General features: G+C 42.1%; 3 protein-coding genes across 5 annotated transcripts; 2 read left to right on the top strand and 1 right to left on the bottom strand.

The window, feature by feature from the left end:
* The first annotated feature begins 47,153 nt into the window (after positions 1–47,153).
* FERMT1 (fermitin family member 1) lies at positions 47,154–83,227 on the top strand. Of its 2 annotated transcripts, none has more exons than XM_030310069.1 (15): positions 47,154–47,209; positions 51,733–51,901; positions 52,541–52,774; positions 56,292–56,438; positions 58,112–58,325; positions 60,039–60,141; positions 65,066–65,173; positions 65,596–65,727; positions 67,214–67,263; positions 75,072–75,196; positions 76,148–76,254; positions 77,444–77,665; positions 78,290–78,414; positions 79,538–79,679; positions 81,351–83,227. In XM_030310069.1, exons 2-15 carry the CDS (start codon positions 51,751–51,753, stop codon positions 81,522–81,524), a joined length of 2,034 nt encoding a protein of 677 aa, XP_030165929.1. In that variant the 5' UTR covers positions 47,154–47,209; positions 51,733–51,750; the 3' UTR covers positions 81,525–83,227. The 2 variants fall into 2 exon arrangements, with proteins under 2 accessions (XP_030165929.1, XP_030165931.1); XM_030310071.1 differs by lacking the exon at positions 47,154–47,209 and adding an exon at positions 47,943–47,993.
* A 16,095-nt stretch (positions 83,228–99,322) lies between these two features.
* Positions 99,323–110,247, top strand: LRRN4 (leucine rich repeat neuronal 4). The gene is made up of 5 exons (XM_030310068.1): positions 99,323–99,550; positions 100,790–101,432; positions 102,513–102,717; positions 106,476–106,613; positions 108,170–110,247. The coding sequence occupies exons 2-5, from the start codon at positions 100,799–100,801 to the stop codon at positions 109,416–109,418; spliced, it is 2,226 nt and encodes a 741-aa protein (XP_030165928.1). The 5' UTR covers positions 99,323–99,550; positions 100,790–100,798; the 3' UTR covers positions 109,419–110,247.
* Positions 110,248–113,504: 3,257 nt separating this feature from the next.
* CRLS1 (cardiolipin synthase 1) lies at positions 113,505–139,938 on the bottom strand. Of its 2 annotated transcripts, XM_030310073.1 has the most exons (7): positions 139,434–139,923; positions 136,090–136,227; positions 130,682–130,811; positions 119,853–119,938; positions 118,420–118,488; positions 116,570–116,661; positions 113,505–114,490 (listed from the first exon to the last, which is right to left on the bottom strand). In XM_030310073.1, exons 1-7 carry the CDS (start codon positions 139,737–139,739, stop codon positions 114,403–114,405), a joined length of 909 nt encoding a protein of 302 aa, XP_030165933.1. In that variant the 5' UTR covers positions 139,740–139,923; the 3' UTR covers positions 113,505–114,402. The 2 variants fall into 2 exon arrangements, with proteins under 2 accessions (XP_030165933.1, XP_030165934.1); XM_030310074.1 differs by lacking the exons at positions 113,505–114,490; positions 116,570–116,661; positions 118,420–118,488; positions 119,853–119,938 and adding an exon at positions 121,702–122,126 and having other exon boundaries at positions 139,434–139,938.
* Positions 139,939–144,179: the final 4,241 nt, after the last annotated feature.

The raw sequence follows: 144,179 nt of genomic DNA, 5'->3' as shown, positions 1-144,179 counted from the left end.
ATGAGTAAATAAAGTCAGCAGAAATTTAAACCATTTTATGATCTGTTACCACCATCATTAATAGTACAACTTATCACTTACCCAACTAAGAAAAATATTGGAACAAATCTTCTTAACACTTTAACACCTTATGTATAAATGACTTGCCAAAAACAAGCTAAACTGTAAAGGCATTGGAAGAAAACTCTGTTCCCTAACGCACATCAATATCTGCAAATAATTTTGAGGGTAAAGAGAAATTCATTACGTAAGGATGCCCTCTACTGGGAAACACTCTTTTCCACTGAGCCCGAAGGATAAACTTTCTTCATTGACTTGCCTACCATTCACATTTCTCATCAAAGGAGAAAAAGGCCACAGGGTATAAGCCTGAAACCCCAAAGTGTCAAGAGACTTCAAACACTAGAAAGCAATTTTAAAATGCCATCATTCTCACTTGAGATTGAATCATCTCAAACTATAGCTGACCCTTGAACACCTACACCTCCCCCCCAACCCCAGGGTGTGGGAACCCTGCAGAGTTGAAAATCTGCATATAATTTTCAACCACCCAAAAACTGAACTACTAAGAGCCTAATGTTGACCAGAAGCCTTGCCAATAACATAAAGAGTCAATTAACACATATTTTGTGTGTGTGTTATATAATTTATTCTTACAGTAATATCTGAATTTTCTCAAAATTTTCAGTATTTCTAGGCTATTGGGTTCCTCTGTAAGTTTTCCCAAATTGTCACAAATCTTCAAAAAGTGTTTTCCAATATGTTTATTGAAAAAAAAATCCACATATAAGCGACCCATGCAGTTCATGGTTTAGAGGTCACCTGTAAAGCAGAGGGTAAAGAAATCTTAGAAGATAAACTTTGGAGAGAAAAGGGTGTTCAGGTTCCAGAACTCAGTGAACATTTTGTATGTGCCCAATTTTATCCCCTCAATGCAGTCTTCTTAGACTGCCTGATCTTGGCAGATTTGTTTAGTATTAGAAGCAGTAAGTCCAGCCTCTGGTAGAATCCCATATTATAAAAATTGTATTCTGACATTTTTTTTTTCATTGCATTTCAACTGCAAGAAGGATTGCTCACTTCCTGGCCTAATTTGATCTTAGTGCTGTTAGAAACTGACTAGTCATTGGGTTTTAAAGCCTTGATGGCCTTTTATTTGATGCTCCCCCTCTCCACCCACCCTCCTTCTATATCTCCTTACTCTATTTGAATATTTTAGTGTCACATAAAAGAATGTTCCTAGGAGGCCTCCTTTGGTGAAGATTTTCACATTTCCCTCTACTCCACAAGGCTGCCTAGAAACTCTCTCCTCCTATTGAAACTTGAGCCCAGCAGCATATGAAAGGTTAAAACCAGCAGCCCAGTTGCCCTAGCACCAACCAACCAGCAGAGTTCATGCTGAGGGGCTGGGACCACAGCAAGTGCCGAGTGGGATGCAAGTTGGTTGTCAGAGGCAGCTCAAATGGATAATTTCTGACTCAGAAACAGGTTCTGAAGTTCAACAAAACACTCAAATCCACCTTTGCCATTTGGATTGGAGAAAATAACTGAAGAACAGTCAGCCAGTCCTCAGGATGGGAACCTTCCAGTCCTCAGGTGCACCCTTCTTCTAGGGAAAAAAGAGGGTCTATGTGCAAATACTAGAGTATGCACCAGTTCTCCCATCTCCTGTCCCTCTCCCATGCTCTAAATCTAGCTTACCACCTCCCACCCCTTTAGTTCAGTTATTTGGGAATGTGGAGCCAAGAGTTGCTTGCAAATCTCACAGAGGATGTGTTGTGGTTTAGCTAAGGTAGTTTGGGTTAATGTCAATGATATTGTGCAAAGCCTTTCTGGAGACTGGTCAGTAGGATTGTCTGGGTAGTGTATTGTCCATCTTCAGAAAAGGTTGCCTGGATATCCACCCAAAGTTCTCACGGGGACACATTCACTGTTTTTGTGAATCTCCAAGCCTGGCCCTGAGCCTCTTTAGGCTCAATACTGGATTTCATCAGCACATTGAGAGTAAATCCAACTGGGAATCACTTGGGAAGCTTATAAAATTATGACATCTGAGTCATACCATCAGAGATTCTATTTTAATTGGTCTGGCTTGTGGCCTGCCATTAGGACTTCTAGAAGCTTCCCAGGTGATTCTAAACAGTAACTAAAATTGAGGACCACTGTCCCAGAGATAGACTCACTAACATCATAACTGTAAGCTCAATTCATTTCACTCCAGTCACCTCCTTCATTATTATCAATGACACATGTTTTGGTGCCTTAAAAGTAGTACTGAAATATAGGGGCGCCTGGGTGGCTCAGTAGGTTGGGTGTGTGACTTCGGCTCAGGTCATGATGTCATAGTTGATGAGTTCGAGCCCCGCATGGAGCTCTGTGCTGACAGCTCAGAGCCTGAAGCCTGCTACAGATTCTGTGTCTTGCTGTCTCTCTGCCCCTCCCCCACTCATCTCTCTCTCTCTTTCTCTCTCTCTCTCTCTCTCTCTCTCAAAAGTAAATAAACATAAAAAAAATTTTTTTAAAAGAAATATAAATGAGCAAGCACTAAAAAAAAAAAAAAAAAAAAAGAAAGCTCCTAAGTTTATGATGTTAGCTCACTGAGTAAAATAACCTGAAGTACAAATCACCATGGCACTGGGCCAGCTGAGAACCGGATATCCCTACTTAGAGGTCACAAGGGATGGCTATCTCCAGATGTATGGGTAAGCAGCTTGGATTTTGGTTTCTAATTCTCAGAGAGAGATTTAGCAAAGATTCCTTTTATCTTTAGCTCACAACACAAAAAGAAGGGGGACAAGAATTGGCTTCCCTGGAAGAAAGAAACTATAGTGGTAGGGCTAACCATGCAAGTGAGGGATTTCCTTTAAAACTTACATTAATTTAATGTAACTTGGTCCATGGCCTTCCTCCAGTACAATGAAAAGTGCCTCTCTTGCCATTTAAATGTTTTCAATCATGCTGAAATGTACTTTAGTCACATTAAAATTAAAATACACCTACATGCCTTTGTTTCTAGAAAATGTAAAGAACTCCTAGAAATGAATACAAAAAAAAGGCAGGCACTCCAATAAAAAAAAAAAAAAATAGGGTGCCTGGGTGGCTCAGTCAATTAAGTGTCCGACTTTGGCTCAGGTCATGATCTCATGGTTTGTGGGTTCGAGCCCTGCATCGGGCTCTGTCCTGACAGCTCAGAGCCTGGAGCCTGCTTCACATTCTGTGTGTCCCTCTCTCTCTGCCCCTGCCCCACTCACACTCCACCTCTCTCTCTCTCTCTCTCAAAAGTAAATAAACATTAAAAAAAAAAAGAAAATTGGCAAAAGACTTGAATAAGCACTTTAAAGAAAGGGTATTCAAATGGCCAATAAAAATATTAAAAGGTGCTCAGCTTTATTAGTCATCAGATCAAAGCATTCTGAAACCATAATGCAATACCAAAACATACCCACTAGAATGGCTAAAACAAAAAAGCCCCAGAACACGAAGTGTTAAAGAGTAAGAGGAGAAACGTACTGACCACAGACATTGCTGGAAGAAGGATGAATTGGCACAACCACTTTGGAAAACTGCTTGGTAGTACCTGTGCCCACCCTGTGCTCCAGAAATCCCAGTTGTGGATTTTACTCAACAGAAATGACTGCATATATTCACCAGGAGACTTGTACAAGATTGCTCATTTCAGTGCTGATTTTAGTAGCCAAAAATTAAAAATTATGGTAATAATGAAACGGATGAATAAATTGTGGTTTAGTCATAAAATGGAATAGTATGCAGCAGTGATAATAAATGAACATGGATTAATCTCACAAACAGAATGGGAAGAGAAAGAAGCCAGCCACTAAAGAACATATTGTACCATTCCATTTACAAAAAACTCAACAAGTTGAAACAAATCTATGGTGTCAGAAGTCAGATAGTAGTTAGCCTTGAGGAGGTAGGAAATGACTGGAAGGGGTGTGAGGAGATTTCTGAGGGGCTAATGATATTCTATTTTTAACATGGGTGCTGGCTTCATAAGTGTGCTCACTATGTGAAATTTCTTGAGCTACGTAGTTATATTATAACAATAAAAAGTAAATACATAGATAGATATACCAAAATTTTATTTCTCTGAGGTTTTCCTAGAGAAATGCTTACCAATGTGTTCAAGGAGTAGTGAGTTTGGGTCCCCCGAGAAGCAGGTGCCAAGACAAGCTTGGACATATAAGAGATCTGCTGGGGGAAATTACCTGTAAAGAATAAAGAGGAAGGGGACAGAAGGCAGGGAGACACTTCAGACTATGACGAAGTTCTAACATGTATAAAAAGAGAAACAGAAGGGAGGATTGGGTAGGATGATGCTTAGAGCATAATGAAATTCTGAGAAAACGTTAAGCCAAAGCTGCCCTGGAATCATACATCATGCAGGTACAGTGCCCCTGCCATACTCAGTCACCGGCTGGAAGCAGCCTGGTGGCAGTGCGGTCTGGCTGTGATGGAAGCAGAGGTGTGGAAGCTGGAAGTGATAACCAGCAACGCCCTCAGAAGCAGGCTCTCTTGAGGAGTGATAGCCACCACAGTAGGCATGCACAAAGAAGGCTCTGTGAGACACTGTTTGTACCAGTAAACAACGTAAACAACCTCAATGGTCTGTTGCTAAGGAGGGAACAAGATAACTAAATATCCACACTGTAGATCATACACACAGCAGGTAAAAGGAACCAGATAATTTTCTTTTTTTGCACTAACATGAATAGATGTTCAGGACACATCACAGAGTGAAAAAATAATAATTTCTTTCCTTCAGTGACCACAAGAGACCCTGCTTTTAATTATGAAAAGGGTTGCTCTTTGGGACTACATGTCTAAGAACACTGATAAACTTTTTGTCATTAACTTCCTTTTTAAATAGTACACATTTTAGGGGCACCTGGGTGGCTCAGTCAGTTAAGCATCTGACTTCAACTCAGGTCATGATTTCGTGGTCCGTGAATTTGAGCCCTGCATCAGGTTCTGTGCTAACAACTCAGAGCCTAGAGCCTGGAGCCTGCCTCAGGTTCTGTGTCTCCCTCTCTCACCCCTCTCCGACTTGCACTCTGTCTCTCTCTCTCTCTCAAAAATAAAATAGAAACATTAAAAAAAATTTTTTTAAATAGTGCACATTTTAAGCAAATTACACACAAGACACTACTCCTTTGGCTGCCCTCGGTAAACTCATGAATTGATACGCTATTTTTCATCGTTACCTTTCCACTGTTCCTTTCTCAGACATTATTTGCCTTAGGCCTTTGAAAATATACTTCAATAGAAGTTTATCTTTCAAGAAGAGAATTGGCCACAGAGTGGTCTCTCAAAGTTTTGCTCTTGTCCATGCCCTGCTTTTCACCTTTTCCTTTGTCCATTTGTTCCCAAGAACAAAATGTTCATATTATTTGGGGGTCTTTGAACCCCATACAAAAGTATTGTGTTTTGTTTGCAAAAATTATGCTATGTACTAGTGAGGTTCCTCCCTGATTTTTTTGTTTGTTTGTTTGTTTGTTTGTTTTTTGTTTGTTTGTTTGTTTTTTAGGTCACTTGGTTTCTTTTTCTATAACTTGAAAGAATTTGCTCTGGGAAACTCCTTCTTCCATCTCATTGGTCCCTGCCACACCTTCCCCCTCCTCTTACCAAGACCAGTTTTACACATCCCCCAGGTGGCTTGCTGATACAAGCGGCCAAGGACTAGAGTCATTTACTTATAATGAATCATGGATAATAACAGCATAGACCCTGGCGTCAGACCTCCCTGGGTTCACATCTTGGCTCTGCCACTTACCAGCCGAATGACTACAGCCAAGTTAGCTAACCTCACCTGAAAATAGGAACAGTCATAGCAATTACCTCTAAGAGGTATTGTGAGGATCAAATGAGAAAAATTCACACAAAGTTCTGAGAGCTTGACTGATCACCCAACTGATCAACTAGCCACAGAACACTAAACAACCACATTATCAGAGGTGTGGCCCTGGTGGGAAAGAAGAAAGTGCTTTGCATTTCTTTAAAACATAAAGTTTATAGTCGTTCTCTTTATTTGGCAATAGGCACTGGGAACAGTTCCATACACCTGCAAAGTGACCACATTCTAGTTCTTAGGTTCCTGGAGACCTGGACGGAGTTAAGAGAACCGTGACTCAGCAGAGCGACGCTCACTCTGCCAAGTCAGAATGTCACCATTACCAAATCTCAGCAGGAAACCGAATCCAGGGTGCCTCGAGTTCAATGAATTCCAAGCAATTAAAATAAAGAGCAAAGGACTGGGATTTTAACACAACATGTTTACAACGTTTGTCACTGAAATGGGCCGGCTGCTCACGGGGACCATAAATAGTTCTGTCATTTCCCAATTTCCAGCTCTCACATTTAAAACAGATTTTTTTTTTAGATCAAAACAATAAAAACAGAAAGATCAGAAGATGATATATGACAGGATGTTAAGCAACGATGAATGACCTTTTAATACGCACACTCACTTAGTCATTGCTCTGATGATCAGCCTTTCAAGTCAAAATTACAATAATTCCTTCCGTCAGTGAATCGCAAACAACCCACTTATCAAAAATTGTCAAATAAATCTGTCACTCATTAGGGGTTACAAGGCATTCGTAAATGTGGCAGACTTCCCAAAGTAACAAGCCCCCTAACGCCCTTGACTGTCTCTTAGGAGGAGAAAAAGCAAACTATTGAACAGTTGCTGGAGACTCGGAGATTCCAAAGACTGACGCAGCAGCCAAGGGGTCGACAGAAGCCAAGAAGGCCAGCTGCAGGCTGCAGCTCAGCACTTGGCCACCACACAGAGACTGCTTATTCTCAGGACCCACCTGCAGACAGGCTGTGCAGGTGTTGACTGAACAGTGGCTTCGCCTCTCTGGCCCTTCCATTATTCCTAAAGAGAGAGGGCTATAAAGAGGGACCAGAACACCCATCTGGAGTCATGGACTCATTGAACTTTTAACCAGAAAAATCCTTAATGACCCATCTAACTCATCCCCCTTCATTTAAGTCAGGACAAAATGGCATCCTAGGAAGATCATAAGATTTGCCAGATTCATAAATGCAGAACCCAGAACAGACCCTAGACCTCCCAACCCCAACCATTTATTGGCCACGATAGGAGACAGTAAAGCAAGGAAGAGATACAATCTGCCTTCAAAGATGCTATCATATGACTCAATGTGAAGAACCTACCATAAAATGCATGCTCAAAAAAATGATCATGTCCACCCTTCTTCCAGGTAAAATATTAAATTCTAGCTGGTGAATTATCATTTTAACAATTGCAATGCCAAATAAATTTGAAATCGGTTGTTCACTCACATTTTCAACCAAAAAAGTCATTTAATTGAAATAAATTGTCAAAACTTTAGATCCATTTATAGAAATTTTTTTTCAAATTCCAATGCCTGGCAAAAGAGAAGGTTTTGACTCTGATTCACCAAACAAACATTAATGTGACAGTCCAACCAACCATGTCCCAGAGCCAGTGCCTGGCATTCAAAATTGCCTTCCAGAGAGTTCTTGCCTGAAACAGTTTTTAAACCTTCCTTTTTTTTTTTAAATTTTTTTTTTTCAACGTTTATTTATTTTTGGGACAGAGAGAGACAGAGCATGAACGGGGAGGGGCAGAGAGAGAGGGAGACACAGAATCGGAAAACAGGCTCCAGGCTCTGAGCCATCAGCCCAGAGCCCGACGCGGGGGCTCGAACTCACGGAGCGCGAGATCGTGACCTGGCTGAAGTCGGACGCTTAACCGACTGCGCCACCCAGGCGCCCCAGACCTTCCTTTTCACAGGCCCCTCAAGCATGTTTCCTCTTTTTCTTCTTGTTAATTTCTCATAAGATTGAATGGTGTGTTCATTTTCCTTCTCCACTCCCTCATCTAGCAGGAGGATTTCTAGTATGTCATTTGAAAGCATAGGCTTAAGAATCAATCTTTCTGATCTGGATTTCCAGTTAGGGGACTTGAGGGAATTGTGTAAAGTCTTAGTTCCTTCCTCTGTCAAATGGGTATAAAAATAAGCTTATCCATAGGGCAGTGGTGATACTTAAGTTAAAGTAATGTCACCAAACAAGTGCTGGTGAGGATGTGGAGAAAAAGGAACTCTCGTGCACTGTTGGTGGGAATGCAACTTGGTGCAGCCACTCTGGAAAACAGTATGGAGGTTCCTCAAGAAAATAAAAATAGAATTGCCATACAACCCAGCAATTCTACTACTGGGTATTTACCCAAAGAATATGAAAACACAAATTCGAAAAGATATATGCACCCCTATGTTGACTTCAGCATTATTTACAATACCTAAATTATGGAAGCAGCCCAAGTCCCCATTGGTAGATGAATAAAGAATATATATATATATGTATATATATATATATGGTGTATATATATCTATATATACACATATATATATACATATATATATATGATGGAATATTACTCTTCTATAAAAAGGATGATATCATGCCATTTACAGCAACATGGATGGACCTACAGGGTATAATGCTAAGTGAAATCAAAGAAAGACAAATACCATACCATATCACTCATGTGTGGAATTTAAGAAACAAAACAAATGAACAAAGGAAAAAAAGACAGAAAAAAAAAAAAAAAAACCTCTTAACTATAGAGAACAAATGGTTACCAGAGAGGAGGTGGGCAGAGGGATGGGTGAAATAAGGGAAGGAGATTAAGAATACAATTATTGTTATGAGCACTAAGGTACAGAATTGTTCAATCATTATATTGTATACTTGAAAACTAATTTAACATTGTGTGTTAATTATACTTGAATTTAAAAATAGATTTAGGGCTGTCTGGATGGCTCAGTCGTTTAAACATTCGAATTGGTTTCGGCTCAGGTCACAATCTCATGGTTCATGAGTTCAAGCCCTGCTTGGGGCTCTATGCTGACAGTGCAGATCCTGCTTAGGATTCTCTGTCTCTCCCTCTCTTTCAAAATAAATAAATAAACTTTAAAAAATAAAAATAATTTAAAAATTAAAAAAAAAATGCCACCAAGTATTTGAAAGTTTACTCTGTGGTAGGCCCTAAGACTTCGTACTGGCGAGTGACCTCATTGGAGCCCAGAACAAGAGAGATGAGCCCTAAACCAATAATCACATAAAGAAATGTATAAAGACAACTCATCTCCATGAAAGGCAATGTGAGTAAAAAGGACAAAGATGCTAGTATGAATTGTCAGAACATGTATGCACAGCAGAGGCAACAAGAAAGCCATTATTTCCTTCCACACGATGCTTTCTCTGGCAGAAGCAGTCAGCTGGTGAGGCCTATCATTGTGGATGGATCATATCAGCATTCACAGGTCCTGTTCTTATCCCAGCTCTTCCCAGGAAGTTGGTCAAGAGCCTCCCCCCAAAAGTAGAACATCTTGAAGAGGCCATACCTATTCCCAAAGTACACGAAAAGGCCATCTCATGTTCTCACCTGGACCCTGAGGGAGTCTGCTGTTCACCTATATGGCATCAGTCAGGGTATCCCCTTGCCCTTATTCTGCCCTGAGGGTGGCTTACATGGGAAAATGACACAATCCAGAAAAAAAAAGGAGATGGGAGTGATTGGGTCATCTGGGGGCTATTGCTTTTGGAAAGATGGTCCAAGCAGATTTGTAAGAAACTTTGTAAGTTCTTCAAAGAGCAGCCTCACCAGGAGGGACTTACAGAAAAAGAAAAAATTCCAGTGGTTTTTTTCCTCCAAATTTCTGACCTATTCCACTTTGTTTTTAAAAACTGTTAAATTTAACTTTTAAAAATAAAATACACCCAAATGAAAGAACTTTTATTCAACTGCCGGGGGAGACAGGGGGCTTATTTTGAACAGAATATCTTTCAATGTCTCTTTCTGTTTCTAATTTCTCTGCTTTAGGACCAAGAAACATGTCCATCCCTTGGAAGGCCCCATTTGAGAGAATTCCCTGGCAGCTGGCTCACAGGAGCTGCTTCTGGAGGTCAACCAGTCTTCTGCAGCTGCTCTCCAAGGCCCATAGGCATGGAGCAAGGAAAGGTCAGGCAAGGAGGGGAGGCTTGTGGCATTGCCTTATGTTGGCATTGCTCTGGGGCCAGGGAATGTCCAGCAGGAGCAAATTCCAATGAGCCCAGATCCCAGAACAAGTGTGTTTTCCCAATGATTCCTGCCAACTCCCCTTTAAACTGACAGGATGCATGTTTCTGATGGCTGGAGGCCTGCCAGTGCTGGAGCAGGGGTGTGTGTGTGTGTGTGTGTGTGTGTGTGTGTGTGTGTATGAGAGAGAGAGAGAAACATTCTCAGAGAAACCAAATCCCAGACTGATGTTTTATAAATGTGGGCTGATTACATGACAAGGGGGACAAGTCAGGAGAGACGTCAGAGAAAACAAACACCCCAGAAAGTTGAGTCTCCTTTCTGCCATGGTAAAGCCACAGGTTCCAGGAAAGTGGAGTGTGACTGTCTTAACACTGACGGAAAGACCTTGTAACACTTTTCAGCTGTCACATTTGTCCTCTCGCAGCACTCTGGGGCAGGTGAAATTGCTCCCATTTAACAAATAAGGAAATTGTGTCCCCTGAAGCAGCAAGAGCTCCCTCAAGCCATACCCCAGTCTTTGGACACGGTGCCAGCGTATGCATTAGACCACCCTCTTCCTTGGACCTAAACATCTAACCTGTTGCGCCGCTCAAACCTTAATGTAGCTCTGATTTCAGACCTGACATGTAAAGAGCTTGGAAGACATCACTCCTATTCTTACAAGAGGAAGCTGGACAAACAGAAAATCAACCCATTTCTTGCACTCATCAGGAAACTGAAGTCACGGGAAAACCACCACCTCAAAATATGAAGAGATGGGGCGCCTGGCTGGCTCAGTTAGTAGAGCATGCAACTCTTGATCTTGGGATTGTAGTTCGAGACCCATGCTGGGTGTAGAGATTACTTAAAAACTAAAATCTAAAAAAAAAAAAAATGAAGAGACTGACACACCCAGAGAAATACAGCAACTGAGAGATGCTTAACTGAAACAGAAGCCACTGGAGGCAGAAACCAGTAGGTATATTTAAATGACAGTTTTAATGAATTCCTGGAGACTGAGTGTGGACCAGCATGAGAGTAAGAAACGACCGAGGGTGCAGTTGTGGGGGACCCCCACACTGCCATGAGGTTTCCCTCCAGGAACCCCACCAGGTTCTCAGACTGAGGATCTGGGCAGGACCTCCTGGTGGCTACTGCAGGGGGAGTAATGACAGGTAAGTGTACTCAGAGATTTCTCCATCCTATTCCAGACCCTCCTGCTCCTATATCATCTAAAGGGAGAAAACACATAGTTAACAGGGGATAGGGTTTTAAGGAAATAGATCGGGAGTGCTGCAGCCCTGGAAGGGTGTAGGAGATGTTGTAGGTGCAGGAGGTATGCCACTGGAGGAGGAAATAGAACACTTCTGGAGGTCACAACCACAAGCCACAAGCCCACTAAAGATGAGAGACTTCACACCAGATTATAGAAAAGTCCCTTCACTACAACCTGTTACCAAAAGGCTCTGATAAAAACAGTGGGTTAAGGCTGAAAGAATCATAAGGCATAGACTCCTTCTGAACGAACACAGAGATGCTCCAAAGCCAAGAAAAAAGACAAAACAAAGACACTAGAAGAATGAGAAGCCTCTACTACAACAAATATTAAACACAGTCCAAATCCTAGCCCAATTAACATGAAACCTCATGCTAAAGGCCTATTTATTTCAGTTCCTGTTCCCTAACACAACATGTCCAGCTTTCAATAGAAATTACAGTGCATAATTTGGATCCTGAGAAACTTAACAGGAACCCATGGGGGAAGGGAAGAAAAAAAAAAAAAGGTTAGAGTGGGAGAGAGCCAAAGCATAAGAGACTCTTAAAAACTGAGAACAAACTGAGGGTTGATGGGGGGTGGGAGGGAGGAGAGGGTGGGTGATGGGTATTGAGGAGGGCACCTTTTGGGATGAGCACTGGGTGTTGTATGGAAACCAATTTGACAATAAATTTCATATATTAAAAAAAAAAAATTACAGTGCATTCAAAAGACAAGAAAAAACACAGTCCAAAGAGATAAAGTAATCATGAGAACCAGACTAGATAAAACACAAATGTTGGAATTATCAGACAGGGAATTTTAAATAACTATGATTAATACATTAAGAGCTTTAATTTTAAAAAGGAATAGGGGCGCCTAGGTGGCTCAGTCAGTTAAGTGTCTGACTTTGGCTCAGGTCGTGATCTGGTAGTTCGTGAGTTCAAGCCCCACATTGGGCTCTATTCTAACAGCTCAGAGACTGGAGCCTGATTCAGATTCTGTGTCTCCCTCTCTGCCCCTCCTCTGCCCACACTCTGTGTGTGTGTGTCTCTCTCTCAAAAATAAATATTTTTAAGAAACTTTTAATAAAAAAGGAGGACAACATGCAAGATGGATCATGTAAGCAGAGAAAGGAAAACTCTTAAGATAGAGTCAACAGAAAATGCTAAAAATCAAAAACACAATTACAGAAATGAAGAATGTCTCTAACAGTATAATATCATCAACCAGGACAAGAAGCAGTGAACTTGAACATAGGTGAATAGAAATTTCTCAAACTGAAATACAAAGAGAAAAAATTTGGGAAAAAAGGGACAAAACATCCAAGAACTATGGGACAATTTCAACAGGTATAACATGCACTTAATTGAAAAACCAGAAGGAGAAGAAAGAGAATGGAGTAGAAGACATGTTTGAAGTTCTAATGGCCAAGAACTATCCAAATCAATGATAGACACCAAACCACAGCTCGAAGGAAGCTCAGAGACTACCACATAAGACAAATATAAAATAAAAATTATATATTATACTATATTCTTCAAACTACAGAAATATACAAAAAGAAAAATCTTGAAGGAAGATAGAAGAGGAAAAAGACCCCACAAAACCTAACCTGTAAAGGAATACAGATAAGAATTACTATGGACTTCTAATCAGAAATCATACAATCAAGAAAAGAGTGAAATCTTTAAATCTGGGGAAAAGAATTACCAATCTAAAATTCTATATCCAGTAAAATTATCCTTCCAAAGCAAGGAGAAATGGAGACTTTTGCAGACAAAAAGAGAACAGAAAACTGAGAAAATTTATATTGTCAACAGACCTTCCTTGCAAGAAAGGTTAACAAAAGAATTCTTCAGGCAAAGGAAAAATTATGTCAGTCAGAACCTGCAAAAATAAGAGTATTAGAAAAGGAATAAATAAAGTAAAATATTATTTTTCATTCTCATCTAAAATGTAGCTGTTTGTTTAAAGCAATAACAATAACATATTTGATAATTATAGCATTTTAGAAGAAATGAATGACAGCAATGTCACAATGGATAGAAAATGGAATTGGGATACTCTGTTATAAAGCACCTGCAACACATATGAAGCAATATAGTGTTATTTGAAAATGTACTTAAATTATTTAAAACTGTATATTGGAAATTCTAGGACAACTACTAAAAATGTTTTTAAAGAAGTATAAAGAAAAATGGAATTGTACAAAATACCCGGCTAAAACCAGAGAAGGCAGAAAAAGAGGGGGGGAAAGAAATAAAAAACAGTTGTCATTAATAGAAAACATTACAAAGATTGCAGATATTAATCATACTATATAAATAATTACTTTATTGTGAATGGTTTAAACACATCTATTAAAAGACAGATTGCCACAACAGATACAAAAACACAACCCAATTGTATGTTTTTACAAGAAACCCACTTTAAACACAAAGTTAGACCAAAAGCCATAAAATAACTAGGAATAAATCTAACCAAAGACGTGAAAAATCTATACACTGAAAACTATAGAAAGCTTATGAAAGAAATTGAAGGAGACACAAAAAAAATGGAAAAATATTCCATACTCTTGGACAGGAATAACAAATATTGTTAAAATGTCAATACTACCCAAAGCATTCTACATATTCAATGCAATACCTATCAAAATAACACCAGCATTCTTCACAGAGCTAGAACAAACAATCCTAAAATTTGTATGGAACCAGAAAAGACCCTGAAGAGCCAAAGAAATCTTGAAAAAGAAAACCAAAGCTGAAGGCATCACAATCCCGGACTTCAAGATGTACTACAAAGCTGTAATCATCAAGACAATATGGTACTGGCACAAAACAGACACTCAGATCAATGGAACAAAATAGAGAACCCAGAAATGGACCCGCAAACGTATGGCCAACTAATCTTTGACAAAGTAGGAAAGAATATCCAATGGAATAAAGACAGTCTCTTCAGCAAGTGGTGCTGGCAAAACTGGACAGCGACATGCAGAAAAAGAACCAGGACCACCTTCTTACACCATACATGAAAATAAAGTCAAAATGCATGAAAGACCTAAATGTAAGACAGGAAGCCATCAAAATCCTCAAGGACAAAGCAGGCAAAAACCTCTTTTATATTGGCCACAAGCAACCTCTTACTCAACACGTCTCCAGAGGCAAGGGAAACAAAAGCAAAAATGAACTTTTGGGATCTCATCAAAACAAAAAGCTTCTGCACAGCAAAGGAAACAATCAGCAAAACTAAAAGGCAACCGACAGAATGGGAGAAGATATTTCCAAATGACATATCAGATAAAGGGTTAGTATCCAAAATCTATAAAGAACTTATCAAACTCAACACCCAAAAACCAAATAATCAATCCAGTGAAGAAGTGGGCAAAAGACATGAATACACACTTCTCCAAAGAAGACATCCAGATGACCAACCGACACATGAAAAAATGCTCAACATCACCCATCATCAGGGAAATATAAATCAAAACCACACTGTGATACCACCTCACACCTGTCAGAATGGCTAACATTAACAACACAGGGCTCAGCACAAAACAGACATTGGTGAGGATGCGGAGAAAGAGGATCTCTTTTGCACTGTTGGTGGGAATGCAAACTGGTGCAGCCATTCTGGAAAACATTATAGATGTTCTTCAAAAAACTAAAATGAACTATCCTATGACCCAGCAATTGCACTACTAGGTATTTATCCAAGGGATACAGGTATGCTGTTTCAAAGGGGCACATGCACCCCCATGTTTATGGCAGCACTATCAACAATAGCCAAAGTATCAAAAGAGCCCAAATGTCCATTGATGGATGAATAAAGAAGATGTGGTATTATACACACACACACACACACACCCACACACACACACACACAATGGAGTATTACTCGTCATCAAAAGAATGAAATCTTGCCATTTGCAACTACGTGGATGGAACTAGAGGGTATTATGCTAAGCGAAATTAGTCAGAGACAGACAAATATCATATGACTTCAATCATATGAGGACTTTAAGATACAAAACAGATGAACATAAGGAAGGGAAGCAAAAATTATATAAAAACAGGGAGACAGACAAAACATAAGATACTCTTAAACATGGAGACAGAGGGAGGGTTGCTGGAGTGGTTGTGGGAGGGGGGATGGGCTAAATGGGTAAGGGAGTATTAAGGAATCTACTCCTGAAATCACTGTTTCATTATATGCTAGCTAACTTGGATGTAAATTAAAAAATAATTTAAAAAAAACATACAAAGTTAGTATATAAATAGTAAAGATTTAAGTTCTTAGATTAAGAATTACCATACTACCACTAACAAAGAAAAGCTGGAGTCACTTTATTAATTTCAAACAATGCAGGATTTGAAACAAGGAAGATCATCAAAGATGAAGGGTATAACACAATGATAAAGGAATCAATTCTCCAAGAAGACATAACAATTCTGAATGTGTATGCACCTACCAATAGAGCATTAAATACACAGGCAAAAACTGATAGAACTGAAAGAGAAAGAGGTAAATCCAAAGTTATAATCAGAGACTTTAACACATCTCTGTTAACAATTGATTTATCAAACATGTGGAAAATCAGTGAGACTATAGATGACGTAAATAGCACTATCAAACAACTTGGACTAATTGACATCTATAGAATATTCTATCCAACAACAGCAAAATACGCATTTTTGTCAAGCTCACATGGAACATTCTGGGTCATAAAATATACCTTAACAAATTCAAAAAAACAAAAGTCATACAAAATGTTAGAAATTAATTACAGAAAGATAGCCAGAAAATCCCTACGTATTTGAACATTAACATACTTCCAAATAACTCATGAATCAAAACAGTCATCTCAAAAGAAATTTTCAAATCTTATTAACTAAACTAAAATTAAACTGCAATTTATCAATGTGTCAGATGCAGCTAAAGTAGGGCCTAGAAGGAACTTTAAAGCATTAAATGTACATAGTAGAAAAGCCAAACATTCTAATATGAATAACTTAGCTTCTACCTTAGGAAACTAGAAAAGAAGAGCAAATTAAAACTAAGGCAAATAAAATAAGGAAATAATTGTAAAATTGAAGTAAAAATTAACAAATTGAAACAAGAAAACAAAAAAGAAAATCAACAAAACCAAATGCTGATTACCAATATCAGATATTAAATTTATAGATCTCATGGACCTTGAAAGGATAATAAGGAATACTGCAAACAATTCCATGCTCACAAATTTGATAACTTAGATTAATTAAAATGAATTGATTCCTTGAAAACTTAATGAGCCCACAAGACCTCTATGGATCTTGTTTAAATAAAATTGGGATTCAGGGGCACCTGAGTGGCTCAGTCCATTGAGCGTCCTACTCTTGACTTTGGCTCAAGTCATGATCTCACAGTCTGGGATCCAGCCCCTAGTCAGGCTTTATACTGAACGTGGAGCTTGCTTAAGATTCTCTCTCTCCAACTCCCTCTCCCTCGGCCCCTTCCCCTCCCCTGCTTGCTCATGCATGCACACGTGCTCTCTCTTTCTCTCTCTCTCTCTCTCAAAAAAAAAAAACATTAGGATCTAGGAATTCTAGGATGATGTCTTAAATTCTGCATTTCTAATGCATTCTCAGGTGACGCTGATAATACGAATCCTGGAATCGCCCTTTGAACAGCGGGGATTTAGAAGACAAAAGAGAATGTATTGCTTCATTTCACAGTGCAAAAGTGAATACTGTGAACTGCCAGGTGTTAAGGAGATTTTTTAATTTATTGCATATTCAGGGTCATGTCTTTCAGGGTTTTTTCTTTTGCTTTTCTTGGCCATCTTTTTGGCTTTTTAGAATCTCACCAACAATGCCTGACAGAAACCAAAGCTGGAAGGCAGCCCTTACCTTTCATTAAAGTCATATAACCCCTACAGACTGGGAAAGAGAGAGAGGTTAAAATACTTTGAAGCCATCAGTGACTACTTTAATCTTTGGATTACTTTTTCCCCCAAACTCAGTGACCAAAATAAAATTATAATGTCATAACTGTGTCTAATTATCTGGGTTAAGCTAAGTGCTACTATATGATAAACAAGCTATTGCCTTCTAAGATAAAGAAATGAGATGTTGGGAAACATAAACACAACATACTTACAAGTTTTCAGAGAACAAATTAGATGTCTCTAGCATTATAGTCTTAGCCATACTATTTAAATGTGTCATAATCTGCCTTTAATGATTGTGAATATAATCTTAAGACTACCGCAGACAAGATCTGGTGTCCCAGATACGGTATCCCAAGTATTAGTTCCCAGTATTAGTTCACTACCTTACTGACTTATTAGTTGCTGACTACCAACACATTGCTCTCTCAAGACTGTGTCCTTGAAAACAGCTCCCACTGTGGGCACAGTGGGCAGAACATACAATTTACAATTTTAGCTGTTATGGTGTTCACCCCTGAATACCCTTAGAACTCCATTAGGGTCTAAGTTAAAAAAGAAAAGCTCCAAATAACCCTTTCATTGTTCAGAAGAGAAGTTAGATAGATTTTTCCAAGGCCACACAGTATATAATTGGCAGAACTGAGAAGAGCACGTTCAATAGCGTTCCAAGGATTAAACCACACCAGCATTCCCCAACAAAATGGTAAAGGAAACCATTTAACCAAACAACACTTGACTATAATACTCAAGAGCTGAAAAAGTACATAAAAGGTACTTGCCAATGAATTCTTAGTAATGAAATTTGTGAAATACAATCACAAGACCCCATCTTATCACTTATGCCCTAGAAGTTACATGGCCAGCTAGAGAAGTCACAAAATCCTAGGACTTTGGAATTGGACAAGCCTTTAGAGATCTGGCAGGTCTTTTACAGACGAAGACAAAAAAGCTCATAGAAGCAGTCAAATGGAGACTAGGGGAAGAGATTCCAGGCAGAGGCAAGGCCCAGAGTCGAGCATGGGCTGGTATAGTTAGAGAAAAACAAGGAAGCCAGGATGGCTAGATTGGAGAGAACTCAAGGGAGGGTGGTGGGAGAGTTCAGAAAGGTGACGGGGGTGTATGCAGCCAATAAAGGCTGGAAGGACCCTTTTTATTAGTTTTCCAGGTTTTTCCTACACCATATTATTTTGTTATTACAAGTTATTTTATTTATTGTTATTACAATTTAGAATACTCAAAAGGAAATTTTGCTCAAGTATTTTTCAAGGGAAGGTTTAGTTAAGACCTTCTCAGCAAGATCAGTTTCCAATAAGGAAATAAAAATATACAATAAGGTCAGAAATTAAAACTTTCCTGAATTGCACAGGAAAAATTGTGAGCTTCATAACTCTTAAACAGCTTTAAATGGCTACCTTAATTTTTTTTTCAAACTTCACACAGTTCGTTCATTTTTATGGATGTTATCTCAAAAAGGATCCGTTATATTCAAAAGTTAATACATATTATTTGTAGGTTTAATGGATGTGTTTTTGTCAGGAGGTTTGTTTCCTGGTTTGAAAGGTCAGTATACGGGAAGTAATAGATTTCAGTGAACTTTCCATCAGAAAGGACATAGGATTAGGAAAACATAATGGTAAAAAGCATTTTTCCCCCTCAGTTCACCTAGAAAGAATTTATTAAATTATTACTTCAGCGGATGATGGAATAACTTCATGACCCGAAAAAAACTATATTATATTATTATATCTCAATTTAAAAGGTATTTTGATGTTTATATATTGATGTTATTTATATTTTATTTTTATATTTTATACTTAAATTTAACTAATGTTATAGTTCACTATTTATACACGGTTACTATACTTTGTCCTGGCCAAAAAGCATTTCTTTATGAAAAGAAGGGGAGATTAAAATTAGGACATCAAATATTAAGTTAATCTAATACATTTCTAAACAAACAAAATGTCTCTTTACTCTTAAAAACTTTAGATTTGAAAATAAGTAATCAAGTAAGCTTTCTTGAAAGCTTTTCTCAGGGAAAGCTTGATAAAACAATATATACTCATCCACTTGTAAAGCAAAATTGAGCATTAGGGTGTGACTTTTGGTCTGATAAAAAATATTTTGTCTGTCTCCAAATGTGGTCTTTAAGTTCATTACGCTGTTGTGAGAAAGTAGGTTCTTTTTATATTTAATTTATTTTCAAGGAAGATTTAATGTAATTAAAGACTCGTCCTTTTTTTTTTTTTTTTTGATGAAGTACATTAGGCTTGATCATAAAGCCTCTGCATTTCATTTTTCCTCTACCTCTAAACCATTGAAAATGCTATAGAATACTCAGCTGTAAATTGGTGCAGCCGCTCTGGAAAGCAGTGTGGAGGTTCCTCAGAAAATTAAAAATAGACCTACCCTATGACCCAGCAATAGCACTGCTAGGAATTTATCCAAGGGATACAGGAGTACTGATGCATAGGGGCACTTGTACCCCAATGTTCATAGCAGCACTCTCAACAATAGCCAAATTATGGAAAGAGCCCTAAACGTCCATCAACTGATGAATGGATAAAGAAATTGTGGTTTATATACACAAAGGAATACATGTGGCAATGAGAAAAAATGAAATATGGCCTTTTGTAGCAACGTGGATGGAACTGGAGAGTGTGATGCTAAGTGAAATAAGCCATACAGAGAAAGACAGATACCATATGGTTCACTCTTATGTGGATCCTGAGAAACTTAACAGGAACCCATGGGGGAGGGGAAGGAACAAAAAAAAAAAAAAAGAGGTTAGAGTGGGAGAGAGCCAAAGCATAAGAGACTGTTAAAAACTGAGAACAAACTGAGGGTTGATGGGGGGTGGGAGGGAGGGGAGGGTGGGTGATGGCTATTGAGGAGGGCACCTTTTGGGATGAGCACTGGGTGCTGTATGGAAACCAATTTGACAATAAATTTCATATATAAAATAAAAAAAAAGTATCAAAAAAAAAAAAAAGAATTACTCAGCTGTGATCACTGCAGCCACTGGAGCTTACAGACCTTCATAATAGGCCATGCAAAGCTATCTCCCAGGGTTTTACACATTTATGTCAGAAGTTTAAAACCCCAACAACCATTGGTGTTTGAAACTCTTCCCTGCCATATGATCAATGCAGAGTGTCTGTATTTGTAAGGGTAGGCTAATGGCTATTACAAATGACCCTAAATATCAGTGCCTGAACATAATAAAACTATCTCCCATTCAGGTAAACTCCAAAATAAGTGTTTCCTATCATCAAGCATCTCTACTCCAAGCAATGATTCACCTGCAGGGGAGACATGAGGGTCAGGCACTTTCATCTCTGCCATCTTTAGCCTCTAGTCTTTAAAAGTTATTTAGGGGTGGTTGCCACTCCAGCCAACCTTCTAGAAGGGAAAAACATGGTGATTCATGAAAGGTGATACATGCCTGGGGTAGCACACATCACTTCTATCTGTCTATCATTTGGCCAAAAATCAGTCACATGGCCACACCCAACTGCAAGGGAGGATGGGAAATGTAGGGGAGCCATGTGCCTGGAGAGGAGAGGTTCAGAAACCGCTTTGCTCTTACCGCCACACTAGCCTCTGTCTCCACTTCATTCACTCTTCACTTGGATTTTGTAAATGATTCTGTTATAAGCTTCGCTTTTAGCTTCTTGTAAATCATCCTCCTAAATGCTTCTGAACAATTATAGAATTTGTGTTCACCTGGAACCACAACTAAATAGGACTTTATTTGGAAATAGGGTCTCTGCAAATATAATTAGTAAGAATCTCAGATGAAATCATCCTGGATTTGGGTGGGCCCTAAATCTAATGACTGGTATCTTTATAAGAAGAGGAAAGGACCGAGAGATACAGAGAAAAAGGCCATGTGAAAATGAGGCAGAGACTGGGGTTATGCTGCCACTAGCTAAGGAGCACCAGAAGTACCTGAAGCTGGAAAAGCCAAGAAAGAATTCTTCCCTAGAGCCTTTTAGAGGAAACGTGGTCCTGCTAACACCTTGATCTCAATCCTCTAGTCTCCAGAACACAGAATAAATTTTCTGCCTTAAACCACCAAGTTTAAGGTCATTTGTCATGGCAGCCTTAAGAAAGTAACACAGCCTTCTCCTTCACCTTCTGCATTCATCAGATCTGGTTAATTTTACCCACTAAATGTCTTTAACGTGTCTCCTCTCACTACCAATGACCAGTCCCTTACCATCTTTCACCTGCAAGATTCCAAAAGCCTCCAAACTAGACGTCCTGATGTGCTTCCCCATCAAATCCATTTCTCTAAGACCCTAATCTGACTGAGTGACTCCCCTGTTGAAAACCCTCCAGTTGTTCCTTATTGCCCACAGGAAAAGAAAGTCCACATTCCTCGTGAGCCTCCCTGACCCAGCTCCTGGCCATTCACGCCTTACACACACAGAGCTGCTTGCCTTCTCTAAAGCTCCCCAGATGATCACACCACCTCACTGAGGATCTTCCTCAAAATCCTTCTTCCTATATCATGGGCCCTTCCTCCACAACACCCTTCCATTCTTCAAGACTCACTTCATGTCACTTCTGCAGGAGGCCTTATAATCATCCCCAAACACTAACAGGGACACTGCACTTTTCATGTTGCATAGAAAATGTCCTTTTCTTTGTCAGATTCCATCACAAAATGCTGAGTTAACAGTAATAATAGTAACAATAGTAAATAGCTACCCCCAAGTGGCTAATATGTCAAATTAGCCAAAAGTGCTTTACACAAATGGATTTGTTTAATCTCCTCAACATTCCTATGATGGACCATCATTCCCATTTTACAGATGAGGAAACTGAGGTGATCAAGGAAAATTTGATGAGAACCTCAGCTAGTAAGTAATACAGGTAAGATTCAAATCCAAATCCATCTCCAGAGTTTTTGTCCTCTCCACCATACCTACTTGTTTTTGTTACTATTTCCAAAAGGGCTGGTACCAGTAAGACACCAGAGACACATGGAAGAAAACCTACTCAACAATGTACTGCACAGAGAAAAAGGCATTAAGTAAAAATTAAGGAAGTCAAAAACAAAAACTATAGGCTTTAGCTAATAATAGTACATCAATATTTGTGCATTAGTGGTGACAAATGCACTTCAATAATGTAAGATAGTAACAATAAAGGAAACCAAGTACAGGGTATACAAGATCTCTCTGTGCTAGGTTGGCAACTTTTCTGTAATCATAGAACTATTCTAAAATTGGAAGTTTAAGGGCACCTAAACTCAGTTTAGGTCTCAGTTAAGCATGATAGCACGGAGCCTGCTTGAGATTCTCTCTTTCTCTTTTGCACCCCACACCCCCTGCGCCTGCTAACAGGTGAGTGCACTCTCTCCCTCTCTCAAAATAAGTAAACTTAAAACAATAAAATAGTTTATTTTTTTTTAATTTTTTTAACGTTTATTTATTATTATTGAGAGACAGAGAGACACAGAGCATGAGCAGGGGAGGGGTGGAGAGAGGGGGAGAACAGAATCTGAAGTAGGCTCCAGGCTCTGAGCTGTCAGCACAGAGCCTGACGCGGGGCTCGAACTCACAAACTGTGAGATCATGACCTGAATCGAAGGTGGACACCTTAACTGACTGAGCCACCCAGGCGCCTTCCTTGCTTCCCTTCTAAGGAATGTATGTGACAGATGTGATGATGTGACCTCAGAGATCAGATTGTAAAATGCATGTGGCTTCTGCCTCTCTCTCCCTCTCTCTCTTAAATCACCCACACTCAAGAAAGCCAGCCACCATGTTATGAGGACACTCAAGAGGCCCCATGAACAAATCCATGCAGCATGTGAGTATACCATCTTAGATTTCTCAGTTTAGCCTTCAGCTGACTGCAGCCCCCATCAACATCATACCACAGATTCATAAATGGCTCAGAGCCAGAACCACTAAGTAAGTCACCCCCAAATTCCTGACCCCCAGAAACTGTTAGATAATAAATGCCTATTGTTTAAGTTGCTGTGGTTTGGGTAATTTCTCATGCCGCAATAGACAATCCTTAGCTTACCTCCACCTCAGACAGAACTATGCTTAACTGATCCTTAGTCTAAACACAGGGTCTCCTAGAATTTTTTGTGCTATAAATCTCTTTGTCAGTGTATTAGCTTCCTATTGCTGCTGTAACAAATTACCACAAACCTAATCCTTAAAACAACACAATTTATTGTCTTACAGCTCTGGAAATCAGAAGTTCATAATGAACTCACAAGGCTAAAACCAAGGTGTTGGCGGGCTGTTTCCTTCTAGAGGCTCCAGGGGAGAATCTGTTTCATTGGCTTTTCCGGTTTCTAGAGACTGGGAATATTCCTCAGTTTGGGGGCCCTTCCATCTTCAAAGGAGCAATCACTTTACTCTGTCTCAATCATCATAAAATCATTCCCCCTCTGACTCTGATTCCAGCTCTCTGCCCCCCTCTTTCACTTTTAAAGACCTTTGTGATTACATTGGGTCCACCTGGACTCTAGGATAATCTCCCAATTTTAAGGCCAGCTGATTAGCATTAATTCTATCTGCTACCTTAATTCCCTCTTTGCCATGTATCATGACATTTCACAGGTTCTAGAGATTCGGTTGTGGACATCTTGGGAGTCATTATTCTGTGTACCATTAGCCAGTCTGCTGAAACCTATGGTGCCCCTCTCAGGATGATGCTTTTAGAGGCATTCAATAACATGCATATGACTACAAAAGAAATGAACCGTACTAAATATGATTATCAAAATACTTTAACACACATTTGTGATATAGTAATATACGTGCTTCTCTTCTGACACATAAGATTATCAAAATACTTTTAACACACATTTGTGATATAGTAATATACGTGCTTCTCTTCTGACACATAAGATCTAACAGTGAATCCAGTAACTATCTTTATTTCAGAGTGGAGGTGAGAGTATATGCTATTTTATTTTATTTATTTTTTTACATTTATTTATTTTTGAGACAGAGAGAGACAGAGCATAAATGGGAGGGTCAGAGAGAGAGGAAGACACAGAATCCGAAGCAGGCTCCAGGCTCTGAGCTGTCAGCACAGAGCCGACGCGGGGCTTGAACCCACGAACCGTGAGATCATGACCCGAGCTGAAGTCGTACGCTTAATCGACTGAGCCACCCAGGCGCCCCTATGCTATTTTAAAATCATCTGTAATCATATGTTATTTAAAAAAATTGTGATTTCCATTGGTGGCAGAGTCCCAAGTAGTACAACTACTGTGGTTTGTTACCTACATTTATAATCAAAGGAAAAACTGCTTTTATGTTAGAGTTCATGAATTTTTTTCCCCTACTCAAATTCACACCAAATTTGCCTAAAGATCTGATCAAGAACCCTGCTAGGATCAAGGAATTTATTTAATTAAGAAAAAACAGCCCTTCAGTAAGTTAAAGCAAAAGGACATATCTCCTCAAATTTCTAAAAACTCTCCCTTTCAACTCAATTCGAATTTTTTTTAATTTTTTTTTTAACATTTATTTATTTTTGACAGAAAAGAGTTTCAGACAATGAGTGGGGGAGGGACAGAGAGAGAGACGGAGACACAGAATCCGAAGGAGGCTCCAGGCTCTGAGCTGTCAGCACAGAGCCTGACGCAGGGCACGAACCCACAGACTGTGAGATCATGACCTGAGCTGAAGTCAGACACTCAACCGACTGAACCACCCAGGCACCCCAAGTTCAATTTGAATTTTATTAAAATGTGTACAAAGACCTTCATATACCCAATATAAGCAAGGAAACCAACAAACGTAATGAAAAGTGACAAGATGCAGGTAAAGCAAGGATTCCAATATTTATAGAGGAAAATGTGCCTTCTAACTTAAAATGGGCATACTTGTGTTCTCAATCTAATGAAATCAAACGGGGGGGTGGGGGAGGAAACGAGGAATATCGGATTTGCAAACATGACAACAGTGACATCTAGTGGGCACTGTGTACTAAAGCACCTCAAGTACCTTCCAAGAAATGCTGCCGCTAGAAATGCAAACAAGAGCCACACTCATTAAACATTTATTGAGCACCTATTATAGATTAATATCTCATTATGCCCAGGCCAGCAGCCCACTCATGTTCTTTTCTCACCCCTGGCTATATTCTCACGATAATGGCCTCATGTGTACACACCTCTCAGCCAAGTTCCAGATACAGGGTAGGTAAAGAAATGATTCTGGCTATCTTAACCTTCTAAAACAAACTGACTGGAGATTCAAGGATGAAGTAAAAACTCACGCAGGTATGGGATTACCAAATCTAGGCAAGGGATATTTGTCCTTGGGGACAAAGAAAAATATGTGCACTGAGGTAGGTTATGATACTGACCCTAGGCGTGGGGTCATTCAATACTCCACAAACTATTTCCATGTTCTGTCCTCTATTATCATTACTTTTCTTTCTTTCAACAAACCCAAGGTGCCTTAGAAATAATGCAAGGGCTAAGAAGAAAGAAAGGGGAAGAAGTATAGGGGGGACAGTGTTTGGAGGAAAGTGAGGTCCTTTGGCCCTGGGACCTAAAGGTGCACACACTTGTGGTAGATCCATTCTGCAGAGGAAGAGCAGACCAAAGCAGACCATTCTTCTCTGTGCTGCGGACCTACCCCTCAGGGCAAGCTGGAGATCTACTGGAACTTGGGTGTTCAGAGTCCAATGGGTGGAGGAGAGGCCCATGCAGAAACATGCTTGGGGCTATTTGTGCAAGGAATTCCTGAGTCTCAGGTACCCCAAATAAAGTCTACAAGGGCAAAGGTGGACCCCTAAGTGAAACACTCCTCTTTTTTTTTTAGTAGGCCCCACCCCTAGCATGGAGCCCAACGTGGGCTTGAATTCATAACCTTGAAATCAAGACTTGACCTGAGATCAAGAGTCGGGGCGCTTAACCAACTGAGCTACCCAGGTATCCCAGAGTGGACACTCCTCTTAGCCCCCATGGACTCCTTAGCCAGTGAGAGGCCAAAGGAGAGCCATGGGGGGGGGGGGAAGGAGCTCTTGCCAAGAGTTAAGGATACTACTGCTCTTACCTATCCTTCCTTCCCCCACATTTCCCAACTGGGACCATTATCATGACTGCAGCGACTATTTAAGTATTCATACAGTCAATGTGGAAGAGAAGTGGGAGTGATCAATCCACCTCTCTGGCCAAAAGCCCTCTGGAGTGCAGCACTTCCCATACTTCACCGTGCACAGGAATCACCTAGTATCTTGCAGAAGGCAGATTCTGATTCCGTGCTCTGGAGGAGGAGCAAGAACCTGCATTTCTCACAACTTCCAGGTGCTGCTGCTGATGATCTGTGGGCCACACTTTGAGTAGCAAGGCTGTAGCAGACATAATTTTTGCCTGCCTAGCACTCCATTTTCTCAGAGAGCCCATCCCACCCTCATTCCATAGGAATCTTCTCATTCCAGGTGACTCACCTGAGGCTAGGTCTACCTTCCCAAAGCAGGGACATGCCCCAAACCAGGCTAGCGGGCAGCCTTCCCAGGACACTGTCAGAATTATTCAGCATTGCCAACTGTGTGTTCATAATGAACATGTTGAAGGTCATTCTTTTACCAATGTTGAGTCAGCTTGAAAATGACACCATCACAGAAGACATAGCCAAGACATGATGAGAAAGAGGCAGGGCTCTAGTGAAATCCTGCATCTATCCCCACCTCTAGATTTCTCAGTTTCAAAGCCTCCTTCAGATATGTAGTCAAGACAAGAGCTATATTGCCTAGGTGCAAATCCCACCTTTGCCACTTCCTAGCTGTATGATGTTTGGCCAGTTTACTTAGCTTCCCTGTGCTTCCATTTCCTTAACTGTAAAATGAGGGTAATTACAGTTCCTACTTACAGGGCTGCCCTGACGTTTAGTTGCTTAATATATGTTAAATTCTTACAACAGTGCCCAGCACATGGTAGGATATAAATGCCTACTATTATCATTACTATTATTATTATTTTTATTATTATTTTATCCCCAAAACAACCTCTCAGGAGACATATTATTATTTTTACCTTCATTGCCATTTTGTAGATGGAGGAGACAGAAAATTATTGTGAGACAAAATCATTTAACGAACATCACTACTGAGATAATGCCAAATCTGCTGCTTCTATATCCCCATCCACACCCTTCCTCAAACTGCAATGTGGACTCTCCTAATGCTACCTTCTGTTATTTAGCTATTTTCTTGCTATACTGATGCAAAACAATATATACATGAAATCCTATTATTATCAAAAATACTTTTCTGACACATACCACAGAGGAGGGTCCAAGATGGTGGAAGAGCATGGAAGTTTTTTTTGCATCTTCCGTCCCTAAAATGCAGCCAGATCAACACTAAACCATCCTGCACACCTAGAAAACTGATTTGAGGATTAACACAACAATCTGCACAACCTAACTAGAGAACTCAGCAGGTATGCAGTACGGAGAGGTGAACTGGGGGAGAGAGAAGGGGCGGGGGGCAGGGAGCTGCTTTTGCTTGTGGAGAGAGGACAGAGACAGGGGCGGGGGGGGGGGAGTATGGAAAGCATCCTCCCTGCCCGAAAGCAGCTGGAGAGAAAAGAAAGAGTATGGAAGGGACTGAACAAAAAAGGGAGAAAGGAGAGGGTTTGGATTCCATCACGACTCTATAAACAGGGGGAGTGCAGAGTCTGAAACTCCACAGCTCAATACCTGGCAGTGCTCTTGTGGGAAGGGCGAATCCTCAGGAGCAGACAGCGAGCTCCCAGGGGTCCTCAGGCCACATGGGGAGAGGCAAGTTCCCCTGTTGGGAGGACATTGGTAGAGGCTGTGCGGCAAAGGTCCCCACGGCAAAGGTCCCAGAAGACCGGGAAGAACAACCACATTTGCTGGTGCTGGAACAAAGACATTAAGGGGGAAGCCTGGTGCCTGGTGTGTGCTGTGATTTTCCATAAACCCTGAAACGCTGCTGCTATACTATTGTGTGAACTTTTTTCTGGGGTCAGCTGGATACCCAACCTTAGTCTCTGGGCATTGGCAGCACCAGTCTCCCAAATGTTCCTGGGGGTGGGTCAGCACTCAGCCATTACTCAGTGAGACCCACCCCGTGAAGGTCTGAGCGGGTCAAAGCCTCAGTCCCTCAGAAGTGAGGGGTTGGGAAACATAGCCATATCTGAGATAAAACTCAGGAGGGAGGTGCTGCCTGGCAACCTGACAGCTTAGTCACAGACAGTGTAAAGCGGGGAGTGGATGGAAGCCAGAGACAAAGGAGGGGTGTGTGATTCCCAGTTGGGGAAGAGCACAGAGTTCTGATACTAGAGACTGGATAGCTGGGTGATGCCATTTTACTCCTCCCACACATGGCATACCAACTACAGGTGCACAACAATCCACCCCAATAAGCTAAGCAGTGCATCTAGTGGATAATGGAGCCGTTACACTAAGCCCCACCAACTGGGCAACATCGCTCTTCAGGAACACCACAAGTCTCTCCACTTGCTAGTTTACAGACTATAACATGCTTCATAGTTTGACTTCTAGGGGACAACAATGTAATTTCAATCATGGTTCAGTCTGTTCACTGGTCCATCTATTCCATTTTTTTTTCTTTTTCTTTTCTTTTTCTATTCTTGAATACAGAAGAGAAAAAATTATTTTTATTTTCAATTTATTAAAATATTTTTTCTTAATTTTTTTTCTAATATATTTTTACTTTTTTGTAATTTTTCAAGTGCTATTTTACCCCTATCATTCATTTTATTCTATTTCATTGTATTCATTTTTTCAAATTTTCAAACGTTTTCCTTTCTTTTTTTTTCTTTTCTTATCTTTCCCTTTTTTCTCTATCTATCAAGCTCACCTTGACCAATACACACCTAGGATCTAACAACCAGACCAATACACACAACCAGACAACCAGACCAATACACACCTAGGATCTAACATCATTTATTTGATTTTTTTTGTGTGTGTTATTTTTAGTTTTTTAATTTAATTTTTTTACCTTATTAATTCCTTTTATTCCTTCAAATGATGAATGAAGGAATTCACCCCCAAAAGAAAGACAGAAGAAATCTCAGCCAGGGATTAATCACAGAGATACAAGCAAGATGTCTGAACCAGAATTTAGAATCACAATAATAAGAATACTAGCTGGGGTTGAAAATAGATTAGAATCCCTTTCTGTGGAGATAAAGGAAGTAAAAGCTAGTCAGGAGACATTTAAAAATGCTATAACTGAGCTGCAATCTCAAATGGATGCCATGGCAGCAAGGATGGATACGGCAGAGCAACAAATCAATGATATAGAGGACAACTTACGGAGAATAATGAAGCAGAAAAAAAGAGGGAGACTAAGGCAAAAGAGCACAATTTATGAATTAGAGATGGGGCACCTGGGTGGTTCAGTTGGTTGAGCGTCCTACTTCAGCTTGGGTCATGATCTCGCAATTTGTGGGTTTGAGCCCCACATCGGGCTCTGTGCTGACAGCTCAAAGCCTAGAGCCTGTTTCAGATTCTGTCTCTCTCTTTCTCTCTCTCTCTCTCTCTCTCTGTGCCCCTCCCCCACTCACACTCTGTCTCTCTCTCTCTCTCTCTGTCTCTCTCTCTGTCTCTCTCTGTCTCTCTCTCTCAAAAGCCAGTAGAAGGGTTACATGAGCAAATCATAGCAGAAAACTTTCTTAACCTGGGGAAAGGCACAGACGTCAAAATCCAGGAAGCACAGAGGATTCCCATTAGATTCAACAAAAACCAACTGTCAAGAAGGAATATCGTAGTCAAATTCACAAAATGCTCAGGCAAGGAAAGAATCAGGAAAGCACGCAAGGGAAAAAAAGTCCCTAACCTACAAGGGAAGACAGATCAGGTTTGCAGCAGACCTATCCACAGAAACTTGGCAGGCCACTTGGCAGGCCAGAAAGGAGTAGTAGGATATATTCAATGTGCCAAATCAGAAAAATAAGTAGCCAAGAATTCTTTACCCAGCAAGGCTGTCATTCAAAATAGAAGGAGATAGGGGTGCCTGGGTGGCTCAGTCGGTTAAGCATCTGACTAGCTCAGGTCATGATTTTCGCAGTCCGTAAGTTTGAGCCCCATGTCAGGCTCTGTGCTGTCAGCTCAGAGCCTGGAGCCTGCTTCAGATTCTGCATTTCCCTCTCTCTCTGTCCCTCCCCCACTCATGCTCTGTCTGTGACTGTCTCTCAAAAATGCATAAATGTTAAAAAATTTCAAAATAGAAAAAGAGATAAAAAGTTTCCCAAACAAAAATTAAAGAATTTCGTGACCACCTAAACCAGTCCTGCAACAAATTTTAAGGGGGTCTCTCGAGAGGAGTAAAAATGGGAGAAAAAAAAAAAGATCAAAAGCAACAAAGACTAGAAAGGACCAGAGAACACCACCAGAATCTCCAACTCCACAGGTAACATAATGGCAATAAATTCATATCTTTCAGTACTCACTCTAAATGTCAATGGATTAAATGCTCCAATCAAAAGACAGAGGGTAACAGAATGGATAAGAAAACAAGATCCATTGGGGCACCTGTCCAACTTCAGCTCAGGTCATGATCTCACAGCTCATGAGTTCAAGCCCCGCTTCGGGCTCTGTGCTGACAGTTCAGAGCCTGGAGCCTGCTTCGGATTCTGTGTCTCCTTCTCTCTCTGTCCCTCCCCCCACTCGCACTCTGTCTCTCTCTGTCTCTCAAAAATAAATTTAAAAATGTAAAAAAAAATTTTTTTTTAACAGAAAACAAGATCCATCTATATGCTGTTTACAAGAGACCCACTTTAGACCTAAAGACAGCTTCAGATGAAAGTAAGGGGATGGAGAACCATCTTTCAAGCTAATGGTCACCAAAAGAAAGGTGCAGTAGCCATACTTATATTAGACAATCTGGACTCTAAATAAAGACTGTAACAAGAGATGGAAAAGGGAATTATATCATAATTAAGGGGTCTATCCAACAAGATCTAACAATTGTAAACATTTATGCTTCAAATGTAGAAGAACCCAAGTATATAAATAAATTAATCACAAATATAAAGAACTCATTGTTAATAATACCATAATAGTAGGGGACTTCAACACCCCACTTACAACAATGGACAGATCATCTAAACAGAAATCAACAAGGAAACAATGGTTTTGAATGACACACTGGACCAGATGGACTTAACAGATTTATTCAGAACATTTCATCCTAAAGCAGCGGAATACACATTCTTCTCCAGTGCACATGGACGTCTCCAGAATGGATACATACTGGGACACGAATCAGCCCTCAACAAATACAAAAAGATAGAGATCATACTGTGCATATTTTCAGACCACAACATTATGAAACTCAAATCAACCACAAGAAAAATGTGGAAAGATAACAAATACTTGGAGACTAAAGACCATCCTACTAAAGAATGAGTGGGCTAAGCAAGATGTTAAAGAAGAAATTAAAAAGTACATGAAATCCAATGAAAATGATAACACCACAGCCCAAAACCTCTGGGATGAAGCAAAGGCGGTCATAAGAGAGAAGTATATAGCAATCCAGGCCTTCCTAAAGAAGGGAGAAAGATCACAGATACACAACCTAACAGAACACCTTAAAGAGTGGGAAAAAAGAACAGCAAGTAAAGCCCAAAACCAGGAGAAGAAAGGAAATAATAAAGATTAGAACAGAAATCAAGCTATCGAAACCCAAAACACAGAACAGATCAATGAAACCAGAGGCCGGTTCTTTGAAAGAATTAACAAAATTGATAAACCCCTAGCCAGTTTGATCAAAAAGAAAAGGAAAGTACCCAGTAAATAAAATCAAGAATGAAAGAGGAGAGATCACAACCAACACAGCAGAAATACAAACAATAATAAGAGACTATTATGAGCAATTATATACGCCAATAAAATGGGCAATCTGGAAGAAATGGACAAATTCCTAGGAAACATATAAACTACCAAAACTGAAAGAGGAAGGAATAGAAAATTTTAACGGACCCATAACCAGTAAAGAAATCGAATTAGTAATCAAAAATTTCCCAAAAAACAAGAGTCCAGGGCCAGATGGCTTTCCAGGGAATTCTACTAGACATTTGAATACATAAAGAAGAGTTAACACTTATTCTCTTTAAGCTGTTCCAAAAAATAGAAATGGAAGGAAAATTTCCGAACTCTTTCTATGAAGCCAGTACTGCCTTGATTCCAAAACCAGACAAAGACCCCATTAAAAAGGAGAACTACAAACCAATTTCCCTGATGAACATGGATGCAAAAATCCTCAACAAGATACTAGCCAACCAGATCCAACAATACATTAAAAATTATCATCACAACCAAGTGGATTTGTATCTGGGACACAGGGCTGGTTCAAATCTGCAAAACAATCAATGTGATACATCACATCAATAAAGAAAGTACAAGAACCACATGATCCTCTCAATAGATGCAGAGAAAGCATTGGCAAAATACAGAGTCCTTTCTGATAAAAAAAAAAAAACCCTCAAGAAAGTAGGGATAGAAGGAGCATACCTCAAGATCATAAAAAGCATATATGAATGACCCAACGCTAATATCATCCTCAATGGGGAAAAACTGAGAGCTTTCCCCCTAAGGTCAGGAACACGACAGGGATCCCCACTCTCGCCAGTTACTCAACACAGTATAGGAAGTCTTAGCCTCAGCAATCAGACAACACAATGACATAAAAGGCATCCAAATCAGCCAGAGAAGGTCAAGCTTTCACTCTTCCGGATGACAAAATACTCTATATAGAAAACCCAAAAGATTCCACCAAAAATTTCTAGAACTGATCTATGAATTCAGCAAAGTTGCAGAATATAAATCAATGCACAGAAATCAGTTGCATTCCTATACACCAATAATGAAGCAACAGAAAGGAAATCAAGTAATTGATCCATTTACAATTGCACCAAAACCATAAAATATCTAGGAATAAATCTAACCAAAGAGGTGAATAATCTATACACTGAAAACTATAGAAAGCTTATGAAAGAAATTGAAAAAGACACAAAAACGGAAAAATATCCCATACTCCTGGACAGGAAGAACAAATATTGTTAAAATTGAATTTCAATGCAATACCTATCAAAATAACATTCTTTTGTTATTCGTCACAGCATTCTTCACAGAGCTAGAACAAACAATCCTAAAATTTGTATAGAACCAGAAAACCCTGAAGAGCCACAGAAATCTGAAAAAGAAAACCAAAGCAGGAGGCATCACAATCCCAGACTTCAAGATGTACTAAAAAGCTGTAATCATCAAGACAATATGGTACTGGCACAAAAACAGGACACTCAGATCAATGGAACAAAATAGAGAACCCAGCAATAGGACCCACAAACATATGGCCACTAATCTTTGACAAAGTAGGAAAGAATATCCAATGGATAAAGACAGTCTCTTCAGCAAGTGGTGCTGGGAAAACTGGACAGCGACATGCAGAAAAATGAACCTGGACCACCTTTCTTTACACCATACACAAAAACTCAAAATGGATGAAAGACCCTAAACATAAGACAAGAAGCCATCAAAATCCTAGAGGAGGAAAGCAGGCAAAAACCTCTTTGACCTCGACCACAGCAACTTCTTACTCAAACACATCTCCAGAGGCAAGGGAAACAAAGCAAAATGAACTATTGGGATCTCATCAAATAAAAAGCTCCTGCACGGTGAAGGAAACAATCAGCAAAACTAAAAAGCAACCGACAGAATGGGAGAAGATATTTCCAAATGACATATCAGATAAAGGGTTAGTATCCAAAATCTATAAAGAACTTATCAAACTCAACACCCAAAAACAAATAATCAATCCAGTGAAGAAGTGGGCAAAAGACATGAATACACACTTCTCCAAAGAAGACTCCAGATGGCCAACCGACACATGAGAAAATGCTCAACATCACTCATCATCAGGGAAATACAAATCAAAACCACACCGAGATACCACCTCACACCTGTCAGAATGGCTAACATTGACAACTCAGGCAAACAACAGATGTTGGCGAGGATGCGGAGAAAGAGGATCTCTTTTGCACTGTTGGTGGAAATGCAAACTGGTGCAGCCACTCTGGAAAACAGTATAAAAGTTCCTCAAAAAATTAAAAATAGAACTACCCTATGACCCAGCAATTGCACTACTAGGTATTTATCTAAGTGATACATGTATGCTGTTTCGAAGGGGTACATGCACCCCAATATTTACAGCAGCACTATCAACAATAGCCAAAGTATGGAAAGACCCCATATGTCCAGTGATGGATGAATGGATAAAGAAGATGTGGTACACACACCCACACACACACACCACACACACTGGGATATTACTTGGCAATGAAAAAGAATGAAATCTTGCCATTTGCAACTATGTGGATGGAACTAGAGGGTATTATGCTAAGCGAAATTAGTCATGGAAAGACAATATCATATGACTTCACTCATATGAGGACTTTAAGATACAAAACAGATGAACATAAGGGAAGGGAAGCAAAAATAATATAAAAACAGACAGGCGGACCAAACATAAGAGACTCTTAAATATAGAGAACAACAGAGGGTTGCTGGAGGGGTTGTGGGAGGGGAGATGGGCTAAATGGGTAAGGGACTTAAGGAATCTACTCTTGAAATCATTGTTGTATCATGTGCCAGCTTAGATGTAAATTATAAAATATAAATTATAGAAAAAATACTTTTCTGTATACAATTTTCTACATGTAGACAGAAAACAAAAGACTGAAGGAATTTATATATAAATATTAACAAGGCTATCATTTCTGAATAGAGGCAATGGATAACCTGTGTGTGTGGTGTGTGTGTGTGTGTGTGTGTGTGTGCGCGCGCATGTGCACATGCCTAGGATTTTAATTAAGAGACTTTCAAAGACTCAGTTGTTAGCAGATGTGGGGTGCTGGGGTTCTCTCACTGCCACCCTCCCACTGCTACCTGAGAGCTGTCAGGGTCCCATCAATCACCTCAACTGGAAATGGACTGAGGAAATTTTCTTGAATCTAGAATCTACATTTGCTAATACCCCTTGGTATGGCCACCCATCCCAGTGTCTCCCAGTGTTGGACTGAAGGTACCATCTTCCAGGGCTGCCATAAAATTCCCTCTTATTTCTGTTTGGTGTCTTCTCAGTAAAGGATATCCAAGGGGCATAGAAACAGATGGCACTCACTTGGGAGCTCTCCCATGTGGAAGAACTCATGTGGTCCTTTGAAGAGAAGAGTGTGAGGTTCCATGCAGGGGGGTCTCTTTTTTACATCTTCTACAACCAATGTGCATCTTTTAATAGAGAAAAATGCATTTTTAAAAGAAATATTTGTTCCATAAAGCATTAAAATATATGTTGAAGATATACTGGAAGCAGTTGCTAACTAGCATCCTGCCAAGCATCACAGTGCTGAGAATATTTTTTCCCTAGCCTTTTTTTTTTTTTTTTTTTTTTTTTTGCTCTTTGGGGGCCCTTAAAATTCAACCAACTTTGAATCATCTAGTCTGGATTCTTTAGTCTACACACCCTCTCAGTTGCCTGGCTGATATCCTACTTTCACAGAACAGTTGTGAAATCTATAAAAATAATACTTAAGGTAGGTTTTCCCTAATTTCTAAAAAAAAATTGTCTTTATTTCAATACGCAAAAACTCAAGAAACTACAGAGTAAGTCTGACCCCTCTTTATCATTTAGCAAATATTTGTTTTAGTGCCTTCTATGTGACAGGCCCTGGGGGGTAAAGTGATGAATTAAAACATACACTCTTCCTGCCCTACAGGAGCTTAGAATCTAGTGGACTTAAACCCCACTCATCTCTAGAAGTGATTGCTTTGTCATCTTTCTATGTTAATACTCTGCAAATTTTCGACAAAGATTCCCATGTACCCTGAAGAAAGAGGTATCAGGGGTAAAGCCATTAAGAGAAAAGAAGTTGCTTCATATTTTAACTTCCTAACTATTGAACTAAACTCTGCCTTTGCAACTGTATTTCAAACTCCATGAGAACAGAAACCCTATCTTTTTATTCACTGCTTTATCTCCAGCACCTAGAACAGTGTCTGTCACTTAGGAGGCACTCAACAAATATTAATTTATTGAATGAACCTAGAAATACTGCGTAGCAGATGGTAGGTGCTCATTGTGAATTGTTCGGTGGATGAACAGGTGGTGGAGTAGATGAATGGATAAGTGTATCGACGAGTTAATGGTGGATGGGCAGATAGAAGGTTGGGTAGGTTAATGGGAAATGAATGAGTGAGTGAATAGATGGATGGTTTGGGTTAGTGCTTAGTGGGTGAGTGACTTTTAAAATGGCAAGTTTCAGTACAGTGACCAGGATACTTATGACAATGTTCAGTTTGTAGAGGCTTGAATTTTTTCTAGTCAGGAAGATCTCACAGAACACCACCAGGATTTGGAGCAGCGCATGGCCAGGAAGTGGCCTGTACATTGCTGAATTGTCATGCCAGGTCATGAGGCTCCAGCAGCATATGTGGTTGGTGCTGGGAGCATCTCCTGTTTTTGCTATTCTCATCATTTTTCCTGCTCCTAACAACAGCATCTCCTCTTCCCTTTGAAGAACTACTTACTCCTCCAAATATGATCTCATGGGTGGGCATGTGACATAAGCTGGGCTACTCAAGATGCTTGCCCCTTGGAATTTGAACCTGGAGCAGAAGAACACTAATCATGTCCTAGAGCTGCCATAACAAAGTACTACAAACAGGGTGGCTTAAAACAACAGAACTTTCTGTCTTACAATTCTGAAGGCTACAATTCCAAAATCAAGTAGTTGGCAGGGCCAACATGTTCCCTCTGAAATCTATTGGGGAGAATCCTTCCTTGCCTCTTCTAGCTTCTGGTGTTTACTGGTAATCCTCGGCATTCCTTGGATGCATCAACCCAGTCTCCTGCTCCCACCATCACATCGTCTTCCCCCTACATGTCTCTGTCTCTCCTCCTATATGGACACCAGTCTGGACAGCCACCCTACTCTGGCAGGACTTCATCTTAACTTGAGTACATCTACCAAAACCCTACCTCCCAATAAAGATCCCATTCATAGGCATGGAGAGCTAAAACTTCAACATATATTTTGGAGGGACACAATCTAACTCATAGTGACACGAAGCCTGAGAGCATATGGAACTTATTCATCTGAAGAGAGGAGCCTGAAGAGACTCCTTGGATCCTTAATGTGCCTTGGACCCTGGTTTTCCAAAGTCTAATGGGGAGATTTTCCTTGATCCCATGAACTATACCTTCATATCCTTACCATAAACTCCTTTTAATTTTGTCTTTTTACCCTTTGAGACAGAATTGGTTCATGCTGCCTGCTACTGAAATATCCTAACAACTAAACCCAGTCCTCCAAGACAAAGGGGCTGAGTGTAGAATACACACACACACACACACACACACACACACACACACACAGAGTCATCTCTCCCATCTCCCCCTTAGACCTTGAAAAATGAGTTTGGCAAGAAGAGGCCAAGGGGGTCCCTTTATTAACTTCAATGAAAACAAAAGGACTTTCCCAGTCCCCTTTATTCAACAAGGGTACCTCTTTGCCTCTGTATTTTAGTTCAGGAAGCTCAGATGGTTCACCAGCTGGATTGTGTTGAATTCTTGCCTAAACTTGTCACAGGGCTATCATGACAATTAAATAGGGGAAAACAATTTGAAAGAAAAACATGAGCTACAAAGTACCACACAATAATGAAGGCTCATATCTTCAAATGAGGAGGATTAAGCAGTAACTTTAGATTCAAAGACCCCTTCAGTTAAAAAACAATGCCTTATCCTACTTTATTTCCCTCTATAAACACTTTTATGATCTGAAATTATGTTTATTTGTATTTATTTACTTATCCACTATTGTTCTTTCTCCACTAGAATACAGCTCCACAAAGGTAGGGGCTTGGTTTCACTCACTGCTGAACTCACAGTGCCGGAAGGAATAAATGAGGGAATGAAAGCAACAAGCTCCAAACCAGCTTGAATGTTAGCACTGTAGACAAATTACTTAACCTGAGTTTGAATTTCCCCATCACTAAAATGGGGATGGTAAAACCTACTTTGCTAGGTAATTTCAGGAATTCAGAGGAAGTAGTAAGGCTGCCTATTCATTGTGTCATCTAGACACAACAGCATCAGCACCACCTGGAGCTTGCTTAGAATGCAGATTCTCAGGCTCTAACCCAGGCCCACTGAACCGGAATCTGCCTTTTAACAAGAAACACAAATGACACATATGCACATTATAGTCTGAGAAGCTTTGAACAGAGGTATATGAAAATGTTTTATAAACAATAAAGCAATAAACACATACATAATCACTACCGTATTTCAGTTGTTTGCCATTAAGTACCCTATTTCACTTATGTGTCACAGGCACATATCCCAAGAGCCTGGTAGAGCACTTAACACAGTTTAAATACTTAATGCAAGGGGCACCTGCGTGGCCTCAGTCAGCTAAGTGTCTGACTTTGGCTCAGGACATGATCTCACAGCTCATGAGGTCAAGTCCCACCTTGGCTCTGTGCTGACAGCTCAGAGCCTGGAGCCTGCTTTGGATTATGTATCTCCCTCTCTCTCTGCTGCCCCTCCCCTGCTTTCTCTCCTCCCCCCTCAAAAATAAACATTAAAAATTGTTTTTAGGGGCGCCTGGGTGGCGCAGTCAGTTAAGCGTCCGACTTCAGCCAGGGTCACGATCTTGCGGTCCGTGAGTTTGAGCCCCGCGTCGGGCTCTGGGCTGATGATGGCTCAGAGCCTGGAGCCTGCTTCCGATTCTGTGTCTCCCTCTCTCTTTGCCCCTCCCCCATTCATGCTCTGTCTCTCTCTGTCCCAAAAATAAATAAAACGTTGAAAAATTGTTTTTAATTTAAATAAATAAATACTTAACATAAGACAGTGCCTGATAACAATAAATAATAATCTTAGAGATCTGATATACTGCTGGAGAGTATATTAACATGTAAAATCTTTCTGGGAAAATACTCTTTAAACATTGTGCACATGCACACAATTTACCAAGATGTCTAGGACAACCTTCAGTTAGGGAAAAAGAGAGACAACTCAAGACAATATATTTGATGGGTTAAAATAAATTCTGTATACACAAACAACAGAAAGCTTGCAATCACATGATTATGGAAATACTGTATCCCCACTACATTGACTAAGCAAGATTTATGCAGTCTAATTTTTAAAATCATTCTATTGGGGTGCTTGGGTGGTTTACTCGGTTAGGCATCCAACTTCGGCCTAGGTCATGATCTCACCAGTCCCAAGTTCAAGCCCCACATATGGCTCTGTGCTGACAGCTTAGAGCCTGGAGCTTGTTTCAGATTCTGTGTCTACCTCTCTCTCTCTCTCTCTCTCTGCTCCTCCCCCACTCACGCTCTGTCTCTCTCAAAAATAAATACACATTAAAAAATTTTTTAATTACTCTATTTGTTTCCCAGTCTGCCTATTGACACAGGAGGAGGGGTATTATTCAGATGCCATATGCAAGAATTGTGTCCCCATGTTACCTACACTCTGTCTGACTTGGATACAAAATCAGGGGTTCCCACAACGTCCTTCCCTCAAGGCTTGATAATTTGCTGGAACTCACAGAACTCAGAAAAATGCTGCATTACTCTATCAGTTAATTATAAAGAATACAAATGGACAAATGAAGGAGGCAGTTAGAGTGAGGTCCAGAAGGGTCCCAAAGGCAGTGGTCTTTGTCCCCTTGGGTTTGGGGTGCAACCCCTTCTGGCATGTAGATGTGTTCACCAATTCAGAAGCTCTCCAAAACCCAGAGTTTAAGGGTTTTTATGGAGGTTTCTAAACGTAGGCATGATTGTAGCAGTTAGTGATTAACCCAATGTCCAGCCCACCTCCCTGATGATCAGAGGGTGTTGCTAAAAGTTCCATGATTTTAATCAAGGTCTGATCTTTCCAGGCACCAGCCCCCATCCTGAAGCTATCTAGAGTCTCACCAAGAGTCACCACCTTAGACCAAGAGAACATTCCTGTCATTTTTATCATATGGGAAATTTGAGGGTTTTAGGAGCTCTGTGTCAGGAACCAACCAAAGACCAAATATCTTCCTTATTGTACCACAATAACAATGTTTACATTATTTCATAACTATAATTCATAGTTGCTTTGTTTGTAGATGAATTTTTAAAATTGAAAGAGTTATAATTTTATTTTATTTTCTACAGCCACTTGCTTTCCTGAATTTTCTGACTTTATTTTTACTTTTTGTACTATTTTGTTTTACCATACCCCAGGCTTTTTTTTCCCAAACTTCTTATAATACCAGATATTCTATGAGGTCTTCATTTGCCTCAGAGACCTCTTCCCAGGAACCTCAATTCTCCGTCTTACTCTTTTTGGATTGGATTTACTGTTTTCTGCATCCTGGGTCTTCCCCTTTCTGGATTCATTTGATCGTTTTCTAGAGCTCATCTTCGAGAACATTTCTAAGGCAGGTTATGTGAGAATTAAAGTTTGAGTCCTTCCAAATACCTTGACTGATAATCTGTCTGGGTATAGGATGTTGATTTGGGTCCCTTTGTAGGTAACCTGGTTTTTCTTACTAAAAGCTTTTGGGGTTTTTTGGGTTTTTTTCTTCCATAGTGATCTTACATTTCACAATGCTGTTCTTTGGTTTAGCTACTTCTTTGTCATTTGTTGGGTATCCAGTAGACTCTTTAAACTGGAGGCTCAGGTTCCTTATTTCTGGACAGTTTCTCATATTATTTCTGTGACAATTTGTTCCACTCCACTTTTGGTCTTCTCTTGTATTAATCTTCCAGGTTTCTTATCTTTGTACTCATTCATTTCTGTTAAATATTGTCATGTCAATTATACATCAATAAAACCAGAAAAAGTAAAATAAAGATTCAAAAAAACATTTTTTATCTGCCTTGCATATTGGAGGATTTTCCTGGAAAAAAAAATATTTGAGAATAGGGAGTTTTGTTTTTTTTTTTAATCTGGGAGCTCAGTGTCCAAGGTTCAACTGATAAGGTTTGCTAAGGGTGAGTGGAGAGTTGGCCTTTAAGCCAAGTAAACTTTCAAAGGAGATGTTTAACTTCTACAGAGTGAGCGCTCTAGATTTGGGCTAGCAGGGTGGAGATCTGGCATTCACAACTTAGCCTACAGGTGGTAGTGGGGGACTGACTGTTCTGTATGGAGACGTTCTATTCATTCCCTTATTTTTGGTAACAATCTCACTACCACTGTCATACCTGGCATTTCCGAGTCCTGAGTTTCTCTGAAAACATTCTGGAAAGCCTCAGTTATACCTCCTTTTCACATACTCCTAGAGTATGGATTTCACTGCCCTTCATCATTACCAACCACTCTTCTTCAATGTTCCATCCTATAGAAAATCCTTGAAATTTCTCATTGCCTGATGACCTTTCTCCTGTTAACCTTTGTCATTGTAGGCTTATAGCTTTTTATTCCTATACTATTATTTTAGCAGGGAATTCCATAGGGAGAAATGATAAACAGGAGTAGCCAAGTTAAGTTAGATTTCGAAAAATAAAGAAACATGACTGTTCTCACACTCAGCATTCTAGATTTTTCAAAATCATAGCTAAGAAGTCATTCCTGTATTTCCAGAGTACCCTACAACCACACTGGGATTTGGAAAGAGTTCACCGTGGTGCTTTTCCTACTAACCTAGGAGGAAACAATCACATTTTTCCTGTGGTGCCATCTAAGAAAGTTAATAAAGTCACACAGGTTCACCTACATGACTGTTTCTCCCCTTGTTTGATCCCCTACCTAAGAGCAAGAAAAGAGGAGAGGGAATACAGTCCTACCTCCCTGAGATGAGATGCAACATTCAAGGAGTCTCCAGTTCCTCCTTTCTCCCCAAGACAACCTGCACTCTTTTTCTTTTTTTTTTTAATGCTTATTTATTTTTGAGAGAGAAAGCATGAGTGGGAGAGAGGCAGAGAGAGAGGGGGACAGAGGATCTGAAGCGGGCTCTGTGCTGATAGCAGAGAGCCTGATATGGGGCTCGAATTCACGAACCATGAGATCATGACCTGAGCCAAAATCAGATGCAACTGACCAAGCCACCGAGGTGTCCCCAACCCTCTTTTCTTATTACTACTCTAAATAAACTTACTGAACATTTACCATCTTTCAGGCTCTGTGCTCAAGGTGCTTTACAAACATTCTCTCATTTCATAGTACCTTATGAAGTGGGTACTACTGCTCCCATTTTACAGAAGCAGAAACTAAGGCTCAGAGACCAAACTAAAACATGCCCAAGCCCTCTGATCTATTAGCATCAGCAATGCAAGCAGATAAACCCAGATTGTCATTTTCCAAAACCTTTAAACCACCATGTTGTAAAGTCACTGCCCGAGGTGAGAATACCAAACATGGTCCCCAAACCACTATTAAGTTTGAAAACTCTGGGTTACAAGAGTCATCATCTGTAATAGTCTTCCCTCCCCCTGCTCACCAGAAGGTCATGGCTGGCTCCAGTACCCCAAGCCTCCTTACCCTCTTAGCAAGTTGCTTCAGGGTCAGGGCATGCTCCTATCCTCCCCCTCCTCCCTTTTCTCCTCTTCCTCCTCCTGGTTTAAATAATTTTAGACTTACATAAAATGTCACAAAAATAGTACACAGAGAACCTTATACCTTTCACCCAGCTTCCTCTTGTTAACATCATACAAAACCACAGTACAATTACAGAAACCAAGAAATTAGTATTGAAATAATGCTATTAACTAATCTACTGCCCTATTCAAACTTCAAAAGCTTTCCTTCTGATGTCCTCTCACTGCTCCAGGATTCAGTACAGGATCTCAGATGGCATTTAGTTGCCATGTCTCCTCAGTTTCCTCTTATCTGAGACAGTTCCTCAGTTTTTCTGCCTCCTATGACCGTGGTGTTTTCTTGTGATTAAATTGAAGTTACACATTTGGGCAAGAATCCCACAGAAGGGATGCTCTGCCCTTCTCAGGAGGTGTGTGAGGTCAATGTGCATTACTACCAATGATGTTCATCTTGATCACCACTTTTTTCCACTGTTACTATCTTTCTCTAGGTAACTGACAAATACTTTGCAAGAAGATACCTTGAAACTGCAAATATCCTGTTTCTCGTCATATTTTCACTCACTAATTTTTAAATCTATCAATGATTCTTGGCTATGATGATTCCCCCAAGCACGTCTCCAGATCCCATTCACTTCCAAATTAAAGTCACATCTGAGTATACCTGAGGGACAGAGTCCACTTTGTAGGCCTGTGCCCCAGCTGCAGGGGAGGTCAGGAATTTGAGTCCTGATTTCTAGACTGGGATACTAACATAAGGATTTCTACAAACATAAAGAGGGCTTTCCAAGGATGATAGGCAGTCATGAATATGACTGATATCCACTGTAATCACCAAGTTATTTTAAAATGAAAAAAGCAAAAACACAGAACACTACTTATACAATACTATCACTTGTACAAAGAGCAAAAATAGTCTACATGCATAGACTATCTCTAGAAGGTTCTAAAAGAAATAGGTAACTTTTTTCTGAGGAAGGGAAGTTTATTATCAAAGAGGGGGAAGACTTGATTACCACTGTATACTCTTTTGTACCCTTTGATTGAGATGGATGTAAAGGAGGTAAGGAGAAAGAAAGAAGGGAGGGAGGAAGGGAAAGAAGGAGGGAGGGAATGACCATCTTTCTTGCTCCTGTCATCCTCAATGGTGGGCTCTAGTGTGGCCTCCAGCAAGGCCTTCTTAACTTTTCTTTCTCCATCTAGTGCCTGTAGGTACACCAGGACACACCCTTTCCACCCTCACAAGGAGAAAATTATAGAACTTGCCTGGGCGTAGAAAGTGCTCGTTACCCATCCAGCTGGAAAGGAGGGTGTAGCTTTAATAGGCACATTCGGCTTCTTCGCACCGAACACAACATGTTCTCCACAAACACGAACACAGCTCCTGAGTCCTGAGGACTGAGTGAAAATAAAAATACATTTCAGGAATCAGTTGCCATTTCTTAGTTGCGAGACATTTAGCATGTTCCTAATACTTAACAAAGAAGTTTACATTGGATAACACCCTGTCTGGTCAAATAAAACCATAGATAAAGGAAAAAAAACAACAACAACAAACTCCACCCCTTTCTCCTCCCAGCAGCTTTTTCTCATTCTCTCTCAGTTAATTTATATGGAGGACTGAGGGCTCCTACAGTGGGAGTGCAAAGATGCTGGAGGAAGAAAGTTGTTTGTGTCTACAAGACAAGCAGGACCTTCAAAGGTCCTCTGAGCACTTATTTCCTTTTCCTGTTCAGTGAATAAGAATGTAGTCACATTTCTTATCCAGTCCAATCCACTCATATCCTATATGATAATGCAGACATGACTAACATACCTTTGGAGAACACTAATTGTCACATCAGTTTTTCAGTATTCGGTGTCTGATAACAGTTATTGTTTTAATATTTGTTTGCACAGTGGACACAAAGTTTTGAGATCAGGAGATAGAACTCCTCTTTATCCTCCACCTTCTGCCAACAGAAGCCAACCACAACTATCTGCTAACTTAAAAACATCTGAAAACCGGTTTCTAGACACTACAGGTTATTATAGGCAACTATCAAGCGCTTATCCAGTGCTTCAAAGTGCATCTCAAAGGGGTGCCTGGGTGGCTCAGTTGGTTAAGCGTCCGACTTCGGCTCAGGTCATGATCTCACGGTTCGTGAGTTCAAGCCACACGTTGGACTCTGTGCTGACAGCTCAGAACCTGGAGCCTGTTTCAGATTCTGTCTCCCTCTCTCTCTCTGACCCTCCCCCGTTCATGCACTCTCTCTGTCTCAAAATAAACGTTAAAAAAAATTTTTTTTAATAAAAAAAATAAAGTGCATCTCAAAAATCATCTCCTTTCCAAAATCTTTTCTCATACTCCCCCCAACTCTGCAAATTTGAAGTAGATACCCCACTTCTGTATTCTCCAGCATCATAATAGATCTGAAGATAAGTCTGTGCCTAGATAATCTGAGTACTTTCAGCACATATCACAGTGTCTGGCCCATGGTAATACAATGGCTGAATGAATTAAATAAACTAATTCATTGCTTGATTAGTATCTGTAGATTAAATAACTGATTCTGTGTGTTTTTTAAGAAAGGGTGATTGTTGTATATATATATATATATATATATATATATACACACATGTATACATATATACATATGTATATATGTATATAGGTATATATATATGTATGTATACATACATATATATGTGTATATATGTATGTATACATACATATATATGTGTATATATGTATGTATACATACATATATATGTGTATATATGTATGTATACATACATATATATGTGTATATATGTATGTATACATACATATATATGTGTATATATGTATGTATACATACATATATATATGAAATTTTAAAGCCAGAATACACCTTTTAATTCATTTCTAACCCAGGACCTTAAGGGATGTGTCAGACCTGTGTCATAAGAATGATAATAACCAGGTAGTAAGTAAAAAAAAAAAAAAGTCAAGGACACAAAATATGGATGAAACTCAAACTCAAAAACATAATGTTAAACAAAGGAAACCAGACATTAAATAGCACATACATCCTGTATCATTTATGTACAATACAAAGATCAGCAAAACCCATGTAAGTAGTTTCAAGTCAGGATAGGGGTTCCTGCTGGGGGGACCGGGGCAGGGGGGAGTTGGGGTGGGTAGCTGCAACTAAAAGGGGGGACTAAGGAACTTTGGGGGACTGGTAATGTTCTATTTCTTAATCTTGATGCTCATTATACAGGTGTCTTCCATATGTGAAAATTCATCAGCTATATATTCATGATTTGTGTTCTTGTATAGAAATATAAAATATATTTCAATTAAAAGCTTAAAAGACAGAGGTGCCAGCGTGGCTCATTCGGCTAAACATCTGACTCTTGATTTCAGCTCAGGTCATGATCTCATGGTTCCTGAGACTGAGCCGCGCTTGGGATTCTCTCTCCCTCTCTCTCTGCCCACCCCCCCCCACTCTCATGTGCTCGCTCTCAAAACAAATAAGTAAACATTTTTTTTAAAAAAAGCTTAAAGAATAACAAACCAAACAGAAAGCTTAAAGCCAACTAAATTCTTCAGCAAAACCCAGATATTTTCAACTAAAATGAGACCCCAATTTGGTATAAATGAAACCATTACTACTTCAAGGTCACACAGGAAATCGTAAAGAATGTCTATGTCCTAAGCAGCCATGCGCAGTCTCCACAAAGCAAACCTTTAAACATTTGCTGCCCCAGACAACATATCTGTTCAGTTGGTGTTGGGCACACAGGGAAGTGGGACCAGATGACAGCTGACATCATTCCCATAGTTGACAAACTTTACCAAATTAGGAAATTCGGTTTCAAGTTTTAATTACTTTGTTTTAATTATAAAAACCCACATTTGCTAACAATTATTCAACTGACCTTTTAAAATTAAATGTAAAATACTTTCAAAACCTATTACAACGGCTGAATATGGTAATGTTCAAGCAAAAACAAAGATTCCACTTCTAAATTTTATAGCATTTTAAATGAAGTTCTTACAAGCGTTATGTACTTGGTGTAAATCGCTTAAAGCCTATATTATACTGCATAAAATTCTGCCATGAACTGAATGAAATCCCACCCTGCAGTGGCTGTGGACTTTCCATCTCTCTACCCATTTCACAGATGAGGAAACTATCATTGCCTTGACTTTTTATAAAACCACTGCATCCTTAGAGCTCAGCCCCAGGCCTAGCACGTAGTAAACACTCAACGGATGTGCGTAATATGAACCAAGGAGGCTTGGACAGGTTGTGTAAACTGCCCAGTCACCCACCCTTCAGGGTGGCCCAGCCTTCTTCGGGAGTAAATCCGACCGGAGGCGACGGGCTGCACCAGGTGGTGAATCTGAGGTGAGCCACCGGATTCCGGCCTGGGGCATGGCCTTGGGTTGCCCCTGGGTCTCCCATTGTGCGTATTTGCGGCGCCTCGCCCTTCTCCGGGGTCTACATCATCCTCTTACTCAGAGATGAGCCGCTCTTGTTGTGATCGCAGGTCCCCAGGCTCTTTAAAGGAGACATGGGACTCTCCAGGCCTGGACGTACCCCCGGGGTGTGAGTGACAGGTATACCTGGAGGGCAGGGGACGTAGCCAGTCTAACCACCCGGGCTGCTAGCCCCAGCGGGGCCTCGGGGAACCGGGAAAACTGGAGGCGGCCTGCGAGGGTCGGCTGAAAGGTCGCTAGAGGGGCGCAGAGGGTGAGCGTCCGCCCCGGTTCTCCCCGCCATCCCGCCGCAGCCCTTCGGCTACCCTCGGCCCTCACAACTCTGCGGAGCGCTTCTCCGCTCCGGGAGCGAGACCCAGCAGGCCCGGGGCTGGGCGTGCCCTCACCTGCCTCGGCCCGGCCTCCGGGGGCCGCGCAGGGCGGAGACCGCGCACCCGGCGCCCCGCTGGAGGCGGGCGCCGAGCTTCGGCAGGAGGTCACGGGCGGCTTCACCGCAGCGGCCGCGCGCAGCACGGCCGGCCCAGACCAGCGGAGCCGCCACCTCCGCGAGCGCGGGCCCCGGCGCCCCGCTTCGCCAGTTTGGCCACCTTCGCGCGCCGGCCGGGCAGGGGGCGCCTCCGCTCCGGCTCTGGGGGCGCAGGCGTCCACGTGCGCGTCCGCGAGGCTGCACGCCACCCTCGGCCGGAAAGCAGGTGGGTGCCGAGGGCTGGCGGGGGGGGAGAGGGGGACTGAAACGGGCACCACCGATGCCCGAAACCCCTACCTCTTCTTTTCAGCAGCCCCTTGCACGTAAATAGGTGCTGAATTAAAAGTAATGTCCCTGCTTGGGACCACTTTCCTCAGCCTTGCGTATCTGGTCTCGCAAAATAAACTCTCCGTCTAGCCGCAGGGGCTGCGCTCAGGGGTCGCGGAGCAGGTTTCTATCCACACACCACACACCTCCTGGCCCCAGGACCCTGCAGGGCTGCAAACCGACAGGCCCAGGGGCCTTTGGACAGGCACTCTGATCTTCTAGGGGAAGCATCAGGGGCTATTTCCCTCGTTTTTCTGTCTGGCCGCCTGTCTGCCTCTATGTCTGTCCTTCTTTCTTGCATTTTCTGTTTGCAAGGTGGACAGCTGGGCTTCACCCAGGGAAGGCAGGTCTGCTGGTGCACTTTGCTTCCCGTTCTGGTCTCCTTGGATGTACTTTCCCCGTTGGAGTTTGCTGCTCTCCTCAACAAGTAACAGCTTGCTGCAGATGAGAAGTTCTCTCAAAAATGAAGGTGCAGAAAGATAGGAGAGGAATGTGGGGAAACCAGATTGTCTAATTTTAGCCTGAATTTCGCTGTAAGGGAATCACCATGTATTGCCTAGGTGAGAAGTGTTTTGACTGCCCAGGTTAGGAAAAGACCTATGACTGATACTCATGAAACAAGCAGTAAGGAGTCGCTTGAAAGTACAAATTTTTTTAAAATACCTAAACCTCAAACCATAGCGTTTTAGAAATTGTGAGGGTCTTGAAGTCAAATAGTTCAATGCCAAGTTATGGAGTTATCTTTATTGCCTCCTCACTGGGAAAGATGTTAGTAGAAACACTTAGTGAAGGCTCCTGAGAGTTTAGCTCATGTGGTTGTAAGAGTTTTATTTCATATTGGTGTTGCAACTTTGTCAAGGACGTGTTCCAGTGTAGTGGTTGAAAGTTTGGAGCTAGAAACACCTGGATTTCTGTCTGGGCTCCACCATCTAACTTGCTGTGTGACTTCCAACAAGTTGCCTTACCTCTCAGAGTCCGAGTTTCCTCATTTCTAAATGGGATTGCTGAGCAGGTAAAGAAGATAACACGTACTCCGTGGTTCACACAGAATACTTAGCGGGTAAGTACAGAATAAATGATACTTGAGCCTGATGATGACAGTGAAGTGAGAGTTTAGGCCCAATTGCATAGCATTCACTGCCCATGCAAGAGGTGTCCGCAGGTGCCTCTGTGCATGCAGAGGTACAAGCGTTACATCGCCGGGCTCCTTCTGGTCATAAAAACACAAGGCGCTGCTTCTGAACTCTTGAACTTGATTTGAACAAATGAAATCTGTCCTAAGCCTGTTCAGATTTGCAGTGTATCATTTTTGTGTATTTTGAGATTCTCTGATGCTTTCAAATGCTTTCAAATGCACACAAAACTGGTATAACACTGGTGGTATCATTATTACTTATTATTAAAAGTAATGTTCCTCAGGTATCACCATGGTCCCTGGCTTAATATCGATTTGTGGTAGATTGAAGGGGGGGACTGAGTCCTGGAGCTGATTGTTCACGTGGCTGTCTGAACTCAAAAGTGTGAGCCACAGACCAGTGTCACCAGGAGCTTGTTATAAATGCAGGGTCTCCACCTCTACCCCAGACCTGCTGAACAGAATCTGCAGGTTAATAGATGCCCAGCGGACTTGTGCACTTTCCATCGGAGAAGCTCCTTCTTAGGAGTTCGAGTGCACTGATGTTTCTCAAAAATAGGCCTTAAGTTAAAAACTGAGAATAAACCGAGGGTTGATGGGGGGCGGGAGGGAGGGGAAAGTGGGTGATGGGCATTGAGGAGGGCACCTGTTGGGATGAGCACTGGGTGTTGTATGGAAACCAATTTGACAATAAATTTCATGTTAAAAAAAAAAATAGGCCTTAAAGAAAACATGCATCTCTTATAAGCCGTCTCTATGTAGTAAAATGAAAAAGATGTGTTATCATTTAAATGCCTGATAATTTTATTTTAAATCTTTAAAAAAATTTTTTTTAATGTTTATTTATTTTTGAGAGAGAGACAGAGTGTGAGTGGGGGAGGAGCAGAGAGAGAGGGAGACACAAAATCTGAAGCAGGCTCCAGGCTCTGAACTGACAGCACAAAGCCCGATGCAAGGCTCAAACTCACGATCCATGAGATCATGACCTGAGCTGAAGTCGGACACTTGCCAACTGACCCACCCAGGCGCCCTATTTTAAATCTTTAAATAGCCAGGAGAGGTAGTATCATGAGCTTTCTGTTATAAAAAAAAATTTTTTAATGTTTATTCATTCTTGAGAAACAGAAAGAGACAGGGCATGAGCGGGGAAGGGGCAGAATGTACTTTCTGTTTTAAAAGTAAGACAGAGCTGGGCTGCCTGGGGGGTTCAGTGGGTTGAGAAACCGACTTCCGCTCGGGTCATGATCTCACGGCTCGTGGGTTCGAGCCCCGTGTCGGGCTGTGTGCTGACAGCTCAGAGCCTGGAGCCTGCTTCAGATTCTGTGTCTCCCTCTCTCTCTGCCCCTCCCCCACTCATGCTCTGTCTCCCTGTCTCAGAAATAAACATTAAAATAAAAAAAAAACCAACAAGGCAGAGTCCCCTGTTTAAAAAAAAAAAAAAAGTAAAGTAAAACAGAGCTGTCATTTTAAGTTCAGCCAGTTTTGGATTCCAGTGTTCCAATTTCCCCCTGAAACATGTCAGTTGTGATATTGCTTAGCTCATTTTTATTCTTGTTCCTCGAAAGAGAGGAAAACTCTGAGTCTGAAGTTCTCACCCCATCTGTGTTTTGAAGAGTGGGCTTTGTGTGTCTGTCATTCCTGTTTTCAATCTTTTACCAGAGTTTTGTCCAAAAACTTAATTGATGCACTGAATTTACCAACTCTTATATAATATAAAATGGTAACTCAAGTAAATCAAATACCTGGCAATAATTGTTAATGACCTATATCTTTATATGCATTTAAGGTAAAACTACATATTATATGACTGAAATAGAAACTATTTTGCTATACTTCTGTTTTTTTAATTTTCATACCAGAAGATGTCATCAATATTTGTAGGAGGAATGTAATAATATGCATAGATAGATAAAGATTTTCATGGCATCCTTTTCTAAAATAAACTTTATTGAGGCATCATTTGTATATAACAAAGGCATCAAACTGTATGTTTAAAATCTGCATTTCTGTGGTGAGCACAACATAACATAGAGTTGTTGAATCTTTATATTGTATACCTGAAACTAATGTAACATTGTCAACTATACTCAAAAAAGAATCCGTGCATTTTTATTGCATGCAAATTATACTTCCATGAAAGTGATTGTTTAAAAAGATATCAAGGATTGCCATGATTTGTTGCCTATTGCCACAGTAGTTCAGAGAAAGTCAAGAAAAGTCCATAGACACAGAAAATGAAGATTGATGCATTGGGCAGGCACAGAAAAAAAATAGGTCCTGGGGGAATAGAAAGATAAAGTTACACAAATCTGGAAAGCTTGAGACCTTATAAGACTTTTTGTCTTCAAGGTTCAGATGTTAAATTTAATATTGAGTACTGGGAACCCTGCAGAGTTCCTGAAGAAGAGGCTAAAATGGAAGAAAGTTTTGCCCTGTAGGATGTACTGGCAAGCTCCTGTTTCCTTCTCACTTTCTGATCCATGTCTCACTTTTTTGTCGGCAGACACCTGCTTTTGCCACGATGCTCTCATCCACGGACTTTGCATCTGCTTCTTGGGAGCTCGTCGTCAGAGTTGACCATCCAAATGAGGAGGAGCAGAAAGATGTCACATTGAGAGTGGCCGGAGACCTGCATGTTGGGGGGCTGATGCTCAAGTTAGTAGAACAGATCAGTAAGTTCCCGTTTCTTGATGGTTTCCCTACCTTTGAAACCCTCTCTGTTGTACTAACAGTAAATGGCTAATCTAGGCTGTCTGATCATCTAAGTTTTTCTGTTTATTTTTCTTACTATGGCTCAGAGAGCAAGCCCCCTCCCCACAGGAGGAAGAGAAATAGAGGATCCTGCAAAAGGATGTGTCTGTTTCTTTCACTGTATCTAAATATCACTGTGGGGGCGCCTGGGTGGCTCAGTCAGTTAAGCTTCCGACTTCAGCTCAGGTCACGATCTCGCGGTCCGTGAGTTCGAGCCCCACGTCGGCCTCTGGGCTGATGGCTCAGAGTCTGGAGCCTGCTTCCGATTCTGTGTCTCCCTCTCTCTCTGCCCCTCCCCCGTTCATGCTCTGTCTCTCTCTGTCTCAAAAATAAATTAAAAATGTTAAAAAAAATTTTTAAATATCACTGTGATGAGGTTCAGGCTCTGTTTTCTACCCACCCCACTTTAGAGACTTGGAAGAGGTGCTGAGGCTTGTTAAGCCTTAGGTTGTAAAAAGGAATGGGGAGCTGAAGACCCATTTGTTGAAGTTCTTGCACACAATGGATGGACTCTTAAAGTTCGTTCTTATTCTACTTCATCGTATTTTTCATGTTTGCAGACATATCCCAAGACTGGTCAGACTTTGCCCTTTGGTGGGAACAAAAGCATTGCTGGCTTCTGAAAACGCACTGGACCCTGGATAAATATGGAGTCCAGGCAGATGCAAAGCTTCTCTTCACCCCTCAGCATAAAATGCTCCGCCTCCGCCTGCCAAATGTGAAGACAGTGAGATTGCGTGTCAGCTTCTCGGCTGTGGTTTTTAAAGCTGTCAGTGATATCTGCAAAATCCTGAGTGAGTACCCCAGAGGGGCCCTGTGCCCTTTGGACTGTTAGCAAAGGAGGGCAGGAAAATTATGTGTACTTTCTGCCTGCAAGCATTTGGCTTTACAGAACATTTCCCTTACTAGGAAGCATACTTTTCAAGCCTAGTTCTGGGGACTTTAGCCATGTAAGTAGAGTTAAACCAAATGGAACATTATTGGAGGAAATCAGATTCACTTCCACAAAGCTTAAAGCTATTTCAAAAGAAGTCTTTAAACAGAAGAAACAGACCCATTAAGATCCCCACCCCCCAAAACAAATTCATTCCTCTAAGCCATAGTAATATCATTATATTTAAGACAAACAAGCAAGAGTTCCATTAAATCATTACCACCATAGAGTTGATCTATGTTTACTGATTTTGAGATCATAGTGTTGCAATGTCTTAACTGCTTTCCTAATGCTTGGCTCTAGTAAATACTCTATCCACAAAAATTATTTGTGGAGTTTAAGGAGAAAAGTTCACTTAATTATGGATTGAAAACTAATTCTTATGGCTTTAACAGTCATTAGGGACAACACTACCCAAACCATTTATTTGTGGCACTTCTATAATGGAAGTAAACCCTGCATCATGGTTCTTATTTCATATTTTTTGAAAGTGTGTAGGTACATTCTATGGTTCCAAGGCTGAGATTCAGCATTTGAATACAGTACATACAATATATGAGTGAGTGACCTATCTTTCCCATTAAACTATTCATTCATTCCTTCAACAAATATATATTGATTAGGCAGGCATTGTGTTGAGTGCTAGAGATTGCTTAACAATAAAAATAGGCCTAAATCCCTTCCCTGCTTGAGCTTACATTCTAGGATACAGAGGCAGAAAATAAATAATAAATGTAAACATTAATTTAAAAATAAGATGTTTGGGGCGCCTGGGTGGCTCAGTTGGTTGGGCATCTAACTTAGGCCCAGGTCATGATCCCGCGCTCCGTGGGTTCTTGCCCCGTGTGCTGACAGCTCGGAGCATGGAGCCTGCTTCAGATTCTGTGTCTCCCTCTCTCTCTCTGCCCCTCCCCTGCTTGTATTCTGTATCCCAAAAATAAATAAATATTAAAAAAATTTTGGGGTGAGGGGGGCGCCTGGGTGGCTCAGTCGGTTGAGCATCCAACTTCATTCGGCTCAGGTCATGATCTCACTGTTCGTGAGTTCGAGCCCTGCGTCCCACTCTGTGCTGACAGCTCAGAGCCTGGAACCTGCTTCGGATTCTGTGTCTCCCTTTCTCTCTGCTCCTCCCCTGTTTGTGCTCCCTCTCTCTCAAAACTAAATAAACATTAAAAATTTTTTTTTTATTTTTAATAAAAAATTTTTAAAAATAAGATGTTAAAAGGAGATATTTGGTAGAGAAAAAAAGAAAAGCTGTGACAGTATGTGCAGGACTAGGAGTTCCAGTGGGCAGTAGGGGCTGGTGTGGTATTAAATAGGGTGAAGACAGAAGCCATTACTTGAGCACACCTGTGTTCTAACACCTAGCACAATGCCTGGCACACATTAGCTACTCATTAACCGTTAAGTGAAAAAATGAATGGAACCTTCTAGTACAGAACTCCTCAGCAGTGCCCTGGTACGTGGTGGGCAAATGGCAAGCACCAGGGCACCTTGTTTTCAGTAATATTCCAATGAGGATTGGAAAACAAAGTAAATGATCAAATAAAACCCAGTCCATAGTAGACTGGAAACACACATCATGGCTGGGACTGAAAATTTGAGGTTCCAAAATATACAGAAGCAGTCAGATATTCTTCTCTTTTCCAGATTACGTCTTCATAGTAGTCATAAAGGGCTCAATGTGCCATTTTTAGTCACCTTTTTTATATCTGTTCAATTGAAGCTAAATCAAATTTAGTAATATGATGAGTTTTCCCACAAAGATAGGACAAGACACAAATCTTGGGCTTGGAGATGTAGGTTTTGTTTTGTTTTGTTTCTAATGCTTCCTGGAAATTCTGATTCATCTCCAGGTCTCATATATAAATTATGCATTTGGAATGGGCACAGGTGTGTGTTGCAACCTGACAATCAAGCATCATTAGTTATAGAGGAAAAGGATGGAGCTGAACTGCTAGCCTCAGCACTAAGCAATGTTTGAAAACTGGCAGGACCTATGGAATCAGTGCATTTGCCTCCCAGAAAGCTGCTCACAGACTCTAACGTCCATATTCCTCGGCTTTCACTTGGAATCATATAGAAGCTCATGGTGGTTCATGGTTATCAGGAGCTCTGATTGGCAATGGCAGTTATAAATATATTGGACTAATGGAAAAAAAATGGGAATCATCTTGGTTTGAGTTCTCCAGAAGCAGACCCTGAGATAAGAATTCAAGTACAAACATTTATTTTGGGGGGAGGAGATTCCAGAAAACACTGGTTGGGGGTGAGGAAGTAAGACTGGAAAGAGAAGCTCTTCAGTAAGAGAGCGTCACCAATCAAATCACACTCAGGGGCAATTGGGGGGCTTCTGGGAGACAGTGTAAACATGCCTCAGAGCTATCCCACCCAATGGGTCAGGGACTGGGGGTATTAATATACCGCTCATGTCAGTCACTGAGGGCTGTTTTTGGAAGTGTTAATTCTCTGAACTTGTGTGGCCTGTTGCATCAGTATTTGGGCAGTACACACTCTGGCATCCAGAGCAAGCCCTGAGGCAGAAAGACTCTTGTCCTTGCTGCCACTGGAAGTCGGGTCAGAGTGCACTGACATGGTGAGGGCCCAGAAGAGATGGGCAGGACACCAATACTGTCTGCCGCAGGGATGAAATTAGCGATTGTGCACAGTGAAAGGGAAAGGTTCTCGGGATCTATGTTCAAGAAAGAAAATGGTGGGGTTCTTGGTTGTTATTTTAAAAAAAACTGAAGAGGGCGCCTGGGTGGCGCAGTCGGTTAAGCGTCCGACTTCAGCCAGGTCACGATCTCGCGGTCCGTGCGTTCACGATCTCGCGGTCCGTGCGTTCGAGCCCCGCGTCAGGCTCTGGGCTGATGGCTCGGAGCCTGGAGCCTGTTTCCGATTCTGTGTCTCCCTCTCTCTCTGCCCCTCCCCCGTTCATGCTCTGTCTCTCTCTGTCCCAAAAATAAATAAACGTTGAAAAAAAAATTAAAAAAAACTGAAGAAAGAAAAAAGAGAGGGAGGGGAAATTATAGCCAAATGCTTATAGTGGTTGAACCTGGGTGATGAAAGCATGAGGAGGCCATTATACTATTCCTTTTGCTTTGTGTATGTCTGAAATATTTTCATAATAAGTTAAAAAACAACTAGAAATTTTATTAGATTAAATCTTCTGATCTTTGACCCCCACCCCCAACCCCCCACACACACACACCCATCTATTTCTTCCAAAGGGATGCAATTTAGTTCCATTTACTTCTCAGGAATTTCCTGAGAAATTATTTCAGATGCCTAGCATGACTCTGAGTCTTAGAAGGTATTTTCTTTTTACTCTTTGATAGTTTTTCTTCCTTCTTTATATTTATTCATTTGTCTGTTAGACATTAGAAGATCAGAAGAACTCTCCTTGTTAAAGCCTTCTGGTGACTATTTTAAAAAGAAGAAAAAGAAAGACAAAACTAACAAGGAGCCTATAATTGAAGATATTTTAAATCTGGAGGGGTCTCCAACGACTTCAGGTCCACCAGGTATGATTCATGACAGGTGTTTTGTTTTATTCCATGCTTGAATCCAAGGATTTCTTAAATCCTAAGAAGTCTCACTCCTTGGCTCCTCCCTCCTCCCCTCCCCTCCCTTCTCCTCCCCTCCCCTCCCCTCCTCTCCCCTCTCCTCCCCTCCCCTCCCCTCCCTTCTCCTCCCCTCCCCTCCCCTCCCTTCTCCTCCCCTCCCCTCCCCTCCCTTCTCCTCCCCTCCCCTCCCCTCCCCTCCCTTCTCCTCCCCTCCCCTCCCCTCCCCTCCCCTCCCCAAAGAAGGACTAAAATTGCAGGATTCCTGTGATGAGGAAAGGATATGCAATTAATTTTAGAACTCACAGAATTTTTTTAACAAGGTTTTTTTTATATTTCATTATTTTTTTAAGTAGGCTCCACGCTCGACGTGGGGCTTGAACTCATGACCCTGAGATCAAGAGTCGTGTGCTCTACCTGCTGTAGAGCTCATTATTTTAACTGTGTTAAATAATGTTACTGATGAAAGCAAAACTTTAGGAGAATTGGCTGTGAATTTGGGGAGAAAAGAGATTAGTTGGATCACTCAAATATGCTTTTCCTGATCCTATCTTCATGTGATTCTTTTCTGAATGCAGTTTAAATTTTGCATTGGGCATATGGATGGGATACCTGAGTGGCTCAGTTGGATAAGCGTCCGACTTCGGCCCAGGTCATGATCTCGCGGTGTGTGAGCTTGAGCCCCGCATCAGGCTCTCTGCTGACAGCTCAGAGCCTGTAGCCTGCTTCAGATTCTGTGTCTTCCTCTCTCTCTGTCCCTCCCCTGCTCACGTTGTCTGTCTGTCTCTCTCTCTCTCTCAAAAATAAATAAAACATAAAAATTTTTTTAAAATAAATTTTGCATTGGGCATGTAACAGGAGGGCAGGTAAAAATTCTGGAAAGACAATATCCTTGTCTTTTTATATAAAAACAAACTGCTTACAATATCAAAGGTTTTCATGCAGAGTATATCCCAATGCAAAGAGTAAAAGGGATTATTTGCATTTTCCTTACACAAACCATGTGATTTATAAGCCATCAACTAGCTAGGTTCTTAAAACTGGCAAGTACTATTATTTGTTTAAAGGATTTGCCCAAAACTATAGTCAGTACATGCATTCTGTGAGATCTTCTGTTCTCTAATGGTGCCAAAACTTACTGCTGAAATAGAATTTTGGGTTTTTTTTTTTAAGTTTATTTATTTATTTTGAAAGAGAGCGCACACAAATGGGAGGAGCAGAGAGACAGGGAGAGAGAGAGAGAATCCCAAGCAGGCTCTGCACTGCCAGCAGAGAGCCCGATGTGGGACTTGAACTCACAAACCATGAGATTCTGACTTGAGCCAAAACCAAGAGTCAGACACTTAACCGACTGAGCCACTCAGGTGCCCCAAATAGAATTTTGAATTATTGAGAAGGAGAGAGTCCCCAGCATTTGTCTGGGTTGGTTTTGGAAGCTTTTGTGGCCTGTGAGTTCTCAGCCTTCCCAGGAGCTAAAAAACGCCTCCCCCGTCATGACTCATCTCCTTACTTTAAATAGTGCAAACAATTAAATTCAAAATCCATTTTAGCATAAGCAGTGTTAGTATTTATTTTCCCAAAGATTCCTCCCTCTGAATCTCATGTCATAGTACAAGCTTGCCTCTGCCTTGCAGTAAGTCCTGGATTATATAGTAGAACCATGACTCCCACATATGATCCCATCAATGGAACGCCGGCGTCATCCACCATGACATGGTTCAGTGACAGCCCTTTGACCGAACAAAACTGCAGCATCCTCGCATTCAGCCAGCCCCCCCAATCACCAGAAGCATTGGCTGATATGTACCAGCCTCGGTCTCTGGTTGACAAAACGAAGCTTAACGCAGGGTAAGGACATGGCTCCGTTTTCCTTCTCTGTTAACTGGTGTTGTTGATACAGTAAGAGAGATGTCACAGAGGTGGGGGAGAGGGGATTGTTTAATTTTTAAGTTAGCATGCCTGGGGATTGTACACTATTAGCAAAAATCAGTGCTGATTTTGGCTACAGAAGGGAGAAATGCCACCTTTGGTCATTGCAAGAACATTTGAAGTATGGCAACATTTATGTGTTCTGGTAACTCAATTGATTGCCCTATGTGAATACTACTTCTCCATCCCTGTGGATGTGCAAAGTGTTTTTGAAGGGATGTAGAGCAGTGTATAAGTGGGTTGGTCCCATGGGGCAGTGGGGAGATCCAAGGTGGCCCACCTGGCCCTCATCGCCTTTTGTGGAACACCACATCTTCCGTTAGGTGTTTGAATGAGTGAGTCCTTCAGCTTTGAAGTCATCTCAGAACATACACTCAGACTACTTCTCAAACCACCATTTCTTTCACTCCCCACTGTTCACCACATAAAGTCAAGTTTGTTCACAGCCTTCTACTCCCAATGAGAGCTGGCCCAGCAGATGTCTCTACCCCGCGCACTCACATACCCCATTCCCCCTACGGTGCACACACACACTTTCTATCACTACCTTTGCTCTGCTGCGAGATTCTTTTCCTTCTTTCTGCTCGACCCAGCCACATACTGTCTCCTACTCAGAAACACCATTCTGGATGGGTTCACCTCCTTGCACTCCTGTTCTGACACTTACTCGCTCCCGTGCCACCATTTCCTACCTTATGATGCTCACTCCCCCACTGGACTGTCACTTCCTTTAGGACAGAGGTTGCATCTCAGTCATCCTTATGTTCCCCACCCCCCCCCCGAAAGCCTGTTATAATAGACTTTCAAACCATCTTCATTCTGTGGTACTGGATGCCACTCATCCCTGCCTCGTTCTGCTGTTAACTTTTCATCTCCACCTCTCCACCCCTCACCATTGCCCAGTACTTATTTTTCAACTCTAGAACTGTACCACCCAGTATAGGAGTCTCTAGCCACATGTGGATATTTACATTTAAATTTGAATTTAATTAAAATTAAAGCGTGGCACGAGCCACATTTAAATCTTCAGTAGCCACATGTGACTAGTGGATACTCTATTGGACAGGGCAATATAGAATAGTTCCATTGTTACAGAAAGTTCTGGACAATAAGATAGACCCAGCGTTGAGTCGGACCAGCTGGTGTAGAGGAGAGGCTGTGTGGGAAGTCAGCAGGTACAGATTTTCATTCTGGCTCCATGACAAGGCACATGACCTTGAACATATCACTTAATGTCACTAAGAGTCCATTTTCTCATGTATAAAACTGAGAAAATAAGAACTGCCTTGGCTCCTTCACTGGGTTACTTTAAAGTATCTGTGTAAACAAAATATATATACAGAAAGCACTTAGAAAGTTGTAAAAGCTATAAAATGAAATGCAGATACAAGTTATTATCCAGTCCTCTCCCTTACAGGTTTTTGGTTATATTACTCGGACTTTGTTCAAGGAAATACACACACACACACGCACACACACACACACACACACGTGTACATTTATATATACGTGTATATGTAAATGTAAATGCATGTATATAAATTTAAGTATGTATACAAACATGTTATGTAATATTGTAATATATGTGTGTAAAATGGATTGACTTTTAAAACTCATCCTATTGTTTTCTAGTTGGCTGGACTCCTCCCGTTCCCTTATGGAACAAGGCATCCAGGAGGATGAACAGCTGCTGTTACGATTTAAATACTACACTTTTTTTGACTTGAATCCCAAAGTAAGATACTTTTTCTCTTCTGTCTCTCCTTTTGCTTTAATGTGAATGCATGGAAGTGTAAAATTGAGTCATTGAGTTATCAGAAGTAGGGTTCATGTGTATAATCTTCTGTTTCGCTATGTAGGGTTAGAACGATCAATGTATATATACTGTCTTTGGATTTTCGTCTTTTACTTTCTGGCAGGTATGGTCAGCTGCCCCTGAGTTGGCAGGAGTTTGTGGGGGTCTTCCCGCCCAGCACAGTGTGCTCTGCCCCTTTCCATCTACATAAACAAAGGAACAAGAGGAGAGTGGCTCACAGAGCCGGAATCCTTAATGCTTAGGGAGGAAGCCAAGGTTAAGAGCAGGTTATCATGAACAAGCCCCATGATGGTGCACACTACACTCCCCACTGCAGGGAAGAGGGACTGTCTGTATCCCAGCTGGCTACCAACTCCCATTACGTGCACACCTGCCGCCTGAAGTTTACTAGGACAACTGAGCGGTGAAATAAATCCTCTGAATTTCTGCCCCTTCCTCACCCCTGCGTGGCCCTTTTGTGGAGCTGTAAGTCAGCACTTAACTGGCCAAATGTAGAAAATGTAAACTGAGTCACCAGCCCCCATGCGCACAGGGTGGTTTTATCCTAGTTTCATGCTTATTGCTCTTTCCCGTTCATTGCCAGGCACCTGTTTGAGGAGGATGGCTCAGGCCACCTCTTCTGTGTAGACCCTTTTCTCATGCACGGTGGTGATTCTGCCTCTCGTGGCACTGTCTTCTCCTTCATCCTGATTTGAAGTCTGGTCTTCAAAGGCACATCTCCGCTCCCACTTCTTCCTTAACTGGCATCGTCTTCAAAATAAGCCCTATTCCTTTTCATTTCTGTGGAGCTCCTGCTCAGTCTTTGGTTTAGATCCAACTTAATGCCCATGGCCCTAGCTTGTGTCTAGAGTGCATAACTTCCACTGAGTCATGGCAAAAGAGCGAATTCTGGCTCTTTGAAAAAACCAAACCTTCAGGAGAAACTACCCTACGGCTTCTCCTAAAAGGGAAGGGATTTTTTTGTTTTGATTTTTTTTCAAGGGCACTGTGAATGTCATGTTTGCTTAAGGTAAGCAGTTCTGTCTGTATGGCTCATGAACAAAACTGATTTGAATCAAACAGCCAAATAGAAGCTGTCCACCCAAAGGTGACAGGAAGACTCAGACTTTGGGGATACAGCTTTGGGGCATAAGAACAGTGATCCCCAACCACTTTAGCGTTCCCTTCTCCCCCCTTCTAAAGTAGGGAATGCTATAAATATAACCTAATTGAAGGTTCTTACTATGTGCTGAGTAGATAGAGGGGTACAGAAATTTAAGATGTGGTTCATGTTTTCATAAAACCTACAATCAACTCTAGAAGAACAAAGACATCACCCAGAAAACCATTGTAAAGCTGACAAGGCACCCTACACATGGGAACCAAACTGTGCAGTAGGGTCAGGGAGCTTCTCTTCTCCAGCTTTCAGAAGAGAGATGCAGGCAGGCTGTAGCACTGGGGTAGCAGGTACTGATTGAAATCTCAGATATACAAAAATACTGGAATATACAAAATTTCAAAAGTAATGTACTTTAAAAATACAAAACCCAGCATCCATAAAAGAAAACATTGGTACATTCATAAAAAATGAAAGTTTTATGCGTGCCAAGAAACTATATACAAAGTTTAAAAGTCTTGGCAACACATACAGATAAAAGGTTAATTCCCCTAATAGAGAGCCCCCAGAAATCAATAATAAAAAGACCAACAACCCAGTAGACTAATGATCAAAGGATGGGAACACACAGTTCATAGAAAAGGAACTACAATGGCTTTTAGCCTTGTACTGACAAAGATCAAAAAGTTTCATGCACTATCTTTGCAAGAGTGTTGGGAAAACGGCTCTCTCGTACACTGCTTGTAGGTCAAAGTACAAATTAATCTGATCCCTATGGAGGGCAGTTTGACAATATGTATCAGAATTACAATTCTACATAGCTCTGACCAGGCAAATCCACTCCTTGGTATTTATACACAGTTATACTCAAATATGTGAATTAACATGTCTGCACAAGAACAGCCTTTGCTACATAATTTGAGGAAGAAAATGGGAAACTACCTAAACATCCGTCAGCAGGGAAGTGATTAAGGACCTTATGATACATCCATACAGTGTTGTAGCTAAGAAGAATGAATCAGGTTTCTTTTGATGTAGAACATATTCAAGGTATATTATCGAGTGAAAAAAAAAAAAAAACAAGGAACAAAACAGTCTATAGAGAAACTACCATTTGTGGGGGGAAAGGAAGGGAAGGAGACTTAACTTTTTAGTGTACATTATTTTGTCCCTTTAGGATTCATTCAAAATGAATTTCTTCATTGTGTATTATTTTTCCCCCATTTAAATGTGTGGATTAAAAAAACTTTTATAATTCCAATAATTCACAGTATTTTTTTTAAAGGTTCAGTAGAGAAAAGGCATGTCAGTTTCAATGAGAATCCTAGAGGACACTGAAAGTCGCCTCACAGCTAATAGGGAATCCTGAGTGATTAGATCTAAATAGTAACCCTTTCCTGAGAGAGTGAAACTGTGGGAAGCAGGTTTTATTATTTGTTTGTATTGGTTTTGGGTGGAAAGAGAGAGGGGTTCACTGAATTGACTGGAGGGGGAGAAACGGATTCAGGCAATGGAGGTGGTAGAAACCACAGCTTCCAGTCTGGGGTTTCTATTCTCAGTAAACCAGAAGACAAAGGAAATCTAGGGCCAAGGAGAAGGCAAGAGTAGCCAATCCCCACCAAGGGAAACATTTGTTTCTAAGTTGGGAAAACCACTGACTGAGTTCTCAAAGAGAAAAAGACCTGTCAGGGTGCCTGTTAATAAGTGACCTGCAGGGGCGCCTGGGTGGCTCAGTTGGTTAAGTGTCCGACTTTGGCTCAAGTCATGATCTCACAACTCGTGGGTTTGTGCCCCTAATCGGGCTCTGTGCTCACAGCTTAGAGCCTGGAGCCTGCTTCAGATTCTGTGTCCCTCTCTTGGTCTGCCCCTCCCTCCCTCATTCATTCTCTCTCTCTCTCTCTGTCTCTGTCTCTCTCTCTCTCAAGAGTAAACATTAAAAATAAATAAGTGACCCATAAAACCTGGGACCTTGTGATGTTCCAGAGCCTCAGGGGGGAACGTGAACAAGCCTCCAAAGAAGAAAATCCAGAGCTCTGCTGGCTCCACAGAGAAATCCAGTATTCCTCAGTGGGAGCCAGGCTTATCCTGTCCCTTCTAACATCTTCTACTAGATCCTGTTCTCCTGATGTCAGTTTGTAAATGTAGGTAACTTTTTCTTTCAAGGACTTGTTTTACTTGGCTTCAAGGGAGTGGTGGGGAAATTAGGTTTGTTCAAGTGTGGAAGCTTTGATTTTTTTAAATCTTTACTGACTGCATTGGAGAGAAAAGCCTTATCAGGTGATTTGACTTACTCTCACTAAAAGTCCTACAGCATTAGGATTGTAGACACTGACTGAGTGGCAGACAGACAGATATGATATGACAATCCAATTCAAATTTTAGTAGCTGCACATACTCTTTAGATTTTTGTCTTTAGACTGTTAATTAAGCAGGGGTCTTTGGGGGGGAGGGGCAGAGATTGTTTAGTTTCTGGTGTGCGTTGTGTGTGTGTGTTTTTTAGTTGTCGTGTCTTGATTGCAGTATAGTGCCATAAAATTCTAATATAATGATTGTTAGTACATTCACGTGGTTGTGCAACCATCACCACAATCCAAAAAAGTTTTGCATCACCCAAAAAAGTTTCCTTATACCCCATTTGTGGTCATTCCCTGCTCCCAGCCCACCACTGGTCTGCTTTCCCTCTCAAGGTTTGCCTTTTCTGGAAGCTTCACATAGATGGAAGCCTCCAGAATATAATCTTGTGCATCTGAACTCTTTGACTCTCCATGTTTCTGAGGTCCCCACTACATATCAGTAGTGTGCTCCCTCTTACTGCTCAGTGGCCTCCCGTCATGCATGTGACCCACATTTTGTTGAGGGACATTCACCAGTTCACCAGCTGAGGGACACTGGAGCGTTCCCAGCTCAGGGTTGCCATGAATAACACTGTTGTGAACATTCTCACATGTGTTCTGTTTGGGCTCGTTGGGGGAGGAGACTGGGGCTAGCTCCTGAGGTGTACCATGACACCTGGCAAAGTTCAGGAAGCAAAGACAGACTTTCTTAAGGTTCTTAGTGTTCCAGCTTCCGGAATACCACACTTTTGGGTTTTCACTTGTCTTGCCTGGCCAGCAGCGTTAGCACTGTTGAGGAGAAGCGTGCCTGTGGACAGGTCCCGTTTCCTGCTGGACCGACACCAATGCTGTTGCTGGTTTGGGCTTGCTATGGGTTTTTACCTCCCCTGTCACCTTTCTTCTAGTGTGTATAAGGGTAATGCAAAAGGAAAAATAAACTAATGATAATCAACCTTTGATAAATCTGTTTAGGTGCTCTATCTTTCTGTTCCTCCTCCATACTTTCTTCAACTTTTGTTTAGAGGATATAGTAAATTGTATACTCCCTGTGGGGAGTACAATGGATACAGAGCTGCAGTTTTGCAAGATGAAGAGAGTCCTGTAGATGGATGGTGGTGATGGGTTTTCCCTCCAGTGGAAGTGGTGATGAAAGAGGGGGAAATAACGGAATCGAGATGGGTCTATTTGGCCCCTTGAAGATGCTCTGGAAAATATTTTGAGAAAGTGCTAAGTTCGGAAGTAAAATGAACTGGGGTGGTGGAAAGAGAGAGAGAGGTATTTCCTTCACTTATCTGAATGCAAGTTTATTGTTTCTGATTAACAAGGAATGGCCTCCGTTATTCCAGAATTTTTGTACTGAGGAATATAAATACGTGCCCTCCACCAACACACACCTACCTGTTTCTTTCTTTAGTATGATGCTGTCCGAATAAACCAACTCTATGAACAAGCCAGGTGGGCCATTCTCTTAGAAGAAATTGACTGCACGGAAGAAGAAATGATGATCTTTGCAGCGTTACAGGTATGAGAACTTCAATACGTTTTTTCTGGAAGAAAATGAACTTGTTTTCTTAAAGTTTCATTTTCTTCATACTGTTTTTCTTCTTTGAAGAAAGAATTGAAAATGAGGGGAGTCTATTTAAATTTAAAATACGCCTCATAACCCACACACATGCCCATCTTATATAAGGTGTTAGTCTTGCGATTCTTATCCTCACTACAAGTTCAACCAGTGGTGGGGAAGAATCGAGTTTGAACACAACTAAATATAAATCTCAAAATAATTCAGATTAAAACGTCATCTTCCCTTCATAGGAGAGAGATCTCGTTCCAGGAGATGTTTGTTACTATGAGGGAGTGGGGGGGATTGCCTTCAAAAAGAAGAAGTGGCTAATGGATTTATTTGAGTTTATAACATTTCTAAAACCTCTGTTTGCATTGTAGTATCACATTAGCAAACTGTCATTGTCAGCTGAAACACAGGACTTTACACATGAGTCCGAGGTCGACGAAGTAGAAGCAGCACTTTCTAATTTGGAAGTGACCCTAGAAGGTGGAAAAATGGACAATACCTTGGTATGAACTTTTCTGGTAACTCAGAACTGTGGCTGTGTTCTCATGGATTGACAAACGTTAAATGAGTTGTTTTTTTGTTTTTTTGTTTTTAATTTGAACTAAGAGAAAAATGGCGAGCAAGGGAGAAGGCCAGAGGGAGAGAGAGAAAGAGAATCTTAAGCAGGCTCCATGCCGAGAATATGAAAGCGGTCCCTTCACTCAGGTCTAGAGAGAACCGCCCAGTCCATGGCATGGCTAGCTGTGAGAATGAAGAAGATGCTTTACAGATACAAAGCCTATGATCTACCTAGTCATCATGCGTTGCACCTGGGCAAGGTGGACACAGTGAGGGCCTTTATTCTGGGACACTGTAAAAAGTTTGTGACACCTACTGACTTCAGGAAATAAACAAAACCTTCCGGTGAAACATAGTAGTACAACTATTTTATCGTATCCTTATCCATGAAATGTGGCCAAACAGCAGCTTTATAATCAGAATGCCTCTCCTATCTGATTCATTCGTTGAATGCCGCCCTTCCTTTAACTTCTTCAAACGGTAGGAGTAAATATTAGTTTAATTCACATTGAATTAGACAGTGGATCCATTGTAACTGAATATAAATAGTAACATAAAAATGAGTCATATGTTCTTAGCTATTTGGTTCATGTTTCCTTATGATTAATTTCCTTCAAATGGGAAATTGGTATCACGCAAACGCAAATATTCTGTACAAACTAAATGCCAAGATTCTGTAGAGATTCAGAGCCCTGTCTCACATTCATGGGAAACACAGGCCCATGAAATTGGAGCTCTCTTTTGTCTACTTCCTCCACTAACTTAGATACACGATGACCATTCTCAGAATAAATGAAAAATTCCCTCCTCCTTCCCTCGATATTTTCATGCGATGCTAAACAGTAGGCTTTTCACTTAGGAGGCAGGCACCAACAGACACTGCAGAATGAACTTTGAACCAGGTTCCTTTTGAGAAGTTAATCAGTGAACTAAACGTAAGGAAAGCTACTCGCTCTGAGGTAGAATTTGTACAATATTTTGTTTGTACATAAAAGTAGCAGTTTCTAACTCAGATTTTTAACTTGAAAGGTAGTGTTTGGTCAGTTTTTTTAACCCCTTTTTTCATTTGCATGACACGTGACATAAACAGAAAAGTGAAAAAACAAAAAGCAACCTGTAGCTTAACAAATTTGTATTAAATTATCACCCACATCACAACCCAAATCAAGAACTAGAACTTTGCCAGCCACCCAGAAGCCCCTGCACATGCCCCCATCCTACTGTCTGCCCTCCTCCACTCCCCAGCCGCTGAGGTAACTGCTAGAAATGTGGCTAGTGTGATTGAGGAACTGAGTTTCTCATTTTATTTAATTTTAATTAATTCAGATTTTAATAACTCCATGTGATGAGTGGCTATAGTACTCGACAGTGCAGGTATAGAGTATCAACACCACCTAATTACTGCTTATGAAATATTATCTTTTTCCTTAGGAGGACATTACTGATATCCCTCAACTTGCAGATAACCTCAAATTATTTAGGTAAGTCACCTTGAAGGAGAAAGAGATTGCTCATAACAAAGCCTTGCAGGTAAAGAGTCCAGGAATTTACATTTTTTTTAATGTTTATTTATTTTTTGAGAGACAGAGACAGAGTATGAGAGAGGGGGAGTCACAGATTCCGAAGCAGGCTCCAGGCTCTGAGCTGTCAGCACAGAGCCCGACGCGGGGCTCGAACCCATGAACCATGAGATCATGACCTGAGCTGACGTCGGCTGCCTAACCGACTGAGCCACCCAGGTGCCCCTTTATTTATTTATTATTTTTTTTTTTTAATGTTAAATTGAACCTCATTAGTCAGGTTCATGGTTCAAAGGTAAGAGCATGGGCTGTGGTATCAGATAGACAATGGCCTGAATCCTAGCTCAACAACACACACTAGCTGAGTTACCTAGGGCATTGTCATGTATTGGAGCCTCGGTTTCCTAATCTATAAAATACGGATATACCTCCTCTTGGATTTATTGGGGGGAATTAAATGAAATAATATATATGAAGCATTGAGCATGGTGCCTGGATCACATTAAATGTTCAGTAAATGAGGGCGCCTGGGTGGCTCAGTCGGTTAAGTGTCCCAACTTTGGCTCAGGTCATGATCCCATGGTTTATGAGTTTCAGCCCATCAGGCTCTGTGCTGACAGCTCAGAGCCTGGAGCCTGCTTCAGATTCTGTCTCTGCCTCTCTCTCTGCTCACCCCACCCCACACCTGCAGTCTTCCTCTCTCTCTCTCTCAAAAATAAACATTAAAAAAAATTTTAAATGTTCAATAAATGGTGGTGTAAACATGGCCAGTGTTGGCAATTAGTGAACATATATACTAGACTGGAGTTTCTGTCATGGTCATCTGTGAGGCTCAGGACTTGACATCATTTGAAGGTTCTTTCGTGGTTTAAAAATCAATTGTCTCTAGAATGTTGGTGCTGGACTTGCACACAGTGATCTCCCAGGTTTATCTACCTCTGCCTGTTAAGGTGTTTCTGAAAAACTCCCCAGTGACCTCAGATCAATCTGAAACTGTTAAAAAGGCAGAGAATTTTTTTTATTTTGTGGAAAGAAAGGACTGCTACATTTGTGACGGTGCCAGAGTGTGTTAAGATGAAAAGAATAAGACCCCTTTGAAGTTCTATCAGTTATTCATGTCACTTTATGGTTTGTTGACTTTTCTTAACAAGCCGGCACCTCACTGGGTCAGTTGGCCCGAAAAGAAACACAAGTTGCTTTTGGTAATACATGATGCACAAAAAGACTTGGAAAAGTCAACAGTGAATCAGGTATAAATGAGAAACAAGCATCCAAAGGTACCCATATTTGTCACTGGGTTTCTACAGGTTGCTTTTTTTTTTTTAATGTGTTCATGGGATGTGGTCTCAAACAGTAGGATCATTAATTTAACTTTTGTGGCATAAATGGTTGCAACCACACATATTGTTATAGCCAGAGCTACAGAAAAAAAAGTAATCATTTGAATCCACAAATACATCTTTATAATTTTTAAACAATCATTCTATGGAGACAGTAGGTTGCCATGTTCTCTGTATAGAGCAAATCCGGCTCTTGACAAACCAAATAACCACAGTTCCCTTCCTATAGATGTTTTCAGTGAAGGAGACGATATCCCAGAGTTAAGCCCTATATCCACTTCACTTTAATGTGATTGCTTTGCTCAGGCTCACAAAACTGTCTTCATGTTTCATGGTGGTCACTATATCTACCAAAGGTCTAAAGGTGTTGAATTTAATAGACAATATAGTTCATGGAAGAAAGAAAGAAAAAGAAAGAAAGAAAGAAAGAAAGAAAGAAAGAAAGAAAGAAAGAAAGAAAGAAAGAAAGAAAGAAAGAAAAAGAGAGAGAGAGAGAGAGAGAGAAAGAAAGGAGGAATATAAGGAAGAAGGAAGCAAAGAAAAAAAGAGACAGGAAGAGGGGAATGGAGCTCTATTCCTGGTGGGTGTGTGACCCATAAAGGCCCTTCGTTTCCTTTGTTTATCAGTAGAAAAGCATGGAGCTAGTCCTTTGATTTTTAATGTTTCTTTTTCTTTAACAGTGAAGCTCTTTTTTTTTTTCCCTAAACAAAATCAGTTGAACCCACTATATAAACACTGGATTTCAGTTTCCAGCAACTGATTTAAATGCACCCAATCTAATGCAAACCTCGGTCTTGCCATAAATACCTAAGAGTGCTAGATAAAAGAAAAATAAAAGAATTGTAAATACAGCGTTGAGGTGAGACTGGGAAAGTCCGGTTTGCAGGAAATACAGAGGAAACCTAATTCTACAAATGAAGCCTCAGATGCACAGATTATCATGGCCTAGGGCTGGGATTTTAGTCCCTGGGCACAGATAGGAGATGAAGTTTTAGGCCTATTGTAAGGCCTAAAGCACAGGACTAAAGCCCGTGCCTAAAAACAAAAACTCACAAGGGCTGCCTTCTGTGTTTAACAGGGAGAGACTGTCCACCAGCCAGGAAGCAGTAAGTTCATCCTTGCATGCGGTTCCATGTGGGGAAATGAAAAGTCTCTCCGGAGAAAATGGAGCCAAATCCTGTGTCACCCCAGGATGTAGATCTAAATTTAAGTGTCTTACATGATAGGAGAATTCTGGAAAAAAAAAAAACAAAACAAAAAACAGAAACTGGCCCATGACACAAAACCTGTGAAGCCCTAGCAAATGTAATTGCTACCTGGAGGGAAATATCCACAATCTAGCATGCATGGGCCTTATAGAGAAAATAATAACCCTCTAAAAAATGAGCCCCCAATAAAAACTAACCATGTAAGTTCATGAACTACCATAAAGGAAAGACAGCAGACCCAACAAGCAAGAAGATTAGCAGTTTCAATAATTTTAGGTAAGAGAACAATCTGAAAAAAACATAAAATGAGTATGTTTAGAATCCTTAAGGAAATTAAAAGGTAACAATCACCATGAAAGAGAAGAGGCGATATTGAAAAGGAACCAAATAGAAAATCTGGAAACAAAAAATTTAGTCATCGAAATTTAAAACAGAATAGGTGCATTGAATGTCAAGTTTAAAAACACAGTTGAAGAGAGAAAACAGAAAGGTAGAAATGGGAAATATGTTATCAGTAGAATGAGAAGTTTCATTATATATCTACTAGGAGTTCTATAAGAAAATATGGGAGAGAAGCAAGTATTCAAAAAAGAATGCTTGAGAATTTTCCAGAATTGTTAAAGACAAAAATACCTAAATTCAGGAATGGTAAATCCCAAGCAAAATAAATCACTATAGATGCGCATCTTAATAAGGCCAGCCATTGATAAGGGAAAGTCTTTAAATCAGAGAGAAAAAAATGGATTTCCTAGCAAGAAAAACAGCGGAGTGTGTAACAGACTTTTCATTGGCTGGGAAATATCTTGAAAGTGCTAAGAGAAAGTAGCAATCAGTCTAGAACTTTATGCCCAACCAGCCTTTCAAGATTCTACCTTATGCAAACCCCTAAATATAAACCAGACAAGATACAATTCTATTAGTAAGTTACATATTTAATAAAAAACAATGATTCATGTCCAGACTGTAAGGTATGACCAGTGTTGGAGAGACTACTTGGAAACAATTAAATGGCTCCACTAGAGGATACAGAGACAGAAGCCACACATAAAATCCATTCATTACATCATTCACAGACAAGTTACTGTAGGGAAATAGGCAAGTTACTATAGCAAAGAACATCCCAGGCAGATTTACACAATGTGCTATAGGAGATTATCAGTGAGAGGAATACAAGACCCCAAAAACACAGAGGAATCTTTATAATACTTCATAAAGAGAGAGTGACTATGAAAACTTTTGGTCCCACGAAGAAACACTGGTTATCACATAGAAAAATATCTCTAAGTGGAGTTATGCACTCTTTTTTTTTTTTTAATTTATTTTTTTGAGAGAGAGAAAGAGAGTGCTAGCAGGGGAGGGGCAGAGAGAGAGGGAGACACAGAATCCAAAGCAGGCTCCAGGCTCCAAGCTATTAGCACAGAGCCATACACGGGGCTCAAACTCATGAACCGCGAGATCATGACCTGAGCTGAAGTTGGATACTTAAGCAACTTAGCCACCCAGGTGCCCCGATACACTCTTGTTTTTTTAAAAGCTAGTGTTCCAAATTTATGACCTCTCTGTGATGACAACTGGCCATCATTAATAAGCCTCCAGATGCTTTCAAAATAAGAAACCTCTCCTTTAAGGAAAAGGTGATTGTGAAATGAGTAAGAACGTAATCAGTATTTGAAAGAGATTAGTGCTATAAAGAGAGCATTATTTGCAAATATTTCCATGGTCATAGTGTTGCCAGTAATGATACTGCCTATTAAAACACTATTATCTTGCCTTAAATTTTGATCACATCTCTCAGTTAAGCTGACAGTCTGATCAAAAGGGGGGAATTGTTAAAAAGAAAACCACAGGCCCAAAATGGCATCGCTTAGACCAAGTCACCAAACTGGGGCTTTATACCTAATTGCAGTTTCAACCTTCCCCAGAAATTAGTCTTAACTGGTCAGGAGAAAATATTCCAATCAGCACCGCTGAAGTCATCTGTCACATGGGCCTTCCATCTCCCAAAAGATGAGGTTAATTCACCTAACAAGACCTCCTGCCCTTCCGCACCAGGAAGGTGACCTTGCCTAGAACAGTCCTTTCTTTTGCTAATAACTTTCTTACCCCAACTTCCTTCCTATAACAATCCTCCATTTTGTACCTTAGAGCTCTCCTCTACTTGCTAGATCGGATGATGCCCAATTTATGAATCACTTAATAAAGCCAATTAGACTTTCAAAGTTTAAAAAATAATATTATCTGCACACCTTTAAAACTTGGAAACAGAATTTGTCTGCATTAAACACCATCCAAATGAAGTTACAGTATTTTTTTTTAAGTTTAAGAGAGCACACACAAGCAGGGTAGGGACAGAGATTGAGAGAGAGAGAGAGAGAGAGAGAGAGTCCCAAGCTGGCTCCACACTGTCAGTACAGAGCCCAACGCAGGGCTCCATCCCACAAACTGTGAGACCATGACCTGAGCCGAAATCAAGAGTCGGATGCTCAACCAACTGAGCCACCGAGGTGGACCGAAGTTATAGTGTGTTTTAAACCCACTTATTAAAAATATAAAAATGCAACATATTCTGATTAATCTGCATAAGTGAGTGATTGACATGAGGGAAGATGGAACTCCGTAGCTTTGTTTCAACAAAAACCTTCAAAACTAGGTAGATGGCACTATACAATGAACATTGTGATTTAGAGTAAGCATGGCCAATAATGTACTTCCTCAACTGGGATTTATGTAACTGAGTAACAACCTCCCTTTTTAAAACAAACTGAGTTCTTCATATTCATTTTTAATTAATATATTTGTAAAGGTTTTATAATGTATGTTACAAATACTACAAATTAACAATTGTAAATATGTTAAGCGAAGGGTATTATATTTACATAATATATATGGGTAATATTGACCCAGCTCTTGCTTACAAGGTGCCCAGCTCTGACTCACCTCTACACTTTGCATGTGCTGTTGCTACCTTCTGAAATTTCTCTTCCCTTTTCTCCAATCAAATTCTTACCCATCCTTTATTCTATATTTAAACGCTGTGTCCTCTGTAACTCACCACGCTGCACAACCTTGTTCCATGACGTAGCATATTTTATTCATTGATATGTGCATTTCCCTCTTGACCCTATGGGCTCCATGAAGATTCAGAAGACTGCCTCAATGCTTGTGTTTATCATGCCCCATGCAGCCACCTTCTCCACTTCTTCCCCTACACTGTCCTGCTCCAGCCTCTGGAACATGGAACAGGAGCAATAATCATTAGCTTTGGGAATTAATGGAAGTGCCCTGGAAGATGAACCAAACTGGAAGACGATAGCAGTGGGAATCTTTTGATATTCTTAAAGTCCAGTTAAAATGGAGCAGCAGAGTTTCATTCTTAATTATGAATAGAAATATTTATTAAATGCCTAGGACGTAACTGAGACCTTACTATCTTTTGTGTAAAGGCTTGTCTTCTGATTCTATTTTGAAAATACTATTAATTTTGGAGATTCTGATTCTTAGACAAATAACCTTCAAATGTGTTCCTTAGAATTATCGTAACTACAGCTTTCAACATAACAAATATTATTTTGATGCAATGGCTTTCTAAATCTTGGAAATGTTACCTGCATATAATGTTTTTCCATTTTATTTTATACTTTCTGTGTTATACACTGGCTTTTTAATGAACATTTTCTCTCTTATCTTTGTGTGAAGTGGAACACATTTTTAGCTAAGGAAAGACGATGGTTGACATGTTAAAAGTCTTGCCCCAAATGATGTATGAGTGGGGTTAACACAAGGCTTCCTCTCCTCCTCTCATTCTTTTTTTTTTTTTTTAATTTTTTTTTTTCGACGTTTATTTATTTTTGGGACAGAGAGAGACAGAGCATGAACGGGGGAGGGGCAGAGAGAGAGGGAGACACAGAATCGGAAACAGGCTCCAGGCTCCGAGCCATCAGCCCAGAGCCCGACGCGGGGCTCGAACTCACGGACCGCGAGATCGTGACCTGGCTGAAGTCGGACGCTTAACCGACTGCGCCACCCAGGCGCCCCTCCTCCTCTCATTCTTGAATGCAGAAATCCACTGCTCTAGCATGAGATTCACCCCCACAGCCGGGACTGCTCCACAGAACCATGGACAGCCCATGTTATCTTTTCTCTGACTAGCTGTACCCCCTTTCCCACTTCCCAGCTCTCTCTCATGTTTTCTATTTTCAGTGACCCAATTGAGACCTGCTATTGGCACCACCAACCTTGTCCAGCCCAGAGTACAAAATGTTCCGGCCCCCACAAATATCACTTTTGGAGATCTTCCCCCAAAACATTTTTTAATAACAGCAGAATCTATACAGATTAGCTGTAGGGTTTTTGTGATTTCCATGACTCGGTGGGAATTCTCTGGGGGGTTTCTCTTAAGGCTCAAGAGGAAACCACGGAAAACGTTGCTTACTTCTAGTTCTAATTTTTAGTCCTGTAACTTGAAAACTGTGTTGTCCATATGGACAGCTTTTTCAGATACAAGAAGTATACTGAAATTACAGGTGTCCCCCAGATTCATGGATGTTTCTCAAATAACAGTAATAGTTTATTGAGCACTTCAGTCATGCCAGGTCCTGTGATAAGCACTTTCAGAGATTACCTCTTTCTATCCTCACAGAAGCCCTGTGAGTTGGAGGCTCACAGGGCAGTCACACAGAGGCAGTGCACGTGGCCCAGGCAGATGAAGTGTCTTTCCCAGGGTCACACATTAGGCATCAGCAGAGCCAGAATGGTCTAACTCCTGAGATTCTGCATTTTCTACATATCATGTTAAAAACCCCATTTTTACTTTTTGGAAATGAGTTAGCAATTAGAAAAGTACTTTCAGAAATAAAGAGTATGTCATATGAACGGGTTTCGAGAACATCTTGATCCACTTAAAATTTGCAACGTGTCCCTGTGTTTCTAGGTGGTTGTTAAAAGGCTAATTGTTGGGGCGCCTGGGTGGTGCAGTTGGTTAAGCGTCCGACTTCAGCCAGGTCACGATCTCGCGGTCCGTGAGTTCGAGCCCCGCGTCGGGCTCTGGGCTGATGGCTTGGAGCCTGGAGCCTGTTTCCGATTCTGTGTCTCCCTCTCTCTCTGCCCCTCCCCCGTTCATGCTCTGTCTCTCTCTGTCCCAAAAATAAATAAACGTTGGAAAAAAAAAAATTTTTTTTAAATTAAAAAAAAAAAAAAAGGCTAATTGTACTTTAATTTGCAGGCCCAAGAAGCTAATACTGAAAGCTTTCAAACAATATTGGTTCATCTTTAAAGACACATCTATAGCCTACTTTAAAAATAAGGAGCTTGAACAAGGAGAACCAGTAGAAAAACTAAATCTGAGAGGTAAGAGAGTCCTACATGAGGGTATGGGCTTGTCATGACCCAGCTAGCATGCATATGAAAGCCAAGGTTCCTACCCAGTGAAGCAGGGTTGACTTCCAGAGGAACCGCTCTATCTCACTGGTTTCCACACAGCAGCCTGTCTGCAGCTTTCTGCTGTCCTTTCTTCCCCAGTGTGGCCAAGCCTATGAAGTGGTGGTAATTGCTGTCATCAGGGTAGTACATGAGGCCTTGTAGGATCCCGAAAACTTTCTAAATTCCAGGATGGTTCTGTTTAATTCAGTGTCGCTTCAGTTTCTGTACCAATTTCTGAAAGTGGCTGTGAGTGTACTGGTAACTCCATTAACTGAAAATACTTAACCAGTGCACTCAATTTCCTTATCATATGGTGACAGTGAGAAAACTCCCTCTGCCTTGATTTATTTTAAAAGTTTATATTCATAATTCAGTGCTACTATGAGGCAGAATAGCCAAATCAACCTGGAAAATGAATTCAGTTGATGACATGTTTAAAATGATAAGAGGGGCACCTGGGTGGCTCAGTCGGTTAAGCGGCCGACTTCGGCCCAGGTCATGATCTCGCAGTCCGTGAGTTCGAGCCCCGCATCGGGCTCTGTGCTGACAGCTCAGAGCCTGGAGCCTGTTTCAGATTCTGTGTCTCCCTCTCTCTGACCCTCCCCCGTTCATGCTTTGTCTCTCTCTGTCTCAAAAATAAATAAACGTTAAAAAAAAATTTTAAATGATAAGAGAAAATAGTTTTTGTTATCCATGTTAGTTATTCATGAGTCTTATTTAGTTATCCTTTAATTAATGTTGTCTGCTTGCTCCTCAGTTTTTCAAAAGAGAACCAAATCTGAAGGGCTTACGTTCAAAGTGTTTCTTTTAGATGCACATCTGATATTGATATAACAGATTTCTCAGAACTCAGTTTTGTCCCTTCCTTTTATCATTCAGGCTGTGAAGTTGTGCCAGATGTAAATGTAGCAGAGAGAAAATTTGGAATCAAGTTACTAATCCCTGTTGCTGATGGTATGAATGAAGTGTATCTCAGATGTGATCATGTGAGTAAAACCACAAAAATGCTAACTCCCTTCACCTTTATTAAACCTAAGGACAAACCAGCTGAGATGCTTTCTCAAATCAGAACACTCATCAGTCAGCTATTACTTTGTAACAAACAACCACAAAATCAAATGACACATACCAGTAAACCTTGGTCTCTGAAACATCTATGGGCTTGGATGATCCAGCCTTGTGTCAGCTGAACAGATCTGCTTCCAGCCACAGGTCTGGCTAGGCTTGGCTCCTTACTGGAGGTAAGCGCACTGTATTCTGGGTACCCAGCTGCCTGGGGAGGCTCTGCTCACAGTGATGGCGGAAGTGCAAGAGAGGAACTACAAACGTGGCAGGCCTCCTAAAACTTGAGCTTTGAGTGAGTACACTGTTATTTCCACCTACGTTCCATCAGCTAAAGTAAGTCCATGGTGAGGCTCAAAGTCAAGAGGTGGGAAATTACACCCTGGCTCCAATGAGACAGATCGTAAAATTACATGGCAAAAGGTGTGGATACCAGGAGGATGAAGATTGAGGTCAGTAATTCAGCATACCATACTTACTGTTGCTCCGAAGAATTCGACCGTTCATCTGCATCCCCTCAGCTTCTGAGACCACTCCACTTGGTTCCCTGAGGTGAAAAATGAGCACACACATTAAAGAACAATAGAGGCCGCCACTGACTGGTTCAGAGCCCGTCAGTGGACCTGATTCCTACTATGGGATTCAAATCTTTAGTAAGAATAGGCCAGGGTAGACATTATATGGGAAATCAGTTAATGATTTTTTTCCTCATGTCCTTCTGTAATAGAGATCAGACATGATATGAAAATGGAAATATACATCAAGCAAGTCTGTCGGGTAGCTTGGGTTTTCATCTGTCTGTGCTCCATGGAGCTCCTGTGTCCTTGGTTTATCTTTAAATGCAAAGTTCTCTGCATGGAATTTATCACAGCTGACATTCCTGTTCTCTAGCCCTTTAGCATAGAGAAACTCAACATGGGACTCAAAAGCCTTTGTTGGGTGTTAAATTAGGTGATTGACAGCCACTCAGAACATGTGCCACTTCACATCTTTCCTTGCTTGGTAGGTGACAGTTTTGTATATTGTCGAGATAAGAGCCCACCTCCTGCTCTGTTCCCAGCAGGGTGGCTCTGTACCTGAATTTGTGTCTCAGCCCTCTGATGTTTGCTGCAGGAGAATCAGTATGCCCAATGGATGGCTGCCTGCATCTTGGCATCAAAGGGCAAAACCATGGCAGACAGTTCCTACCAGCCAGAGGTTCTCAACATCCTTTCATTTTTGAGGATGAAAAATCGGAACTCAGCATCTCAGGTGGCTTCCAATGTCGAAACCATGGACATAAACCCGGAATGTTTTGTGTCGCATCGGTGTGCAAAAAAACACAAGTCTAAGCAGGTACTGCTAATCTTGTTTGAGTGATTGTTTGCAGTAAATTCTGTATTTTCTGAAGTTAAATGAGGAATTAAAATGATTGAGGCCATCATCATGAAAAAATCAGCTCATGGGGATATTTGACTTTGGACTCCGTATTAGACCATGTTAAGAGATTATTGTTCATTTTGTTAGCGCTGACTACTGCTACCTAAACATGGTAATATTCCCAGATTTAATTAAAATTATTTAGTCCACACAAATTAAAACTTTACATTGTGCTTCCATCAGAGGGGGTTAAAAAGTTACGCAAATAGACTGATGTAAGTGGAACCATTGTCCGTGGACACTATATAGACCCTAGAAAGAGGGACCCAGAACTCTCCATCTCCATGAACCTTACAAGTTTATGTGTTGGTTGATCTTGTTCCTTCTTCTCCCCAATGATTTACATGTTTTGTTTCAGAAGGAGAGAGAGGAAGCGAGAATGAATGAATGGGTGAATGAATGAATGAAAATGAATTCTCTTTGTAGAGCTACAGTTGGGCCTTGCATTTATTTTTCTGACTGGGGATCTGAGCCAAAGGGACGATTATAGAATAGTCACTGTATGCTAAGGACAGTTTGATGTCTACCACTTCTGCTTAGCTGGCAGCCCGGATTCTAGAAGCCCACCAGAATGTGGCTCAGATGCCCCTGGTTGAAGCCAAGCTGCGGTTCATCCAGGCATGGCAATCTCTACCTGAATTCGGCCTCACCTACTACCTTGTCAGGTGATTACAATGTTCACTTGCCTCTCTTGCTCTCTATGTGTTTCTAAGTGCCTTTCTTGGATCCCAGTTTCTTCTCAGTCTAGAACATAGAACTCTTTTTATTTTAGAATATTGTCCTTTCACAAATGGCCCAAACACACTGGCTGCCCATAACAATCTTCCATACCTTCTCTTCACAGACATACCTGGGTTCCCTGCTTCTCCCCTTGTTCCCTAAGTTTTCAAGTTGACAGCCTGAGTGATCTGTTTAAGATCTGAGTCAAACCATGGCAGCCTCTGCCCAGAACCATCTGAAGGCCTTCTGGCTCACTCAGTGTATAAGCCAAATCCTTACAATGGTCCTACAAGACCTTAGCTCCAGAATTTCACACCTCTGCTCCTCCTTCACTGTGCCCAGCCACGCCGGCCTCCTGTGACAGGTCTTTGAGTGCACGCACATACACACATACACACACACACACACACACACACACATACACACACACACAAATACATACATACATACATAAAATGCTGCAGCCTTGCACTGGCTATGCCCTCTGCCTACAATACTCTTTCCCCAGATACCCACATAGCACAGTCCCTCACCAGCATCTTTAATCAAGTGGCCTCTCTCACTACAGCCTACAGTTGTAAAACTGTAACCACCCCATTTGCCAGTATTCCCCGGCCCCCTTCTGTGTTTTATTTTCCTTTATGATCTTATCTGCCATATATATTTCACTTATTCATGACCCTGTCCCCCCACTAGAATACAAGCTCCATGAAGATAGACATTTTCATACTGAGATCACTACTATATTCCTTGTGCCTAGAACAGTGCCTGGCACACACAGTTGGCAATTTTAAATTAATTGACTTGACCCTTTCTTACTTTGCTTTCCAATGATGTCAGTTTTATGTAAATGATGTGTACAGGGCAGCCTTATTAATTCTCTCCATTCTTCATATGTTCTTCATATCACAATAAAAACACCCTTCTTCTGTAGAAAGCTAATCCTTCACTGTCCATTCTTTGGATGCCATTTAGAAATGTTCATATTATCTTTAAGAAGTTGTATATGAATGAAAATCATATTACAGGAAGCAGTTGCTTCTTTTAAGTCATATTAATTTTTTTTAGATTTAAAGGAAGCAAGAAAGATGATATTCTGGGAGTTTCCTATAATAGGTTGATTAGAATCGATGCAACCACTGGGATTCCAATTACAACATGGAGATTCACAAATATGAAGCAGTGGAATGTAAACTGGGAAATCCGGCAGGTACAGTGAAAGTTTTTGGTACATTCAGCGTTGAGCCTATATATGTGTGTTCCATCGGAATTGTACATTACTCTGTTCATACATTTAGAACTCAGAAACCACAGGCATATGGTCATTGTCTGCTAAAATAATCACATGCAATTCTGGGCAGTTTCCTAACAAGTACAGGCCGAATGGTTTTGAATTAACACCATGGGTTGGCTTAGTCTCCATATGGACTTGCCATACAGACTCTAAAATTGCTGAGCAATTTGATTAGTTTCCTTCAACTCAGCATAGGATTATGTAAGACATAGACTGACAATTACTTAGTGGAAACTACCTGAGAACTGTCATCCAAAATGAATCCAAAAAGGCCTCATCTAATGGGCTGCCAAGAAGTCCAACTAGTTGAGGACTCAGAGGCTCAACTGCCCACCTGGAGAGCATTCCAGTCCCAAAAACTAAAAACTACTAGAGAAGCAAGTGATGTGAGCAGGGATGACTGAGAAAAGCTTTGCCTCTTGAGTTAAGGGGACCCCAAACCATCTGCCTCCCATTAATGGCACCCCAGGAGCTAAGTTCAAGCCAAAGCTATAAGCTGGGAAATTGTAGATCAAGTCAGAGGCACCTTAGCATCCAGATGATTTAACACATTCTGATATTGATAAAGAATCTTTTCTCCTTTGTTTTCTCATTTTTCCAGTAGAAAGCCATCTACCTAGAGGGATGATAAGAGACATACACTGTATTTTAAATTTTTTTAATGTTTATTTTTGGGAGACAGAGCACAAGCAGAGGAGGACAGAGAGAGAGGGAGACACAGAATCAGAGGCAGGTTCCAGGCTCTGAGCTGCCAGCACAGAGCCCAGTGCCGTGAGATCATGACCTGAGCCGAAATTAGATGCTCAACCAACTGAGCCACCCAAGCACCCCAAACTCACACTTTTTTTTAAAGAACCATGGATTCCTTTCAGTGGAGGCACTCATTTGTAGAATAAAAGTCTGAGATTAGGTGGCCTCTAAGACAGTGGCTCTAAATCCTGGTTGAGTATTAGGATCGCCTGGGGAACTTGAAAACACCACTGCCCAGGCCACATCCTAGACCAATCAAATCCCAGTCTCTGGGAGTGGGAGCCTGGCATCAGTAATTTTCAAAAGTCCACTTGAGCAACCAAGGTTTGAGAACCAGTGAAGAATGTTTCTTCTGATTTAGAGCTTGTGACTTTCAGCTGGGAAGGGGTGCAGGGATGTTGGATGCAGGAAAATTCAGGGAAGCCTTTTATTCTCCATCAAAAAGTCTGCAAAGTACCCTGCCCCTGGACAGATGGAGTGCTTAGGAAGTTCTTAACATCTAAACAAGAGTGACAGAAAGTATCTATGTGTGTTGGGAGTTAGAATGTTTTCCCAAATGTGTAGCAAAGTTGACACCACAAGAGGGCGCAAAGAGAGCAAAGACAAGTTTGCTGTAAGCGTCTAATGGAAGTGGTGATTGTTTTTGGAGTTGTTTTGGAGGGTTTTGTTTTGTTTTTTGTCTGTGGGGTTCTGGGGAGAGAGAGGGAGAGAAATCCCAAGCAGGGGGAGTTATCTGTAAGCCACCTAGGCAGTCCTCAGCTCTGACGCCATCACAAGGCGTTTTTTTCTTCATTTTCCTTGTCAGAGTTTAAGCTTACCTGTGCCTTCCTCCTCCAGGTGGCAATCGAATTTGACCAGAATGTCTCCATTGCGTTCACCTGCCTGAGTGCGGATTGCAAGATTGTGCATGAATACATCGGTGGCTACATTTTCCTGTCCACCCGGTCCAAGGACCAGAATGAGACACTTGATGAGGACCTGTTCCACAAGTTGACTGGTGGTCAGGACTGAAGCAAAACAGATCTGCCTACACAGACAGTGAGCCAAGGATGGTCCTCCCTGGACAGATGGGATCCTTGGCTCACCCAATGTGTAGAGTCCAGACTGACAGACAACCATATACTTACCGCTGGTCACTCAGATGAGGATCCTTGCCTCATTTCACTTGATCTTAGCCAAAAGGCCGAGAAGCGATCCTTGCCTCATTTCAAACACACTGCCTAGCATATCCCTTTCCTTTCTTTGCCCTGTCCTACCAGTAATAGAGGAGGCCTCAGTTGCCTTTTCTGTAAAATGGGTAGGTAGAAGACAGGCTAATAGTACTATATCCCAGTATGTAGCTACAGTTCTGTGACTTCCAGAACCTGCAAGTGTATGGCTAGAAGTCACCAGTGTGCCTTTCTGCTCCGTTGCTAAGTCAGTGGAAAGACAGAAAGGTTAAAAGCCACATGTAGCCAAGGATCTACCTTATTCCCTAACTCAGGTACAAAAAGAAATCTGTCTTTACTTAACAGAACTGCTTTTAGTTCCCATATTGTGAAAATGGCAGAGGGAGTCCACACTCACACTTTTTCCCTTATAGGTCAAGGTCTGGGGGAGGGGAGGGGAGAGGTGGGGGTACCTGGTACTAGTTGGTGACAAGGGGTCAGAGAAGTGGCCTGCAGTGTCATCAGTTCACAGTGACTTCTGCAGAGGTGACTGCTGACCCATCTGGTCTTGGACATCGGTCCCCTCAGGTTACTGCTGCCACCTGCAGCTCCTTTTCCATTCCTCGGCCACCTTTAAGTCCTTCCTGATGACACGGGTGACATAGAGGAAGAGGGAAATCCATTCCTCAACCCAGCTGCATGTCTCAACTGCTTCTACTCTGAGCTGGGGCTCAGGAAGATGGGTCTAGTTCTCTCTGTTCATAAAAACCACCTCCCTGCATCCAGGCTTACAGTGGGGTCTCCGTCCCAGCTGGTCATGGAGAGAAGGACAAACCTCTTCTCCAAGACCACCAAGTCAGGGGTTGATGGCTTCCTCACTGGCTTCCATCTACATTTGGTAAATTAGGAGCTGATAATAGACCTTTTTTTCTTTTTGCTCTTGTCATCTCTACCTCAAGACATGAGCGTGAGCCAATTAATAACTGCCCTCAATTGTCATTTTCTGTTTTGGTTTGTCAGCTTTGGGAGGAATGGGTTTTGAGAAGGAAAGAGGCAGTATCAGGGGTAGTGGGTAATATCAGATAGCATTTAATTATGTTTTTATAAATGTTCTCCTGTCACAGAAAGGACTTGGGTTGCCAGGGTAAAGCAGAGGGTCCATTTCCATTTTGAAATTCTTTTAAGATCCACTGTGCTTTATTTTCCAACTAAGACATTTGAGAAGAGAGATCTCCACTCCTCCAGGAACCACATTAAGACAGCCCTGTCTAGGGAACCCCAGGCCCTGAGCTGGAAGCTGTTGCTTGAAAGTCCTCTTTCAGCCCCTCCTTTAGAGGTCAATGTTCATGAAAACTCCCCAGGCACCAGCTGAACTTCCAAGGCCCAGCTTAAATCTAGGAAGTGGCTTAGGCACTTGGAAAGTCTGGTCCACATCATAAAGAACTTTGCTTGAAATGTCTTCTATACAAACTAGTGCTGAGCATACTGTTTTACTTGGGGTTGGTCATTTCTACATAGTCTTAGGCTCTATTATTTTAGAACCTAAGTCAGGTCTTTAATATGATGTCAGGCCCTAGGTTAAAATAATGCTGCTTGAGGCCACATGTCACCTGTCTGCTGCAAAGCACAGCTCTACATAACCAGAGCTGGACCTTCAGTATAACTCTCTTCCTTGGCTTTCCATGGTTGCCTGACATTTCTATGAAAACACTCAAAGGAGGTGACTGGTCTTCACCAAACTTACCAGGGAACACTTCTTCCATGACTATATGACCACATCCCAAGTGTGACCACCAAAGCCTAAATGCTGCTATTCCCAGGAGCAATGTAAGGACTCTTTTTACACTGGGTGCAAAAGGTCATCTGACTTCCTATGATAAAATTTTAAATTAACGTGTCTTTCAGCCTCCTTCGCTTTCTTATCTATACTAGATGGGGAAATCTGCATTTTTTTACTATTTTTATGAATTTTTTTAATTAAAAGCTTTATCTGAATTTGAGTATCGTCTGGTTGTGTCCTCTCCAGTCTGCTGTCTCTAAACAGGTGAATATTTTCTACCCCCTGAGAAAGGAATGCAACTTTCAAGTTTAATGTGTACTTTTCTGCACGGTTCCAAGATTCGAGCTCATTCCTCCCCATGAGATTGACTTAGAAACCTCACTTACCTGTTGGCTTTAACTCCTCTCCCATTGAAGGTCCCTAGATTTCCTGACATCATAAGCTCTTTTTTCCACATCTACATTTTAGAAAAAGCATGAGAGAGCAAAGAAAAACCCAAAGGTGAAGGAGCATCAGAGGGCCTCTGACTTGATGGATGAATGTCCAAAACATTTGGATTTGATTTAGCCGTAGATGGTCCATAACAGGTAGTAATGTGCAGCTTATAGATGTCCCTTCATACAGTTCTCACGTCAACCCATTGTGGGGCAGGAATGGCTTGCCTTCTCATTTCACAAAGGAAGAAATAGGTTCATAAGGTGAAATAACTTGCCCAAAGCCACACCACCAGTAAGCAAAACCAGAATTCTAAGCCAGGTGTGTCTTACTAACACTGTCCAAAGACCTACACTGTTGGCATTTTGGGTTCTGTCTTTTCAGCCTTTATACCAACTTGTATACTGGTTTCTGGTTTTGTATTTTAATATTATATCTATTAAGTCATTACACATTCATGGAAATTGAATAAGTCATGAGATATTCACTGAGGAAAAAAGAAGAGTAGCTATTTAACTGCTGGCTGAATGCAAAGTAAGGGGCTATGATCCTACCTGAAAGCAGCTTAAAGCGTCCCCACCTTCACACATTTCCTCCACCTTCCATCCCCCACACCTGACAACCATCAATCTAGTCTATGAGTTTGTTTCTTTTAGATTCCACATATAAGATTATACAGTATTTGTCTTTTTCTGCCTGACTTATTTCACCTAGTATGATGCCCTCAAGGTCCATCCATGTTGTTGCAAATGGCAGCATTTCCCTCTTCTTAGTGGCTGAATAATATTCCATCGTGTATATAGACATGTATATATATGTATATATACACCTCACATACACACACACACACACACACACACACACACACACATTTTATCTACATCCATTTACCCAGCAATAGACACTTAGGCTGTTTCTATATCTTGGCTATTGTGAATAATGCTGCAATGAACATGGGAATACAGATATCTCTTCAAGACAGTTATTGTATTAGCCTGATCAAAAAGGAGACTGAAACAACAAAAACAGAAAATCCAAGCCCCCACCTGAGAGCATATGTCTCCTCATCTGTAAAACAAGGGTTTGGATTGTGCGGTTTCTTACAGCCCTTCGTCTCCAGCATTCCTTGGTTGTGGTTCATTTTCCCCACAATCCAGTTGGGGTACATCCTCCACTCCTATGCACCACGTGCACACTTTCCTTCTGAAACTCTAGCATCACTCTGCCAACACGGGCCCATTATTCGAGTCAAACCAGGTAGTTCTATAACTCGAATTTCAGGGCAGGTTGACAGGCTGCCCTGACAGTCAAACCACAGGGGCAAAACAGATACCAAGAGGTTAAATTGTTGTGCCAACCAATGTTAGAGCAAGTCAGATCTTGTGTCTGCCTCCCCAGATAATATCCTCAACAATAGAGTTGTTATTACATGGCTAAAAGAATTAGAATGCTAACATGTATTAAGGGGTATCACTTGTGCTTCCCAGGAGTCCTCTCAATTCAGCCTCTGGGTAAGGTAAGTATTGTCAGCCTCATTGTACAGATTAGGAAACATGCAGTGGTTGCTGGTAAATACAGGGGGAGACCTGATTCACCCATTTCCTTGGTGTAAAGACTCCCACCGTAGACAGCATGGCATCCGTGAAAACAATTGGGAAGATACCCAGCTCTCTGACAGGGACAAGCCAGCTCTAGCATACACAGGAACTACTGTGTACAGGGTCAAGCAACTTGCATTTTAATAAGCAACTTGTCAAGGTCACCCAACTGGAGTGTTGAAAGCAAGGATTTGAACCTAGACCTCCTGACTTGAGTGGTATTCTCTAGCACCACTCTTGATAATCCTGTGTGAATGGCAAGGCCTCTTGAGTCAAGAGCCCTAGATTGTCTTTATTTGCGATAATCCCTCTTGAGGTGATTTGTCCCCATCCCACCCCAACATACGTCAGTAAGGCCTACAAAACTCCATAGACATTTTTTTTCCTTCAATTACATTATACCAGATTTCAAATGTCAAAAGAGTGAAATTTTCTACTAAAAAAAATTTTCAGATCCCAACGGCTGGCCCACTTGTCCAATATGATATCTGATTGCAAATTTGGGTCAGAGGTGGAATTCAGGAGGGTGGGAAAGAGTTCTGCCTTCTTCCCAGCAGAGAAAACACCAACCCATGACCAGAGAAAACCCCATCCACCCCCATCCCCACAAATGGTTGGCCCTGATCCTGCCATTGCATATAAGTGATTAATGCCAATTCCACCACAGAGAGGCAACTTTCCCTCAGGGTCTGAGCTCTGTTTTTAGAGGCTGAGTGAAATGTTCTTATTCTGACCTTTTCCTCCCTTTACAAATGGTTCTTTGAATCAGGTAGACATCAGAAGAGCAAATGGGCAGCCAAACACTTGGCAAGAAGCTGTTGAATAATCCACTCCTTATAACCTAAGCAAAGTTCATTCTAGGACAAGGGGCTGCAAATGCTACTGTCTTTGGGGGGAGGTGATGTACACAGACACAGTCAGATATGACACACAGGGATTTGTGACGCATGCCCTGACTAGTAGTCACAGATCTTAAAATATCTGAATAGTCTCTAATATATCCGAGAACCTAATGTAGCCTATGGGCCTACAGTTGTCAATCCATGCTAGGGTTCAGCCAACTGTATTTCAGCCAGTTCAGTTAAACAAGCACATACACACAAACACACACATGTATATAATATATATGTTTCATATAAGCTATATAACATATATACAGTTGATATAACTTACTATATTTATTGTATGTTTGTACATTTATATATAATATAAATTATATATACATATACATTTCTATCAGTTAAAATTGCTTAGCTACAAGTACATATACAGATATATATATTTATATATACACACATATATGTGTGTGTGTATATATATATATATGTAATATATATAAAATAATAGTGGCTCAAACAAGAGATGTTTTTCTCTCTTCCACCTGACACTCCTAAGGCAAGTCTGGGCCAATAAAGCACATATACCATGTCAAGGACCCATGTCATTGCATCTTTTCCATCCACTATGTATAGCTTCTATTCACAAAGTCCTCTCATGATCCAACATGGCTGCTCTGGCTCCAGGCATTATGTCATATGGCTTCAATTAACTATAAGGGAGGTTGAAATATTTGGTCTTTATTCAAAGTAGCCATAGCCTCAACTAAAAATCAGAGTTCTTTTACTGATAAACAGGGTGAGAGTAGATATCAGGAAACAAGTAGCTCCATCTGCCATAAGCACCTACTATGTGCTAGGCACTACACTAGCTGCCAAGGATAATATAATCTAGCAAGAGACAGGCAGCTGAGTAAATAACTCTGTAATGTTATATAACAGGCATTATTCTTGATACATTAAAGACATATGAGCACAATAGAGAGGGAGTAGTTTTTTTAGAGTCAAGAGCAAAGGAGGAAGGATCTTCCCAGAAAGGACATTTAGACTGGGTCTTGAAGGATGAATAAGAGTTTTCCAAGTGGGAGAAGGACAGAAATAAGGTCAACCTTGGAAGAGGGGCCATTAGTGATTGGTGTGTGTGTGCGCGCGCGTGTGTGAAACTCATTCTGAAAGCAATTCCAGAACAAGAATTACAAACATGTTTTCAACACTTGAAAGCATCATCTGTAAAATGACATCATCTACCAAGTACCTTTGCTCAAGACCAACCCTTGCCAGATAATTTTTTTAAATCACTCTCAGGAGGTGATGATCCAAACATCTTCTTCAAGTAAAATAAACATGTTCTCAATTCTCCTAAGAAAATGATCTCAGAGTTCTAATCTTGGGTGCTTTCTCAGACTTACTTCATGAAACTGATGCTAGTTCCTCCAGCAACAAAATGGAAATATAATATCATGTGATCCCATCTAAAAGAATTGGTCAGCAACTTCCTAGAATTTAGAGTATCTCAGATAGATTCCATAAACAGTTGGTGTAATTAATAATCACTAAAAAAGTAATTTTCTTAATATATTATTAAGGATTCATTATCATGTACTTACAATCTATACTATTTTCAGTAATGACAAAAAGCCATCACTGTTAAAATCTTTTCAAAAAAGTACTTAACATTCCAACTCTCTGATATTACTATTTCATACCTTCTTTTCTTTTCAACCCGCCTCAACACCTACCCTCAGCTGATGATCTGTAACAGAATGACCTGCATGTTACTGAGCACAGTGATGTCATCAGATGGGAAGAGCCTCATCTCTTCACTCTTCATCTGTCCTCACAATGTCTTTCTTCCCTCTTGCCTCAGTTGGAAAAGTGCCTAATCCACAGCCTTCTGAGTACTGTCCCCTCATGACCTCCAAAGCACTCAATTCCTGCAGTTTCCTCCTCTCTCTCTTGCATCATTCTCTTCTCCCCATCTCTTGACACATTCCCATCAGACTGCAAACATGTTCTCTCTCTTTGGGGGTTTTAAAATACAGCTACAAACTCTCTCAGTGTCCTCCCATCAAGAGATGGGATCTAAGTCCCCTCACCTTAAATCTGAGTAGGCTCGTGGCTGGAATAACCAATAGAGTACAGCAAAAGTAATGCTATGTGACTTCTAACTGTAAGTCATAAAAGGCCATGTAGCTTCTGTTTTGTCCACAGGATACTCCCTCTTCGAGCCCTGAGGCCACCATGCTAGGGAAGCCACAAGTAGGCACTCCAACTGACAATCTCAGTAGAGCCCGGCCCTCAGGTCATCCCTACCAAGGTGCCAGACCCATGAGTAAATCCATCTCGAAGCCTCAAAACCAGTCCACTGAACAGCTGAATACTACCGATGACTAATCAATGCTAAGTGGAACAAAAGAGTCATCTAGCCAAACTCCGACCAAATTCCTGACCCTCAAAAATCATGTAAGAGAATATAATAAATGTTGCTTTAAGCCACTAAGTTTTGGGGGTACTTACTGGGCAGCCAGAGATAACTACAACGATATTCCCCACCTTATAAAAGGTTTGAACTCTGCCCCATTTTTCTGCTCCTGCTCACAGCAAAAGTTCTCCGAATACGTAGGAAAGCTAACACATATTTTCTCATGCCCTTAACTCACTCCTCTCTGGCTTCTGTCCCTCCCCCCCCCCCCACCCCCAATCAACCCTTCTCTTGTCCAGCTCATAAAAGTCCTCCATTATTTAGTCTGTCAAAACCTGGCTGGCTGTGCCCCTCTTAATGAAATATTGTTCTCTCTTAACTTTCATGATTCAAAATTTTCCTGATTTTTCTCCTACCTCCCTGGCTTTCTCTCAGCCTGCTAGGCTGATTTCTCTTCCTCTGTTCCACTAGCAAATGTTGGCTTGTTCCTCTTCTCTTCTCTTTCTACGCACTTGCCCTAGGTGGCCTCAACCAGTCTACTGGCTTCAAGCACCATCTATATGGTGATGCCTCCCAAATGTAACTTTCCAGCTCTGACCTCTCCCCAGAATTCCAGTTGGATGTCCAGTTATCTCCCTCAGTATCTCCTTGTAGGTCTAATAGACATCTCAAACTTAATATGGTCAAAACAGAGCCTATGATTTTCCTCCCCCAAATCTGTTGCTGTCTTAGACTTCTCTTTCCCAGTAAATGGCCTCTCAGTCCATCAATCCTTTCAATGTCCTCAGGTCCAAGAACTTAGGGATCATCATTTTTTTTAATGGTTATTTATTTATTTTGAGAGAGAGAAAGAGTGAGAGTGACAGAGTGAGAGTGAGAGTGAGCGAGCGCACCAGCAGGGGTGGGGCAGAGAGTTGGGGGAGAGAATCCCAGGCAGACTCTGTGCTGTCAGCACAGAGTCCAACGCAGGGCTTGATCTCACAACCCGGGAGATCATGCCCTGAGCCTAAATCAAGAGTCAGACACTTACCCAACTGAGCCACCCAAGCGGCTTAGGGATCATGCTTGATACTTTTTCTCTCATCCCTCATGTATTAGTTTTCCCTAGCTGCTATAACAAATCACCACAATTAAAACAATATACAATATCATTCAGCCACAAAAAGGAATGAAATTTTGATATATGCTACAACATGATTGACCTTGGCATTAAACATTATGTGAAGGGTACCTGAGTGGCTCAGTTGGTGAAACGCCCAACTTTGGCTAAGGTCATGATCTCATGGTTTGTGAGTTTGAGCCCTGCGTTGTGTGCTGATACCTCAGAGCCTGGAGCCTACTTCATATTCTGTATCTCCCTCTCTCTCTGCCTCTCCCCTGCTCGTGCTCTCTCTCTCTCTCTCTCTCTCTCCCTCTAATAAATAAATAAACAAACAAACAAACAAACAAACATTAAACATTATGCCTGGTGACATAAGCCAGACAAAGGACAAATATTGTAGAATTCCACTGAGAGGAGGTATCTAGAATAGACCAATATAGAGACAGAGAGTAGAACAGAGGTTACCAGCAGTTGGGGAGGCAGAGAAAGGAGAGTTGTCATTTAATGAGTAAAGTTTTTGTTGTGATGACAGCAATGTTTCAGGCATAGATAACAGTTACACAACATTATGAATGTATTTAATGCCACTGAATTGTATACCTAAGGAGTGGTTAAAATGATACATATTGTTCTATATATTTTACCACAATAAAAACAATGACATACGAATTTATTCTCTCAGAGTTCTAGAAATGAGCATTCTGAAATCAGTTTCCCTGAGCCCAAATCAAAGTGCCAGCAGAGCCATACTCCCTCAGGAGGGATTGGGGACAATCCATGTCCTTGCCTTTCTAGCTTCTGCATTCCTAGACCCTCCTCCTATCTTCATTAGTTAAGTATATTTATTTGTTTTGAGGAAGGGCAAGAGAGAGCGTGAGCAGGGGAGGGGTGGAGACAGAGGGAGAAAGAGGGAGAGGGGGAGAGAGAGAAACTGAGAGAGAAAGAGAGATAGAAAGAGAAAGAGAGAGAGAGGAGAGAGACTCCCAAGCAGGCTTCCTGCTGTCAGCACAGAGCCCGACACAGGGTTCAATCTCATGAACTGTGAGATCATGACCTGAGCTGCAATCAAGAGCCAGATGCTTAACTGACTGAGCCACCCAGGTGCCCCTTCTTCTATCTTCAAAGCCCATAGCATAGCATCTTCCTTCAGTCTCCACATGGCCTTCCTCTTCTCTGTAGTAAACTCTCCCTCTGCCTCTATCTTATAAAGACACCTGTGCTTCCATCAGGAGCCCATCCAGATGATCCAGGATAATCTCTCCATCTCAAGACTCTTACCTTAATCTCATATGCAAACTCCTGTTGCCATTTAAGTAACATCTACAGGTTCCAGCAATTAAAATGTGTGTGTCTTTGGGGCCATTATCCAGCCTACCACACCTCACTTCCAACCCACTTACAAGTCTTGTGGATCCCACTTTCACAACATATTTCAAATGTGAACACCCTTCTCCACGTTCACTATCCTCACTGTCAAACCAGCATCATCTCCTCCCCCTTGGACACTTTCAACACTCCCTTAATGTAGCTCTCCTGCCTACAATAGATACAGCAACTAGAGTGACCTTTAACACAACCCCCTTAATCACATCCCTTCCCACCTGTCCCCTCTCCCACCATCCTCTAGCCACAAAGATCTGCTTTCTGTGACTCACACACAGCAGGCTCTTTCCTGCTTCCAAATCTTTTCTCATTTGCTCTCAAATATTATTCCCCATGGCCCTTTGCTTGACAGCTCCATCCCACCCCAGGCCTCAGTGCAAATGAAGCAAGCTTTCCGATGACCACCTCCACTCTCCTCCCCAATTCCTTTACATCACATCAGTCTGTTTATATCCTTTATAATTCTTACTGTAATCTGTAATTATCATATTCACTTACTATTTCCCAATATAGGCACAGCAGCCTCAGGGGAACTCTGGTCTTCCTAAGGACCCAGGCTGACACAACAGCCACCTTCCCAAATACTGCCAATTTTCAGAGGGGAAGAGAGAGCCCTGGAGGGTCTCACACCCGCAGCTAAATGCATTGTCTGGAAGTGATACTCATTGGCCAGAACAAAATATGGAAACATTCAACCACAAGGGGCCAGGAAGTATAATCTTACTGAGTGACCAGAAGGAAGAAAAGCTGAAATACGTGGCAAATAGCGCTAATGATCACAACAAAGCCTTTTACAAAATGACCCCCAAATAATGTTTCCGATGTCTTCTCCCTACATTCCTCCACCATGGCTCCTGCTAGTCTCCTACCATATTGAACTGTCCATTCCCTCAACACACCAGGTCTTGTCATACCTCCAATTCCTTAATACATATTGAGCCATGCACCTCAGATGCTCTTCAAAAATAATCACTATTCTGGGGCGCCTGGGTGGCTTGGTTGGTTAAGTGTCCTACTTCGGCTCAGGTCATGATCTCACGGTCCGTGAGTTCGAGCCCCGCGTCGGGCTCTGTGCTGACAGCTCAGAGCCTGGAGGCTGTTTCAGATTCCGTGTCTTCCTCTCTCTCTGCCCCTCCCCTGTTCATGCTCTGTCTCTCTCTGTTTCAAAAATAAATAAACGTTAAAAAAAATTTTTTTTAAATAACCACTATTCTGAAGATTGATTAGTTTTGCCTCTTCTTGAACTTCACATAAATGAAACCATATAGTACAAACTCTTGTGCCTGGCTTCTGCTGTTCAACAAAGTGTGAGAATCATCTCTGTTGTTGAGTTCATTGTTTGCTGTGACTGTGCCGTCGTATGACTATGCCATAATTTATGTATTCATTTTCCTACTTATAGCCCTTTGGGTTGTGTTCAGTTTGGGGCCTTCATGAATAAAGTTGTTATAAACATTCTTTTGGTGGATATATATGCTCATTTCTCTTGAGTATCAAGAGTGCACCTGTTGAGTCATTATGTAGATATATGCTTGTCATTCATCAAAACTGCCAGTTTTGGGGAATGCAAGCTGATGCAGCCACTCTGGAAAACAGTATGGAGGTTCCTCAAAAAATTAAAAATAGATCTACCCTACGACCCAGCAATTACACTACTAGGCATTTATCCAAGGGATACAGGTGTGCTGTTTCAAAGGGACACATGCACCCCCATGTTTATAGCAGCACTATCGACAATAGCCAAAGTATGGAAACAGCCCAAATGTCCATCGATGGATGAATGGATAAAGAAGATGTGGTATATATATACAATGAAGTATTACTTGGCAATCAAAAAGAATGAAATCTTGCCATTTGCAACTACATGGATGGACTGGAGAGTATCATGCTAAGTGAAATTAGTCAGTCATAGAAGACAAATATCATATGACTTCGCTCATATGAGGACTTTGAGATACAAAAAAAGATGAACATAAGGGAAGGGAAGCAAAAATAATATACAAACAGAAAGGGGGACAAAACATAAGAGACTATTAAATATAGAGAACAAACAGAGGGCTGCTGGAGGGGTTGTGGGAGGGGGGGGATGGGCTAAATGGGTAAGGGGCATTAAGGAATCTACTGAAATCATTGTTGCACCATATGCTAACTTAGATGTAAATTAAACAATAAATTTAAAATAATTAATTAAAAAACTGCCAATTTTCCATAGTAGCTGCACCGTCTGACATTCGCACCAGCAGTGTCTAATAATTCTACTTGCTCCACACCCTTTCCCAAACTTGGTACTCTCAGTCCCTTTAATTTTGGTCATTCTGGTGGGTGCACAGTAGTATCTCATTGTGGTTCGAATTTGCATTTCCACGTTAAGTAATAACATTAAGCACATGCTCATATGCTTGATGGATAGTGTGCGTTTTTTCTTTCAACAAAATGTTATCGTGTCTGCAAGTCGCTGTAGCAATGGGGAATAAACAACATCCAAGCTCTGTAAGATTCTAAATTATGACCTTGTGTATGCAACTTGAATACTTTTGCTTTGGGAAGAATCTTCTTTAACATACTAAAAAGTCTATACAAGCAAACCATCACTGTTCTGTGGAAAACCCCAAAGAAAGGAAATAGAACTGATCAGAAACAAAAGAAGCGAAGGACATAGTTAATAAATGCTCATTTGTTCAGCAAATGTTTCTCTTTTAATTTTTTTTAATATTTCTTTATTTTTGAGAGACAGAGTGTGAGCAGGGGAAGGGCAGTGTTAGAGGGAGACACAGAATCCGAAGCAGGCTCCGGGCTCTGAGCTGTCAGCACAGAGCCCGACATGGGGCTCAAACCCACCAACTGTGAGATCATGACCTGAGCTGAAGCCAGATGCTCAACCGCCTGAGCCACCCAGAGGGCCCCTTATTCAGCAAATGTTTCTTAAATACCCATTGTATGCAGGTACTGCCAGACGCTGGGATGCAGAAGTGAACAAGCTAGACACACGTTCCCTGGGCTAACAGAGCTTGCATTTCAGCCTTCTGTGACAAGAAGATAGTGTACTCACACTGATGGTGACTTTTCTCTGTCTTCCACCCCTTCTAGACTGGGAACTGCTTGAAGGGCATGGTTCAGGTCTTATTCATCTCTGAGTCCCCATTTTATACACCGAGCACCTAGGGCATGCACTGGCATGGCATGTTCTCAGGGACGTGTGTGCTGAATTGTTAACCCTGGACTGATCTATTTACTTATAGATGAGAAATATGAGACAGAAGCTCAAGAATACAGATGCTGTATTCTTATAAATAATTCTTATAAAAAATTCTTATAAAAGAATTCTTATAAATTCTTATAAAAGAATAATATAAATAATTCTTATAAAAAAGGAGCAGCATTAAAATGCAAACCCAATGGGGCACCTGGATGGCTCAGTCTTTTAAGCATCCGACTTCGGTTCAGGTCACGATCTCGCGATTCGTGAGTTCGAGCCCTGGGTCGGGCTCTGTGCTGACAGCTCAGAGCCTGGAGCCTGCTGGGGATTCTGCGTGTCCCTCTCTCTCTGTCCCTCCCCTGCTCTCACACACACACACACACACACACACACACACTCACACACACACTCTCTCTCTCTCTCTCTCAAAAGTAAACTAAAAAAAACTTTTTTTTAAATGCAAACCCAATATCTTGCCCCAGTTTTAGGACCTTTCCACTCACGTGCTGTCTCGGGCTGTAATGAATTCCAGAATGTGCTTTATAAAAACAGCCCATGTACTGTCTTATCCCACTCCCTACGTGCAAAATAAAGGGGCAGATTAAAGTCTGACCTCTCATTTCAGTTTGAATCCTTCCCACTACAATTTTAACAGAATCTCAAATGGCATTTTTTTAAAACTCTAAGCATTCTACAAATCCTTATGCTGCAAACTCACTGCTATTGAGGGACACCTCAACAGAAAAATAAACAGGACTCTCAACCCATGACTATTTTATTCCCTGAAGATCATTTCCTCACAGGCAGGTCAGCCACGTCAGTGGAGCCCACTCAGGCATCTTGGTCCCCACCACCTGAAGGCCCCTTTCCTACATTCCATTCCGTGAGAGCTGGCTGCTGGAGACCTGACAACCTGGTACCATCTCCTCCCTCAGACACTCCCCCATTCCTCCAGCTTATCTCTATCAGAGAAGAATGCAGCCTTCAAGCTAGTACATTCCGGCTCCAGCGCTTACAGGAAGAACCCTCAGCAGAACTGTCTGGCATCTGGAAAGCAGGGCAGAGGCAGCTGGCTGAACAGTCACCTGCCACGTAGGCCAGCATCCGAGGCTGCTACAGCTGTGAACAGAGCTGGACAGGACTCCTGGGGAAGCACCAATGCTGGATCTCTGGGGCAACCTATATTAGGGGTATTCATTTCTGGAGTTCTGGGGATAGGTTGGAGAGAACAGGGGTAAGAACCCCCAGAAATTCTGCCCAGCGACCTGATGTTCATCAGATGTGTTCAATTGGTCAGACCAACGGGGAAAGACCCTGCTAATGCCAGGGCAGGTGAAACCCGCCTATGCAGATGGCTATGCAGATGAGCCCAGAATAGAATAGGGAGAATGAGGTCACCCTTCCTTCTCACTAGATTGCTAGGATTCACCTCTGTGACCTCAGATAAGCCAATTTCCCTCTCTAGGGCCATTTTCTCACTCTAAAGTGGACAGGGGAGGGTAGAACCAGACACGTTGTAATGTCACTCTTAAGGCCAAGAATCCACAAGTCTGATTTTGATCTAAATCCAGAAAAGGAGTGTGACCAAATGTATAATTAATTGCTGGCTCATTTTTTTTTTTCTTCTGCAGGCTTTGGTTTTATTAACACTCTGACCTTGCGATCTTCTTCCATGTGATCTTTCCCCAAAAAATCCACGAGAGTGTCAGGAGTCTGAGTTGGAAATTTCTTTGTGACCCAATTCTCTCCTTCCACTTCCACCCCCACCCACCATACCCCTTGTCAACCCTCACCTGAGCTCTTTCAATGCTGGGATGCTGGCGGGCCTGGGAATTCTATGTTTACTGTTTTGAGTCCTGCCCCATCCACTCCTGGCACTGTGGAGGACACCGTGACTCGCCACATACTCTTCCCATTCATTTAGCGAACATTTCTCCGGAGTGCCAGGTTCCATGCCGGGCACCAGGACTACTGAGAACAACAACGTGGTGCAGTTCTCAGGAAGTTTTAATCCATATATTAGAGAGATGCCATGTCAGGGCGCTTAGGTGGCTCAGTCGGTTTAGTGTCTGATTCTTGATTTCAGCTCGGGTCACGATCTCATGGTTTGTGAGTTCGAGCCCCATGTTGGGCTCTGCGATGACAGCATGGAGCCTGCTTGGGATTCTCTCTCTCTCTCTCTCTCTCTCTCTCTCTCTCTCTCTCTGCCCCTCCCATGCTTGCACACTCTCTCTCTCAAAATAAATAAATAAAATATTTTAGAACGATGCCATGTCAATCCACCTGATGGCAGTTGGCCTAGGTCAGAGAGAACACCAAGAAGGGCCTGCCTGGGCAAAATCTTGAAGGGTGCTATAGCTGAGGCTTTTCGTACCCACTCCTAGCCCACTCAATCCATGCTCAGGACAAGCCAGGCATGTCAGGGAGTTGAAGCCCCAAGAAGAACTCTCAAGCCAACAAGAAACAGAAGGTGGCAGGTAAATGCCCCAATTCCTCTCCCACTTGATCCTGATCAAGTATGCTCAAACCCAATGGGATTGAGTGATCAGCTCATTAAGGCACCTGTAGTGGCTTACTTTCCCTAACTCATTTCCTATTCCCTATCCATGCTCCTTGGGGCCACCACCCCCAATAAACTACCTGCTCTGAAGTCCTTATCTCAAGGTCAGCTCTTGAGAGACCCCAGAGTAGATATGGAAGAGTAAGCTTAAATGGAAAGCCAGGTGGTCAAGGGGGAGAGCACCTAGGCAGAGGGAGCCACTTGGGTAAAGTGATGGAGGTCAGGACGTGGCATGGGATTTGGAGGACACAAACTTATTGTTTCCAGGACTCTGTTGTGGGACCTTAGCATCCTTGTCCAGATGGGACAAACACTTCAGTCATCTTTTCCTGACCTCCCAAAAGGGCTGGAAGAGAAGGGGCTAAAAAAGATGGCCAGGGCCTTCCTGAGAGGTGCCCAGTGGCCCTGCCCAGGTATCTGCCTCAGTCCTGCGCCCTCAGGGGTACAAGAGGTTTCTTCTGAAAATGAGCTGCTCAACTAGGAAAAGGAATTTCCCAACTGTCCTGGCTGCTTGCATAATTTGGGTCTATCTAAATATTTGGAAAAGGTTCTCTTGTGCTTATAGGGAGTATTACAGTGTCAAATGTTGAGGCCTATGGAAGGCAGTATGAAGGAGTGGTTAAGCCAGAGAGACTAGCTAGTCTAGGCAGCCCCTGTGAACCTGTTTCCTTATCTGTACCATGGGAATAATAGTACCTGGTGAGCATTCAATGAGATCATGCATATGGCATTAGGCTCTGACTATAACAGATGCTCAGTTTTTAAAAGATGGTGTGGTGACAAGCAGAGTGCACCCACTGGGGCAAGGCCAACCAGCCACCAGGAAGCAAGTTCTGCCATGAAGCGTCTGCCACCAGACTCTCCAGCTCAAAGCCCAACTGGGCAGCCCACCAGGGGCGCGGGCCAGAGCAAACCAGATGGCCAAGCTCAGACATTGGGTCAGCCTGTCCAGGCCAGGACTTTGCCACCATGGATGAGGTAGCCAGCAAGCAGCAGGGACAGGAAGTTGGCTCAGAAGGCCTGGGGCTCTGGGCAAGTGCAGGGCAATGCCTCAGTGGGCTTACTCAGCCCTGGTCTCTCCAGACCCCTTACCCCACTGGAGTACAGAGGAGCACCCAACATTCACTGGGATCTTCTTTTATAGGCCTCCATGGCAGTGGGGGGGACCACTGCTTTCCTCATCAGGGTCCCTGTTTCAATAGATTTGGCCCCTCACATCTGGGGAGACCTGCCTGCACTCCCTAAACCCCTGCCAGCCTGTAGTGTAGACCTGGCTGGTTTAACTCTGAGAGAAGGTTGGAAGGGAGGGGCACTAGAGCCTAGTCTCTGGCTCCCTGGACAGAGACTGCACTGCCCCAGACAGGGTTGTACAGAACAGGCCTCTCCCTGCCCCCCACCTGGGCCAGACGAAAGAATGCTTCCGAGCAGCAAGCCCCAGACTGGCACTTCGGCTGATATTTTGAGGCTGTGAGTAGAGAAGACCTCAAAGGAGATCCCAGGGGACTTGCAATTATCCAATTAACACAACATGCCAGTTTCGAGGTGTCCTGGAGTTCCTCAGGGCTACTCAGATAAGGACTGACAGGGGGACAGATCCATGAAGTTCTGGTCCTTGTCTGTGTGCACAATGCTGGGGATGATTAACCCCGGGCCTGGGAGCGGTGGCAGGAAGGGGATGAGGGTGGGGGGTGAAGATCAAAGGCTCTCAGATAAAATGGCCAGTCTTGGAACTCTGGGGAAGAAAGGCTCTGCTCTAAACGAAGCATTTTTAGCACCGTCACAGCTTCAGCATCAACCACTTCAGTCCTAAGGCAGAAATGTTCTTTCTGCATTTCTGCCCTCTTTATTTATCTTCACAAGATGGAGAGACAAACATCCATGATGTCACCGAACTGGGTCCTAGAGAAACCAACCCCAGCGTTCTTGGGGACTCCTGGATCTGGCTCAAGCCTGCCCCTGCTCCCCAGGCTCCTCTGAGGACCTCTTCTCCTGCCGCTTTGTCCTCTGAAGCTCTGCAAGCTTTCCTACGGACTGGGGTGCCTTCCTCCTTGGGAAGAGGGCTTCCTCCTCATTCCAGCTGATCATTCAGCCTCCAACCATCCCAGGAGTGGGAACTACCTGGCAGGAGGATCAGATTCCTGGGAGGTGACTGTGCTGCCTCTGCATCACTGCACCCTTGAGCCCTCAGCACTCCCTTCAGCCAAGGAGAGCTGACTCCCTCCCTTTGTCAGGCCCCCAAAAGGCAGTGTCAGGAGAGGTGAAGATGGGGGAGGGCAGGGAGGAGGTGCCAGGCCTAAAAAAGAGCAGGTTCAGGCCCAGTGGGGGAGGAGGGAGACAGGCAGTGAAAGCGTGGGCTAAGGACCATACTGTCTTGGTGGGGAGGGAGGGGCTGCAGGGACTGGAGTATCTCAGGCCCTTGTAGTGGGTGGGGCCAGGAGCAGGGGCACCTGGGAAACAGGCCTCCCTCTGGAATTCACAGTTTAGCAGCTAAGTCACTGACCCCTGGAATCTGCAAGACAAGATAGAGGACTGCAAAGGGGCATCCGGGGGTGCTACACTCCTAAAGGACAGCTTAGGGTGAGTATGACACATTGCCGGATGGGTGGACTCCTGGTCTCAGTTTTCAGGATCCTTCTCATTGCCTTGACCCCCGACTAGCAGGAGGGAAGCCCTTCCCCTGTAGCCTGGCTGCTCTGAAACCTGGTGGCCAGCAGAGACAGCAGGGTAGAGGAAGTGGGGCTATATGAAGCAGTGACCTCAAGGCCAAGCCTGGTTAGAAGTAACTTTGCCGCTCCCAAACCAGCCCACGGCCACATGATCTACCCCTACCTGATCTCCCAGCTGCTCTGAGAAATTCTGGGTACTCTAGAAACTCCACACCTAGGAGCCTTCAGCCATCCCTCCAGAGCAAGGCTGACCTCAGGGGCCCTAGCTTTCTCTGGGACCAGCATGAGACCGGGAAATCTTGACTCCACGTTCTTAACCCTCACAGCTTTCTGGGGGCTCTTTTTTTCCCAAAGCGAACCTCTCAGGAAAGAGCCCTCTCAACAGAAAGTTCTGCCTTCAGAACTTGCTTTAAAATAAGGGGTGCCTGGGTGGCTCGGTCGGTTAGGCATCCAACTTTGGCTCAGGATCTTGAGGCCTGTGAGTCTGAGCCCCGAGTTGGACTCTGTGCTGACAGCCCGGAGCCTCCTTCGGATTCTGTCTCCCTGTCTCTCTGCTCCTCCCCTGTTCATGCTCTGTCTCTCCCTCTCTCTCAAAAATAAATAAACATTAAAAAATCTACAATAAAACATGACCTGCAAACCAGATCACATGCAAAACAGACTCACCTGTGGCTGGGCAGTTCTCAGGGGGAAAGTTGAGGCAACTGAGTTTCCCTGGAATTGATAAAATCTTCCAGAAGTTCCATGTTTCTATTCCAATAGGGCTTATCCTGACAGGAGTCATGCACTGGCTCATTATTAATAGATGTTTCTGGAGCAGCATCTGTGGACCTGGGGAAAGTTTACAGTAATAAAGAGCACAGTCTCTTCCCTCCAGAAGCTCATGCAATGGGGACAAGGAAGGAGGTTACTTGAAAGTTCAAGGCCAGAGGGGACAGATGAAGGAGGCCTTCTGCAAGCGGTCACCTGTGGATGCTGAGCCACACGGGAATTAGGGGGAAAGGCATCGCTGGGAGCAGGAAGGTCAGGTGTCACAGGAGCGTCCCCCGCCCTTCAGGGTACATCCAGGGCCTGTGCTTCTCCTCAGAGCCCGAGCGTAGCGGGGGACATTTGCTGGCTTTAAGGGGCTGTCCCGCTCTTCTCTCCCCAGCCACGCACCATGTGGTGGTTCCTGCTGCCGCTGCTGCTGCGCCCCAGCTGGGCAGGGCCTCCCCAGGAGAGGGCCCCTCTTTTCCGGCTGACTCAGCAGGGCCCCTGGGAGAGCGGGGCCAGCAACGCCACGGTCTCCCCCTGCGAGGGGCTGCCCGTCGCGGGAGCCACGACCTTGACCCTCGCCAACAGCAGCCTGGAGCGCCTGCCCGACTGTCTGCCGCCCACGCTGCGCAGCCTCGACGGCAGCCACAACCTGCTGCGCTCCCTGAGCGCGGCCGAGCTCAGCCACCTGCCGCAGCTGCAGGTGCTGACGCTGCGCCACAACCGCATGGCGGCGCTGCGCTGGGGGCCCGGGGGGCCGGCGGGGCTGCACACGCTGGACCTCAGCTACAACCGGCTGGCCGCGCTGCCGCCCTGCGCCGGGCCCGCTCTGCCCGGCCTCCGCTCGCTGGAGCTCGCCGGGAACCCGCTGCGGGAGCTGCAGCCCGGGGCCTTCTCCTGCCTCCCCGCGCTGCGGCTCCTCAACCTCTCCTGCACCGAGCTCGGCCGCGACCCCGGGGCGGGCATCGCCGACGCGGCCTTCGCGGGGGCGGGCGGCGCGCTCGAGGTCCTGGACCTCAGCGGCACGTCCCTGGAGCAGGGTGAGTCCGGGCCGCGCCGGGAGTTGGGAGCCGGGCTGGGCATGCCCTCCGGGGCAAGGCCGTGAACTTCCTCTAGGGGTGGCTACCGGGCGCCCTGTGCCGGGGTGGGCCAGGACGGCTGGAAACTAACCCCACCTCGACTTCCAAAGCCCAGCGGGCCCTGTTCGAAGGGCCACAGTGGGGTCAACTTCCGGAGGCCCAGGAGGTGGGAATTATTATTATCTAACATAGGGAGTTAACTCCTGGAAGCCCAAGAGGTGGGGACTGTTATTATCTATCTCTGCTTCACAAAGGGGGGAAGGGCATGGACGGGAAGGCGACGACTGGCCTGTGGTCTCACAGCTCGTGCTAACCCAAAGCAACAGATGTCCTGAGGGTGAATTCATTGGTCTTTCTACTTGGTTGACTCAAATTGTTCTGTGAACGTTGGGTCTTTCAAACAAGACACAGGAGGGAGGTGAGAATACCAGCTCCCCTGTACTTGGCCGTGTTCTGACTCTGATTCACAAGGTTGGTTTTATTTTTTTAAAAAAACACTTCATGTGTCTGTAATCACCTGTTCCACCACAGACAGAAAAAAGAGCGAGAATGGGAAGCAGGGGAAGTGGTATGGTCTCCATTTGTTAAGAGAGCCACGAAGCTAGGTTCTGGGCCCTCATCCAGCCTTGCTCCTCCTCTCCGACTTCCTCACCTCTCTCAAAAATGTCTCCAGTCCTTGTAGCCATCAGAGTGAACAAGAGGGTGTTTAACAAGAGGGTGGGGCAGCAGAGGCCTTGGAGACAGTGTCCTGAGTTCAAGTCCTGGTTCTGCTCCCACCCAGCTGTGTGGCCCTGGGCCTGTCATTCTCCTCTCTGACCTTGGCTGCCCCGGGGCGGGCAGGCAGGCAGGAAGGACAGACAGGTGGTCTCTGAGGGCTCTTCCAGCTGAAATGGCTATGCTTCTAGATTCCCAAAGCTGCTAACTGTGCCCATGCTCAGCAATGACCTTCATGACTCACTTTGTCCCTCTTTGTTTCCTTAATGCTGGGCTAGCCTCTTGATGTCTTCCTGGGTAGTGGGCAGTTCCCCCTCTGTGTTTCAGTTCAGTCCGGGTGGATCAGAGACCTGAGAAAGCTCAGGTCTCTCCACCTGAGGAAGATGCCCAGGCTGAGAACCCTGGAGGGGGACATTTTCAAGATGACCCCTGACTTGCAGCAGCTGGATTGTCAAGACTCTTCAGCACTTACCTTTGTCCACACACACATCTTTGAAGACACTCCTCGCCTACAGGTCCTTCTATTCCAGAAGTAAGTGTTTCTTTCTTTCTTTTTTTTTTAATGTTTATTTTTGAGAGAGAGAGACAGACAGAGAGCAAGCAAGGGAGGGGCAGGGGGACAGAAGATCCAAAGCAGGCTCTGTGCTGACGGCAGAGGGCCTGATGCGGGGCTTGAACTTGCAAACCATGAGATCATGCCTGGAGCCGAAGTCGGACGCTTAATGAACTGAGCCACCCAGGCGCCCCCGAAGTAAGTGTTCCTAAGACCCATCTGAATCACATAACTGATTTCTGCCCCTGCGCTAAGTTGAACACGTGTAACCATTTTATTGAACTAACCAGACCTTGATTCTTCTCCCTCTGCTCCTTCCCATCCTCTCGGGGCTTCTGTTCTTCCTCATCCTTTGCGTGATATCGTGGTCAGGTACCAGATAGTGCATCGGCCTAATAACCATGGAACTCAGTCTTCTCCAGAGTAATATTAAAACTCCAAAGTCTCATGTATGTAAACTTCCCTTTAAGCCCAGGCTGAGAAACTTGTAGCGGAAACAGGGGATGAGGCATCAGGTTCTTTTCTATCTCTGGATCCACCTGCCTCCCCAGGTGTTTATGCAATTCAGCCTTCCAAGGTTTGAACGGGCCAAGGAGGAAAGGTGAAAGGCTAGAAGGGTCCTTCTTGCAGTTGGGACCCCAGGTCAGTGCTTTCAGGCCTACTTATCTGAAGTATCACTACATTCACCCTCCTTCTCAACAGGAAGGTGACTTCAACAGGAAGGGCAGTGTCACTTTGAAGATGACCCCAGGCTGCCTGCTTTCCCGAGGGCCCACATCTGGGCCCTGGGAAGCTGGCACCTTTGCCCTATCATCACTTTCAATGTAGCCACATCTCTCCTTTCTCTGCTAGCCCCAGCCACAGTTGGACTATTCACTCTGGGGCTTGTCATGACAGCAAAACAAATAGAATAGGCACACAGAGCTCTTAGCTCAGCGCCTGGCACAGGGCCCATGCTGTAACATTCGTGAAGATGATGGTGGCTGTGAAGAAGGTGATGGGAAGGATGGCAGTAACAGTGATGGTGGTGATGGTGATGATGTGGGTAATGATCGTGAATCGGTGATAGTGGATGGTAATCGTGATGATGATGGTGGTGGTGGTGATGGTGGTGAGTGTAACGTCCTCTCTGGCTCAGACTCCTCTTCTGAGCTTCAGACTTGTGTCTAAGGTATGAGATGTGGAGCCAAACTGCCCCGGCTCAAATCCTGACTCCATCCACTTTCACATACCCTGTCTCTTCCTACCCCCGGTTAAGAACACTGGCAGTTCAGCCAAGAGATTCTTGTTGGCTGAAGAAGCCAAGGGATCTGTCTAAATCATAATCTGATGGAGTCTCCTACCAAATGAAAACACTGCAGTGCTTTATGAAGGACACGATTTAATTCCTTCTGGCTCATCCTAGGCCCCCCACTGCACCACCTGTGCTCCAACTGGGGGTGGGGAGGAGCCACTTGCTTTCTGGGTGCTCTCAAGCTTCAGAAGCTCATTAAATGCTATCTGACCTACTGGACCCTCTCTCCCCCTTTTCAGCCTGGCCTGCTCTTGGCTCTCCTTAGCTCACCCACAACCTCCCCCAGGAGGCTGTGATAAATCCTGAGTGATGTTTGGCTGCCCTGACATAGGGAGCACCCACTAGAGAGGGGATGGGCACCTTCCTGGCTGCTCTGCCAACCCAGCATGCCCAAAGCCCTCCACAGTCCCCTCTGACATGCAGGTGGGAGGGGCGGTATTTCAGCAAAGAAGTGAAAAGAGAGAGCAATGGAAACTTCTTTCACACGAGGGCTCTGTCAGTTCAGATGTAGAGACATACAGGCATGCACCAGGATGTGAGCCATCCCTCAGCGTGTGGGTGATAATTCAACTTGATTTTATCAAGTGCAAGTCACATTGGTGGCAGATATGACCACCAGAGAAGGAAAGGACACATTTTCCTTATCTGTAAAATGAGCAAAATATTATTACCTCGCTGAACTGTCCTGATGATGTCAACATGAGATAATGGATGTAAAGCACTGGGCAATGTTACCTGCTCAAAAATACGATAATCCTTTCCTCTCTCCCTTCAGGCAAAAAGAGCAATATTTCCTTCATGTGCTGAAGTGCTAAGTAAACTCTCATTCTAAGATTTCTACTCTAGCTCTGTGAAATCTCCTAAAACAAGCACATATATGTATATGCTCACATGTGTGCATATATATGTATATACCCATATGTGTGTGTTGAATTTCAATATAAATAGCACACACATATGTCTGGTGTCCCACGGGAACAGCTGCCAGGTCCCCACCACCCCGGAGTGTTAGAGCAGACCTGGGGAGTGGGTCCTTCCTCCTCTAGTACATGAGTAGCCCCCTCAGAGCAGTTGGGGAAGGCACATGGTTCCCAGGCAGATGGAGGAAAGCCAGCCTTTGGTCAGAAGAAACCTGAAGGGAAAGTGCAGCTCCTGTTGCTCTAGATAAATTGTGACTGAGTATACGTAAAGGAGGCTAGGGGGCTTGGGGAATTGAAAACGTTGAGGCCAAACGCTCTGTAAGACCCTAGGGAAGAAAGAACTGAGTGTTGGGAGGGGCCCTGCCATTGCTGGGTGTTCTAAACCCTTTGCAAAACGGCCCCAATAAGTCCTCCCATCCTTGTAGACACATCCCTTCTCAATGTGACTTTGCAGCTCCCCCTGTCAAGAAGTGGAGTCTATTCTCCACCTCTAGAAGCTTGGCTTGGCCATGTGACCGGCTTAGGCAAGTGTGGCATTAGTAAAAGTGATGTGAGGTGAGACTTAAAAGCAGTTGAGGAGGATTGGAGCTTTCCCCTCTTCGATGGTGGGGACCCCTCCACCACCATATGCACTAGCCTGGGGCTAGCCTCCTGAATGATGAAGGGCGCATGAAGAGGGGCCCCAGCCTAGTGGAGGCCCCATGTATATGAGGCCATCTTAGATCTTCCAGCCCTAGCTGAACTTGCCCAGACCACAAGAACCACAGAAGCATAAGAATAAATATTTGTTGTTTTAAGCTACTAAGTTTTGGGGAGATTCTCTACTCACAAGAGCTTCACTGATACACTTCAGTGAGGCGTGTTCCAAAGGACTGGTGTTGAGTGTCATCAGCTACAGTTCAACTGCAAGAGTATATATTCAAGAGTGTTCTCATTAATAAACAGTTTCTGTCACTTCTTGTGACTGGGTCTGGAATAACAATACCTTACTTTTGTGTGGAGATTTACACTTACAAACATTTTCATTATCACAGACTCTTTTTTGATACAACAGTGGGCAAGAGAGTATTGTCTTCATTTGATATGAGGGGTGACAGCGACTGAATTGGGTTGGTATCTCCACTTTACAGATGACAAAAAATGAAGTCTAAGGTCATTAAGAGTTTTATCCAAAGTAGTATCACCTAAGCCCTAACAGGATGGTTTTGCCATGACACCACCATGGCTCTCTGGGGATAGTCTTGACTTGATTTTTAAAGCCTGACTTGGGGTGCCTCTTTTGGTTGAGCGTCCGACTCTTGGTTTTGGCTCAGATCATGATCTCACGGTTCATAAGGTTGAGCCCCACGTTAGGGGGGCTGTGCTGATAACGTGGAATTTTCTGTCTCCCAATCTCTCTCTCTGCCCCTCACCTACTTGCGCTTTCTCTCTCTCTCTCTCTCTCTCTCAAAAATAAATAAATAAATTTAAAATAAAATAAAATAAAATAAAGCCTGACTTAATGGATTTTTTGTGTATTTCAGCTGCAACTTGAGTTCCTTCCCTCCTTGGAGTCTGCATTCCTCCCAGGTCCTAACCATTAACCTCTTCGGCAACCCCCTCATTTGCAGCTGTGAATTGTCCTGGCTCCTGAAGGATGCAAAGAGGACTGTCCTAAGCAGGTAATACATTTACAAAGCAGATGACTGAGGGGTGAGCTGAAGTTCTCACAGCATTTGCCTTGCTCACCTTGGGCAGTATAGCAGTGTTGGGCAGGGTGGCCACCCCCAGAGAGTCACACGCAGGGCCCCGAAGGATAACGGCCATTTATTGCAGCCAGCCAGAGTAGCAGAGAGCATGGAGGAACAGACATGGTGGTTTTAATGGGCCAAGCCAGGAGGAGGGGGGCGCTCATCACTTCCACTCACATCTCAGTGGCCAGATGTCAGTCAGAGGCCACACCTATCACAAGGGAGGCTAGGAAATGTAGTCTAGTTGTATGCCCAGTGGGGGGGGGGGGGGGGAAGAATGGGCTAAGTGAACAGCTAGCTTGTCTCTGCCAAGGCAGTCTTATCATTGCCCCATTTTACAGATGAGTGGGTTGGGGCCCAAAGAGAGGAAGTGCTCACTTAGGTTCATGCAGCTTCTGGGCAGAGGAGGCAGGATCTGTCTTCCTCGAAAACTGTGCTCTTAACCACCAGGCCCCTCTACTGAGTCCCTAAGATGTAGCCTGGTCTCCTGCATCATTCAGTCCAAGACCAATGGGCTCTTATGGGACAGGGGAAAAAAAGAAGTCCTTCAGACTTCCCATTGGCTGTTGGCTACAAGAGCTGTTTTTACAGTGGGGAGCCATGCCCAGGCTGGCCACCAGGAGAGAACGGGGTGGGGGGGTGGGCAGGGCTGGCAGGGGACACTTCTGATCCTGAATACTCTCAAACCAGCTCCACTAGCTAAACTCTCCTCCTTGCAGCTCACTTTAGGAGACACCCCCCCCCCCATCCTGTGTGTTTTTTTCTCACGTCCCACCCAAACCCAGCCATGAAACAGGGCTCGGTCTACCCCATCCCCTCCGTGTTACCTCCAAAGATAAGTAGCTAGGCCCTTTGCAGTGAAGGGTCTCACTACAGTATTAATAAGGAGGTTGAAAAAAATGAAGACTGAGAAAGAAAGAAGAAAAAAAAAAAAGAGGTTGAGAGTGCAGCCTCTTCACAGCACTTACTACTATTGATTTTGGCTGCATGGCTTTAACCTCTCTGTGCCTCTATTTCTTCATCTGTAAAATGGGGATAACAACCTACCTCCTAAGGTTATACAGATTAAATTAGTTGATACAGTTAAGTGCTGACAGTAGTCACTAGCACATGGCAAGCACTCAGAAAACGTTGGCTAGTGTGAGTATTGTTACTGGTACTCAGCCAGGAAGCAGACAAGTGAGAACAAGATGGCAGACCACACTGGGAGAATCTGGACCACCATTCACAGTGCTGGCCCTGGGTTTTGGTTCTGCCACTTGCTATCTTGGGCAATTAGTTCCTCTTGCCGAGCTTGGGTTTCTTTCTCTGCCCAATGGGAGTGTCTCCTCCACAGGTTGCCCTGAGGGTCAGTGAGTGAAGCAGGTAGAGTGTGTAGCATGTTGAGACAGTTTGAGGGGAGCAACTGTCTGCACCGAGGACTCAAAGCCCAGCACACAAGCGGCCCTGATGCCGAATACCCTCTCACTGGTTGGCCTCCCCTCTAGGGCAGCAGACACTGTGTGCACACCAGCTGCAGGATCCCAAGACACCTTCTCAGCCCCTCTTTCGCTGTCCTATCTGCCCAGTATGTGCCATTTGGACCAAAGCACTACCCTCCTGGATTCCAACTCGACCTTCTCTGTTCCCATCACCCACGCACTATCTACACAGAGTCCTGCCACCCCACAGAGCACAGCCCCCTTTACTCCACCTTTGGAAGTCAGACAGAGTGTCACCAAGACCCCCTCCCTCCCTGCGGATTCCTCCACAAGGAGTGCATGGTCGCGCAGTGGCATCAGGACAGGGACCACCCCCTCCGCTGCCATCTCCCCAGCAGATGCCAGCAACTCTAGCGCTCTGCGCAGGGCTGCAAGCACAGCCGAGACAGAGCACCAAGAACACGCCGCCAGGCTTGCCCATGAGTCTGGCATCCCAGCTGCCGCCACCCCATCCACCAGCAAACACCTTGGGCTCTTCCCCACCTCTTGGAACCCGGTGAGGATGCCCCAGCCCGACCACAGGCCACAGGCCACCCCGCAGGTGCCCCACCCGAGTCCTTCCGAGGACACGATTCCAATCTTGCTGTTGGACGACTCCAGTGAGGAGGAGAAGGAGGAAGGGGCGGGGAAGAAGGAGGAGGTGGGAGCGCCTCCCCAGGACGTCCTCTGTGATTACCAGCCCTGCAAGCACCTCCAGACCCCGTGCGCCGAGCTGCAGAGGCTCTCGCGGTGCCGGTGCCCCGGGCTCAGCGGGGAAGACACCGTCCCGGACCCCCCCACGCTGCAGGCGGTGACCGAGACCACGGACACGTCGGCGCTCGTGCGCTGGTGCGCCCCCAACTCGGTGGTGCGCGGCTACCAGATCCGCTACTCTCCCGAGGGCCGGCCGGGCAGCCAGTCGGCGTCGGTGGTGGCGGACATCTATGCCACCGCCCGGCAGCACCCCCTGTACGGGCTCTCGCCGGGCACCACGTACCGCGTGTGCGTCCTGGCGGCCAACCGGGCGGGCCTGAGCCGGGCGCGGGCCTCGGGCTGGACCCGGGCGTGCGCCGCCTTCACCACCAAGCCCAGCTTCGTGCTCATCTTCGCGGGGCTGTGCGCCGCCTGCGCCCTGCTGCTGGTCGCCACCCTGCTGCTCTCCGCCTGTCTGTGCCGGCGGGCCCGGACGCCACACCCGCGGCGCTACGACACGCACCTGGTGGCCTACAAAAACCCAGCCTTTGAGCACAGGCTGAAGCTCCAGACCGTCAGTTAGCCCAGCGCCCCCTCCTCCAGTGGAACTCAGGCCGCCTGGGTGCAGAAGATACAGAGGGTCAAAGACGGCACCCCGTCAGCTCCGAAAGCCGCTCCTTCCTGTGAAGCCAGCGCTCCTTGGGCACACAGGGGGCTTGCCACGCTGTTTCTCAGTCCAAGGAACCACCGCCTTCCCTTCCTCCTCCTCCCCTCTGTGCCCAGAAACGTGCACACCAGTCCACTCCCGATGCCCGTTGCCACCGGGCATCCTTGTGCGTTACTTGAGTCTTTCAGCAGTTAATGCCGCTTGTGTCCAGTCGAATAGATTGCGTATGGAAGTAGATGGAGATAAAAACTAGTTCACACGATTCAGGCTCTTTTGCCATATTGGAAGTGATATCCTCGAGTCCTTTCAGGAAAGGAAGTTCCCTTCATGGTCAAGCTCTGGCTAAGGCAGGTGTTATTCAAGGAATCAACTCCAGTGGAGTCATCTGAGAACTGGGGATAAGGGAGAACTACTGGTTATGTTTCCCCGAGGCCTCCTGGGTTTATTAGTTGTGTTTCAGGATATGGCACAAAATGTGCTTTTGGCTTTGGCCTTAGAACTGCAGTCTGCTGGGAACACTTGTGAGACACGAGGAGAATCTGTGCTTTTTACTCATTGTTTACTGCATTTCACCTGAGACTAAGTAGTCAGAGGAACTATGGACTCCTTTTCTTAAGAAAGCATAATAAGGTCACTTTCAGGATTTTGTTTTTTAAGAGAGAAGAAATGAGCTTAGGAAAGAAACCTCTGGAGGCCTAGGTGGCTCAGTGGGTTAAAGGTCCGACTCTTGATCTCGGCTCAGGTCATGATCTCCCAAGTGGTGAGCTCTAGTTCTGGGGGGTGGGGGGGGCTCTGTGCTGACAGAGCCTGCTTGGAATTCTCTCTCCCTCTCCCTCTGCCCCTACCTGACTCGTGCTCTCTCAAAATAAATAAATGAAAAAGAGAGAGAGAGAGAGAGAGAGAGAGAGAGAAACCTCAAGGCTCCAACTGGAAGCTAAAGCATTTTGCTCTCAGTTGCATCAAACATTGCCTTTATGATTTGTATCTGAGTGTACATGCAGTATCTCACTATACCCCTTTTCACTGGTATACAAACTTAGGGGAAAAAACTGATTTTACAAAATTATAGTGTGGGTCATATTTCTCGATATTAATTTTCTGCATTAGAATTTATTTTTACTTTTCTGTGATGACTGCAACAATTACCACAAACTGGATGGCTTTAAAACAACACAAATCTATTCTTAACAGTTCAGGCCAGAAAACCATAACCAAGCTGTCAGCAGGATTGGTTTCTTCTGGAGGCTCTGAGAATTACTCCATGCCCCTCCTGGTTACTGGCAATCCTTGGTGATCCTTGGCTTGCAGATAAATCCAGTATGCGCCTCCATTGTCTCATGGCATTCTCTGTGTCCAAATTTCCCACCTTAAATAAAAATTTCTCTCATCTTTATGGGGATATAATTGACATATAACTGTAAGTTTACAGTGTACAAGGTGAAATGATATACATATATATTGGGAAATGACTACAAAAAGGTTAGTGAACACATCCTTTACCTCACATGGTTACCTCTGTGTGTGGTAAGACCTCCTTTCTAAGCAATTTCAAGTATACATTGTTAACTATAATCATGCTGCCTTCTGGGGATCATTAGATCTCCAGAATTTCCTCATCTTACAACTGGAAGTGTGTACCCTTTGACCACATTCACCCATTGTCCCCCACCCCTATGAAGCACCAGTATACTGCTGTTTCTAGGAGTTGTGTTTTTTTGTGTTTTTTTTTTTAGATTTTCATTTAAGTGAAATCATACAGAATTTGTCCTTCTCTGCCTTATTTCGCTTGGTATAATGCCTTCAAGTTCCATCCGTGTTGGTGCAAATGGCGGATTTCCATGTTTATGGTTGAATAATTTTCCTGTGTCTGTGTGTTTGTATATATATACATATATACACATGCATTTTATCCACTCATCCATTGACACTTGAATATAGTTTGAGACAGACTGAGCAGGGGGTAATAGGCAAAGGAGGGTAGGGAAGAGGGGGAGAGAGAGACAGAGACGGAGAGTCCCAGGAAGGCCCCATGCTGTCAGCCCAGAGCCCAACGCAGGGCTCAATCCCACAACCCTGGGATCATGACCTGAGCCAAAATCAAGAGTTGGATGCTCAACTGACTGAGCCACCCAGGCGCCCCCATGTCCTATGTCCTGACTATGGTAAATAATGCTGCAGTGAACATAGGGGTGCAGAGCCCTTCAAGAGGATATCATTTCCTTTGGATATATACCCAGAAGTCAAATTTCCTTCTTCTTACAAGGACACTAGGCATAAGGACGCCCAAATCCAGTATGACTTTACCCTAACACGATTACAGCTACAAAGACCCCATTTCTAAATTAAGATCATACACACAGATACCAGGGGTTAGAACTTAAACATATCTTTAGAGGAGACACAATTCAACCCAAAACAGCATTTATTTCTACTATTAAAAAAAAAAAAAAGTTTGATTTCCATGTGTCTTGTTTCCAAAATGTGCTGCAGCACAAAAACCATGCTGCTGCAACTCCATGTATCCAAGTTCAAGTTCGACCTGAATAGGTGTTTGAAGTTTTGAAAAGGCTTCCCAATGGGGCGCCTGGGTGGCGCAGTTGGTTAAGCGTCCAACTTCAGCCAGGTCACGATCTCGCGGTCCGGGAGTTCGAGCCCCGCATCAGGCTCTGGGCTGATGGCTCAGAGCCTGGAGCCTGTTTCCGATTCTGTGTCTCCCTCTCTCTCTGCCCCTCCCCCGTTCATGCTCTGTCTCTCTCTGTCCCAAAAGTAAAATAAACTTTGAAAAAAAAAATTAAAAAAAAAAAAAAAGGCTTCCCAAAATTCTAAGGTGGAGCCTGAGTTTCATCACATATGTAACCAACAGAATTGGACGAAGCAATCTTTCAAGGTAGCTCCCAGCTCCTGATTGAAAAATTGGAAAGCAAAAGCCAAAAATGTGACTAGCATAGTCTTCACACATGTAATAATCTCAATGCCTTTTTTAGTTCCTATCAGGATTGAATCCATTATGTGGAGGCACCAAAATGAGTATCATGACTAACTCTGTACGCATGAGTATACACTCTAACATGTCTGATACAATTCCAGTGTTTTGTCAACTAGCAGAATTTACATTTTGTTACAGCTCAATATCCAAAACCCTGAAGAAACATGTACCATGTTTCTAACGGTTGAGGTGTACTAACCAGAGCCAGATTAAGACCTTCATACAAAAGAGACTATGGGCCCAACCCGTAAGTAGCTCCAAATAGCATCAACACTAAACCATAAAATAAACACAATGAAGTACAAAATTGTAATTTTTCCCATACTTTATCTCAAGTTATCCCATTTTAAAACGTTTGTGTGCTTGCACTTTGCTAGTGCCACGGCGTGTTCAACGTGCTCCTGGGTGGGGATTCCACCTCCAGCTTCACCACCTCCCAAGCTATGAGACTATACACAGGAGGTTCCAGAAGGAGAAAATGGCCAGTCACAGGCCATCCTTCTCTTCCTCACACCACCGTCCATCTGATTCAGTGACCGTGTCCCTGGATGCAGGCTTCAGTATACTTCAGGCCACGGGCAACTCAGCTGCTAGTCTGGAAACAAGGAAGCCAGGACTGAATGTGACTGAGGGACACACTGATCCAAGGATGCCAGCACCAAGACGCGTGAATTTTGCTTATAACTTCGCATCTTAACACAGCTCAACAAGCTGTGTTTGGATAATCTCACTGCACACTTCCATATTTCACTTGGGACAGGGGGCAGCAACAGGCCTCCACTGTTAAGAGGAAGAAACCAGCAACAGCCATGGTCTTCCTCCCCTCTCTCCCTGCATCTCCCACTCTTCCAAACATGATGGTGTAGCCAGAGTAAGGACGTGTAAGTCAGATGGTCCCCAAAAAGTTATTTTTACAATGACGGTGCGAGTTATATATCTGAATGGATTTTACGAATCAGAAAACTTACACAAGAGCAAGGCTCATAGCATGTTATACAGACCACCACCACCAAAGGGACTTTTCCAGCTCTTTTATTCCTTTAACATCTTAACAAAAGATACCCCAAAATTTAAAAAAACTTTTGAAAAATATACAGTTTCGTATTATTTACATAACGTGGGTACAGGTTCCAGTAACATACAAACATTGCTATGTTAGAAACAGTGGAAGGCATGATGTAACTCACTGCCTCCTGGATGGTGCAGGCTAATGGACATGCTTTCATATTTCAACCACCTCTGTCACTTGTTATCCTGATACATAAACTATTAGGCACCTGAGAGGCTGGAAGACTACTGAACATGGACTTCAATACCTTCTATTTTGATCCTATAATTTTCAAAACTTACTGCATTTTAAGTCTCTTTACAAGTTTACTTCATCCATAACTAAGCTACCTCTATTGTCATTATCCTAAATGATCAAATATTAACCACGCGAACTATTAATGTATACACAGTTCTAAAAATCAAACATAAAACTGTGTAGCCAAGTTGTGTAGGACAGATATGTAAATCCAGGAAATTCCCTAGTGCTTTGTAAGCAATCTAAATTCTGTTAAACAGAAGTGGCAACTCTTCAGTTTCCATGCTCTGGACTATGTTTTTAAAAAATGTATTAAAAAGTGACTGACAATAATTGGAATAATTGGTACCTTATAAATTAATCAAGAAACCTAAGATAAAAAATTCTAAATTATAGTTTTATTTGTATTTAAAAATACATTGGAAATTCTGCATATGCCCATGATCAAGCTGATTTTCAATGCACATTACTTAAATTCTGACGACATGGTTTGTTCTGACAAGTCCTTTTTCAAGCTGAACACCCAAATATGGAAAGTCCTGTAGGTCTCCACTGGCCCTGCCACCAATGATGCATATTGCTTCCTTGCTAATGGTGCTGGATGACTTTCATCTGCCCTTTATCACCTGAACAGTTTTTCGACCATAATGATAGTAACTGTAAGCGGATGCAGCTGTGGTGAATGCTGTAAAACACCTTTTATGGAAGAAAGAAAGAAAGTTTAATTGTCAAGTCTAAACAGTAATCATGAGAATCACAGAGAATACATTTAATAGTTCTTTAAAAAGCAAACGGGCTATGGGTGGAATTCTCTTAGCTACAACAATCTAAAGCTACTGCTTACAAGATTTCATTTGAACTAGTAATGTCAAACAGAGTTAATCTAGTTAATGAGCCTGAAAAGAAATAATACTAGCAACTGTCACTTTTACCCAGCCGTTACTCTAGCTGTCTTATGCTATAGTTTTATTTTCACAACCTTATCTTACAGAGGAGCAAACGAGAGGAGCGCCAGAGAACTTTGCTCAGGGCCACAGAACACTGTGGGAGCCTGGCATGGTTTTATCTCTAGAGCCCATGTGCTCTATCCACTGCTTCATGCTTGCTTAGGATATTAGGCTTTTATTCCCTGCAGAATTCTTTTTTCTTTTAATGTTTATTTATTTATTTTGAGAGAGAGAATGTGAGTGGGGGAGATCTCAGCAGAGAGAGGGAGAGAGAATCCCAAGCAGGCTCTGCTGACAGCATGGATGTGGGTCTCAAACCCATGAACTCTGTGTGAGATCATGATGTGAGATCATGATCTAAGTTGAAATTAAGAGTCGGACACTCAACCTACTACACCACCCAGGAGCCCCTTCCTGCAGAATTCTAGGGTCATTTTAAATAAAACCCAGCTTTTTTTTTTTAAACAATTTTTCCTTAAGTGAACAGCCAAATTAACCAGATTCTCTTTGAAGTTACTGAGTGATGCTCATGGCTTGCTGAGTGCTTATGCCCTAACGGGTGCACCTGTGCACGTCTGCTTCCATTAGCCAAGAGCGAGATCACTAAGACTCTATTTTTGTTTCATCCCAAAGCTGTCTGTGCTAGCTTGGTAATCTAAATTCACACCTAACCAATGAAACATACATGTAAGAAGAGGTGCTATTTCTGAGAACTAAGTTGGATGCCTTGGAAACACTTCATAACAAAGTGAGTTGCTAAAAACTACTGTCAAAGGAGGCAATATGATTGTTGAAAGGTCAGAAAAAATGGTAAAAATCTAGAAAGTTTCTGTACTTAGACTGCTTTGTAAAAGTCTTAGGAAGCAGCACAGAGCCAGCTTGGGATTCTCTCTCTCTGCTCCTCCCCGACTCATGTGTGCTCTCTCCCTCTCTCAAAATAAATAAACTAAAAAAAAAAAAAAAAGTTCAAAGAAGCAGCAAGTAAAAATCAGGTTATATTAGGAATGTAGTTTATTCACAGAGGACAACTCCCACAGATGGAACGATACTCAAAGAAAAGGCACTGGTCCTATATCAGAAGATGTAGGATGAATCAGAATAAATGTACACTTATATTTTAGAAAATAAAATGTTTAGCATATGTATCATTTTTATGCTTCTTTAGCTTAACTGACTGGTTAACCATTCTCTGGCTCAGACTGCATCAGGAAAGGTTTTAAAGTGTACTACAATACAGTGCTTCAGTATCATCGTGGCACATCTGGACTCTGAACATTTGAATTTGACAATTTTCAAGGTGATACGTTAAGGCTCTAAGTAAGGACAATAAAATAAAAATCAAACTCCTTTCTCCAAGTTTCCCTCCCACTACGTCCCTATGCCACTAGGCTGGATGCACTTTCCCCTACCTGCTCTCCTACTCCTGACTCTGCTCAGGTCAGTCCTTCACCTCAATGGCCTACCCCCCACCCCACCCACGCCCGTCTCTCCCTGTATAAACCCACTAGACCTCTTGCTCAAACTCCACTTGCTCCCTGAAGCTTTCCCTCTTCTCCCTACCTGGAACCAAGTATCTTTCCCTCCTCCAAAATCCCAATACTTACTTTATCTATACGTCTCAACCCTTTTAACTTGCATGAAAACTGTAATTTCTACATCCCATGCTTGATAGTAAATTTAAGAATAGTATCAATTATACAATAAAATACCGCCCACAGCTTCACCTAGCTGGTGCTCAATAAACACAATAAGAACCGAGTAATTCTAAGACTACCATAATAAGCCAATTTGCTGACATTCGAAGACAGTAATTCTAAATTTAGCTTACCACAGTATCTGAAGATAAATGCTGTCAGCGTAATTGAAAACTGGAGCTGCCAAAGAAGCTGCCACCAAGATTAACTGGACTGCTGTGTTTACCTAAAAAAAAGGAGTCATAAATGAACAATGCCAACCAGATCCTGTTTCAAGCTCAAAAGACAAAGGCACAGCCCATCACGCTGTAACATGACATACCCTCAGCATGCTTGATGTTGTAATATCCTTGCCAAAGAAGCTGGCATGCATACAAAAGGGTGAACTTCACTAACCAGCTCCTCTGTCTGAACAGCTGCCCTTGACAGTGAGGATAAGGGCATCTGTCAGAAAATACTACCACCTTGAATTTCCATGGCAATTCAATAATGTTGCAAAAGTTTTTTGCCTTTTTCAGTTGTCTGTTAAAATAGCCCTGTGAATGTGGAAATAATAAAGCTACCTCTTCACAGAAAATGTAATGAGCTGAGTGACTAGCCTGCAGTCACGGCAGGTTACAGAACAAACCTAGAACCCAGACTCTCCAGCACTTCATTTGGTGCTCCTTCACTTGCCCAGAGAGCAAACCCTATGAGGTCAGAAAACTGAAATGCACTCATCTCCATAAGAGAGGCCCTGGAAGAAATGCGTAGGTTTCCCTACATTACAAGACAGCAGGGAAAAGATAAGGAAGAAAACAGAACCAAAAATGCACTGGAGACTGCCTCCTCATCCTGAGAAGCATGCTGGGAAGTGTGTCAAGTATGAAGCACTGGGAAACATGCACAGAAGCATCTCTGTTCTAGAGTACAATCTGCAACCAAAAGACAAGGACTCCACTTCATCTTAAAAAATAAATAGTGAGGGGAGCCTGGGTAAGCTTCCAACCTTGGCTCAAGTCATGATCTCACAGTTCACGAACTGGAGCCCCACACTGGGCGCTCTGCATCAGCGAGGAGACCGCTTCGGATCCTCTGTCTCCCTCTCCCTCTGTCCCTCCCATGCTCATGTGCACATGCTTTCTCTCCCTCTCTCTCTCGCTCTCTCAAAAATAAACATTAAATAAAAATAAATAATAAAATTGTCTGGAGAACTTCTTGCACCTGTTTAAGTCACTCTCTAAACAGTGCTACACTCAAACTGCTGTACTTAATACAAATATAAGTCATTTAAATCCAAAAACAAAAAACAAAAAAACCCCACACCCTCAGTGTAGATAAAAGTCAACCCCAGGGAGTTTTAGGTATAAAAGTATTTAACCCCTCTGTCCCAAAGATGATCTGTGTCCCTAACCTAGGGACAAGGCAAAAGAATAAAGTTATCAAGGCTACTAGAAAAACAAACATGCCGTGAGAGGCATTAATAGTGCGCTCTCTGTATGCAAAGATTGGCACAGTTGCTGTCCTAAAAAGGGCTCAGGAAAAACAGATGGACAACTTAAGAGGAGCAGTGGTTTATCAGTACTGAAAACTTGTTCCTATCTTTTCCATGGAATAATCAATCTTGAAAATGAAGGGCCCAATTTTATGGTGTTTCCACCACAGAAAGGTGGGTAATGAAACCAGAAAGGAACCTCCATTATATTTTTGTATCTCAATCAAGCTGTGATTACATTTCCACCTCCTCCACCTTCCCTGAACGGTGGCCCTAATACCTCATTCAGAAACTTAGATGCTCAGACCACCAATAGAAAAAACAACGCATATACTAAAGACCCAAAAAGCTAGAAAGAAAAAAAGAACTGGGTTAATGACCCCACTCTCTATCCCATGCAGTCAGGGCGTTTAAATTTGTCTCATTGTCAGCTGCTCCAGACTGAGGTTTACACTCATTTTAATAACCATTCACAGGGGAGTCACTTAAAAGGACATGTGTATCTCTTACCTTGCTGATGAAAGTTGGTTTTAACCTAGCAGTGGCATAGCAAGGATTGAAATACTTAGAAAGTGTTCGCTGGCAGAGGACAAAAAGATAAAGTTTATTTAATTTATCATTCAAGTTTAAAACATTTTGGTATTATATGTAGGTAACAGTTACTGAGTATTTACCACATGCCTGGTTCTATGTTAGGCAAGCCCTTTACCTGCATCTTCTTTTATTACCCTAAATGAGCAGTGTCTATATTCCTTTTAAGTCATACACAGGTTACTGAAAACAGATTTTTTTTTAATTTATAGATTAATCCCTATAAAACTCTAACATAGTACCTATCATAAAGTCTACTTGACTACATCCTTTTTCTACATAAACTCAATAAATCTCCCTTATGGTATTTTCTCTCATAGACTAAAAAATAAAATTAATAAAATACTGCTATTTTCACTGCACTGAGAATCAAAAGATGAGGTTATTATGCAATCCCTACGTGCTCAAACATCGTGGAACAATGAATATGCAAACAAACCATTACACTGTGATTTTAAAAACTAGATCTAGACAATCCATAGTAGAGGCTAAATCAGACAGCAAAAGGGGCTTGGTTATACAAAAACTCCTAACAGTTTGCTGCTAGGGACAGGGCTAGCTGGTCTGGGTTTTATGTGCTATCAACTAAAAACGTTTTGACTTATAAACTTATAACTTTAAATCCAAGACAGTTAACATATAGTGCAGTACTGGTTTCAGTATAGTAGTAGAATTTAGTGATTCATCACTTACATATAACACCAAGTGCCCATCCCAACAAGTGCCCTCCTTAATGCCCATCACCCATTTAGCCCATCCCCCCACCCATCACCCCTCCAGCAACCCTCAGTTTGTTCTCTGTATTTAAGAGTCTCTTATGGTTTGCCTCCCTCTGTTTTTATTTTTTCTTTCCTTCCCCTATGTTCATTTGTTTCTTAAATCCCACATGAGTGAAATAATATATTTGTCTTTCTCTGACTTATTTTGCTTAGCATAACACACTCTAGTTCCATCCACATTATCTCAAACAGCAAGATTTCATTCTTTTTGATTAGCAAGTAATATTCCATTGTATATATATACCACGTTTTTATCCATTCATCAGTCGATGAACATTTGGGCTCTTTCCATAATTTGGTTATGAAACATGCACTTTTAAAATTGGTCATTCACGTGTTCACTGAACAACTACCATAGTAGGTGATTCAAATAGCAAGATAACAGTTGTGTGTGTTTTTAAAATATTCTTGGTAAATGGATCAAAACCTGATGGCCATAAATTACTCCCATAAAGTGAAACTCTGGATTCAATATAGTGGGTTTTTTTTCTTTTCTTTTCTTTTCTTTTTTTTTTTTTTTTTTGCCTTAAGTTATAAGTAATAGTAAAAGAATTTTTTTTTAAACAAACTCACCGGTGTTGGAAGAGTTCGATATCTGACATAAAAAACAGCAGCAATCAACATTACATCTCTTGAAATTATCATATAAGTAAGTGGAACTGAAAATGAAGTACAAAAAATAATTCTGATTGGGATTTTGAAAATTACTGATATTACACTTACTCTAAAGCCTCATTCAACCTTAATATGGTGTTTCACATACATAAAAATGTTATAATAAATACTTATTGATGGTTTAGGGACCTTGTAGTGAACCAGTAATTTTTATGTTCTTCTTTAACCTATCTCAAGCCAAGTGAAGAACAGACTATGGCTTTTAAAAGTCTACGTCTGCTTTTCAGAATGTTGATCCTCTTGCCTCTTTTCCTTCTTGCATATGTTTTTAAGCTGTGGCTATTAAGTGTCAGCTCTACTCAGTCCCCACAATCTCCTTTGTTACTTCTCAGCTTTGTGAATTTGGAAAAATGATCACCATGATCACTATACTTACGTGGAACGAATGGGACGGTGAAGACTGGAAAGGTTACTGGAAGACTTTATTATGGTGACTCAGATGCTCTGATGGCTTCTGCATTCTGGACTATTTTATAAGCAGTAAAATTTGCTATATGTACCACTTATGGAGAAGCCAAATATTTTAATTTGTGTCTGGCCAGTTCCTACCCCTGCAATTGCTATTTTTTTCTCCTGCCCATTCATTCAATAAATTCTTATTTAACCTGTTAATTGTTTTCTCATTATTCTTAAGGTTCTATAGCATGGCCCCAGAGCAAGAGCCAGCAAAATATTTTAGACTGATACCCCAAGAACTCTCTTGCTGAGTAACAATGGGAGGGCAGAGGTCTTATTTCACTTCACATCCTCTGTGCTGCAGGAAGTCTTAGCCAAGAACATATATACTGCTTTTATTAGAAAAAAAAACATTTTTTTGGGGGCGCCTGGGTGGCGCAGTCGGTTAAGCGTCCGACTTCAGCCAGGTCACGATCTCGCGGTCTGTGAGTTCGAGCCCCGCATCAGGCTCTGGGCTGATGGCTCAGAGCCTGGAGCCTGTTTCCGATTCTGTGTCTCCCTCTCTCTCTGCCCCTCCCCCGTTCATGCTCTCTCTCTGTCCCAAAAATAAATAAACGTTGAAAAAAAAAAAATAATTTAAAAAAAAAAAATTTTTTTTAAGAGAAAAGGGGAGGGGCGCCTGGGTGGCTTGGTCAGTTAAGCGTCCGACTTCGGCTCAGGTCATGATCTCACGGTCCGTGGGTTCGAGCCCCGCGTTGGGCTCTGTGCTGACAGCTCAGAGCCTGGAGCCTGTTTCAGATTCTGTGTCTCCCTCTCTCTCTGCTCCTCCCCTGTTCATGCTCTGCCTCTCTCTGTCTCAAAAATAAATAAACGTTAAAAAAAAAAAAAAAGAAAAGGGGAAGAGCACCTGGGTGTCTCAGTCGGTTCAGGCTCAGGTCATGATCTCATGTTCAAGCCCCGCATCAGATTCAGTGCTGACAGTTGGGAGCCTGCTTGGGATATTTTCTTTAGTTTCTTTCTTTTCTTTCTTTCTCTTTCTCTTTCTCTTTCTCTTTCTCTTTCTTTTCTTTTCTTTTCTTTCTTTCTTTCTTTCTTTCTTTCTTTCTTTCTTTCTTTCTTTCTCTCTCTCTCTCTCTCTCTCTCTCTCTCTCTGTCTTTCTCTCTCCACCCCTCCCAAGCACACTCTCTCTCAATATAAATAAACTTTATTTAAAAAACGATAAAAAAAAAAAAAGAGAGAGAAAAGTGGTGCCTGGGTAGCTCAGATGGTTAAGCCTTAAACTCTTGATTTTGGCTCAGGTCATGATCTCACAGTCCTGAGATGGAGCCCTGCATCGGGCTCTACACTGGGTGTGGAGCCTGCTGGAGATTCTCTCTCCCTCGCCCTCTGTCCCTGCCCTGCTTGCACACGCATATACATGCAAGCACTCTCACTCTAAAAATAAATAAATAAAATTGTTTTAAGAAGAGAAAAAAATGCTGACACTCAGTTAAATTGTTTCAAACTAAAATAACAGGGTCACGAATATCCCTTCCATTATACTTTCGAACAGTTTTTCTACGAATTACTTTTGAGATCATGTTTATTTATGGTCCTCTCCGGTTCTGCCATTCTATTGGTTTTGCAACTTGAACAAAATCTAACTACAGATTTAACATTTAAATCTCTGTTGGTTATAGTTATGATGTATGGGTAGATCCTTGGCCTAGTCCTTGATGACAAGACTATTTCAAGGAAAAAATGATCATGGTACTTGGAGCACACAGAAGACACAGCTGTAGGAGTCAAATAACAGAAGAAGCCAGTCACGATTTTAGGAGAATTTTCGTGTTTGTAAAACAAACTTTTCAACAGCAGTCATTAGCTGACAGAACCCATCAGATTTTAAGATGCAACAAGCTCATGCAAATTACATATAGTAAACGTCCTAAACACAACTTTAGAAGAGAGTAAACACCTGTTACTGTGTCATCATAGAGGAAAAAGGAATATTATCAATCCTAAATAAGAAGCTTCTACAAAAAAGATGAGGCAATTTAATATACTGCAAAGCCGCGCATTCTTGTTCTAACTATTAACCACCAAAACTACCATTTATTGAGCATCTGGCACTGTTTGAAGCAATTCATACATATTGTCATCTAATCTACATATCAACTCCACAAAATAGGGACCATCATTGTCCCCTTTTTACCAATAAGGAAAACAAGCCTCAGGCAGATTATATAATCTGGCCAAGGTCACCAGTTAGTAAGTAGTACAGTCAGGAACGGAACCTAGGTCTACAGGATTCACAGCCTATGCTGAGGTCAGTGTATTCAGCTCCAACCCAGCAGTGTGAGTTGCAATTAGCATCTCTGGTCTCAGCTTACCATCTGTAACAGCCTGGAGGAAAGGACTGTTAACAAAAATCAAGTGCTCTCTAAACTGACTGCCCACCACAGTATCACCCTGGGAGGGTTTCATAAAAGCGCAGATGAAAGCTCCCTGGGGGATTTTCACGTATGGCCAGGCTGGAACCCTACCGCAGCACCGGGTGATCTCTAAGGCCTCTTATACACTGACAGCATATATACAGGCTCTTACTTTGGTTCTTTGGGCAATTCTATCCAGGTCCCTGGCTTTTGTATCTTCTAACTGCTCCTCTTTTCTCTCCAGCCTTCCCTTCTCTCTTATTCCAAGGCTAAAGCAGCTTCCACTTTGCCTATCAGAGTATGACAGTGTGTTAGTGGGGGTAGAAATGTGTAAAACTGTGTCAGGTATTGTTCCAAGGTTTCCTCCTTACTTGCTAACCCTGTCTGAAACATAGGTGAATGTCTGCAACAAAGACGTACATCATTGGCAAGTTTTATTAGCATTCAAGGGAAATTAATAAAACAAAGTCACTTTTACATATTACAAGTGGTACTATCAATATCATAGGTTACTGCATTGAAAACAATAAAATTTAATGTAGCAGAATAATTATTCCAGAAATGGACTTAAACCAGCAATAACAATTTGCTATACAGTAAACCAGTAATAATATAATGAAAAGAATGGAAATCACTGTTTAGTAAATGTGGCAGAATACATACACAGTAGAAATTAACTTAGACTCACATCCCAGACTGTTATAAATGTAATAAATCAAGTAAGTTTTTTTCATCCTTATCTCCCCTCCCATAGAAAGAGCAAGAAAAGTGGAATTACCCTAGCTGAGGAAGGAAGCACATTTTTTACTCTCGGCAAAACAAAGCTATTCAAACCAAGGTGGATGGAACTTTTACAAAAATGCAGGCAGTATAAAAATAACAAAATGCTAAGACAACATATATACATTTCTCCCCCTAAAACCCTTCTAAAATGACAGTGAAGGAATGAAAAGACATAAAGTCACAAAGAGAATGGGAAGAGGAAACAAATTTCCCCATTCTGTTTGTTAGTAAGAACTACTTTAATTCCAACTGATTAAGGACATCATAAAAAGCCCAACAAATCCCAAGCAAGATAAATAAAAAAGACACTCATAACCAGATATATTACTGTGGAAAACCCCAAAGGCAAAGAGAAAATCTTAAAAACAGCCAGAGTAAAAAAGTTAACTTCAAAAAAGAAATGGATTAGCAGTTGATTTCTTATACACCAATAATGGAAATGAAAAGATAACTGAACAATATGTTAAATACGATGAAATGGCTACCAACCTAGACTTCTATACTCAATAAAAAGATCCTTCAAGAACAAAGGCAAAATCGGAGAAAGACAAACACTGCCCAGTATCACTTATATGTGGAATCTAAAAAAATGAAATAAAATAAAAGTTGAACTCATAGGAATAGCAAGTAAAAAAGTAGTTGCCAGAGGCTGGAGGATGGGAGAGAATAGGAAGAAACTGATAAAAGGCTGCAAACTTCCAGTTTTAAGATGAATACGGTCCAGGGATCTGATGTAGAATATGGTAACTAGAGTTGATTACACTGTATTAGTATTGTATTAACTGAAATCTGCCAGGCGAGTAGAACTTAAATGTTCTTATACATACAAAAGAATAAAGGCAAAATAAAAATATTTTCAGAGAAACTAAAGACAAGAATGTACCACCAGTTGAGTTGTATTAAAAGAATTTCCAAAGATATACTTTAGACAAAAGGAAAATGATCCCAGATGGAAGGTGTGACATACACCAAAAATATAAGCCAGAAAAAAGTAAATATGAAGATACATCTAAATGAATACTGTATAAACAATATCATGTGGGTTTAAGAAGTATATAAAATCAGAGTATGGCAACAATAATCTAAGTTGAAAAAGGAATAAATGGAGGTAAAGCATTCTCAAGCCCTGCCAGTGCCCAGAGTGCATATTTGTTAACACTGAACTTTGATAAAGATGCATAATATAATTTTGAGAATAACTCAATGAAAACAGAGTGTAACACCTCCAAACTGGCACACAGGGAAAACAAGTATAATGTAAAAGATATATACAAATATAGAAAAGCACATATGAGCCAAATAGAACACATAAAATAAAGACTGCTACACAAATATTAGTAATCACAATAAATGTTAATGGATTAAATGTTCCAGTTGAAACACAAAATAGTGTTAGACTGGATAAAATAGAGAAAACCCATCTATCTATATGCTATTTATAAGAAATATCTAAAATATAAAGATATGGAGAAGTTGAAAGTGAAAGATTTATCTATCAGGCAAACACTGACCAAAAGTAAGCTAGTGGAGGTATAATATTCAACAAAACACACTTTAAGGCAATAATCATTATTGAAGATATGGAGGGTCACTTCATAATAAAACATTCAATTTACCAAGAAGACACAAAAATCTAATTCACATACACTTAACAGGACTTCAAAAGGCACAAAGCAAAAATAGGAACTACAAAGAAAAATCATGGAAAACTTGACACAAAGTAGAAAAACTAACCTACTCTCTCAGTAACTGAGAAACAAGCAGATCAAACAGAAAAAAAGAAGTCAGTAAAGATTTAAACATCAGGATTTAAAATCTGACCAACTGGATGTATATAGAACATCACTACAGAACATCACCAACTAACTACAGAATACCCATTCGTTTGTTTTGTTTGTTTTTAAATGTTTATTCATTTTGAGAGAGAGAGAGAGGGAAAGAGGCAGGGAGGGAGGGAGGGAGGGAGGGAGGGAGGGAGGGAGGGAGGGAGAGAGAGGGAGAGAGAGAGAGAGAGAGAGAGAGAGAGAGAGAATGAATCCCAAGCAGGCTCTGCACCATCAGCACGGAGCCTGACATGGGGCTGGATCTCAGAAAGCGAGAGATCATGACCCAAGCTGAAATCGAGAGTCAGACGCTTAACCAGCTGAGGCACCGAAGTGCCCCGGAATACACATTCATTTGAAGCACACATAAAATCTTTATAAAATTTGAATACTGGGCTAAAGCGCTACTAAAATCCGAGCATGTTCTCTGGATACAAAGTAATTATGCTTGAAATGAATAATAAAAAGATACCTAGAAAACCCCACAAATTATGAAATACATTTCTAATAGCCCTATAAGCCAAAGAAAAAAATTAAAATGGAAATAGATTATTTTGAACTCAATAATGGCAAAAATACTCATATCAACAGATGCAATGCAGTGAAAGTGATACTTAAGACAAAATGTATAGCCTGCCCTAAATGTGAACTTTAGAAAAGCTAAAAAGCAATGAGTTAAATATTCATTTACAGCTGTGCTGTTCAATACAATAGCCACAAGCACCTGAAATGTGGCCAGTCTGAATGACAGGTGCTATAAATGAAAACTACATGCTGGCTTTTAAGAGCATAATATGAAAAAAAACTCACTGATTTTTTACTGATTACACATTGAAATGACAATATTTTTCATCCAGTAGGTTAAACATTATTAAAATTATTTTCACTTATTCCCTTTTGTTTTTAATATAGTTACTAGAAAGTTTTAAATTTCATATATGGCTCCCATTTTACTTCTACTAAACAGAACTGATCTAAAGAATTTAGAGAAAGAACAGCAAAGGAAACCTGGAGAAATAAATGAAAGAGCAAGATTTAGGGGTGTCTGAGTGGCTCAGTCAATTAAGTGACCAACCCTTGATTTCAGCTCAGGTCATGAGTTCACATTTCATGGGATCAAGCCCTATGTTGGGCTCTGCACTGACAGCACAGAGTGTGCTTGGGATTCTCTCTCTCCCTCTCCCTCTGCCCCTCTCTCACTTGTGCTCTCTCTCTCAAAATAAATAAATGTTTTTTAAAAAGCAAGATTTAATGGAGTAAGCCTATCAGACAAAACCCATAATTGGTTCTTTGAAAAGATTCATAAAACTGACACACCTCTGTTAAGACGATTCAAGGGAAAAAAGAAGAGACAAAGAACTAATAATCAGAATGAAAAGGGGGGCATCACTACATACCCTACAGACATCAAAGTTAATGTGGATACTAAATAGTTAACGGTAAATCTTTATAAATGGAGCTGTAATGGACAAGTTCTTAGAAAAACACCATAACTTACCAAACAGACAAAAGATGAACCAGAAAATCTGAATCATCCTATAACCAAAAAAAATGAATCACCTATTTGAAAACTCTTTCCTAAAGAAAACTCTAGTCCTCAATTCAATAAGTTCTACCAAACATTTAAAGAGGGAATGTTGCAAACTCACACAAACATCTCCCAAGATGGGGAAAAAAAGTAGACTTCCTAACTCTTATTATGAGATTAACATAAATTTGATACTAAAACCTAATAAGGATATTCAGAGAAAAAAATTCCAAGTCAACTTCGTGAGCATGGATATGAAATCCTCCACAAAATATTAGAAACCAAATTTAGCAATATTTTCATAATATATCATGACCGTGTTAGATGTATAGCAGGAATTTCAGGTTGGTTTGACATTAGAAAATCAAAAATATAATTCATCACATATTAACAGCTTAAAAGGAAAAAAAACACAAGTCTCATAATACATGAAGAAAAAGAATTTTATAAAATTCAAAACCCAATTGTAATAAAAACTATCAGCAAACTCCCAAGAGAAGTGAACTTCCATAACCTGAAAAAAGGAGATCTATCTACATAACCCTATAGGAAATATCTTATTTAATAGCAAAATGTTGGGGAGCGCCTGGGTGGCTCAGTAGGTTGAGCGTTAGACTCCGGCTCACATCATGATCTCACATTTTGTGGGTTCAAGCCCCACATCAGGCTCTGTGCTGACAGCTCAGAACCTGGAGCCTACTTCGGATTCTGTGTCTCCCTCTCTTTCTACCCCTCCTCCACTCACTCTCTCTCTCTCAAAAATAACAATTAAAAAAAAAGAAAAAATGAAATAGTAAAAGCTACCATTTAGAAAACATCAAAATTACCCAGCAACTTGGAATAAATTTAATAAAAAATTGTTTATTACCTCTCTGAAGAAAACTAACATACTGACATTATAAAAAGACCTAAGTAGAGCAGATATATCATGCTTGTGAACTGGAAGATCAATATTGTAAAGATATCAATTCTTTCAAATAGATCTAGAAACTCAATGAAATCCCAGTTAAAATTCCAACAGGTTTTTCTTGGGAGCTGGAAAAGCTGATTCTAAAATATACACATGAGGAACACCAGGCTGGCTCAGTTGGTGGAGCATCAGGCTGTTGATCTCAGGGTCATGAGTTCAAGCCCCATGTTGGGTTTAGAGATTGCTTAAATAAATTAACTTTAAAAATATATGTTTAGGGGCACCTGGGTGGCTCAGTTGGTTAATCGACTTCAGCTCAGGTCATGATCTCACAGTTTGTGAGTTCGAGCCCTGCCTGCATTAGGCTCTGTGCTCACAGCGTAGAGCCTGGAGCCTGCTACAGATTCTTTATCTTCCTTTCTCTCTCTCCCTCCCCTGCTCACGCTCGCCCGCGTGCGCTCTCTCTTTCTCTCTCTCTCTCTCTCTCAAAAATAAACAAACATTGGGGAGCCTGGGTGGCTCAGTCCATTAAACGTCCAACTTCAGCTCAGGTCATGATCTCACTGCTAGTGAGTTCAAGCCCCGCATCGGGCTCTGAGCTGACAGCTCAGAGCTGGAGGCTGCTTCGGATTCTGTGACTCCCTCCCTCTCTCTGCCCCTCCCCTGCTCAAGCTCTGTCTCTGTCTCTCAAGAAATGAATAAACATTAAAAAAAAAATTATAGGGGCGCCTGGGTGGCGCAGTCGGTTAAGCATCCGACTTCAGCCAGGTCACGATCTCGCGGTCTGTGAGTTCGAGCCCCGCGTCAGGCTCTGGGCTGATGGCTCGGAGCCTGGAGCCTGTTTCCGATTCTGTGTCTCCCTCTCTCTCTGCCCCTCCCCCGTTCATGCTCTGTCTCTGTGTGTCCCCCAAAAAAATAAATAAACGTTGAAAAAAAAAAAATTTAAAAAAAAAAAATTATAAAAAAATAAACATAAAAACAAATTAAAAAATAAAAATATTAAAAAAATAAAATTTACACACAAAATGGAAAGGGGTTAAGAATATCAAAGGACTTGCTCTATTATTTAGTAAAGCAATAATAATTAAGAATGGTACTGGTGCAAAAATAGACAAATGAGCGGGGAATAACCAGACAACCCAGAAATGGACCCATGTATATATGACAGTACGATGAGTCTGGAAAGTAGACTTTTCAATAAAAAGTGCTGGGATAACTGGGTAACCACAGAAATAGCTAGAAAATTAATTTTTAGGAGAGAATTTTTTTCTAAAACATCAACTAGAAAAAATGTGAATAAAAAAAAATTCCTAAAAACTTTCCAGTACAAAACATAATCACGTATCAAGAAAAAGGTATCAGAATGGCATGAGATATCTCAATAGCATGATGGAATTTGGAAATCCACAGAACAGGATTCTTCAAAATTGAGTGAAAATAATCTGCAATTGAAAATGATGCTCAATTCAAATCTCAATCAAGTATGGAGGGCAGAATAAAGATATCTTAGAAATCTGTATAATAAAGACACTGTGAACCTCTAAAATGCTGGCTGCCACACTGCATCCTTGCACAAGAAACAACTAGAGGCTGCACTCCACCCAAAGGAAGATCTCAACAAGGAAGCCATAGGAGCTTGGAAAAACAGACCCACAGAGAAGAGAGACAACAGAAATTCCCAGAATAATAGAAGAGAAGTCTCAGCTTGCAAAGCAACCTACACCAATTATTTAGGTAAAGGTCACAGCAACATTATCTATAATTACTAAAACCTGGATACAAATTCTATGTTCAAAAGTGAAATATCTGGTCAACCTCCATAAAATAATACAACAAAATACAAAATAACTCTAAAAAATGGGAGTCATGAAAGTATGCATACACATGCACACATGCACACACAAGATCATTTGGATTTTAAACAGTGTCAACAGAATGCTCCTTAGGTTCCTTTCCTCCCCCCATACTGCATTAGAATGAGAGTACCCCTACCCCTTCAACACCCCCCAACCATATGCATACCAAAAATCTGACTTTCAAAGAAACACATAAATATAAACATTAATCTGATTTATTTTTAATTTGTTATGGGAATTTAAAAGCCTAAAAGTAAAAGCCTCTATATTGAGGAAACTATACTAGACTGAAACACCATTACACTTCTTCCTATCAAATGTCAATAACATGCTATTTATTGAAGGACCATGTGGCAGCGCTTTCTTTATTCTCAGATTCTATTTCTAACGCTTGGAAATTAACAGTTTCATCTGACCCAAGGGAGAAAAACTAAGAAATAATAGCTTAAGTAGACAATGAACACAGAAAAGCGCATGCAAAATACAAAGCAAAAGATTATACAATTCTGTTAGAAAGAGTATTCAGATATGAACAAACTATATATGATTTGAAACTCCCTAACAGTGTCTAAGTAATACTAATGTGAAGTTTTATAGACATCCTCAGGATTTCAAAGCTCTCGTTTTTTATGATCAAATTGCACTTAATATATAATAGACTTCTGAAAACTTTAAATTGCTTTCAAAAAACTAGGCAATAAGGGTATAAAATATTATTTCAAAAAATTCTAGACTGATATGAATTGGCACTGTGAAATAATATTTGCTTAAATTTAACTTTCAACAATCTAAGAAAACAACAGATTCTACTAATATAACGAGGACATAAATTCTAAAGTAAGATAACAGCCTGACAAGCAAAGCAATTCAGTAATTTAAAATTAGGGAAATAGTTTAAAGTTGAAAAATATACTTTTGGAACAAAAATTATCTATCTCTCAATCAAGAGAAATCCTAAACTGACTAATGTCAATCTTCCCTATGCTATTTAAAAGTACTCATGATGGCGTTCTTACCTGGAATAAGATCTGCATAGGTCAAGCTAACATATAAGATACTGATAAGTATTTTATCAGCAAGTGGATCAAGAGCACTTCCCAAAGCTGATTTTTGATTGGCCCAGTTTCGAGCAATAAATCCATCCAACTGAAAATAGAAGTTTTTTTTAATAAATGTCAGGATCCGTACAGAGCAGATACCTTGAAAGTTAATAGATACCAGAAAACAACTGTATTTTCATAAAAAGTTAATAAAACCTCTTCTGTTTCTTACCCCCAAACCTTCTCATTCTTTCATTAGTATATATTCAGCTTCCAAATTACCAACTGGTCTGAAAATAACTTCACTTTTCTACAGTACTTTTCTTTCTCAAGGCCTTCAGGTATTTCTTATATTTTCATAAGGCCCTTTTGCGGATTGAACTCAGACGCAAATTTAAAGATGTAAAGAACCCAGGGGCGCCTGGGTGGCGCAGTCGGTTAAGCGTCCGACTTCAGCCAGGTCACGATCTCGCGGTCCGTGAGTTCGAGCCCCGCGTCGGGCTCTGGGCTGATGGCTCAGAGCCTGGAGCCTGTTTCCGGTTTTGTGTCTCCCTCTCTCTCTGCCCCTCCCCCATTCATGCTCTGTCTCTCTCTGTCCCAAAAATAAGTAAACGTTGAAAAAAAAAAAATTTTTAAAGATGTAAAGAACCCAAATAAAACTCACAGAAAGCATGGCTGACAGAACAAGGACTAGGAGCCCCTCCCCTTTGAAAGCCTTGGGCTATTTCACTATAGCCAAAATAGCTGCTTTTGCTTGCAAGGCCAGACTTGTGACTCTCACTCCTACCTACTTTTCTATGATATGATCCAACACTCTTAAGTTTTCACTGTTATCATTTTTCTTTTTTTATTGTTTCGTGCAACTGTTAGTTCCAGGTCTGACTGTATGTGAATAAAAAACTCAATCCTCTGTACCTGGCCTACATAAAAATTTTGACATGCAAATTACTTATTAACTATTCCTGAAGGCAAATAGCATTTTAAAGCAGAGGGTGTACATGGTTATCAATGGGCCAAATCGGGCCTGGGAGGACTTTTGTTCAACCTGCCCAGCACTTTTAAAAATGTAAATTCGTTGCCAACATTTAAATATTCAAAAATTAACCACAAAAATCCAGATCTCAAGTTTCACTTGACAAATGGGAAGATCTCATCACCCTGGGGTCACAATATGAATCGAAACCAAGTATCTATCATCTATTCCCATTAAGTAAGGGAGGTTATTTTCTGGCTTTCCAAGTCCCTACTTGGCTTTCACTCATTTAACTTCAAGCTTCAACAAATGTTTGGATTTTCTAGTCCTATTTCCAAGGAAAAAGATCAAATTAACTTAGACATAATTTAACATGGTACATTTTAAAGGATAAATAAGTTCTGTATATCTCAAGTATTCCAGTGAGTTAGAGACAGAAGTACAGGACAATGGTTAAGAACTTGCTCTGTGGCAGAACATAACTGGTTCAAGTCCTGGTTCAGCCATTTATTACCTATGTGACCTTGGGGAAGTTATTTGGCGTAAGTTTCCCCTTCCTTATCTGCAAAACCTACCTCAAAGGGTTGATGGTCTTCAGCACATAACGGGGATTAATACTTGTTTAGTACTTGGCAAATCCTCAAAAAAAGCAGTTACTAGCTATTACTACACTAACCAAAATAACCTACTTTTTTTTCTTAAGTATACTACAAGTAACAATGTCTAACAGAAAGTACCTAGAACTGGGTACTGGGGCCTTGGAAGATTCAGGTTTCAGTTCAGTTTCTGATCTTGAGGAACTTAATCTCCCACTTTTCCACCACCATTCCATCTGGTCCTCCCCGTTCCTCCACCCACATTAGATTCCAAGGTCATCAACATCACCACTCCTTTGCAAACATCTGTTAACTCCCTTACTTCACTCTTCACCCTGCTTACACACAACTATCCATTTACTCCAGGCCTGCACCTAAGCAGCTGACCATTGCTCAAGAATACATAAATGGGCTAACTGGTCTCACTTCAAATTCAGGACCACAAATCTCCCATGGGCATGCAGTACTGCCTGGCAATCCCATACCTGCCTGTGTTTACCTTCTCTTTTCATACTGTTGTTCTCACCTCAAGCCTAGTCTTCCTTCACTCCACTCATGTTCTTATCTATACTTTCCTTGAAAAATAGAAACAGGTTGTTAACACTCCCTTATATTCCCACCTGCAAATCCACCACTTACCTGCATCCATTCACATTCTCTCTGCCTTCCCTGATTCCTGATCCTAGGCCCTCTCCCCTTCTGTGATTTGCCTTTCTTCTCCTCCCATCTCTCCTGCATCATCAATCTCCTTTTTACCTGGTCATTTAATTAACCAGTTAATTAACAACAAAAATTTCCCCAGTATATATAGCTTTAAAAACTACCTTCCCTTGGGGCGCCTGGGTGGCGCAGTCGGTTAAGCGTCCGACTTCAGCCAGGTCACGATCTCGCGGTCCGGGAGTTCGAGCCCCGCGTCAGGCTCTGGGCTGATGGCTCAGAGCCTGGAGCCTGTTTCCGATTCTGTGTCTCCCTCTCTCTCTGCCCCTCCCCCATTCATGCTCTGTCTCTCTCTGTCCCAAAAATAAATAAACGTTGAAAAAAAAAAAAAAAATTAAAAAAAAAACTACCTTCCCTTGATCCTACACTTCCCGGTACCCGTTCAAAGCAAAACTTCCTCAAAGCAAGGTCTCTGTCATTACACCTCACATGTGTTGCCAACCCATTCAGTCCCCATTCCTTTAGAGATGGTGGTCAGAAAGGTCACCAACGTATTCTACATTTTTAGCGTACTTGACCTCAACGCAATTGAAGTACTTTCTTCACTTAACTTCTGGGACATCTGATGGCCTAATTTTCTTCCTTGCTCACCAGCTGTTCTTTCTGTGTCCTTTCCTGGCTCCTTTTTTATTACTCTACTCACTGCTCATTTCTCTGATCCTATCTTCTTCTTTAACCCAGTCATTTAATTTCACTCAGACTTGATCATCCATATGCTGACAACTCTCAAATTTACCTCCAACCATGACTTCTTCCAACTCCAAACTACTATATTCAACTACCCAATTGATACCTCTATGTCAACAAGCATAGATATTCAACAGACATTCTTGGTATTTTTCTACCCTGTCCTACCCTGAGTGCTTCCCATCACAAAAATTATTACCTTCATGCATCAGTTGTTGAAAAGAAAACAAAACAAAAAAGTAACAGCCTATCACACATATTTCTCACTGCACATATGCAATCCATCGACATCAACTCTATCTTCAAAACATATCCCAAACCCATTGACTTCTCTCCAAACTCCCACCCCAGGCCAAGCCACTGCCACTCCCCCAGGTAACTGTAAGTCTCCTAACCAGCCTCTCTTGCTTCCACTCTCACCTTCCTACAACCTATTTCCCATATACAATATCAATCAGGCCTTGCCATCCCCATTTAAACCCTGCATGGCTCCAGCCATCTGCCCAGTGGCCAACCTAGATATCAAAACCTCCACAGAGTAAATGTGAAATATGGTGCCAGATAACTCAGGTTTTCACATACACTCTCATATATATTTAGAAATATGGCAAATGAGGCCTGAGTTCAGTGAATATTGCAATCACATGTGGCAGCTAAAAAAAAAGGTACAAGGAGGGGTGCTTGGATGGCTCAGTCAGTTAAGCTTCTGACTTCTGCTCAGGTCATGATCTCATGGTTCTTGAGTTTGAGCCCCACATCGGGCTCTGTGCTGACAGCTCAGAGCCTGGAGTTTGCTCTGGATTCAGTTTTTCTCTCTCTCTGCCTCTCCCCGGCTTGCACTGCCTGTTTCTCTCTCTCAAAAATAAACAAACATTAATTATAAACATTAAAAAAAAATTTTTTTTAAAGGTACAAGTTAAAGAAGAGCAAATTGAGTAACTAAAAAAGATCTCATCTGTTACATTAAAAAAAGAAGAAGAAGAAAATACAACCCATTACCAATATAATGGCCTTTGACAGACTTGGAGTGTGTCTGAGTAAAGGCCTTCAGACTTCAGAGGCAAAAGCAGGGACCAAAAAAAAAAAAAAAAGATTGTGAGAATGGGGAGAAATAGTGACAGACAGGAGCTAAATTCTGGAAAAAAAGAAGTAGAAACCATTTTGAGAGAATTTTTGATGCATATTTGGAAATGCTATATAACAATGCAAATGTTCTCCTTTGTTTACCATGTAAAATCTTCTATCTTAATTCTTCTATGTTGCTCACCAATGCCAACGGGCAGGTAGAATTTTGTTTCTGTGAACCTCAAAGGGAATAGTTGACACTACAGATACTATATAACTGTTATTTATAGAAAATTAGTTTCTCTTCATTCTCACTAAGTAAGTATCAAGGAATGCTTTTCAAACATAAATCCGTTTGAAGAGGCACCAAATCATTATTGACTGTCTAGGTGCTCACATGGATCTCAGATCAGCCTTGTACAAGAATATACTCTATCTATTTCTACAAGCTAACTTTGCTCTGATTTTAAATTTTCCCTCCATCTTTTCACCACTTCCCTCAACTAGGTTTTTGTAGGACATGGTTTTAAAAGCCATTTCAAATCCATTATGCAACAAGGTGGGTGATAAATACAAGTAACGTCATACATGCAGCTGGCTGGTCAGTCCACAAAAGCCTATTTCATACATATGTTGCCCTCTCTTATAAAATGTTTGCCAAGTTCTAATTTGAAATAACCTGAAAAAATGCTTCCCTCTCCCAAAGCTGAAACAGTGTGTCAAGTAGCTCTTTTCTCACTTGTCTACTAGGGAAGTGGAAGAAGGAAGGATGCCTAATGCCTGGACCAAGGCAGGATCTTCTGCTGGGTGGTCAGAGGGGCGCAGAGCAGGAACAGGGAACAGAAACCAAATGTGTGCGGGTGCCTATGGCTTGCTCCCAGCATAAACCTGAATAGAGCTCTGACCTCTACAAGTGTCCTGGCCACAACAACTGACCCATTGTCTCTCTCTCCACCAGTAAAACCAACTATTGTTGCAGATCAGGTATCACAATAAATAGAAAAATAGTCTCACAACTTCTTTCCTTTATTTCTATCCCTAAAGCAAATACTTGGCTCCTTGGGAATTTCTAAGGGTTTTTCTTTTCCAAAGAAGTGAAAAACCAAGAACAAAAAGCACCCCCTCCTACACCTCCCAACAACTTTCACTTCCTTTCTTAGATCATTTAAAAAATAAGAGTCCCACACAAATGCTAAAGCCAAGTCGTTATACCAAGTACTAGGTCAAATTCATCTTGAGGATTTCCTTCCAGGGAGAAGCAGACTTAAGGCTGTGATATTTCATTGTAGCAGAGACCCTGATACTTGAAAGGGAAGCAAAACAGAAAAAGTGCATTTACAACTTACCAAATCAGTTAGCCCAGCTAGAGCAAAAACTCCTAGAGCAATATTAAAATCCTCTTCAATAATCAAATAGCCCAAAACTGGGGCCAAGCCAATTCTCGTCATTGACAACATATTTGGGATTGTCCATGGGTTTTCATACTGAAACGTAAAGACAATAAAATTTAAATTAAATGCTATGAACTCATACTTTAAGTATATTAGAAAAATATATATACACCAACTTAGGAGTCAGAAGCTACATAAACTTTAAATTTAGTATTTTGAGCTTTAAAATCCAATCTATTATTTACAGACCATAGCTCTAAAACTGTCTGGAATACAGAAGATGGAGACATATCATGTAACCCACAGACTAAAGTGTCTGCTATACATAGCATATATATATATATATATATATATATATGTATATGTATATATACACACACACACATATATATACACACACACACTACCTAAAGAGAGAAAAAAAAACAAACATATATCATCTACCATACAGGTCAAGACTTCATGATTTGAAGTCAAACCTTACAACACTCTACTTTTAAAATTGTAACTTCAGGGGCGCCTGGGTGGCTCAGTCGGTTGAGCGGCCGAACTCGGCTCAGGTCATGATCTCGTGGTCCGTGAGTTCGAGCCCCGCGTCGGGGCTGGCAGCTGACAGCTCAGAGCCTGGAGCCTGTTTCAGATTCTGTGTCTCCCTCTCTCTGACCCTCCCCCTCTCACATTGTTTCTCTCTCTCAAAAATAAACATTAAAAAAAAATTTTTTTTTAAATTGTAACTTCAAGAAGGTCTTATACTTCAAGTAGACAGTCTAAATAGAGTGTTAGGGGAAAAAAAGCACCAAATGATCAACCCCAGGCATTTTTTGGTTTAAAACACTAATTGCAAATAACCTCCCTCACTCCTCTGCAAATACCCATCAAAAGAAGGCTAACTCCTATGGTATATGGACATATGAATGAAGAAGAAAAAAATTTAATTCCATAATCTCATCCCTAAATGGATAACTGCTGGAAGAAAATGGAACTAGGAATAGCAATTGAGATCCTTAGGAAATACAGAAAAAATCTGCAAATCTGTTCAAAATAGTCATGAAAATGAAATGTTAAGATTCCCACCTAGAATCTGAGTGTTTTATGATTCCTTGAAACTTCACTTAAAGGCAAGGTGTTTGCAGTTGGCACTAACAAAAGGGCTCTTTGGCAGCTACTCTGAAGAACATTCCTTCCTTGCCAAACAAAACGTTTCATGAGAATATTTCAACTTTAAAAAGCCTCAGCCTAGTGAAGCTAAGATAATCTGCCCAACAGGATACAGAAATAATACCAGGAAAATGTCTCCCTAAAGCCTGGATTTTTTTTCCCCACTGGTGAAGGCTGCCAATTCTACCCCATGGGACTGTCTCCTAACAAGACTAACCCTACTCTTAATCAGTAACCAAATAACCTGAACCTTAATTTCGATTTTTTAAAAAGTGATAGTTTCCATTTCTTTCCTTTTTTTAACTTTTTAAACGTTTATTTGAGAGGGAGACAGAAAGCATGAGCCGGAGAGGGGCAGAGAGGGAGACAGAATCCGAAGCAGGCTCCAGGCTCTGAGCTGTCAACACAAAGCCAGACATGGGGCTCTAACTCACAAACTGGGAGATCATGACCTGAGCTGAAGTCGGACGCTCAACCGACTGAGCCGCACAGGCGCCCCTACAGTTTCCATTTCTAAAGAAATCTTTTAAAATTCCAGGAATGGTCCTGTAAGAAAAGGCAGTTTTCTAAAGATACTAAATTTGTGTTTATAAACAGAAACTGGCAACACATGTTCACCTTAGTTTGAAGAGACAGTGGGGTTGTTTTGGGGTCAGATGGCAGAATACTGCCATTGAAAACTACAGAAAAACGTCAAATTCTCTAAGAAACAATTGCCAACCAAGAAGCAGTATAAACCTCCACTACTCAAGGACCTTTTACTGAAGGTGGGCCATATTATGTAATGAAATGGGAACATTCTTGGAACATATTCCAAATTCAAGTTCAAAGGCCAGAGTGTTTCAGAGTCCAGAGAACAAAAGATAAGCCTGTTCACCATAATGTGGTACAGAATAAGTCAAATACTGATCTAATGTTACAGCAACTCAGAAAAAAAAAAAAAAAACATAGTTCATGACTGAAAAAAAGGAATCACGAGGCAAAAGGTCAGAACAGAGCCCCAAATATACATAAGGCAAATATCCATAATATCAGAATAAATGACCAGAAATATCCATAGGGCAAAATTAAAAACGAAGCTGCAAATAGCCAGATTATTTCATTTGGAGAATTAATCAACAGAACTGTAATGTTGTTGGAACAGTGAAGAGTTCTTTTTAGCTCCACATAAAATATTTTAAAGTACCTCATTAATTTCTAATCATTACATTTGTAAAACTTTATAAATTGAATTAAGAGAGCTAATCTCAGATTACCCAACCAGATAACCTGTGGCATACTCGACCAACTACTGCCGTTCTTGGGAAGGACTTCAGCCACGATACGGCAACCTCAAAGCATCCAGCATTCAAACTCCGACATGCTTTAGCTATTAGTGGAGTTGAGACCCCTGCCAGGATGTGGCCACCTCAACCCATGCTGTACAACTGACAAAAGCAGTACAAGGGCCCACTGAAGACATAACAATTGAAGATGTAATAATTGCATGAGTCTTGCTAACATGACATCAAAAGCTCTCCCACATTCATGATCTGGTGTCTTCTGCTTGGGCAATTATTTCAACAGGTAAGTGGAACGATATTTCGTTCCGTTATCTCAAGAAGAGACTTTAATCTTTTTCTATAATAAGAAATTAAAGGGTCTTTTAATTACAACTTAATTATCCTTCATCTTATAATACTTAAGTTTACCAAAGGTCAAATGATAGTGAACCAAACCTGCACAAGCAAAACAGGCTGACATACTTTTCTAAAGATTTCTACTGATTTGCCCTAAACATTAGGGAATGGCTTCGGAGAATTAAAAATAGACTTAATGAGACAAGTGAAGGCTATTTTTACCAATGCAATATCCAGAGGCCGGTCCCGCTAAAGGTGCGGACAGAAAGGCAAGTAGGGAAGGAGGGATTCTAACTTGACCGCCGAGACTGACGGTGGACTCGTCTGGCACCCCTGAAATTCCTCCCAACTGAATAATGACCTGCCCATAACTTCTCTTCGGGAAACGGTTCCCAGGTTCTGGATCGGAAATGTCCGACTTGGGCCGGCCAGGGCACGTTATTCGCGTCCAGGTCCGAGCCCCGAGAGGGCCGGCGACGACGACCCAGTGCTGCCGCCCTCCGCCGCCTCCTCGATACGTACCAGGCTGGCGGCGCTCGCCGGGCCCCAGCGGCCGGCCCGGGCCTCGGCGGCGGCACCCCCTCCAGCCGCGGGCCCGGGGGCCGCCTTCCCTGCGCCCGAGCAGTGGCCTCGCGGGCCGGTCCCAGGCAACCTCAGGCCGAGCGCGGCCGGGCGCAGCCACCAACGCTCCACCAGGCAGCCTAGGCAGCCGGGCACGGAGCGTAGCAGGGACCCACGGGCGCGCCCCTTGCCCGGCCGCGCCCCCGGCGCCCATGCGGCGCTGCGAAGGGCCCCCCATGAGCCGCGAGCCACGCGAGAAGCCAGCATGACCCTGCGGCCGCCTTGTGGGGACACAGGCGGCGAGAGCTCAACAGCCTGGGGCACTGGCAAGCCGCCTCTCCATGGAGTCCCCGCAACGTCGGAGAAGCTCAGCAGCCTCCATAGCAGTTTTCAAAACCCAGCACACTCCGCTTATACAGGTGGCCAGGAGCCGCCAAGGACGGACGCCTTCGCGACGCTTTTGCGACACCGTCGCCGCTGTGCTTCCCAGCGCCCCCGGCGGCAGCGGGAGGCGAGTGTGGTTAGGCGGCGTGGGCTTTCGGGTAGCGGCCGGTGGGCGGTGCTGGCGTCTCTCCGCCCGAGGTCGGGAGCTGAGGGCCGTGGGGTGGGGAGTTACAGCAACGAGCTGGGCGGGGTGAAGGCGCCGCCGAGGTGGCCGGAGAGCACTGGAACCTTTGCGCGCCCGGGCTTGAGGGCCCCTCCGAGGTGTGTGCGGCGCTCCGGGGGGGCGCCCGTAGGAGGTTTAAAGATTAGTGAAGCGTCGGGTGCAGAAGTCATTAAAACAAGTTTCCTGCTCTCTTCCTTTATCTGAGCGTCTCATAAGCCAAAAATATGGGTATTAGAAAATGCCAATCAATAGTGGCAATTACTAATTGTTTACCAGGAAAGTGTTTACTACAGCTAGGCTCTAGTGCATTCTCCCATTTAACCCTCCAGCAACTCCAGAATAGGTTCCATCATTACCTTTACGTTTACAGATAAGGAAATTTAAGCTTAGAGAAGTTAAGAAACTTGCTTATTAGAGGAATATCCCAAAATAATTAAGAATCTGTTCATTGTTAACTGATTGGTATTATACATTAATTTTTAATATTGCAATGTCGCAGAACTGTTTTCTTATTGAGTTCTTTGAATGGTTCCTGCCGCCTTGTCACTATCTCTCCCCCCGCCCCCCATCGTGTCTGTGATGACAGACCCACGTTAAAGTTGTTCTTAAACTCTTACTTCAGACAGCTAGGAAAGGAAAAGACCAGCTGAATTTGAAAGTCATTGTAGATCTCAGTATTTATCAAAAGAAATCCTTAATTATGCACGTTTAAATATGTATGTTGAGAGAAAAATTAAACTGTACTAGCAATGTAAAAATAATTTTCTAAAAAAAATAATCCTACTGGAATCATATACCTACAGTTCTCATTCATAGACATTGGATAATCGTGTCCAGCAGGAGTGGGCGGTATTTCAGCCTCTCCTGTCTTTCCAGCCACTGAAGTGTCTTTATTCACTCTTTCCACTTCTTCCTACTTTAAGACAGTTTCTCATTGTTTCTTGGGATTTTTCTTCTCTCTCCTCCATAGTGTTCCTGCTGCATCTGCCTGTAATAGTTGGCACTAAGGGCATGGCCTTGCTTTTTTCTTATTGTGGTAATTTTTTCCCAATGTATACTGTTTCAAATCATCATGTTAAATGTATGAAATGTTATATGTCAATTGTAGCTCAATAAAGCTGGAAAAAATTTTAATATAGTAAACTAATATATTTTTTTCCTTTTTTATTTTTTAAGAAAGCCAACTTTACTATGGAATACTGATAACCCTGCTAAGTTATCACAAAGTAGTACAGTAAAGTGTCTGGCATTTTGGCCTTGTCATTTGACAATGACAGCTCAATACACAGGACTAAAAAGTAGGGGTGCCTGGCTGGCTCAGTCAGTGGAGTGTACAACTCTTGATCTTGGGGTTGAATCTGAGCCCCATGTTGGGTGTAGAGATTCCTTAAAATCTTTAAACAAAGCAATAAATAAATAAAAAGTAACAGTGCTTCTAGCAATTCATTTCCCTAACATTTTTTTTTTTTTTTTTTGAGAGACAGAGTGAGCCCATGAGCGGGGGAGAAGGGGAGAGAGAGAGACAGAGAGAGGGAGAGAATCTTAGCCAGGCTCTGCTCTTATCAAGGAGCACAACTCGGGGCTCCATCGCGCAATTTTGGGATCATGACCTGAGCCGAAATCAAAAGTCAGAGGCTCAACTGACTGAGCCACCCAGGGGCCCCTCCCTAACACTTTAAGACAGGAGAATATCCAGGTATCCGTCTCTGATTTCATTTTCTAGAACATGATAGGTGTCAATAAATGAACAGGTTAATCTGAGATGAATGATGGAAAAAATGCAGAAGCCTATGAAAACATACAGTAAGTAAAGAGTGTAATGTATTTCCTAACATAGTTTAGAAGAGGGCAGAGGAAACCTAAAAACTCTTCAGTTAGTATTTGGTTTGTAGTAAGTTCATTTTCTGTTTTATAAATTCTGTAATAGTTAATTTCTATCCAATAAGATTAAGTGGGCAGCTCACATGTCTGAGGGGATTGGGGATCTCTATCACTGGACCTTTTCCCAAAACTGGGAAAAAATAATTAGAAAAGTAACAAATATCCAAATAAAAATCCAAGTGTAAACACTAGGTCTCATGCTTCAAATTAATTTCACATTTTTATCACTCCACCCTTTTTATTAGAATTATTTTTTAAAAAAGCAAAATATGCTAGTCAAGTATTTTATCCCAACTTCTCTAGCCAATCATGTAAGTGCTAACAGTAAAAGAACAAAAGAATATGAAAAGAAAAAGGATTATAAATAATTAATCTTGGATAATTTAACCAGTTGACAGTGTACTTTAGTTCTTTGAAAACATAAATGCTATTAACAGCCACTAATATCTATTGTGCAATCACAGTTATACTGTGTTTGGCTCCTATCCCTTAATTGATACTTTGTTAAGAAATTATAAAAATAGGGGCGCCTGGGTGGCTCAGTCGGTTGAGCGTCCGACTTCGGCTCGGGTCACGATCTCGCGGTCCCTGAGTTCCAGCCCTGCGTCGGGCTCTGGGCTGATGGCCCAGAGCCTGGAGCCTGCTTCCGATTCTGTGTCTCCCTCTCTCTCTGCCCCTCCCCCGTTCATGCTCTGTCTCTCTCTGTCTCAAAAATAAAAAAAAAAAAATGTAAAAAAAAAAAAAAAAATTATAAAAATAAAGATCCTGCCCCTAGAGAATAGTAGTAACTTGCCACTTTTATGCTTTCCTTGGTAAACTGCAAAGCACTGAAGGTCTGGCTCTCCTAAATATTAACACATATTACTTCTTTGCTAAAAATTCCTGGAGCCTGGGGGTGCCTGGGTGGCTCAGTTGGTTAAGCTTCCAACTTCAGCTCGGGTCATGATCTCACGGTCTGTGAGTTCAGGCCCCACGTCAGGCTCTGTGCTGACAGCTCAGAGCCTGGAGCTGCTTCGGATTCTGTGTCTCCCTCTCTCTCTGCCCACCCCCCCTGCTTGTCCTCTCTCTCTCTCTCAAAAATAAATAATACATTTTTTTAATTTAAAAAAAATTCCTGGAGCCTGTGTTTAGGCTTTTGAAAATTCTGCAACCTAATCATTCTTTCTCACTTGTCACTTCTATTCGAAACATAAGCTTTTTGAAATAAAAAAAGAACTGTCCCAAATATATTAATATTTTCTGTCTACTGATAAACTGGTGAACTAGAAATATGTTTGCTCTCCCCTTGAGGCATAGGTTTGTTACTTATATTAAGTTTTTCAGTCTGGGACACACTAAACTTGAGCCACTTTCTGTTTCTTGGGACCAGAAGAAAATAATAATGCAAATACGTAGCTTTGCAAATGGATCTTATATGAGTAATAATGATTGGAAGTTAAAGCGAACCAGAAAAATGAAATTCTTTCTCTAGGAATCAAGTTAAATCTTGTAGGAGTGAGCTGCTGTTATTGACACTAAAGCCAGAGGTAACCGGTAACCCAAATAAGGCACAGGTCTAAATCATTGTGATAAATACGCCAATAGCCTTAAATAGGAAGGAATAATACAATTGGATTTAGATTTAAAACACACCGTTCACAAGAGAGGAAATTAGTGGTAAGGCCAACCTCCTCAGGACTTGAGAGGTTAGCTCTACCTGAACTCTATAATTTAGATTACTCTTTAAATTATTGAGAGATCTAAACTATTCATTTTTTTGTCAACTTCTAGGGCCAAGTTTCCATCATTCCTTCCCACAAAAGTACTGATGTTACTAGAATAGGTGAACTGTCAAGTCTTCACCTAAGAGTTTTTATGTGGTCCATTCTTGTAGGAACCTGTAAAGCAAATAAAAATGCCACATATCAACAAAAAAGGAAGTAAAAAGGTTGGTTTCAATATATTTACCCACTTCCCTTAGTAATAAAATTGTTTAGAAGTAACGAAGGGAGGGAGGCCTCAGTAGCTCAGTTGGCTGGGTGTCCAACCTCAGCTCAGGTTGCAATCTCGAGTTTTGTGAGGTGGAACCCACATCGGGCTCTGTGCTGTCAGCATAGAGCCTGCTTCAGATCCTCTGTCCCCCTGTCTCTCTCTGCTCCTCCCCCACTCTCTCTCTCTCTCTCTCTCTCAAAAATAAACATTTTAACAAAAATCCTGATTCAAAGGGGCACATGCACCCC

This window comes from Lynx canadensis, chromosome A3 (genome assembly GCF_007474595.2).
Source record: "Lynx canadensis isolate LIC74 chromosome A3, mLynCan4.pri.v2, whole genome shotgun sequence".
In the NCBI taxonomy this organism is placed as follows: domain Eukaryota; kingdom Metazoa; phylum Chordata; class Mammalia; order Carnivora; family Felidae; genus Lynx; species Lynx canadensis.
Note: the sequence above shows the minus strand (reverse complement) of the source record. Positions and strands in the feature narration are given on the sequence as shown.

Bases quoted from the DNA above. Each gene is read 5' to 3' on its own strand.
- FERMT1 (XM_030310069.1), top strand. From the start codon at position 51,751: ATGCTCTCATCCACGGACTTTGCATCTGCTTCTTGGGAGCTCGTCGTC. The intron at 51,902-52,540 runs GTAAGTTCCCGT...TCATGTTTGCAG, and splicing joins CAAGTTAGTAGAACAGATCA to ACATATCCCAAGACTGGTCA. The intron at 79,680-81,350 runs GTACAGTGAAAG...TTCCTCCTCCAG, and splicing joins TAAACTGGGAAATCCGGCAG to GTGGCAATCGAATTTGACCA.
- LRRN4 (XM_030310068.1), top strand. From the start codon at position 100,799: ATGTGGTGGTTCCTGCTGCCGCTGCTGCTGCGCCCCAGCTGGGCAGGG. The intron at 102,718-106,475 runs GTAAGTGTTTCT...TGTGTATTTCAG, and splicing joins CAGGTCCTTCTATTCCAGAA to CTGCAACTTGAGTTCCTTCC. The intron at 106,614-108,169 runs GTAATACATTTA...CCTCCCCTCTAG, and splicing joins AAGAGGACTGTCCTAAGCAG to GGCAGCAGACACTGTGTGCA.
- CRLS1 (XM_030310073.1), bottom strand. From the start codon at position 139,739: ATGCTGGCTTCTCGCGTGGCTCGCGGCTCATGGGGGGCCCTTCGCAGC. The intron at 136,228-139,433 runs GTACGTATCGAG...TTTACGTTTCAG, and splicing joins CGGCGAGCGCCGCCAGCCTG to TATGAAAACCCATGGACAAT. The intron at 119,939-130,681 runs GTAAGAACGCCA...CTTCATTTTCAG, and splicing joins CTATGCAGATCTTATTCCAG to TTCCACTTACTTATATGATA.